Source organism: Lissotriton helveticus, chromosome 3_1 (genome assembly GCF_964261635.1).
Source record: "Lissotriton helveticus chromosome 3_1, aLisHel1.1, whole genome shotgun sequence".
NCBI lineage: Eukaryota > Metazoa > Chordata > Amphibia > Caudata > Salamandridae > Lissotriton > Lissotriton helveticus.
This window is the reverse complement of record NC_136061.1, coordinates 1,079,055,424-1,079,199,602: the sequence shown is the minus strand read 5'-3', so window position 1 is coordinate 1,079,199,602 and position 144,179 is coordinate 1,079,055,424.

Here is a 144,179-nt window from a genome sequence, read left to right as displayed (position 1 = left end):
CAGCAGGCAAGAGGCATTGATTCCCAAATCTAATAACATCAACTTGGAGGTTCCCTTGACAGGAGATGGGCGAATCAGTTCCCCACGTCTCATGTTGACATTTAATCGTCAACATGGAGCTTTACGTAAGATCGTAAATAACAACTGGAATCTGGTCCGAAGCGACCCAATAATTGGCCACAAAATAGATATTAGGCCAATATTGACCTTTAGAAAATCTCCTTCAATGTCTAAGACTTTGGTCAGCAATACTTTGGAGCCCAAGACCTCTGCAACCTGGGGAGCGCTCAAAAAAGGCTTCAAGGTTTGTCCGCAATGCAAAGCCTGCCGCTATGGCAGCAATAGGACCCATTTCCAAAGTCCTTTTCAGCAACATCCAACAGCTATCTCTAAGTGGCTCAATTGCAAAACGGAGTATGCCATTTATGTGTTGGAGTGTCCGTGTGGGCTCCAATATGTGGGCAGTACCAAACTGCCCGCCCACAAACGGATACTCCAGCACATACGTGCAATAACTGGGCATGATCATAATTATCCGGTTGCCAGGCACTTTCAGGATAAACATCTGGGCATTCCTGACAAACTCCAATTTTTTCTAATTGATTGTGTCGAGGCAACAAGGAGGGGAGGTGACCGTGAGGCCAAACTCCGTCTCCCTGAGACGAGATACATTTTGGAGCTTAATACCAAAAATCCTAATGGTCTGAATGACAGGGAGGATCTTTATACCTGTCTTTAGGATTTTCCAGCATGCCCATAAGACCTGTCCGGATAAATCAGATAATTTGTGTTCCTGATCTGCTGTTTCCAACTCTTGTATATATAGATGAATTAATTACTTTTAAACTGTAATTACAAAGACATTGATTTTTCACAATATTGGTACTTTTTTTAACATGAAATAATTTCTAGCTAAACTGTTGGCACTTTAATGCTAACTTTGCACTATCACTTTAAGCACTTTTCCTGTTTATCAACCATTTACTGTGACTTGCCCACTTGGGTCTCATTCAGTTATTTGTTATTATGTAGCTTTGGATATACGCTGCTACTTCATACAGGAGCAATTTACTCTTAGAAAACAAGGGCATAATTGAAACAATGAACTGGTGTTCAGAATGTACATAGATAATATTAATCATCATGTATATATTGTGTTGTCTTTCACCATTTTTTGCCCTGTAAATATGCCCCTATGTCTGTGAAATCGATTAACATGATTTTATTGATGGTGCTATTTTCATCGAAAAAAATGAATTGCTTTACTTTGCATTTTTCGATTAGTTGTACGAATGCAGCGTTACACTACATAGTATTTTTTCTATATCTATGACAAACTTTATTGCACTGTCACTTTAAATGCTTTGCTCACTGTGTGTAGCTTGTCATGTGATCAAGCCTCCCTGGAGGCGAAACACGTCATGGCGGCAGCGCTGGCTTCACGAAATTAAACCACCTTGCACCAGCACGTTTGGGTCGACTCTTTGTTACTGGATATTTTTGGTGAATTCTTGTTTTTTGCCTGGAAGTGACAATATTCGGAATATATATATATATATATATATATATATATATATATATATATATATATATATATATTACCTACTGGCGGTCGCCAGTAGGTATATATAGTTAGGATTTTTTCTCTATGGGATTTTTGAAAATTCTATGTCTAATAACTTTGGCGTTTGTGGACGGAATTGGCTGAAATCTTGAGGAAAATGGCACATTTTGTTTCTGAGCAGCCCTTGAAAATTTGGGGGGGGTTCGTCAAGGGGGGGCTGAGAAAAAAGGGGGGTCCCAAAACGTGTTTTTAACATTGAGTTTTCCATAGGGCGGTTGGCCTCACTTTTAGCCCGAACGGCTGAATGGATTTGCACGAAACTTGGCAAAATTGTAGGGACTGGTAGCCCGATGTGCCTTTGCTAGGTCTCAATATATGTGCTTCAGTGGATTTTGAGAAATTAACGTTCAAAAAAAGATATATATCTGTAACAGCGGACCGGGCAGCGCTCCGGTTCGCGGACTTTACGCGTAACGGAACTTCGCGTAGCGAAGCTGATTGGCTCTCCGGCGTCTGTGAACATTCCAAACAGTCCGTAGCGGCCGCCATCTTGTCTCTCGGTAGGATCGAGAGACAAGAGGAGGCCAAAACGAAGGGGCAAATGACCATAAGGGGGCATAGTAGAGCCTCGCTGACCCCCTAGGTTTGATGTGGAGGTTTTAAAAGGGTCCCGCGGGGCAAAAAAAAATAATAATAATAATAATCCAACGGCTGAATGGATTTGCACGAAACTTGGTAAAATATTAGGGACTGGTAGCCCGATGTGCCTTTGCTAGGTCTCAATATATGTGCTCCAGTGGATTTTGAGAAATTAACGTTCAAAAAAAGATATATATCTGTAACAGCGCTCCGCTTCGCGTAACGGAGGTTTGCGAAGCTGATTGGTTCTCCGGCGTCTGTAAACATTGCAAACAGTCCGTAGCGGCCGCCATCTTGTCTCTCGGTAGGATCGAGAGACAAGAGGAGGCCAAAGCGAAGGGGCAAATGACCATAAGGGGGCATAGTAGATCCTCCTTGACCTCTTAGGTTTGATGTGGAGGTTTTAAAAGGGCCCCGCAGGGCAAAAAAAAAAGTAATAATAATAATCGAACGGCTGAATGGATTTGCACGAAACTTGGCAAAATTGTAGGGACTGGTAGCTCGATGTGCCTTTGCTAGGTCTCAATATATGTGCTTCAGTGGATTTTGAGAAATTAACGTTCAAAAACAAGATATATATCTGTAACAGCGCTCCGCTTCGCGGAGATAAAATTATCTCTGTATTACCTAGCTGTTGCTAACACCAGTTAGCGACGGCTAGTAGGAGATAGCGACCATCTTGGGCCCCACTTTGCATGTGAGTGATATTTATCACTAATGACATGCAAAGTGGGCATGCCAAGATGTTAGCGACTGGAAACAGTCGCTAACATCGCTATCTCCTATTACCAACTTTTGGAAATATTCGCGATAAGCGCGAATATCTCCAAAAGCTACCACCTGCCCTGAGCAGTTTTTAGCCATGTTATCCAATGGGAGGTGGATAACATGGCTAAGAGCATTAGCTCGGTAATGCATGAATATCGCTGAGTTTTCAGCGATATTAATGCATTGCGGTCGTTTTTTATCGTATTTGCGATAAACCTTGATAATAGCAAGGTTTATCTGCGATAATTTCTGAAGATGCTTAGCGGTAAAAAATTCGTTGCTAAGCATCGTTAGGGATAAATATCGCTTAACTTTGGTAATATGCCCCAACGTCTGTTAACGTTCGATTCGAAGGAAATCAGGAAGTGTTGAAAAACATTGTCTGCGCCATCTTGCCTTTTTTCAAATGCCACACTTTTGTCGTGCACGGCATTCATTTTAGATGCCTTGACCAGACCCACTCTCTGCACGCTGTCGATCCTTAGCATGGCTCCCCACCCTCGCAAGCATCTCCCCCAGGCAGTGGTCACCCCCGCTCTCTGTCTTATGCATGGGTAATAAACCACCCCCCATCTGCGCTGCTCTTCACTGAGAATCACACCCTGTGCCCGCCCGACACCTCCCTTTCGCCCTATTCACTACCGCGCCCTCTGACACTCCTTTTCCTCTGTGTCCGATTGTCCAGGCCGGTCCTAGGGTATCAGCTAGCCCTGCAGATGTAGTTTATGGCCCCAGCTGTAAAGAATCACCCCTCTTCAAAGGAGTTATAGTAGATCAAGGCCCACACTCGATGAGATCCGTCACAGCAGACGCGTTCCTATTATCTGAAAACCATCCTGTATTGTGATTGGGGAGGGGACCGAGCCTGAAGCGGAAGATTCCAGGGATGACTCTTTGTACATCAAAGTTTTTACAATTATGTGTCACATTAAAAATATATAGCACTCCAACAAAGTAGTAAGATTATAAAACTTTAATAACTTATAAATATATACAAGAAAACAAAAACAGTAATAACATATAAACATTTTTAGGGAAAAACAACGAAGTAGCGGTCGGCTGTGCGAATAGTCCCAACGCAGCACAACGTCCAGATTTCACTGATTTCGGCATCCGGCGTGGGGCGTCGCGGGGGGTGGGTCATCAGTAGCAAACTGTTGTGCGAATAGTTCCAAGGCAGCAGAACGATGGCACCAAGGTGATGTCCAGTAAGTTGCCGCACTGGTTTTGGTATCCTACAATGCTGCTCCGAATAACGGCGTGGGGCGCCCCGGGGGAGGCGGCGTGAACGGGCCTCTCCAGGTGGAGTCTCGTCTGTTGTAGTGGGGCGCCCCTTTACCGTTTCAGTTGCCATTCCGTCCGCTTTTGGTCCACTGTGTCAAAAGCCGCAATTCAGCTTAGTTGCGCCCACTCTTGCGGTGCAGCGATAGGCGGCTGTCACAGGACTCTCAAAATGGCGGCAGGCTGTTTCCTTTTTGGGCCTGGTCCACTGAAATGGCCCTGGGACACCTTGGAAATCGGACGCTTGTCTGCTAGGTCTTGGATCCCATTCTCGAAAGCGTCCCCTCCGCCTTGAGGATTCATCAAAAGTTTTGGGGGCCCCCGACTCCTGCAGGCTTCTGGTGGGGAGCGGCTGCCATGATTGCTCGCGGAATGACTACGACAGAGCCACGAGATGGTGGTGCTTTCATGGTGACGCCAGCTTCAGTCTGAAACATCCAGAAACAAGGTGGGGCTTTCATCGTTTGGGGAAAAAAAAAAGTTTTCATCCAATGAAAAGTGTTGTTTTTAGGTCATATGATCAAGCCTTCCATCATTAGGAAACCAAAAGTAAAATGAACCAATGAAAAGTTTTATAAACAAGTCACATGACCTGTTATGCGGCATAGGGTATAAAATGCGGAGAAAATACGTTGGCACGTGAGGCGGCGTCAGTAGCGGACCGATGTGCGAATAGGCCGAAGGCAACACAACGCGCCAAGATCCGGATGGCACTGAGGTGGTGTCCAGCAAGTTGCAGCACTGGTGTGGCCATCCTACAATGCTGAAAGTCGGCGTGGGGCGCCCTGTTGGCCTGTGAGTTTGCGTCAGTAGCGGACCGATGTGCGAATAGGCCGAAGGCAGCACAACGCGCCAAGATCCGGATGGCACCGAGGTGGTGTCTAGCAAGTTGTCGCACTGGTGTGGCCATCCTACAATGTTGAAAGTCGGCGTGGGGCGCCCCGTTGGCCTGTGAGATGGCGTCAGTAGCGGACCGATGTGCGAATGGGGCCAAAGGCAGCGCAACAATATTTTCTGAATAGAAGACACCACAAGGCGCTGAGATGCCAAGATCCGGATGGCACCGAGGTGGTGTCTAGCAAGTTGTGGCACTGGTGTGGCCATCCTACAATGGTAAAAGTCGGCGTGGGGCGCCCCATTAGCCTGTGAGATGGCGTCAGTAGCGGACCGATGTGTGAATAGGCCGGAACCAGCACAAGGCGCCAAGATCCGGATGGCACCGTGGTGGTTTCATAGTTGAGAGGCACTTCATCTGCAGTGGGGCGCCGAGATCCGGATGGCACCGAGGTGATGTCTAGCAAGTTGCAGTACTGGTGTGGCCATCCTACAATGCTGAAAGTTGGCGTGGGGCGCCCCATTAGCCTGTGAGATGGCGTCAGTAGCGGACCGATGTGCGAATGGGGCCAAAGGCAGCGCAACAATATTTTCTGACTAGAAGACACCACAAGGCGCTGAGATGCCAAGATCCGGATGGCACCGAGGTGGTGTCTAGCAAGTTGCCGCACTGGTGTGGCCATCCTACAATGTTGAAAGTCGGCGTGGGGCGCCCCGTTGGCCTGTGAGATGGCGTCAGTAGCGGACCGATGTGCGAATGGGGCCAAAGGCAGCGCAACAATATTTTCTGAATAGAAGACACCACAAGGCGCTGATATGACAAGATCCGGATGGCACGGAGGTGGTGTCTAGTAAGGTGCACTGGTGTGGCTATCCTACAATGCTGAAAGTCGGCGTGGGGCGCCCTGTTGGCCTGTGAGATGGTGTCAGTAGCGGACCGATGTGTGAATGGGGCCAAAGGCAGCGCAACAATATTTTCTGTATGGAAGATACCACTAGGCGTTGAGATGCGAAGATCCGGATGGCACCGAGGTGATGTCTAGCAAGTTGCTGTACTGGTGTGGTCATCCTACAATGCTGAAACTCGGCGTGGGGCGCCCCATTAGCCTGTGAGATGGCATCAGTAGCGGACCGATGTGCGAATGGGGCCAAAGGCACCGCAACAATATTTTCTGAAGAGAAGACACCAAAAGGCGCTGAGATTCCAAGATCCGGATGGCACCGAGGTGGTGTCTAGCAAGCTATGCAGCTGAGTTGCGTGCGCAATTGCGGCAAATAGGTCGAAGGCAGCACAACAATGTTTTCTGAATAGAAGACACCACAAGGCGCTGAGATTCGGTTACCACCGAGGTGATGTCTAGCAAGTTGCCGCACTGGTGTGGCCATCCTACAATACTGCTCCGAATAACGGCGTGGGGTGCCCGAAGGGGGGGGGGAGGCGGCGTGAACGGGCCTTCCTAGGTGGAGGCTCGTCTGCTGTAGTGGGGCGCCCCTTTACCGTTTCAGTTGCCATTCAGCTGAGTTTCGGCTGCTCTTGATGCTACAGCGACAGGCGGCTGCAACAGGACTCTCAAAATGGCGGCTTGTTCTTTGGATTTGGGCCTGGTCTACTAAAATGGCCCTGGGACACTTTAGAACTCGGACGCTCAATTTTTTTTTTTCCTTTCCTGTACATGCAAAAAAAGGTAAATGCCCGGTACGTTACACGCTTCATCTGCCACGATGTACTCTCCAGAGGAACCGAAAAAAAATATAGTTATGGTAACTATACCATGCATCGTCATATGGAGAGGTGGCACCAATTAATTATAGTGCTGCATAAAAGAGAGATTTGGAGGAGAACCCCCGACCTGCCAGTACATTTATCAAAGAAGTGGCACTGACAGCATCAGAGGCAAGGGAAATGGTCCCAAATATTTAGAACTTTGGAAAGATTAAAATGACATGTTTAGATTGTGGCAAATTAATTTCATGTGGACAGATGAGTGTTACTCTAATAAATACAGCATATGAACATCATCATAGTCGATGGTTGGTAGAGACATTTTGACTATATCCTGGACCTGCCCGTCCTCGCCCAAAATGGCGCCGGAATAAATGGGACTCGTAACTCCTTGTTGTGTACTGGTTGCAGAACCTTGAAATCACGAGATACGTATGCAGTTTTGAAGCATATGGCGGGCGGGGACGAGAATTGATTGAATATTTCGACATCCCTATTGATATTAAGTTCTGATGTGTTATTGATTACTGTACTATTGAAAGTTCGAATTAACGTCACCCATGGTACTTGCCCGCAAATGTATATCTAGATAATTTTATTGTAACTGGCCCTGTCGTATTTTAATTATAAAATGTACGTCCACCAATTCCGCAACTGTTAGACACCTTAGTTCTTGCAACCTAATGGCCCGCCCGTTACGTTCCTCTACAGTGTAAATGTCTACTCATCATATACGATTACAGTTTGCTCCGTGGCCGGCCCACGTGGTTATAGGCTCGTATTTGTATAATGAAATTTTCACAATAAAGGTTTTTAAAAGAAAACATGGTAGTAGTATATACATTGGTAAAGTTTTTAATAATAGTCACTGTTTTAGAATCATTAAAAGGCAAGTGAAATAAAGCAGACCAATTACATGAAGGGTAAAAGGTATAATACGCAGGAACGCAGTAAAGATAAATGGTCAAGGGCTGTTGTGTTTTCTACTCCTGCAACATAAAGTGATCGATAAGAATCTCATATTCAGGCGTATCGGCGACTAAGACAGCAGGTCGACCCTCTTTTGCTCAACGGCTCCGTCATGGGACGAAGAAACGCTCTTTTTCTCGAAAAAAGAATATATTTTACTTGCAGGACAGTTGTAAATTTTCCGGGAAAGTACATTAGCCTGGAACATTATAACATATATTTAAGAAAAAATAATGTTCGGAAGTAATAAAAAGCGTAATTTTTAGGTCATATGACCAAGCCTTTCATCATTAGAATAAGAAAAGTAAAATGAACCAATGAAAAGTTTTATTAACAAGTCACATGACTTGTTATGCTTACGTTACGCGCTGCGCGTCGCCCCCCGGATGACTTCCGGATGCGCTAACGCGGCGCGTCATATGACGCATTACGCGACAACGCAGGTCCAGAATATAGTCAAAATGTCTCCACCAACCAGCGGTCGGAACACAACCCCTTTCAGCAGGCTAAATAGTTCTGTTAAATGACAACAGAAGGGACAGGCAACAAGAACCATCAGTCAAAGAGGGGAGGGCTAGTTCTTCTCTACCGGGTTACATTGGGGCGCTACCGGAACTGATCGAATTGGTAGTCTACAGTGTTTCTGGATGTTTCAGACTGAAGCTGGGGTTAGCATGAGAGCACCACCATTTCGTAGCTCCGTCGTGGCCATTCCGCAACCAATCATGGCAGCCGCTCTTTATCGTTATTTTGGGCGGGGTGGGTGGCGGAGCCGAGCTGTTTTGCAGCCATCATTGTGTGGAGTTCAGTTCATCTCACTAGTTTTGTATTTGTCATGAGGGGTTGTTCCTAATGTTTCTATTTTAGCGAGGTCAAAAAGAGATCCCGTTAGTGGCCTACTGATTTTGCTCGATTCCTTTTCTTTTTTTTTTACACGATTTTTCGTTATCTGCAAAGACTAAACAGAGTATTGCGACTCTGTGTTTGTTTGTAAATAGAGAATGAACTAAAGAGAACCAATTCTAAAACAGTAAATGCTTGGATAACAATCAATCAAATGGAGAGAGAAGCAGGCACGACGTATTACAACGGGGGCAAAGGCCTGCGTTAACTACCTTTCACTATCTGCAAAGAGAGAGTACTCCTAATAGAAATGAGGGGGGGGGCACCATTCAAAGCAGATCAGTGTGCATAAACACGAAAAAATTTTCACTTACCACGTACTTGACATTCGACAGCTTATGATATTTGCTATTAAAAAACCATTGAAATTCACTGAAAAAACCATAGGTTATAGACCATATATAGTTAGGAATTAGCATTTACAAAACCTTGAAAATTCACTGAAAAAACCATAGGTTATAGACCATATATAGTTAGGAATTAGCATTTCAAAAACCTTATTTTACTCACACAAAACCATTGAAATTCCATATATAGTTAGTTGCACTAACTATATATCGCGCACCCGCAATCCACTGCTGATGATGTCACATATTACATCATTCATGACATGGTCAGTGACATCACTGATGACATCACTGATGACATCTCAAATGACATCACTGATGACATCACTGATGACATCTCATTTGACATCAATGACCACATCACTGATGATATCATTCATGTGACAATACAATGCATCTCCTCACATTTTAATATAACCTCTGTTTCACCCAGTGTTAAATACAGAGTATAATTTTTGAAACCATTGACACACCAATACTAGTTACTACATACGCACTCACTGATTCCTACGTCTACACACACATTCACTCATTCACCCATACAATCATTCATACATACAATCACTCATCTTTACAAAACTATCATATGCACTCATACACCTATACAGACACTCACACTCTGCCACTCATCCATGGAGTTACTCACACACCTAGTCAGTCCTGTAAAGAATCAATCACACTTCCATTTTCTTGTCTATACAGTTAAACATAGAGCACCTTACATTTTCAAACATATACTAACACATACTTACTTTCTTATACAATCATTGATACAAGTACACATTGATCTGCACAGAGTCACACACCTCCCAGCCAGCCACACACACACTCAGTCTCCCATACAAATACTTGGACAATCAATCAATAACCCATATAGTTAATCATATAGCTACTGATCAACACATGCAGCAGTTTACAGAACAACAGACATAATGATGCACAAATTAAGACAGTTTAGTCACTAACCCATGCACTCAGTGAGACACATTTAATCACTCACTCATACATTCAGTCACGCACCTACTAAATCCTTCGTCCAGACACTTATACATCTACTCATTCTTCAATATGTAAAACATATTTAAACTTTACAGAAGCACACAGTCAATGGATGATGTCATCAGTGATGTCATCAGTGATGTCATTTGAGATGTCATCAGTGATGTCATCAGTGATGTCACTGACCATGTCATGAATGATGTAATATGTGACATCATCAGCAGTGGATTGCGGGTGCGCGATATATAGTTAGTGCAACTAACTATATATGGAATTTCAATGGTTTTGTGTGAGTAAAATAAGGTTTTTTAAATGCTAATTCCTAACTATATATGGTCTATAACCTATGGTTTTTTCAGTGAATTTTCAAGGTTTTGTAAATGCTAATTCCTAACTATATATGGTCTATAACCTATGGTTTTTTCAGTGAATATATATATATATATACATATATATATATATATATATATATGCAAAAAAGAAGGAGAGAACTCTGGGTAGGTCTCAGTTTAGGTGGAAAGCAGCTCCTGTTAGAGCACTCTCAACACCAGCGACACTCTAGATCTGCTCACCTCAAATGTCTGTTTTTCTATCAAAGTTTTTAAGCATAGGATTAGACAGTGCTATCCATGCCGAGATAGAAAATGAGAAAGTCTTTCGCCATTTAAACAGCAAAGTCTTTAAGCATAGGACTAGTACAGTGCAGTCCTTGCCGAGCTGTCAAATAACAAAAGCCATTTATCACTCCAGGCACAATATTACAGCTTTGAATTGGTAAAATACCAACTCAAGCCAACCTGAAATGAATAAAAGCAACCCCTGACACAGTGTTTCGCTCTAATTAGAGCTCTTCAGAGAGGTATAGCTTTGTCCAGACAGAGTGTCGCTGGTGTTGAGAGTGCTCTAACAGGAGCTGCTTTCCACCTAAACTGAGACCTACCCAGAGTTCTCTCCTTCTTTTTTGCATAATTTATGCGTCACTCTATGCCTGAAAGGGTTGTGTTTTGACTTAATACTGGGTGCTCCCTTGTGTCTGGACAAAGCTTACGGAGCGGCGTCTACGAGCGGATCCCCGTCCTCACCTACACATAAATAAAGCTGCTGCTCGCGTGCTACTCATAAGGTGGACAACCTTGGAGCGTGAATCTATATGCGGCAGTCCAGCCGCAGAGTATGCACCACCCCGTTAACGTGGGGGTCACGGCAGTGAAGTAGCAGCCGTACATGGGATCGAGGACGGGCCCACTCGTGGAGTCCATACAGGACTTGATTGTGTGCTTTCCGCACTACACTTCCCAGAAGTCTCATTGGAGCCTCCCATTGGCGGGTGAGTTATATGAAATTGGAGAAGTGTAACGGGTGCGCACACCGCTTCCGTTAAAGCCCCTGAAGAGAAGCAGATGGAGCTTCGAAACGCGTCGGGCAGATCCATTACGGAGCGGCGTCTACGAGCGGATCCCCGTCCTCACCTACACATAAATAAAGCTGCTGCTCGCGTGCTACTCATAAGGTGGACAACCTTGGAGCGTGAATCTATATGCGGCAGTCCAGCCGCAGAGTATGCACCACCCCGTTAACGTGGGGGTCACGGCAGTGAAGTAGCAGCCGTACATGGGATTGAGGACGGGCCCACTCGTGGAGTCCATACAGGACTTGATTGTGTGCTTTCCGCACTACACTTCCCAGAAGTCTCATTGGAGCCTCCCATTGGCGGGTGAGTTATATGAAATTGGAGAAGTGTAACGGGTGCGCACACCGCTTCCGTTAAAGCCCCTGAAGAGAAGCAGATGGAGCTTCGAAACGCGTCAGGCAGATCCATTACGGAGCGGCGTCTACGAGCGGATCCCCGTCCTCACCTACACATAAATAAAGCTGCTGCTCGCGTGCTACTCATAAGGTGGACAACTTTGGAGCGTGAACATATATATATATATATATGAATATATATATATATATATATATATTACCTACTGGCGGTCGCCAGTAGGTATATATAGTTAGGATTTTTTCTCTATGGGTTTTTTGAAAATTCTATGTCTGATTACTTTGGCGTTTGTGGACGGAATTGGCTGAAATTTTCAGGAAAATGGCACATTTTGTTTCTGAGCAGCCCTTGAAAATTTGGGGGGGGTTCGTCCAGTGGGGGCCGAGAAAAAAGGGGGGTCCCAAAACGTGTTTTTAACATTGAGTTTTCCATAGGGCGGTTGGCCTCACTTTTAGCCCGAACGGCTGAATGGATTTGCACGAAACTTGGCAAAATTGTAGGGACTGGTAGCCCGATGTGCCTTTTGTAGGTCTCAATATATGTGCTCCAGTGGATTTTGAGAAATTAACGTTTAAAAAAAGATATATATCTGTAACAGCGGACCGGGCAGCGGCCCAGGACGCGTACTTTTCGCGCAACGGAGCTTTGTGAAGCGAAGCTGATTGGTTCTCTGGCGTCTGTCAACATTCCAAACAGTCCGTAGCGGCCGCCATCTTGTCTCTCGGTAGGATCGAGAGACAAGAGGAGGCCAAAGCGAAGGGGCAAATGACCATAAGGGGGAATAGTAGATCCTCGCTGACCCCCTAGGTTTGATGTGGAGGATTTAAAAGGGCCCCGCGGGGCAAAAAAAAAAATAATAATAATAATCGAACGGCTGAATGGATTTGCACGAAACTTGGCAAAATTGTAGGGACTGGTAGCCCGATGTGCCTTTGCTAGGTCTCAATATATGTGCTTCAGTGGATTTTGAGAAATTAACGTTCAAAAAAAGATATATATCTGTAACAGCGCACCGCTTCGCGTACTTTTCGCGTTACGGAGCTTTGCGAAGCGAAGCTGATTGGCTCTCCGGTGTCTGTAAACATTCCAAACAGTACGTAGCGGCCGCCATCTTGTCTCTCGGTAGGATCGAGAGACAAGAGGAGGCCAAAGCGAAGGGGCAAATGACCATAAGGGGGCATAGTAGATCCTCGCTGACCCCCTAGGTTTGATGTGGAGGTTTTAAAAGGGCCCCGCGGGGCAAAAAAAAAAAATAATAATAATAATCGAACGGCTGAATGGATTTGCACGAAACTTGGTAAAATATTAGGGACTGGTAGCCCGATGTGCCTTTGCTATGTCTCAATATATGTGCTTCAGTGCATTTTGAGAAATTAACGTTCAAAAACAAGATATATATCTGTAACAGCGCTCCGCTTCGCGGAGATAAAATTATATCTGTATTACCTAGCTGTTGCTAACACCAGTTAGCGACGGCTAGTAGGAGATAGCGACCATCTTGGGTCCCACTTTGCATGTGAGTGATATTTATCACTAATGACATGCAAAGTGGGCATGCCAAGATGTTAGCGACTGGAAACAGTCGCTAACATCGCTATCTCCTAGGGACTGGTAGCCCGATGTGCCTTTGCTATGTCTCAATATATGTGCTTCAGTGCATTTTGAGAAATTAACGTTCAAAAACAAGATATATATCTGTAACAGCGCTCCGCTTCGCGGAGATAAAATTATATCTGTATTACCTAGCTGTTGCTAACACCAGTTAGCGACGGCTAGTAGGAGATAGCGACCATCTTGGGTCCCACTTTGCATGTGAGTGATATTTATCACTAATGACATGCAAAGTGGGCATGCCAAGATGTTAGCGACTGGAAACAGTCGCTAACATCGCTATCTCCTATTATCAACTTTTCGAAATATTCGAGATAAGCGCGAATATCTCCAAAAAGTAACAGCTGCCCTGAGCAGTTCTTAGCCATGTTATCCAATGGGAGGTGGATAACATGGCTAAGAGCATTAGCTCGGTAATGCATGAATATCGCTGAGTTTTCAGCGATATTAATGCATTGCGGTCGTTTTTTATCGTATTTGCGATAAACCTTGATAATAGCAAGGTTTATCTGCGATAATTTCTGACGGTAAAAAAATCTTTGCAATGCATCGTTAGGGATAAATATCGCTTAACTTTGGTAATATGCCCCAACGTCTGTTAACGTTCGATTCGAAGGAAATCAGGAATTGTTGAAAAACATTGTGTGCGCCATCTTGTCTTTTTTCAAATGCCACACTTTTGTCGTGCACGGCAGCCATTTTAGATGCCTTGACCAGACCCACTCTGTGCACGCTGTCGATCCTTAGCATGGCTCCCCACCCTCGCAAGCATCTCACCCAGGCAGTGGTCACCCCCGCTCTCTGTCTTATGCATGGGTAATAAACCTCCCCCCATCTGCGCTGCTCTTCCCTGAGAATCACACCCTGTGCCCGCCCGACACCTCCCTTTCGCCCTATTCACTACCGCACCCTCTGACACTCCTTTTCCTCTGTGTCCGATTGTCCAGGCCGGTCCTAGGCTATCAGCTAGCCCTGCAGATGTAGTTTATGGCCACAGCTGTAAAGAATCACCCCTCTTCAAAGGAGTTATAGTAGATCAAGGCCCACACTCGATGAGATCCGTCACAGCAGAAGCGTTGCTATTATCTGAAAACCATCCTGTATTGTGATTGGGGAGGGGACCGAGCGTGAAGCGGAAGATTCCAGGGATGACTCTTTGTACATCAAAGTTTTTACAATTATGTGTCACATTAAAAATATATAGCACTCCGACAAAGTAGTAAGATTATAAAACTTTAATAATTTATAAATATATACAAGAAAACAAAAATAGTAATAACATATAAACATTTTTAGGGAAAAACAACGAAGTAGCGGTCGGCTGTGCGAATAGTCCCAACGCAGCACAACGTCCAGATTTCCGGCGTGGGGCGTCGCGGGGGGTGGGTCATCAGTAGCAAACTGTTGTGCGAATAGTTCCAAGGCAGCAGAACGCGCCGAAATCTAGATGACACGAAAGTGATGTCTAGTAAGTTGCCACCCAGCAAATAACGGCGTGGGGCGTCGCGGGGGGTGGGTCATCAGTAGCAAACTGTTGTGCGAATAGTTCCAAGGCAGCAGAACGATGGCACCAAGGTGATGTCCAGTAAGTTGCCGCACTGGTTTTGGTATCCTACAATGCTGCTCCGAATAACGGCGTGGGGCGCCCCGGGGGAGGCGGCGTGAACGGGCCTCTCCAGGTGGAGTCTCATCTGTTTTAGTGGGGCGCCCCTTTACCGTTTCAGTTGCCATTCCGTCCGCTTTTGGTCCACTGTGTCAAAATCCGCCATTCAGCTGAGTTGCGCCCACTCTTGCGGTGCAGCGATAGGCGGCTGCCACAGGACTCTCAAAATGGCGGCAGGCTCTTTCCTTTTTGGGCGTGGTCCACTGAAATGGCCCTGGGACACCTTGGAAATCGGACGCTTGTCTGCTAGGTCTTGGACCCCATTCTCGAAAGCGTCCCCTCCGCCTTGAGAATTCATCAAAAGTTTTGGGGGCCCCGACTCCTGCAGGCTTCTGGTGGGGAGCGGCTGCCATGATTGCTCGCGGAATGACCACGACGGAGCTACGAGATGGTGGTGCTCTCATGCTGACGCCAGTTTAGTCTGAAACATCCAGAAACAAGGTGGGGCTTTCATCGTTTGGGGGAAAAAAAAAGTTTTCATCCAATGAAAAGTGTTGTTTTTAGGTCATATGATCAAGCCTTCCATCATTAGGAAACCAAAAGTAAAATGAACCAATGAAAAGTTTTATAAACAAGTCACATGACCTGTTATGCGGCATAGGGTATAAAATGCGGAGAAAATACGTTGGCACGTGAGGCGGCGTCAGTAGCGGACCGATGTGCGAATAGGCCGAAGGCAATACAACGCGCCAAGATCCGGATGGCACCGAGGTGGTGTCCAGCAAGTTGCAGCACTGGTGTGGCCATCCTACAATGCTGAAAGTCGGCGTGGGGCGCCCCGTTGGCCTGTGAGTTTGCGTCAGTAGCGGACCGATGTGCGAATAGGCCGAAGGCAGCACAACGCGCCAAGATCCGGATGGCACCGAGGTGGTGTCTAGTAAGTTGTCGCACTTCTGTGGCCATCCTACAATGTTGAAAGTCGGCGTGGGGCGCCCCGTTGGCCTGTGAGATGGCGTCAGTAGCGGACCGATGTGCGAATGGGGCCAAAGGCAGCGCAACAATATTTTCTGACTGACACCACAAGGCGCTGAGATGCCAAGATCCGGATGGCACCGAGGTGATGTCTAAGTTGCGGACTGATGTGCGAATGGGGCCAAAGGCAGCGTAACAATATTTTTTGTATGGAAGATACCACTAGGCGTTGAGATGCCAAGATTCGGATGGCACTGAGGTGATGTCTAGCAAGTTGCTGTACTGGTGTGGTCATCCTACAATGCTGAAACTCGGCGTGGGTTGCCCCATTAGCCTGTGAGATGGCGTCAGTAGCGGACCGATGTGCGAATAGGCCGAAGGCAGCACAACGCGCCAAGATCCGGATGTCACCGTGGTGGTTTCATAGTTGAGAGGCACTTCATCTGCAGTGGGGCGCCGAGATCCGGATGGCACCGAGGTGATGTCTAGCAAGTTGCTGTACTGGTGTGGTCATCCTACAATGCTGAAACTCGGCGTGGGTCGCCCCATTAGCCTGTGAGATGGCGTCAGTAGCGGACCGATGTGCGAATAGGCCGAAGGCAGCACAACGCGCCAAGATCCGGATGTCACCGTGGTGGTTTCATAGTTGAGAGGCACTTCATCTGCAGTGGGGCGCCGAGATCCGGATGGCACCGAGGTGATGTCTAGCAAGTTGCTGTACTGGTGTGGTTATTCTACAATGCTGAAACTCGGCGTGGGGCGCCCCATTAGCCTGTGAGATGGCGTCAGTAGCGGACCGATGTGCGAATGGGGCCAAAGGCAGCGCAACAATATTTTCTGAAGAGAAGACACCAAAAGGTGCTGACATTCCAAGATCCGGATGGCACCGAGGTGGTGTCTAGCAAGCTATGCAGTTGAGTTGTGTGCGCACTTGCGGCGAATAGGTCGAAGGCAGCATAACAATGTTTTCTGAATAGGAGACACCACAAGGCGTTGAGATTCGGTTACCACCGAGGTGATGTCTAGCAAGTTGCCGCACTGGTGTGGCCATCCTACAATACTGCTCCGAATAACGGCGTGGGGTGCCCGAAGGGGGGGGGAGCCGGCGTGAATGGGCCTTCCTAGGTGGAGGCTCGTCTGCTGTAGTGGGGCGCCCCTTTACCGTTTCAGTTGCCATTCAGCTGAGTTTCGGCTGCTCTTGATGTTACAGCGACAGGCGGCTGCAAGAGGACTCTCAAAATGGCGGCCTGTTCTTTGGATTTGGGCCTGGTCCACTAAAATGGCCCTGGGACACCTTAGAACTCGGACGCTCGATTTTTTTTTCCTTTCCTGTACATGCAAAAAAAGGTAAATGCCCGGTACGTTACACGCTTCATCTGCCACGATGAACTCTCCAGAGGAACCGAAAAAAAATATAGTTGTGGTAACTATACCATGCATCGTCATATGGAGAGGTGGCACCAATTAATTATAGTGCTGCATAAAAGAGAGATTTGGAGGAGAACCCCTGACCTGCTAGTACATTCATCAAAGAAGTGGCACTGAGAGCTTCAGAGGCAAGGGAAACGGTCCCAAATATTTAGAAGAACTTTGGAAAGATTAAAATGACATGTTTAGATTGTGGCAAATTAATTTCATGTGGACAGATGAGTGTTACTCTAATAAATACAGCATATGAACATCATCATAGTCGATGGTTGGTAGAGACATTTTGACTATATCCTGGACCTGCCCGTCCTCGCCCAAAATGGCGCCGGAATAAATGGGACTCGTAACTCCTTGTTGTGTACTGGTTGCAGAACCTTGAAATCACGAGATACGTATGCAGTTTTGAAGCACATGGCGGGCGGGGACGAGAATTGATTGAATATTTCGACATCCCTATTGATATTAAGTTCTGATGTGTTATTGATTACTGTACTGTTGAAAGTTCGAATTAACGTCACCCATGGTACTTGCCCGCAAATGTATATCTAGATAATTTTATTGTAACTGGCCCTGTCGTATTTTAATTATAAAATGTATGTCCACCGATTCCGTAACTGTTAGACACCTTAGTTCTTGCAACCTAATGGCCCGCCCGTTACGTTCCTCTACAGTGTAAATGTCTATTCATCATATACGATTACAGTTTGCTCTGTGGCAGGCCCACGTGGTTATAGGCTCGTATTTGTATAATGAAATTTTCACAATAAAGGTTTTTAAAAGAAAACATGGTAGTAGTATATACATTGGTAAAGTTTTTAATAATAGTGACTGTTTTAGAATCATTAAAAGGCAAGTGAAATAAAGCAGACCATTTACATGAAGGGTAAAAGGTATAATACGAAGGAACGCAGTAAAGATAAATGGTCAAGGGCTGTTGTGTTTTCTATTCCTGCAACATAAAGTGATCGATAAGAATCTCATATTCAGGCGTATCGGCGACTAAGACAGCAGGTCGACCCTCTTTTGCTCAACGGCTCCGTCATGGGACGAAGAAACGCTCTTTTTCTCGAAAAAAGAATATATTTTACTTGCAGGACAGTTGTAAAATTTCCGGGAAAGTACATTAGCCTGGAACATTATAACATATATTTAAGAAAAAATAATGTTCGGAAGTAATGAAAAGCGTAATTTTTAGGTCATATGACCAAGCCTTTCATCATTACAATAAGAAAAGTAAAATGAACCAATGAAAAGTTTTATTAACAAGTCACATGACTTGTTATGCTTACGTTACGCGCTGCGCGCCCCGGATGACTTCCGGATGCGCTAACGCGGCGCGTCATATGACGCATTACGCGACAACGCAGGTACAGAATATAGTCAAAATGTCTCCACCAACCAGCGGTCGGAACACAACCCCTTTCAGCAGGCTAAATAGTTCTGTTAAATGACAACAGAAGGGACAGGCAACAAGAACCATCAGTCAAAGAGGGGAGGGCTAGTTCTTCTCTACCGGGTTACATTGGGGCGCTACCGGAACTGATCGAATTGGTAGTCTACAGTGTTTCTGGATGTTTCAGACTGAAGCTGGGGTTAGCATGAGAGCAGCACCATTTCGTAGCTCCGTCGTGGTCATTCCGCAACCAATCATGGCAGCCGTTCTTTATCGTTATTTTGGGCGGGGTGGGTGGCGGAGCCGAGCTGTTTTGCAGCCATCATTGTGTGGAGTTCAGTTCATCTCACTAGTTTTGTATTTGTCATGAGGGGTTGTTCCTAAGGTTTCTATTTTAGCGAGGTCAAAAAGAGATCCCATTAGTGGCCTACTGATTTTGCTCGATTCCTTTTCTTTTTTTTTACACGATTTTTCGTTATCTGCAAAGACTAAACAGAGTATTGCGACTCTGTGTTTGTTTGTAAATAGAGAATGAACCAAAGAGAACTAATTCTAAAACAGTAAATACTTGGATAACAATCAATCAAATGGAGAGAGAAGCAGGCACGACGGATTACAATGGGGGCAAAGGCCTGCGTTAACTACCTTTCACTATCTGCAAAGAGAGAGTACTCCTAATAGAAATGAGGGGGGGGGCACCATTCAAAGCAGATCAGTGTGCATAAACACGAAAATGTTTTCACTTACCACGTACTTGACATTCGACAGCTTATGATATTTGCTATTAAAAAACCATTGAAATTCACTGAAAAAACCATAGGTTATAGACCATATATAGTTAGGAATTAGCATTTACAAAACCTTGAAAATTCACTGAAAAAACCATAGGTTATAGACCATATATAGTTAGGAATTAGCATTTAAAAAACCTTATTTTACTCACACAAAACCATTGAAATTCCATATATAGTTAGTTGCACTAACTATATATCGCGCACCCGCAATCCACTGCTGATCATGTCACATATTACATCATTCATGACATGGTCAGTGACATCACTGATGACATCACTGATGACATCTCAAATGACATCACTGATGACATCACTGATGACATCTCATTTGACATCATTCTTGTGCTAATACGATAAACCTCTTCAGACTCTAATATAACCTTAGATACACTCAGTGTATACAGACACTCACACACTGCCACTCATCCATGGAGTTACTCACACACCCAGTCAGTCATGCAAAGAAACAATCTCACCTCCATTTCTTCAACTATACAGTTAAACACACCTTACTTATTGAAACATATACTAACACATATTTACTCTCTTATACAATCCCTGATACAAGTTCACAATGATCGATACAACTACTCACTCATTCAGTGGCTCTCATGCACAGTTATTTATATATGCCAACTCTCACATGTACTGTGTTTTACATATGTACTTACTATGACATGTAGCATTGAGATATCCATTCACTCATCAATACACTCATGCACACAGTCAACTGCCCATGTAGCTGTTTCCACATGCACTCTTGAACTCATACACCTAGTGAATAAACTGCTCACACATCTATGCATAGAGTCACACACCTTCCAGCCACCCCTACACAAACTCAATCTCCCATAGAAATACTTGGGCAACCAATTAATAACACATATAGCCTCTCGTATAGCTAATGATCAACACATGCAGCAGTTTACAGAACAACAGACATAATGATGCACAAATTAAGACAGTTTAGTCACTAACCCATGCATTCAGTGAGACACATTTAATCACTCACTCATACAGTCAGTCACGCACCTACTAAATCCTTCATCCAGACACTTATACATCCACTCATTCTTCAATATGTAAAACATATTTAAACTTTACAAAAACACACAGACACTAGATGATGTCATCAGTGATGTCATTTGAGATGTCATCAGTGATGTCATCAGTGATGTCACTGACCATGTCATGAATGATGTAATATGTGACATGATCAGCAGTGGATTGCGGGTGCGCGATATATAGTTAGTGCAACTAACTATATATGGAATTTCAATGGTTTTGTGTGAGTAAAATAAGGTTTTTTAAATGCTAATTCCTAACTATATATGGTCTATAACCTATGGTTTTTTCAGTGAATTTTCAAGGTTTTGTAAATGCTAATTCCTAACTATATATGGTCTATAACCTATGGTTTTTTCAGTGAATATATATATATATATATGTAGTCATTAAAAAAAATAGGATTGAGGCACTTTATACTTGGAAATTTTCATTTAAAAAACCTTTGAAAAAAACACAGGTTTCAGGGACGTTATAGTAAGATGTTAGCTTTTAAAATACAGAAATTCACTGAAAAAACCACAGGTTTCAGCAACATTATAATAGGTTGGACATTTCACTCGTACAAAACCAGCGAAATCTGGCTGTTATAGTTATTTGGGCTTACTATAACTCGCGCCGCCGCAATGCACTGCTGATGACTTTACATATTACATCACTCATGACATGGTCAGTGACATTACTCATGACATCTCAAATGACATCACTCATGACATCACTGATGACATCATCCAGTGACTGTGAGTTTCTTTAAAGTTTAAATATGTCTTATATATATGCCAAAGTGTATTGAAGAATGAGTAGGTGTATGAGTGTCTGAACGGATGACTTAGTAGGTTAGTGATTAAACTGTGTGAATGTCTGTATCAGTCTGTCAGTTGGTGTGTAAGGTGCTGCATGGGTTGGTTAAGGTTGGTAGTGCCATAAATCATCATTCTGAGATGGATATAAGAATCACTATTGCGGGGCAAAGGGACATCGTACATCTTGTGTATTATCCATATTGTATAATAAATGTGTGCTACATCCCTGTTCTCGGATTGTAGTCCTATGATGCTAGTTGTTAATGGTACTCACGCATAAATTGTCACCTATTCCTGTACAGTATTGTACCACGACGAATGACCCTTTTGTGGTATACTCATTGCAGATTAGTAATCATAAAAATATCCAGATAAATATATATCTATATACATCCTAAAATGTATAAAAAATGTACATAAATATATAGAAAAATACTGTCATAAATATTAATTCATAAAACATTGTGCAATCTTTGCTGTTGTTTAAACCAGAGGAGAACTTGGTATCCAGTGCTAAAATCATTCTTGACTCCTGTCTCCTAACCATTTTTTTTCTGTTACCCCCTCGTCGGAGCGGTGGTATGGCTCTGTTGACAAAATAGGTTAGAGATTTGAGATCATTGTTGTGTTCTGCCTTTAAATGCCTTGCTACAGGATCATTAGGATCTGCATTAACTATGGCATTTAAGTGTTGGAGTAGTCTCACATACACTTGATGCTTAGTGCTTCCTACATATCATAAATTGCAGCTGCATTCAAGTACTTATACTGCATGTTCTCTTCAGCAGTTGTAATTTGCCTTTGATAGATATCTGTACTGAACTGAAGGGTGTGCAGTAATGAGTGGTATGCACTCCGAACTTGTAAGCCCTGCACGAACTGCACTTGTAAAAGCCTTTTCTAGGAACTACGTTACAGAAAAAAGGGTCCCAGACAGGGAAGAGGAAAATAAATTTCAGATGTAGACATTATGTAAATAATCAAAGTAATCAAAAATACAGTACGATGTTTTAATTCACAAGGTACCAAACAACCATGAAATAGGTTATACACTTCAATTTTTAAATTTTCTTAGAACATTATGTGCCCACATGCACAACGCGAGGGGAAGGGGAGTGAGGTACTGTGAGGGATGTTCAGTGAAAAGTGCGAAAAAATGTTCAATTTCGTAACAAACAAATAAATTCAAATCTTTACGTTTGTTAAAAACATTATTCAAAGTGGTCACCCAACAGAGGGCCACACATGACAGCTTGAATCCCCCAAAATGTTTTCAAAACCAGACTTCTATTGTGGCAGTATCAATCTTGCTTGGGGGTAGAAGCTGGTACCGGTGGGGTATGCGGTCTACGTTTTGACCCTATAATAGGTAGGGAAAGTTGCCCTTACAAAAGCGGGTCTTCATCAGGACAGGTGGTGAAGTGGGCAGACTTCATAAGGAGGAGAAATTAAAAACGAAATTACACTGGGGTCTATGTGAAAGATCCCTGCATAGCCCATAGTGGGCCATTGACCCACTCGGGTGAATTTAGAGAAATCTACACGTACAAACCAGAGTACTGTACACCATTGGGCAATCTGTATACATCCACACCAGTGGGAGAGATGCTAGAATTGAATTATGACTAGAAATCCTCATGATTTCTCGAGTATATATGTCCTACAGCAGAAAATCTCATTTAAAATTGTCACACGTAATCTCACCTCCAGGAACCCAACCATGGGTTAGCCCGGGAACTCCGTGTGCCTTGCACTTCCAATCGTCTAAGAATCAAAAAAACAGGGGGAGGGGCCGTGTTAAAAAAGGTTGACGTAGCTCCTAGAAATGGACATCTAGCGACACTTCCTGATTACACTCCTACATATTATTTAGAAATGTTACCTGTGCTTTAGGATGGTATTGCGCCTCGAAACGTAGTTAGATGGGCGCTGAAAATACCGGTGCTTTAATGAGGAAAAACGAGCGTCAATTGGGGAACCAGGTTTGTTTATCGTAAATTATCCAAAAGTTCCGCGTGGCAAACTAATAAAGCAAAGCCATGACCGCACTCACCTGGGATTAGCAAACAGTCAGGAAAAGAAAGGGAACTCGGCAGATCGCTCGTAGTTTCTCCTCACGGCATCTAGTCTCGTGCAGATCCCTGCAAGACTGGCCGGTTACCAGGAAGTGTAGTTAAGGGGCGTGTCATCCCGGGAGGGGAAAAGACACCATAGAAAGACTAGTTGCTATGGGTCTCTTAGGAGGAAAGGCTCAACCTCACGTTAGTCACGATCCAGGTTGTGCATTAGACCTCAAGATTCACTATGTATACCGCGTGAAATGGTTAAGAAAAAAATATATTGAAAAAATTATTGAAAAAATTGTAGTAATTTGGAATTACTTCATCTTAGGTGATTAACAAGAGAAAATTAACAGCGCACTCGCCTCACAGGGCAGTGAAGGCTGCTTAGTGAATAGACTCATTTCTACTTACATATAGACATGTTCAATATAGTGCACCTACCATCGCAGGGTGGTGAAAACTACAAACTTAGTAGATGATGCAGACTGGGTCGGTGGCATGCGATGTTATAAGCATTACGACATTGGACTCAGTGGGCCCCAGTTAGGAAATGAATAGAAAAGGTTGAAGATACTTGTTAGGAGACAGGATAAGAGCATTAGATTACAGATTAGCTAGTTGTGCAAAACTGCTTTCTGACTCATTCAGCCCGTTCTGTACTGATTTAAAAAAAGTGATCCACTTCAGCTCACGCACATTAAGAATGGAGGTGATGCTACCACCCCTGGGTCCTAGAATCACATGTTCGAGGACAGTCCACTTTAAGCTTTCTGGTGCATGGTCCTTATTCTCACAGTGTTCCACCATAGGTGCCCCAGTGACTCTGCATCTAATGCGACTACAATGTTGCAGAAACCGTGATTTAACCCGTTGTTGTGTCTGCCCCACATAGATTAAGTCGCACGGGCAGATAATGCAATACACGACATTCATGGTGTTGCAATTAGTGTGTGCCTTAAGTTTGATCTGATGTTGTTTGGAAATAAATTCCTTGGTCTGGATAGTTTGTGGACAGGCTTTGCATTTGCCACATTTGTAATGTCCCAGGATGGGTGGCAGATTCCACATTGACGTTAGGGTTGGTGTTGGTGGAGCGTCCAAGTATGCACATACCACATAGTCACGGATGCTTCTAGCTTTTTTGAAAGAATGCATCGGTAGGGTACTGCTACCCAAGTCATCCGATATCAGCGTCCAGTGCTTGTTGATTATTTTTTTGATGGCACTACTCTTGGTGGAATAGGTAGTCACACATATCATACGCTGTTCATCGTTATTTAATCGTTCAGCAGGTTCTAGGAGTGATTCACGAGGGTTGAGCCATGCTCGCTTCCTTGCCTTTTTGGTCAATCGCCTGGGATACTCACGTTCAAGTAACCGTTCCATCAGTTTGGCAGACTCCTCCATGTAGTGTTCTTTCTTGCTACAGTTTCTCCGGATCCTCAAGAACTGTCCGAAGGGCAGGTTGTCACGGAGGCCACGAGGATGATGACTGGAGTATTGTAGCAATGAATTGCGTTCCGCAGGTTTCCTGAATAGAGTAGTATACAGTACATCATTTTCAGCTGCTATGGTCAAATCCAAAAAATCAATCTTTTTTTCATCAGATTGTATGGTGAACTGGATATCTCGGGATATCAAATTCAGCCATGAATGGAAAGCCAAAATCTCATTTTTAGTTCCTGTCCATACTAGAAGGATGTCATCAATATATCGCATCCATAATTGGATGTTGGATCTGTAAGGATTAGTGTCACTCAGGATAAAGGTGTTCTCAAATGTCGACATAAATATTATCGCTAGATCAGGAGCGAAGGCTGCCCCCATAGCGACCCCCTTTGTTTGCAAATAAAAGCAACTCTGAAATATGAAAAAATTCCGCATCATAGCGATTTTCAAAAGCAGGATAATAAATGAAGTGGGGACGTGTACAGGTGCTGTGCGGCGTTCCAGGGACATGGCCACCACCTCAAGTGCTTCGTCTTGTGGAATGCTTGTGTATAAAGACATGATGTCGCATGTTGCCAGGAGTTGGTCTTCGGATCTGAATGGTCGTCTGTCCATGATGTTTATGGTATGGGTGGTATCGCGTATGTACGTTCCAGTCTGTTCAGCCAAAGGTTTAAAAAAACATCAATGTAGCAGCACAAGGGTTCTAAAATCGACTCGCAGCCAGAAACGATCGGCCGACCTGGTGGTTTCTGCATGTCCTTATGTACCTTTGGGAGCGTATATATGGTAGGTAGTCGGGGATTCTTCTGATTTAAGTATTGGTATTCCTGTTCCGATATGAACCCTTGGTCCAAACCCGCTTGGGTCACCTGTTGAATCTCTATTGCAAGTTCTTTAGATGGATCACCTGACAATTTCCTGTAGCTAATCCCATCATTAAGTTGTCTCAAAATCTCATCTATATACTTCGTCACGTCCTGGATAATGATGGCTCCTCCCTTGTCTGCTGGTTTCACGATGACATCACGGTTCTCTTTCAGGGATGACAGGGCCATTCTCTTTGTCTTCTTTATGTTGAATCATACATATGCTCTTTCGTTTAAAACCTTCTGGACATCGCTTGTTACTATACTTTCGTATGCCAGAATTCGTTGTGTCATAGTATGTGTAGGAGGGACAAAAGTCGAAGGTATCCTTAGGCCGGTTGCTGAAGTCCTCATTTGTGATGGCCGGTCTTTAAAGAAATATCGCAACCTTATTTTTCTAAAAAATCGGGCCAGTTCGGCCAAGGTGTTGAATTCATTGGGTGCTGTTGTAGGGACATATGACAGACCTTTGCTCAGCACGCTCATTTCCTCATCTTTCAAGGTGTATGACGAAAGGTTGATCACAGGAGTAGTTAAAGGCCTCACCATCGATAGTTCTTGCGGCGGGTTGACCTCTCCCCGTGTTCCTCTGGAGGGAAACGTACTTGTTTCACACCTCTTCCTCTCCCATTGTCGCTTTCCCATCCCGCTGAAGGGCCCTGTTGGCCCCTGCTGACCCCTCTGTTCCAGTTGTTCCCACGGCCACGTGGAGTTCTCCATGCGCCCTGGCCTAAAAAAGGAATCTGTTGATATGCTGGATGATAGGGGTCGTGATATCCGTAGGATGTACTGGATCCTACTTGTTCGTATTCTTCCCCGGAACTGTAAGAAGAATCTGAGAAGGTGTTATATGGTCGTCGACCTCTCGGACCTCTGTTCCCACGATTGGTAAAACGCCCTTGCTGGTCTTGCCGATAGTAATCCTCCTGGAGGTAGGGGTACGTTTTCTTCTTATTGTAGAAACGTAGATCACGTGCAAGTTTCTCTAGTTTTTTCTTTATGGTGGTAGTTTCAAAATCCTGAAGTGTTGCCACAACTTTGGTCAAAGCTTCTTTTGAGTTCGTGAGAGTAGTATCCGATGAAATTTCAGCTTTTAAGTCCGAAATTTGTTTTGCAAGAATCTGGACTTGCTCCACCGCCATTTCAATCCCCAGCACCATCCAGTGCCGGGAGCAATTGTTAGCGATGAAGCTAAATCCTTCCCTAAACTTAGGGATTTCAATGAAAATAGTTGGTTCGACTTTAATTTGCAATCCTGTAGGTATAATATTGGATTGCAAACACTGTGCGAGATAGTGGCCGTGTAATAGGGTTCGAATCAGTTTCTTCTCTAAGCGTTCTAGCTGAGTAACCTAGTCGTTGAGGGTGATATCGATAACAGGTACATTAGTTGACAGAAAATTGTTAACGGGATCATGCAAGAGTTGGTGTAAGTAGTCCTCTGTGTACGTGAGAATTTCTTTATCTACCATCTTCAGCTGGCTGAGATGATTTCACAATGTTCCCAAAGTATAATTAGTGTGAAGAAAAGAAAAGAACCTCGCAGGCGTTGCCTGCTCGAAGTATGTTATAGTAAAGGGTTCACCCATTCAAAGTCAGTGGGACCTGGGTAGTAGAGCATTACAGAAAAAAGGGTCCCAGACAGGGAAGAGGAAAATAAATTTCAGATGTAGACATTATGTAAATAATCAAAGTAATCAAAAATACAGTACGATGTTTTAATTCACAAGGTACCAAACAACCATGAAATAGGTTATACACTTCAATTTTTAAATTTTCTTAGAACATTATGTGCCCACATGCACAACGCGAGGGGAAGGGGAGTGAGGTACTGTGAGGGATGTTCAGTGAAAAGTGCGAAAAAATGTTCAATTTCGTAACAAACAAATAAATTCAAATCTTTACGTTTGTTAAAAACATTATTCAAAGTGGTCACCCAACAGAGGGCCACACATGACAGCTTGAATCCAATTTTTTTTTCTTCAAAACCAGACTTCTATTGTGGCAGTATCAATCTTGCTTGGGGGTAGAAGCTGGTACCAGTGGGGTATGCGGTCTACGTTTCAACCCTATAATAGGTAGGGAAAGTTGCCCTGTGAGGCGAGTGCGCTGTTAATTTTCTCTTGTTAATCACCTAAAATGAAGTAATTCCAAATTACTAAAATTTTTTTAATAATTTTTTCAATATATTTTTTTCTTAACCATTTCACGCGGTATACATAGTGAATCTTGAGGTCTAATGCACAACCTGGATCGTGACTAACGTGAGGTTGAGCCTTTCCTCCTAAGAGACCCATAGCACGTAGTCTTTCTATGGTGTCTGTTCCCCTCCCGGGATGACACGCCACTTAACTACACTTCCTGGTAACCGGCCAGTCTTGCAGGGATATGCAGGAGACTAGATTCCGTGAGGAGAAACTACGAGCGATCTGCCGAGTTCCCTTTCTTTTCCTGACTGTTTGCTAATCACAGGTGAGTGCGGTCATGGCTTTGCTTTATTAGTTTACCACGCGGAACTTTTGGATAATTTACGATAAACAAACCCGGTTCCCCAATTGACGCTCGTTTTTCCTCATTACAGCACCGGTATTTTCAGCGCCCATCTAACTACGTTTCGAGGCGCAATACCATCCTAAACCACAGGTAACATTTCTAAATAATATGTAGGAGTGTAATCTGGAAGTTTCGCTAGATGTCCATTTGTAGGAGCTACGTCAACCTTTTTTAACACGGCCCCTCCCCCTGTTTTTTTGATTCTTAGACAATTGGAAGTGCAAGGCACACGGAGTTCCCGGGCTAACCCATGGTTGGGTTCCTGGCGGTGAGATTACGTGTGACAATTTTAAATGAGATTTTCTGCTGTAGGACATATATACTCGAGAAATCATGAGGATTTCTAGTCATAATTCAATTCTAGCATCTCTCCCACTGGTGTGGATGTATACAGATTTCCCAATGGTGTACAGTACTCTGGTTTGTATGTGTAGATTTCTCTAAATTCACCCGAGTGGGTCAAGGCCCACTATGGGCTATGCAGGGATCTTTCACATAGACCCCAGTGTAATTTCGTTTTTAATTTCTCCTCCTTAGGAAGTCTGCCCACTTCACCACCTGTCCTGATGAAGACCCGCTTTTGTAAGGGCAACTTTCCCTACCTATTATAGGGTCGAAACGTAGACTGCATACCCCACCGGTACCAGCTTCTACCCCCAAGCAAGATTGATACTGCCACAATAGAAGTCTGGTTTTGAAAAAAAAAATTGGGATTCAAGCTGTCATACCAATACTTAAATCAGAAGAATCCCCGACTACCTACCATATATACGCTCCCAAAGGTACATAAGGACATGCAGAAACCACCAGGTCGGCCGATCGTTTCTGGCTGCGGGTCGATTTAAGAACCCTTGTGCCGCTACATTGATGTTTTTTTTAAACCTTTGGCTGAACAGACTGGAACGTACATACGCGATACCACCCATTCCATAAACATTATGGACGGACGACCATTCAGATCCGAAGACCTACTCCTGGCAACATGCGACATCGTGTCTTTATACACAAGCATTCCACAAGACGAAGCACTTGAGGTGGTGGCCATGTCCCTGGAGCGCCGCACAGCACCTGTACGCGTCCCCACTTCATTTATTATCCTGCTTTTGAAAATCGCTGTGATGCGGAATTTTTTCATATTTCAGAGTTGCTTTTATTTGCAGACAAAGGGAGTCGCTATGGGGGCAGTCTTCGCTCCTGATCTAGCGATAATATTTATGTCGACATTTGAGAACACCTTTATCCTGAGTGACACTAATCCTTATAGATCCAACATATAATTATGGATGCGATATATTGATGACCTCCTTCTAGTATGGACAGGAACTAAAAATGAGATTTTGGCTTTCCATTCATGGCTGAATTTGATATCCCGAGATATCCAGTTCACCATACAATCTGATGAAAAAAAGATTGATTTTTTGGATTTGACCATAGTAGCTGAAAATGATGTACTGTATACTACTCTATTCAGGAAACCTGCGGAACGCAATTCATTGCTACAATACTTCAGGCATCATCCTCGTGGCCTCCGTGACAACCTGCCCTTCGGACTGTTCTTGAGGATCCAGAGAAACTGTAGCAAGAAGGAACACTACATGGAGGAGTCTGCCAAACTGATGGAACGGTTACTTGAACGTGGGTATCCCAGGCGATTGACTAAAAAGGAAAGGAAGCGAGCATGGTTCAACCCTCGTGAATCACTCCTAGAACCTGCCGAACGATTAAATAGCGATGAACAGTGTATGATATGTGTGACTACCTATTCCACCAAGAGTAATGCCATCAAAAAAATAATCAACAAGCACTGGACGCTGATATCGGATGACTTGGGTAGCAGTACCCTACCGATGCATTCTTTCAAAAAAGCTAGAAGCATCCGTGACTATGTGGTATGTGCATACTTGGAAGCTCCACCAACACCAACCCTAACGTCAATGTGGAATCTGCCACCCATCCTGGGACATTACAAATGTGGCAAATGCAAAGCCTGTCCACAAACTATCCAGACCAAGGAATTTATTTTCAAACAACATCAGATCAAACTTAAGGCACACACTAATTGCAACATCATGAATGTCGTGTATTGCATTATCTGCCCGTGCGACTTAATCTATGTGGGGCAGACACAACAACGGGTTAAATCACAGTTTCTGCAACATTGTAGTCGCATTAGATGCAGAGTCACTGGGGCACCTATGGTGGAACACTGTGAGAATAAGGACCATGCACCAGAAAGCTTAAAGTGGACTCTCCTCGAACATGTGATTCTAGGACCCAGGGGTGGTAGCATCACCTCCATTCTTAATGTGCGTGAGCTGAAGTGGATCACTTTTTTTAAATCAGTACAGAACGGACTGAATGAGTCAGAAAGCAGTTTTGCACAAATAGCTAATCTGTAATCTAATGCTCTTATCCTGTCTCCTAACAAGTATCTTCAACCCTTTCTATTCATTTCCTAACTGGGGCCCACTGAGTCCAATGTCGTAATGCTTATAACATCGCATGCCACCGACCCAGTCTGCATCATCTACTAAGTTTGTAGTTTTCACCATCCTGCGATGGTAGGTGCACTATATTGAACATGACTATATGTAAGTAGAAATGAGTCTATTCACTAAGCAGCCTTCACTGCCCTGTGAGGCGAGTGCGCTGTTAATTTTCTCTTGTTAATCACCTAAGATGAAGTAATTCCAAATTACTACAATTTTTTCAATAATTTTTTCAATATATTTTTTTCTTAACCATTTCACGCGGTATACATAGTGAATCTTGAGGTCTAATGCACAACCTGGATCGTGACTAACGTGAGGTTGAGCCTTTTTTCCTAAGAGACCCATAGCACGTAGTCTTTCTATGGTGTCTTTTCCCCTCCCGGGATGACATGCCTCTTAACTACACTTCCTGGTAACCGGCCAGTCTTGCAGGGATCTGCACGAGACTAGATGCCGTGAGGAGAAACTACGAGCGATCTGCCGAGTTCCCTTTCTTTTCCTGACTGTTTGCTAATCCCAGGTGAGTGCGGCCATGGCTTTGCTTTATTAGTTTACCACGTGGAACTTTTGGATAATTTATGATAAACAAACCCGGTTCCCCAATTGACGCTCGTTTTTCCTCATTACAGCACCGGTATTTTCAGCGCCCATCTAACTATGTTTTGAGGCGCAAAACCATCCTAAAGCACAGGTAACATTTCTAAATAATATGTAGGAGTGTAATCTGGAAGTGTCGCCAGATGTACATTTGTAGGAGCTACGTCAACCTTTTTTAACACGGCCCCTCCCCCTGTTTTTTTTATTCTTAGACGATTGGAAGTGCAAGGCACACGGAGTTCCCGGGCTAACCCATGGTTGGGCTCCTGGAGGTGAGATTACGTGTGACAATTTTAAATGAGATTTTCTGCTGTAGGACAAATATACTCGAGAAATCATGAGGATTTCTAGTCATAATTCAATTCTAGCATCTCTCCCACTGGTGTGGATGTATACAGATTGCCCAATGGTGTACAGTACTCTGGTTTGTACGTGTAGATTTCTCTAAATCCACCCGAGTGGGTCATGGCCCACTATGGGCTATGCAGGGATCTTTCACATAGACCCCAGTGTAATTTCGTTTTTAATTTCTCCTCCTTAGGAAGTCTGCCCACTTCACCACCTGTCCTGATGAAGACTCGCTTTTGTAAGGGCAACTTTCCCTACCTATTATAGGGTCGAAACGTAGACCGCATACCCCACCGGTACCAGCTTTTACCCCCAAGCAAGATTGATACTGCCACAATAGAAGTCTGGTTTTGAAAAAAAAATTTGGGATTCAAGCTGTCATGTGTGGCCCTCTGTTGGGTGACCACTTTGAATAATGTTTTTAACAAACGTAAAGATTTGAATTTATTTGTTTGTTACGAAATTGAATTTTTTTTCGCACTTTTCACTGAACACCCCTCACAGTACCTCACTCCCCTTCCCCTCGCGTTGTGCATGTGGGCACATAATGTTCTAGGAAAATTTAAAAATTGAAGTGTATAACCTATTTCATGGTTGTTTGGTACCTTGTGAATTAAAACATTGTACTGTATTTTTGATTACTTTGACTATTTACATAATGTCTACATCTGAAATTTATTTTCCTCTTCCCTGTCTGGGACCCTTTTTTCTATAACTCTCTACTACAAAGGTCCCACTGACTTTGAATGGGTGAACCCTTTACTATAACATTTTCTAGGAACTAGGCAGGTAGTAGACGAATTTAACTATGGGCTGTTCTTAACTAGTGTTTTTCTCATAGAGGAAGCTCTCCTAAATGTTAGAGTGTGTTTGTTTATTAGGGGTGGTCTGTGCCATAATGGGGTCTGTTAAAAGTATAGACCAATTTTTGGTTAATATTTGCCTGAGTTTGTTTTCCTGTTGGCTATATGTTATTATAATTCTGATGTTAGGGCTGGATCATAATTCCCCCTTTCCTGAGTTGTAAGATTGTTGCTATTTTTGGCCAGCATGCTTTCTCTTGTGCTGGAGTTGGCTTTCACAATTGACTGGTCCAGTGTCTTTTCAGTGTAACCTCTTCTCAAAAATCTTGTCCTAGTTTCCTGTTGGCATTTCTCTAAATCTTTGTCCGAACTACATATTCTCCTGAGTCTAAAAAACTCACTGTAAGGAATGCTATTAATGAGGTGCCTAGGATGGAAGCTCTTGGCGTGTAATGTTGAATTGCCTGCAGCCCCCCTTCGATGTAATGTGGTTTCTAGTTTGTTTTCAGTGATATATACTTTAACATCAAGGAAATTGGATGTGTATTCATCAATGTGAGCAGCACATTCTAGATTGCATTGATTTTCATTGATTGCTTCAATTAAGCTAACTGCACTCTCTTTGGTAACATGCCACACTAAACAAATATCATCAATGAACCTCATCCAATTAATAACATGCATGTTGAACATTTCACCATGTACTTTTCTGAGGACATGGTCCTCCCACCAGCCTACATGTAAACATGCATAGCTAGGGAGAAGCCGACCCCCATCACCACCCCTCTCACTTGTCTAAATACATCCTTCCCCCCAAAAAAGGAAGTTATTGTAGAGGAACCATCTGATTAATTCCAATAGCATTTTGTTATGATTAATCATATCAATAGGTCTTTGTTTAAAAAATGTTGTACTGCATTCAAACCTATTTGGTGGTGAATGATTGTATAAAGGGATGTTATATCAAGCATGGTGAGGATACATTCATTTCTCCAATGGATTTACTGGAGTTTCATTAACAAGTCACCATTGTCATTAATTTATGATGGCAATTGTTGTACATGTTCCTGAAGGAAGAAATCTACATATTGTGATATGTATTTCAAAAGACTGTTTTTGGCAGAGATAATCAGTCTTCCAGGAGTCGGTAGAATTTCCTTATGTATCTTTGGAATAAAATATATGATCGGAAGCATTGGATGTTCATTGCGCATAAAGGCAAACTCATTGTTGGTTAGACCTTCCCTTTTCAATTGAAACAGATCTTTTTTCAATATTTCCTTTGTTGTAATATACTGTTTGATACTTGAGTGTTCATAACATACAGTATAGTCCAGCTGTCTGTAGACCTTCATTACGTATTGTTCCTTCGGCCATAGCACTGTATTTCCCCCTGTCAGAATTGTTGATGACAATATCGTTGTGGTCCGTCAATTTTTTCATAAGCTTGTCATATTGTTGTTGTTGAAATCCTCATTTTTTTATGCTGTGTTTGTTTTTATGATGAATTTTTTTCAAATCATCTACCACCCTCTCATGAAATATATCTATGGCATCCTTGGGCATCATAGGCATAAAAGTGGAGCTAGGTCTAAAAGAACTACTGGCTGCGAAGTACGTATGCCTAAATCCTGTAGTCCTACTTGAGTGGAATTAAGATTATCATTGTTTGTTGTCTCATTATTCACCAACTCATGCATGGTTACTAGAGTATTGAAATCCGATACTTGTAGACTTTGTTGATTGAGATTTTCACTCTGTGATTCTGTATTCCTTTGGTTTAATCCCTCTTTAATGGTGAAAAATTTAGCAAGCTTTAATTTACAAATGAACTTAAAAATGTCCAATCTAGTTTGTCCATAATTAAAATTGCTTTCAGGACAGTAGGATAATCCTAAAGATAGGAGTTGGATCTCTGCTTTACGCAGTATCAAGTTCATCAGGTTAATGACCGTGTTGTCGGTCTGCGTCGTTACTTCCGCCATCATTGCCTCTTGTTTTTTGGTTTTATTAAATTTCCTCCTTGCCCTCCTTCGTTGATTTCTCCTTTTTCTGGTGCTCGTGGGGGGGTCCGCAGCCTCAGGGTTTGCCTTCGATCCAGGCTTAAAAAATCTAGTTCCTTAGCCAAAGTTAATCTTCCGTTTTTAGTTGTTAAACTGTTGGGCATTGTTCCTCCATCTTCTGATTCCGCCTCACTCATCAATGAGCTAAGGTCTGAGGTTGATGCTGTCGCAATTGTCTCCCTGATGTTATGGCTCTTTTCCTTCAGGACTGGTCGCATTGGGTCAACATCTGCTAATTTTCATCCCTTCTCTGGTCCAAAGATTAGAAGATTGTCTAGTTACCTGTTGGGCAAGAGACTCAGACTCAGTTCACAGGGGCTCTGTCTAGTGAGCTCTAAGTGGTTCCATAGCTGACCATGCTGGATTTCCAAGATGGCGGCTGCCTTCTCTTGTATTGCCAGCAAGTGCTCTAGTGTTTTGGCTAGGAAGAAGAGCAGTGATTATCACGCTCAACCAATAAGCGTTCAGTGCACTTCAACCGTCTCTGAAGGGAAGTAGCTTTTAGTCTCTGCTCATGATTTACAGACAAAATTCCTCAGGAGATTTGCGTTTTTAGTTCTACGTAGTTTTGCCTGACATTCTTCAAGTATTGACCATTGTATCTAGGGAAAAGAACATCAGTCAGTTTACCAGGAATTTGAAGATATCAGCTGTTCTTCGTCCTGGTGAGTGTTCCTGTTTGGTGAAGTGCCGGTTGAATCTCTAAGAAGAAATATTACAAGGACTTCAAGTAAGTCAATACTTTTTCCCTACAAGTTGTGAACTATTTTTAAACTCAGCTAGGCAGCCTCTTAGTGAGCGGCAGTAATACATTCCAAAAGTTCAACTTGTGCTACTCAGTTAGAACTATGAACTCATTATTCTACTCAACTATAATTCAAAAGATATAAATATGTGTATATATATATATATATATATATATATATATATATATATATATTACCTACTGGCGGTCGCCAGTAGGTATATATAGTTAGGATTTTTTCTCTATGGGATTTTTGAAAATTCTATGTCTAATAACTTTGGCGTTTGTGGACGGAATTGGCTGAAATTTTCAGGAAAATGGCACATTTTGTTTCTGAGCAGCCCTTGAAAATTTGGGGGGGGTTCGTCAAGGGGGGGCCGAGAAAAAAGGGGGGTCCCAAAACATGTTTTTAACATTGAGTTTTCCATAGGGCGGTTGGCCTCACTTTCAGCCCGAACGGCTGAATGGATTTGCACGAAACTTGGCAAAATTGTAGGGACTGGTAGCCCGATGTGCCTTTGCTAGGTCTCAATATATGTGCTCCAGGGGATTTTGAGAAATTAACGTTCAAAAAAAGATATATATCTGTAACAGCGGACCGGGCAGCGCTCCGGTTCGCGGACTTTACGCGTAACGGAACTTCGCGTAGCGAAGCTGATTGGCTCTCCGGCGTCTGTGAACATTCCAAACTGTCCGTAGCGGCCGCCATCTTGTCTCTCGGTAGGATCGAGAGACAAGAGGAGGCCAAAGCGAAGGGGCAAATGACCATAAGGGGGCATAGTAGATCCTCGCTGACCCCCTAGGTTTGATGTGGAGGTTTTAAAAGGGTCCCGCGGGGCAAAAAAAAATAATAATAATAATAATCGAACGGCTGAATGGATTTGCACGAAACTTGGTAAAATATTAGGGACTGGTAGCCCGATGTGCCTTTGCTAGGTCTCAATATATGTGCTCCAGTGGATTTTGAGAAATTAACGTTCAAAAAAAGATATATATCTGTAACAGCGCTCCGCTTCGCGTAACGGAGGTTTGCGAAGCTGATTGGTTCTCCGGCGTCTGTAAACATTGCAAACAGTCCGTAGCGGCCGCCATCTTGTCTCTCGGTAGGATCGAGAGACAAGAGGAGGCCAAAGCGAAGGGGCAAATGACCATAAGGGGGCATAGTAGATCCTCCTTGACCTCTTAGGTTTGATGTGGAGGTTTTAAAAGGGCCCCGCGGGGCAAAAAATAAAAAATAATAATAATCGAACGGCTGAATGGATTTGCACGAAACTTGGCAAAATTGTAGGGACTGGTAGCTCGATGTGCCTTTGCTAGGTCTCAATATATGTGCTTCAGTGGATTTTGAGAAATTAACGTTCAAAAACAAGATATATATCTGTAACAGCGCTCCGCTTCGCGGAGATAAAATTATATCTGTATTACCTAGCTGTTGCTAACACCAGTTAGCGACGGCTAGTAGGAGATAGCGACCATCTTGGGCCCCACTTTGCATGTGAGTGATATTTATCACTAATGACATGCAAAGTGGGCATGCCAAGATGTTAGCGACTGGAAACAGTCGCTAACATCGCTATCTCCTACTATCAACTTTTGGAAATATTCGAGATAAGCGCGAATATCTCCAAAAGCTAGCACCTGCCCTGAGCAGTTCTTAGCCATGTTATCCAATGGGAGGTGGATAACATGGCTAAGAGCATTAGCTCGGTAATGCATGAATATCGCTGAGTTTTCAGCGATATTAATGCATTGCGGTCGTTTATTATCGTATTTGCGATAAACCTTGATAATAGCAAGGTTTATCTGCGATAATTTCTGACGATGCTTAGCGGTAAAAAAATCGTTGCTAAGCATCGTTAGGGATAAATATCGCTTAACTTTGGTAATATGCCCCAACGTCTGTTAACGTTCGATTCGAAGGAAATCAGGAAGTGTTGAAAAACATTGTCTGCGCCATCTTGTCTTTTTTCAAATGCCACACTTTTGTCGTGCACGGCAGCCATTTTAGATGCCTTGACCAGACCCACTCTGTGCACGCTGTCGATCCTTAGCATGGCTCCCCACCCTCGCAAGCATCTCCCCCAGGCAGTGGTCACCCCCGCTCTCTGTCTTATGCATGGGTAATAAACCTCCCCCCATCTGCGCTGCTCTTCCCTGAGAATCACACCCTGTGCCCGCCCGACACCTCCCTTTCGCCCTATTCACTACCGCACCCTCTGACACTCCTTTTCCTCTGTGTCCGATTGTCCAGGCTGGTCCTAGGGTATCAGCTAGCCCTGCAGATGTAGTTTATGGCCCCAGCTGTAAAGAATCACCCCTCTTCAAAGGAGTTATAGTAGATCAAGGCCCACACTCGATGAGATCCGTCACAGCAGACGCGTTCCTATTATCTGAAAACCATCCTGTATTGTGATTGGGGAGGGGACCGAGCCTGAAGCGGAAGATTCCAGGGATGACTCTTTGTACATCAAAGTTTTTACAATTATGTGTCACATTAAAAATATATAGCACTCCGACAAAGTAGTAAGATTATAAAACTTTAATAACTTATAAATATATACAAGAAAACAAAAATAGTAATAACATATAAACATTTTTAGGGAAAAACAACGAAGTAGCGGTCGGCTGTGCGAATAGTCCCAACGCAGCACAACGTCCAGATTTCCGGCGTGGGGCGTCGCGGGGGGTGGGTCATCAGTAGCAAACTGTTGTGCGAATAGTTCCAAGGCAGCAGAACGATGGCACCAAGGTGATGTCCAGTAAGTTGCCGCACTGGTTTTGGTATCCTACAATGCTGCTCCGAATAACGGCATGGGGCGCCCCGGGGGAGGCGGCGTGAACGGGCCTCTCCAGGTGGAGTGTCATCTGTTGTAGTGGGGCGCCCCTTTACCGTTTCAGTTGCCATTCCGTCCGTTTTTGGTCCACTGTGTCAAAAGCCGCAATTCAGCTGAGTTGCGCCCACTCTTGCGGTGCAGCGATAGGCGGCTCTCACAGGACTCTCAAAATGGCGGCAGGCTCTTTCCTTTTTGGACCTGGTCCACTGAAATGGCCCTGGGACACCTTGGAAATCGGACGCTTGTCTGCTAGGTCTTGGACCCCATTCTCGAAAGCGTCCCCTCCGCCTTGAGGATTCATCAAAAGTTTTGGGGGCCCCCGACTCCTGTAGGCTTCTGGTGGGGAGCGGTTGCCATGATTGCTCGCGGAATGACCACGACGGAGCTACGAGATGGTGGTGCTCTCATGCTGACGCCAGCTTCAGTCTGAAACATCCAGAAACAAGGTGGGGCTTTCATCGTTTGGGAAAAAAAAAAAGTTTTCATCCAATGAGAAATGTTGTTTTTAGGTCATATGATCAAGCCTTCCATCATTAGGAAACCAAAAGTAAAATGAACCAATGAAAAGTTTTATAAACAAGTCACATGACCTGTTATGCGGCATAGGGTTTAAAATGCGGAGAAAATACGTTGGCACGTGAGGCGGCGTCAGTAGCGGACCGATGTGCGAATAGGCACCGAGGTGGTGTCCAGCAAGTTGCAGCACTGGTGTGGCCATCCTACAATGCTGAAAGTCGGCGTGGGGCGCCCCGTTGGCCTGTGAGTTTGCGTCAGTAGCGGACCGATGTGCGAATAGGCCGAAGGCATCACAACGCGCCAAGATCCGGATGGCACCGAGGTGGTGTCTAGTAAGTTGCCGCACTGGTGAGGCCATCCTACAATGTTGAAAGTCGGCGTGGGGCGCCCCGTTGGCCTGTGAGATGGCGGCAGTAGCGGACCGATGTGCGAATGGGGCCAAAGGCAGCGCAACAATATTTTCGGAATAGAAGACACCACAAGGCGCTGAGATGCCAAGATCCGGATGGCACCGAGGTGGTGTCTAGCAAGTTGTGGCACTGGTGTGGCCATCCTACAATGGTAAAAGTCGGCGTGGGGCGCCCTGTTGGCCTGTGAGATGGTGTCAGTAGCGGACTGATGTGCGAATGGGGCCAAAGGCAGCGCAACAATATTTTCTGACTGACACCACAAGGCGCTGAGATGCCAAGATCCGGATGGCACCGAGGTGATGTCTAAGTTGCGGACCGATGTGCGAATGGGGCCAAAGGCAGCGCAACAATATTTTCTGTATGGAAGATACCACTAGGCGTTGAGATGCCAAGATCCGGATGGCACCGAGGTGATGTCTAGCAAGTTGCTGTACTGGTGTGGTCATCCTACAATGCTGAAACTCGGCGTGGGGCGCCCTATTAGCCTGTGAGATGGCGTCAGTAGCGGACCAATGTGCGAATGGGGCAAAGGTAGCGCAAGAATATTTTCTGAATAGAAGACACCACAAGGCGCTGAGATGCCAAGATCCGGATGGCACCAAGGTGGTGTCTAGTAAGGTGCACTGGTGTGGTCATCCTACAATGCTGAAACTTGGCGTGGGGCGCCCCATTAGTCTGTGAGATGGCGTCAGTAGCGGACCGATGTGCGAATAGGCCGAAGGCAGCACAACGCGCCAAGATCCGGATGTCACCGTGGTGGTTTCATAGTTGAGAGGCACTTCATCTGCAGTGGGGCGCCGAGATCCGGATGGCACCGAGGTGATGTCTAGCAAGTTGCTGTACTGGTGTGGTCATCCTACAATGCTGAAACTCGGCGTGGGGCGCCCCATTAGCCTGTGAGATGGCGTCAGTAGCGGACCGATGTGCGAATAGGCCGAAGGCAGCACAACGCGCCAAGATCCGGATGTCACCGTGGTGGTTTCATAGTTGAGAGGCACTTCATCTGCAGTGGGGCGCCGAGATCCGGATGGCACCGAGGTGATGTCTAGCAAGTTGCTGTACTGGTGTGGTCATCCTACAATGCTGAAAGTCGGCGTGGGGCGCCCCATTAGCCTGTGAGATGGCGTCAGTAGCGGACCGATGTGCGAATGGGGCCAAAGGCAGCGCAACAATATTTTCTGAAGAGAAGACACCAAAAGGCGCTGAGATTCCAAGATCCGGATGGCACCGAGGTGGTGTCCAGCAAGCTATGCAGTTGAGTTGTGTGCGCACTTGCGGCGAATAGGTCGAAGGCAGCATAACAATGTTTTCTGAATAGAAGACACCACAAGGCGTTGAGATTCGGTTACCACCGAGGTGATGTCTAGCAAGTTGCCGCACTGGTGTGGCCATCCTACAATACTGCTCCGAATAACGGCGTGGGGTGCCCGAAGGGGGGGGGGGGAGGCGGCGTGATCGGGCCTTCCTAGGTGGAGGCTCGTCTGCTGTAGTGGGGCGCCCCTTTACCGTTTCAGTTGCCATTCAGCTGAGTTTCGGCTGCTCTTGATGCTACAGCGACAGGCGGCTGCAACAGGACTCTCAAAATGGCGGCCTGTTCTTTGGATTTGGGCCTGGTCCACTAAAATGGCCCTGGGACACCTTAGAACTCGGACGCTCGATTTTTTTTTCCTTTCCTGTACATGCAAAAAAAGGTAAATGCCCGGTACGTTACACGCTTCATCTGCCACGATGAACTCTCCAGAGGAACCGAAAAAAAATATAGTTATGGTAACTATACCATGCATCGTCATATGGAGAGGTGGCACCAATTAATTATAGTGCTGCATAAAAGAGAGATTTGGAGGAGAACCCCTGACCTGGTAGTACATTCATCAAAGAAGTGGCACTGACAGCATCAGAGGCAAGGGAAACGGTCCCAAATATTTAGAAGAACTTTGGAAAGATTAAAATGACATGTTTAGATTGTGGCAAATTAATTTCATGTGGACAGATGAGTGTTACTCTAATAAATACAGCATATGAACATCATCATAGTCGATGGTTGGTAGAGACATTTTGACTATATCCTGGACCTGCCCGTCCTCGCCCAAAATGGCGCCGGAATAAATGGGACTCGTAACTCCTTGTTGTGTACTGGTTGCAGAACCTTGAAATCACGAGATACGTATGCAGTTTTGAAGCACATGGCGGGCGGGGACGAGAATTGATTGAATATTTCGACATCCCTATTGATATTAAGTTCTGATGTGTTATTGATTACTGTACTATTGAAAGTTCGAATTAACGTCACCCATGGTACTTGCCCGCAAATGTATATCTAGATAATTTTATTGTAACTGGCCCTGTCGTATTTTAATTATAAAATGTACGTCCACCGATTCCGTAACTGTTAGACACCTTAGTTCTTGCAACCTAATGGCCCGCCCGTTACGTTCCTCTACAGTGTAAATGTCTACTCATCATATACGATTACAGTTTGCTCCGTGGCAGGCCCACGTGGTTATAGGCTCGTATTTGTATAATGCAATTTTCACAATAAAGGTTTTTAAAAGAAAACATGGTAGTATTATATACATTGGTAAAGTTTTTAATAATAGTCACTGTTTTAGAATCATTAAAAGGCAAGTGAAATAAAGCAGACCAATTACATGAAGGGTAAAAGGTATCGAATTGGTAGTCTACAGTGTTTCTGGATGTTTCAGACTGAAGCTGGGGTTAGCATGAGAGCAGTACCATTTCGTAGCTCCGTCGTGGCCATTCCGCAACCAATCATGGCAGCCGCTCTTTATCGTTATTTTGGGCGGGGTGGGTGGCGGAGCCGAGCTGTTTTGCAGCCATCAATGTGTGGAGTTCAGTTCATTTCACTAGTTTTGTATTTGTCATGAGGGGTTGTTCCTAATGTTTCTATTTTAGCGAGGTCAAAAAGAGATCCCGTTAGTGGCCTACTGATTTTGCTCGATTCCTTTTCTTTTTTTTTTACACGATTTTTCGTTATCTGCAAAGACTAAACAGAGTATTGCGACTCTGTGTTTGTTTGTAAATAGAGAATGAACCAAAGAGAACCAATTCTAAAACAGTAAATACTTGGATAACAATCAATCAAATGGAGAGAGAAGCAGGCACGACGTATTACAACGGGGGCAAAGGCCTGCGTTAACTACCCTTCACTATGTGCAAAGAGAGAGTACTCCTAATAGAAATGAGGGGGGGGGCACCATTCAAAGCAGATCAGTGTGCATAAACACGAAAATGTTTTCACTTACCACGTACTTGACATTCGACAGCTTATGATATTTGCTATTAAAAAACCATTGAAATTCACTGAAAAAACCATAGGTTATAGATCATATATAGTTAGGAATTAGCATTTACAAAACCTTGAAAATTCACTGAAAAAACCATAGGTTATAGACCATATATAGTTAGGAATTATCATTTAAAAAACCTTATTTTACTCACACAAAACCATTGAAATTCCATATATAGTTAGTTGCACTAACTATATATCGCGCACCCGCAATCCACTGCTGATGATGTCACATATTACATCATTCATGACATGGTCAGTGACATCACTGATGACATCACTGATGACATCACTGATGACATCTCAAATGACATCACTGATGACATCACTGATGACATCTCATTTGACATCAATGACCACATCACTGATGATATCATTCATGTGACAATACAATGCATCTCCTCATATTTTAATATAACCTCTGTTTCACCCAGTGTTAAATACAGAGTATAATTTTTGAAACCATTGACACACCAATACTAGTTACTACATATGTACTCACTGATTCCTACGTCTACACACACATTCACTCATTCACCCATACAATCATTCATACATACAATCACTCATCTTTACAACACTATCATATGCACTCATACACCTATACAGACACTCACACTCTGCCACTCATCCATGGAGTTACTCACACACCTAGTCAGTCCTGTAAAGAATCAATCACACTTCCATTTTCTTGTCTATACAGTTAAACATAGAGCACCTTATATTTTCAAACATATACTAACACATACTTACCTTGTTATACAATCATTGATATAAGTACACATTGATCTGCACAGAGTCACACACCTCCCAGCCAGCCACACACACACTCAGTCTCCCATACAAATACTTGGACAATCAATCAATAACCCATATAGTTACTCATATAGCTACTGATCAACACATGCAGCAGTTTACAGAACAACAGACATAATGATGCACAAATTAAGACAGTTTAGTCACTGACCCATGCACTCAGTGAGACACATTTAATCACTCAGTCATACAGTCAGTCATGCACCTACTAAATCCTTCGTCCAGACACTTACACATCCACTCATTCTTCAATATGTAAGACATATTTAAACTTTACAGAAACAAAAAATCACTGGATGTTGTTATCAGTCATGTCATCAGTGATGTCATTTGAGATGTCATCAGTGATGTCATCAGTGATGTCACTGACCATGTCATGAATGATGTAATATGTGACATCATCAGCAGTGGATTGCGGGTGCGCGATATATAGTTAGTGCAACTAACTATATATGGAATTTCAATGGTTTTGTGTGAGTAAAATAAGGTTTTTTAAATGCTAATTCCTAACTATATATGGTCTATAACCTATGGTTTTTTCAGTGAATTTTCAAGGTTTTGTAAATGCTAATTCCTAACTATATATGATCTATAACCTATGGTTTTTTCAGTGAATATATATATATATATATATATATATATATATATATATATATATCCAAACAAAGTTTGACCCTCATTGACGCCGGTGCCCACAGTCTAGCGTGGTGCGTTTTCTGTTGACAGAGTCAGTTGATTAATATGCAGCAAAAGTCCAATTTTTCAATTGGTGATGATAACGCACTCACTCGGGTTTTATTTAAAAGTTTCCAGTGGCTTTATTTACCAAGTTTTTAGCCAGAGCCTAACGCATTTCACCTTATCCAAAGGCTTGATCACGGGATGTTGAGCTTTGACATTGAGCCTTCTTTTATTTTTAGTGCACAGTGATTTCCTGTTTTGCATACTAGTGTATTGTGGTTAATGTAGTTTGTCGTCACAGTTTAACATTTAACCATTCATAAACCTAATTACGAGTGCTCAATAGGTAAGCAAACAAATTAAGAATTATTGGTGCAATATTACGGATATTTGTTATGGAACTGTTAATGTCCCAGTCTCTCAGGTGATGATTTCGTGTTACAATACAATTTCTCTAGTGAGTGTTTGTATTCAAGCTTTTCTCATTGTTCATGTCAACATTATTCTAGTTTGTTGGCATCTCAAACACATGTAAGATGTAGCCATCCAGTAAAAGATGTTGAATTATTTTATTCTCTAGTGAGTTTAAGTAATTGTTCTTCAATGAAGTATCATCCCATCTAATTATTGTTTTTTTCTTTCCCTTCCCTTTCACAAATGGACGCATAATTCTTCATTCCGGTTTAGACTTCTAGGGTTTAAGGTCCTGAAGGAGATGATGTGTTTTGATTCCTTTTGTCTGAGGGTTTTTATTTGATTGCCTCCTCTTTCAGACACTGGTACTTGTTCAACGGCACAATATCGCAAGGTCTCCCAATTGTTGTCATGATGTTTCTCCATATGTTTGGCGATGGGGTTTGTTCGACCGTTATGGCTCGTGGCTCGTGCATGTTCCAAAATTCTTTTTTTCACCTCGAATATGGTGCTGCCAATATATCTTTTATGACAAGGGCATTCAACCATATAGATCACGAATGTACTTTTGCAAGTGAGATGTTGGCGTATCGTCCATTTTTTGCCTTTGTTGATCTCAATCTCCCTAGTTGCGGAGGCTATTTTGCAGACTTTGCAATGCTTGCATTGCCAGAACTCATCTCTCTGCAACCAAGTGATGTTTGGTGATTCTCTGAAGTGACTATGAACTAGCCGATTGCCTATGTTTTTGGCCCTTCGATAAGTTATATTTGAATGGTCACCAATTAACTTTGCCATTGTCTGATCTGATTTTAGGATTCCCCAATGTTTATGAATTATCTTTGTTAGTTGTTTGTTTTCTGCACTATATGTGGTGATTAATCTGATTGTATTGTCCTTTGTTTTATCCTATCTTTTCTTGTACAGAATTTCTTTACGGTCTTGATCCATTACTTTGTTAAGACATTTTTCAAAAACTTTGGTGGGATATTTTCTTGTGAGGAATCTGTCTGTGGCTTTCTTGCTGTGCTTTTGAAATTCTTGTTCATTAGAGCAGTTTCTTTTGAATCGCAAAAACTCCACATATGGGATTCTCCACTTGAGTTTTTCATTATGGACGCTCTCCCCATGTAGGGTTGCATTCGTCGCGATTTCCTTTCTATGCAATGTTGTCTCTAAAGAGTTTTTGTCGATGTAAATTTCCGTATCAAGGAACACAACCCTTTCAGAGCTGATTTCAAAAGTAAATTTAAGTTTTGTCGAGCTGTTGTTCAATTTCTCAAAATATTGTTCAAATTCTGCTGTGGTGCAATTCCAAATAATTAATAAATTATCTATGAACCTCAGCCATAGAATGATTTTTTGTTTCCATTCATAGTTGTCTGTATTCCATGCCTGATTTTGTTCGAACCATCCCATTTTGAGGTTCACGTAATTGGGGGAGAAAGAAAATCCCATTGCGCATCCTGGTATTTGTTTGTAAATCCGCTTGTTAAATAGGAAGATATTATTGTTCAAGCACAATGAGATCATTTCCTTTAGCATTTTATTGTTTTCTCTGTATTTGATGTTTCTTTTCCCCAGATAGTATTTGCAAGCATTGATGCCAATGTGGTACTCAATGTTTGTATATAGCGAAACCACATCCATAGTTATCAATTTGTAGGTTGGTTGCCATACAACATTTTCAAGCTTTTTTAAGAGGTCCGTTGTATCTTTCAAGTAAGTTGTGAGGTCTTTTACTAATGGAGCAAGGAATTGGTTAATATAATTTGATATCGGTTCTAACAATGAATTGTTTGCGGACACAATAGGCCTGCCTGGGGGTTTGTCCCGGCTCATATGGACCTTTGGAAGACAGTAAAAGGTCGGTAAAGTTGGTTGTTTGTTGTCCAAATATTTGTATTCATCATCATTTATCAAACCTTGTTGATACCATTCCATGAGATGATTTGTCATTCTTGTTTGTAAACCTTTTGTTGGATCTTCGCTTAATAGTTGATAATAGTTTTTATCCATTAGTTGGCGCCCAGCCTCTGCTACATAATCTATTTTGTTTACAATGACTATATTACTGCCTTTGTCTGCCGGTTTTATTTCGATTGTCTTATCGTCTTCTGGATTTTTTAGGATTTCTCCTTCCTTTTTGGTTAAATTGTTGTGTCCTTTCTTAGGTGTAATGTTGTATAGTTCCTCCACTATTAACTCGTGGAACATATCTATCTTGTTCCCTGGTGTTAAATTTGGATAGAATTATGACTTTGGCTTCAAGCCACTTTCACTTGCTCTTTCCATTTGTAAACATGTCTTTAAGATCATTGTATCTACGTCCTGATGTGCCCCTGTGCTAAGAAATACGTTGGGAGTACAATGTTTCCAGCGAAAAAACGTATACTTGAGCACATGCGAGCTATTGACAATAAAGATAAACTGTCACCTATAGCAAGGCATTTTGAAGAATTTCACAAAAGTAACCATGATTTATTGCGTTTCTTCGTAATTGACAGAATACCTCCTTGTATGCAAGAAGGCAATAGGATTTGCAGACTTTGTCAGCTAGAGTCACAATATATTTTAGATCTTGATTCCAAAATTCCAGGGGGGTTGAATTCAGAAGAAGAGATGGCCTGGTATCTAGGCGAATAGCCCGCTTCGTTTCTAGCCTTTGATTATTAGATTTTAGGGTGTTCTAACATGATTTCATTTATAAATTGTTGTAACACGTTTACTGACAACTATACAAACGTCTTAGTTGATTACCTCTTACAGGAGATCCGTGTCTATAACATTTTAGATCACTTTCACCTTGTTTTTAATTGTATGTAGCTTTATATTGGTGTCGAGTTTCATCTTTTGATGCCCATCATACATTTTGTGTCTTGTGTACAGGTAATGCTGGAAGAAGAATAAAACTTATGCCCTCAGACAGGAAGGAAGATTAAGTTTGGATATCCAAGTGTCCCATTGGGAAATAGATATTGCAATGAACTTTGATATTTTATAATTTTGTGGTATGTTATATATCGACTTAAAGCCCACTTGGGATATTGTACTTTATTTATGATACCGCTGCTTGATTATATATCAGGAAATCAGTGCGAATTACAGGTATATTACAAACCTAGGTGTCTTTATGGTTATAAGTTGTGCAAAGATAATTATAAACCCATACGTAAGGTACTCACATTGACAAATGAATGTCATCGTATGAATTTGTAATGCCCACTTGGGAGAGTACAATTAGGAAATGAATACGGGATTATAGGCTCGCGCATGTCAATAAGATGCTGGGATTGGATACCTGATCAGATACGTGAATGGTTAATATAACAGAAATAGTAGGAATTAAACAAATCCTCCATTTCGCGGTTGGGCATATCAATATTATTATGGAGGTTTCTGTATGTTAAACACTAGGAACGCATAATTAGAGAAAGTTATATCGAAATATTTACATGCATATGTTGGGCTCAAAAATATGACCTTTTCGATAAGAAAATTATATAAGTGAGAAAATGATGTAATTTTGTACACTACAAGATGGCCGACACTTTGTTTATGTATTAGTCCATTTTTGATTTTCACGATTTAGTCACATGCACGTAACAGGTTTAAATGTCTGTTTCAAAAACAAGGAATTTACCTGTGAGCAAGGTGGTTTCCGCCGAAACGCATAGGGTGTTTTTCTTTGGCTGATAATGCGAATAAAGAAACTTCTTTGAAGCATATCTCTGGATTGATGGCGCCAATATTCTGAGAGGAGGACACAGTAACTTTGCTGCAGAGTGGGAATTTTTAACCGGACTGCCTCTGATTCGGAGGTGCACCATGGCAGATAGTGTCCCAGCCTGTGTTCAGAGGATGTGTAAATGCATATATATAAATTCACTGAAATAACCATAGGTTTCAGGCCTTATATAGTTAGGAAATAGCTTTTAAAAAACCTTTGAAATTCACTCAAAAAACTATAAGTTTTAGGAGTGTTATAGTTAGCTGGACATTTCACTCATACAAAACCATTGAAATTGCTCCTATATAGTTAGTTGTACTAACTATATTTCGCGCACCCGCAATCCACTGCTGATGATGTGACATATTAGATCATTCATGACATGGTCAGTGATATCACTGATGACATCTCAAATGACATCACTGATGACATCACTGATGACATCATCCAGTGAATGTGGTTTGCTTCGTTATTTAAATATGCTTTATATATATATAGCAATTTGCATTGAAGAATGAGTGGATATATATAAATAAATATTTGGATGGAGGATTTAGTAGCAGTGTAATTGACTGTTTACTTGACCAATTTATAATGTCTCACTAAATATAGTGGATAGTCACTAAACTGTGTGAATATCTGTATCACTTTGTCAGTTGTTGTGTAAACTGATTCTACAGTTGGTTACTAGCTATGTGAAAGTCTATATTAGTTATTGATTAGTTAACTGAGTATTTGTATGGGAGTGTGAAAGTGTGTGTGGTTCGGTGGGGGGTGTGTGACTGTCCAAAGATGTGTGAATAGTTGATTCAGTAGATATATGAAGTTAAAACTACATGTTCTAACAGTTTGGGTGAGTGAATCTCTTTATGGGTGTGGTGATGAGCAAATATATTTCTCAATGGTACATGTCCAACAAACTAGAAAAATAAAAGGCAGTGTATGTGTCAGTTGTTGTATATAAATAAGTATACATAAGACTCAATGATTGTATGAGTGACTGTATGGATAACTGTATACTTGTAATAATGATTTTATAATTCACTAAGTATGACTTACTATCTAAATGAATAGATGAAGTAGTATTTGTATAAGTGTTTTTCTAAGTAAATATGTAAGTATGATCCATTGTTTGCATAAGTGAGTAGGATGACTTCATATGTGAATAGGATGTGTGCTGTTGTTTAATGTCGATATAGGTGTATAAGTATTTTTGATAGTGTTCTATTGTTAATTGACAGCATGTATGAGTGAATCTACAGGTAAGTGATTAGATGTGTGTATACATCTATGAATCACTGAGTGGATTTTTAGATACTTGTATTGCTGTGACAATGGATTCAAATATGATACTCTGTATTTTACAAACAGTGATGAAAGATTTTAATAGTTTATGAAAAGGTGTATGTGATTGTCACGTGGATGATGTCATCGGTGATGTCATCAGTGATGTCATTTGAAATGTCATCAGTGATGTCACTGACCATGTCATGAATGATCTAATATGTGACATCATCAGCAGTGGATTGCGGGTTCGCGAAATATAGTTAGTACAACTAACTATATAGGAGCAATTTCAATGGTTTTGTATGACTGAAATGTCCAGCTAACTATAACACCCCTAAAACTTATAGTTTTTTGAGTGAATTTCTAAGGTTTTTTAAAAGCTAATTCCTAACTATATAAGGCCTGAAACCTATGGTTTTTTCAGTGAATTTCAAAGGTTTTTTAAATGCTAATTCCTAACTATATAAGGCCTGAAACCTATGTTTTTTTCAGTGAATTTGCAAGGTTTGTTAAATGCTAATTCCTAACTATATAAGGCCTGAAACCTATGGTTTTTTCAGTGAATTTGCAAGGTTTTTTAAATGCTAATTCCTATCTATATAAGGCCTGAAACCTATGGTTTTTTCAGTGAATTTGCAAGTTTTTTTAAATGCTAATTCCTAACTATATAAGGCCTGAAACCTATGGTTTTTTCATTGAATTTTGAAGGTTTTTTAAATGATAATTTTTAAATGTATTAATTGTTATTTTTTTATACTAATTTACTTCATTTTTGCAGGCAGGTGTTCAGAGGGCACGCCCCCTTTTTACAACGTTCTGCAGCGCAACCCCTGGCACGTTTGCAGAGGAGGAACTAATTTCCCTTGCATACTGGGGGTCCCTGGGGGGCAACTAGCCTCCAGTATAAGCCAGGGAGCTGCAATACAGAGAGGTCTAATGAGGCCACACCCTTTTTTACACCTCTCTGCAATGCAGCCCCCGGGCGTGTTTGCAGAGGGGGAACTAATTCCCCTTGCATACTGCAGGTCCCTGGGTGCCAACTAGCCCACCTGGAGCCTCCAGTATGTGCCATGGGGCTGCGTTGCTTTGCCCCAGGGGAGGCGGTCCCCAGGGCAGTGTGGGGGGGATTGTGGACCCCCCACACTTCTATATCACTATGCCTCCGCAATTTGGTCCCCCCGGGGGGTAATTTTTAAAAAAACAGACCAGTTTAAAAAAAAAAAAAATGTGGGCCTTTTTTGTCCTTGTGGGACCACCTGGGCAGGCCTTGGGGGTCAGGGTGTATCTACCCTGCCCCCTTTTTGTGTTCTTCACATTTGTTTTTCTGCTTTCTTGTGCCTCGGTCTATCTACACGCACACATATACACATATATATATGCATATATATGCATTTATATATATATGTATGTGTATATATATATATACACATACATATATAAACATATATAATCTGCATATCTATATAAATACAAATATAAATGCATGCATACATATACATATATGCATATATATGTATGTTATTTACATGAAAGTTTGAAAAACACTATTAAAAACAAAGCTAAAAAGCCACCTTATTACAAACAGAATGGCTTTAACTTAAACGAAGGCGAGATCTATTGCATTTTCAATGCTTGTTTACTTTGGTTCCATCAGGAAGGCATTCAGATGTGTCACACATTTGTCATAAATTCTGAATGTTAGCACTGTAGTTGCTCATTATATCACTGTAGTAAAGCTACTGCTCACCAGGGAAGTCTGCTGCTGGTATTCAAAGTGCATGTTTCAGTCAGCATGTCAGAATTTTTTTAATGAAATAGAAGATTTGAGAAGTCACTCAAAATGTGCCCTAATTTTTCTTTCTGAAGCACTAATCATACTTTCTATGGCAAAATGAACCCCCTCATTTTGTTCCTGATTTAAATTAGATGTTTTCAGACTTACCACTTCATTCCAATCAAGATGGCTTCTGGTGTGCCATACTTTTGTCATAAGTAAGACTGTTAGCGCTCTAGTTGTTCTTTAGAACACCGTGGGACATTCTGTCATTGGGCTATACTTGGGCTACATCTGGGTGCTATTAGGGCTACATTTGGGCTCTTTTGTCTCTGGTGGCCATCTTGGGAGACTGCATGTCAGAATTTTTTAATGAAATAGAAGAGGATTTGAGAAGTCACTCAAAATGTGCCCTAATTTTTCTTTCTGAAGCACTAATCATACTTTATATGGCAAAATGAACCCCCTCATTTTGTTCCTGATTTAAATTAGATGTTTTCAGACTTACCACTTCATTCCAATCAAGATGGCTTCTGGTGTGCCATACTTTTGTCATAAGTAAGACTGTTAGCGCTCTAGTTGTTCTTTAGAACACTCTGGGACATTCTGTCATTGGGCTATACTTGGGCTACATCTGGGTGATATTTGGGCTACATTTGGGCTCTTTTGTCTCTGGTGGCCATCTTGGGAGACTGCATGTCAGAATTTTTTTATGAAATAGAAGAGGATTTGAGAAGTCACTCAAAATGTGCCCTGATTTTTCTTTCTGCAGCACTAATCATACTTTCTATGGCAAAATATACCCCCTCATTTTGTTCCTTTTTTAAATTAAATGTTTTAAGAGTTACCACTTCATTCCAATTAAGATGGCTTCTGGTGTGCCATACTTTTGTCTAAAGTAAGACTGTTAGCGCTCTAGTTGTTCGTTAGAACACTCTGGGACATTCTGTCATTGGGCTATACTTGGGCTACATATGGGTGCTATTTGGGCTACATTGGGGCTCTTTTGTCTCTGGCGGCCATCTTGGGAGACTGCATGTCAGAATTTGTTAATGAAATAGAAGAGGATTTGAGAAGTCACTCAAAATGTGCCCTAATTTTTCTTTCTGAAGCACTAATCATACTTTATATGGCAAAATGAACCCCCTCATTTTGTTCCTTTTTAAATTAAATGTTTTCAGACTTACCACTTCATTCCAATCAAGATGGCTTCTGGTGTGCCATACTTTTTTCATAAGTAAGACTGTTAGCGCTCTAGTTGTTCTTTAGAACACTCTGGGACATTCTGTCATTGGGCTATACTTGGGCTACATCTGGGTGATATTTGGGCTATATTTGGGCTCTTTTGTCTCTGGTGGCCATCTTGGGAGACTGCATGTCAGAATGTTTTAACCACTTGGATGCTAAGGGGTGTGCTAGGAGGTCCATGTAATTTCCATTGAAATCAATGGAAACTCCATGACGAGTTACCCTTGTCATTAGCACTGAAGGGGTTAATGAAATAGAAGAGGATTTGAGAAGTCACTCAAAATGTGCCCTAATTTTTCTTTCTGCAGCACTAATCATACTTTCTATGGCAAAATATACCCCCTCATTTTGTTCCTTTTTAAATTAAATGTTTTAAGAGTTACCACTTTATTCCAATCAAGATGGCTTCAGGTAATAAGTAAGTAGGACTGTTAGCGCTCTAGTTGTTCTTTAGAACACTCTGGGAAGCTGCAGTAGAACACAAAGGAATCAACTGACCGTCTCTGTCCTTGTTGGATGTACATGTTTTACTGGGAATGTCAGACTTCATTTTCACATGACTGAGAAAGATAAATTACAGAAAATATGATTTCAGTTTAGCTTATAGATCCCCTTCCAAACCACTGTGAGAAAAGCATGAGATAATAGTTTTCTTTCAAACATGATTCATGATATCCTAGCAGAAGGCTTTTTCACATGGTAAAATCACCTTAGAGCACACCACAATTCCTAAAATGAGTATGGTACCATCAACAAATGATTTATAATGTAACTCAAGTCCTAAAACCTTCTATTAACTGCAATGCTTTTTAATTAGGTGCTATCATGTATATTGGTCCCAAGATGGCTGCCAACACTTCTTGGATGAAGAATTTGAATTTTGAAAAAAAAAAAAAAATTTGCCTTGGGGGTCCTTGTGGGACCCCCTGAGCAGGCCTAGGGGTCAGGGTGCTTCTACCCTGCCCCCTTTTTGAGTTCTACATGTTTGTTTTTCAGCTTTCCTGTGCCTCAGTCTACCGAGGTACAAGATGGCTGCCAACAATTTCTGTTTTGGAGTGTTGACAGACAGTGGCAGCCAATCAGAATGCAGCTCGTACTCGGGAAGTTACAGAGTACAGTAAGCTTACAGTAAGCTTATATAGATATAGATGTGTTTTTGAAGTTAATTTTCATAAAAACAACTGGAGCAATTTTCACCAAATATAGAAAAGTCACTTCTGCGTACCAGTTCCTACAATTTTGCAAAGTTTGGTGTAATTCCATTCAGCGGTTCGGGCTGTAGCCTTGTCTATTCGTCCTATGGAAATTAACATGGGGAAAACACGTTTTGGGACCCCCCTTTTTCTCGGCCCCCGCATAACGAATCCCCTTGAAACTTCCAAGGAAGAAGCGGAGCTGGCCTAAATTTTGGAAAATTACACGCAAATTCCTCAACCGGCGCCAAAGTTATTCCCAATAGAATGTTGCGGATTTCCTATGGTAGCTAGGTCCTAACTATATATACCTACTGGTGATATATATATATATACATATATATATATATATATATATATATATATATATATATATATATATATATATATATTCACGCTCCAAGGTTGTCCACCATGTGAGTAGCACGCGAGCAGCAGCTTTATTTATGTGTAGGTGAGGACGGGGATCCGCTTGTAGACGCCGCTCCGTAATGGATCTGCCCGACGCGTTTCGAAGCTCCATCTGCTTCTCTTCAGGGGCTTTAACGGAAGCGGTGTGCGCATCCGCTACACTTCTCCAATTATATAACTCGCCCGTCGATGGGAGGCTCCAGTGAGACTTCTGGGAAGTGTAGTACGGAAAGCACACAATCAAGTCCTGTATGGACTCCACAAGTGGGCCCGTCCTCGATTCCATGTACGGCTGCTACTTTACTGCCGTGACCCCCACGTTAACGGGGTGGTGCATACTCTGCGGCTGGACTGCCGCATATAGATTCACGCTCCAAGGTTGTCCACCATGTGAGTAGCACGCGAGCAGCAGCTTTATTTATGTGTAGGTGAGGACGGGGATACGCTTGTAGACGCCGCTCCGTAATGGATCTGCCCGACGCGTTTCGAAGCTCCATCTGCTTCTCTTCAGGGGCTTTAACGGAAGCGGTGTGCGCATCCGCTACACTTCTCCAATTATATAACTTGCCCGTCGATGGGAGGCTCCAGTGAGACTTCTGGGAAGTGTAGTGCGGAAAGCACACAATCAAGTCCTGTATGGACTCCACGAGTGGGCCCGTCCTCGATCCCATGTACGGCTGCTACTTCACTGCCGTGACCCCCACGTTAACGGGGTGGTGCATACATGCGGCTGACTCGGCATGTGACGCTTCAGCTCGGACTGCAGACTGCAGCTGGGCTCTTCCCTCGCGGCTCAGGCAAAAGCCGCTAAACAAACATCCAAAAGAGCTTGCCTGGAATGAGGGAGCCACTAGCAGGGAAATGAAATCTTGCCACTTTATTTTGAGATGCAAACGGAGAAAGAACAGCTTCCTTCCTCACACAGATAATGTCCAGTCCTGACGCGTTTCGTGCTAGGCAGCACTTTATCAAAGGGGTGTGGACTTGTTGTGGATGAAGCAGGACCTTATTCCCAGCACTCTTATGTAATTAGGAATCACCGCCTCAGTGGGCGTGGCCATGGCTATGGCCCGATGGTCCTCGTAGTCCTGGTGTCTTACTCAGGTGAGTTTGCCTGTTTCATTCACTAGTGCAACAATTAAAATCCTCAGTGGGTTGCGAGGTCAGTGCAACTGTTCAAACACCTGGATTACTTGCATCCCAGGCTCTCCACTGCTCCTCACGCTGACTCGGCATGTGACGCTTCAGCTCGGACTGCAGACTGCAGCTGGGCTCTTCCCTCGCGGCTCAGGCAAAAGCCGCTAAACAAACATCCAAAAGAGCTTGCCTGGAATGAGGGAGCCACTAGCAGGGAAATGAAATCTTGCCACTTTATTTTGAGATGCAAACGGAGAAAGAACAGCTTCCTTCCTCACACAGATAATGTCCAGTCCTGACGCGTTTCGTGCTAGGCAGCACTTTATCAAAGGGGTGTGGACTTGTTGTGGATGAAGCAGGACCTTATTCCCAGCACTCTTATGTAATTAGGAATCACCGCCTCAGTGGGCGTGGCCATGGCTATGGCCCGATGGTCCTCGTAGTCCTGGTGTCTTACTCAGGTGAGTTTGCCTGTTTCATTCACTAGTGCAACAATTAAAATCCTCAGTGGGTTGCGAGGTCAGTGCAACTGTTCAAACACCTGGATTACTTGCATCCCAGGCTCTCCACTGCTCCTCACGCTGACTCGGCATGTGACGCTTCAGCTCGGACTGCAGACTGCAGCTGGGCTCTTCCCTCGCGGCTCAGGCAAAAGCCGCTAAACAAACATCCAAAAGAGCTTGCCTGGAATGAGGGAGCCACTAGCAGGGAAATGAAATCTTGCCACTTTATTTTGAGATGCAAACGGAGAAAGAACAGCTTCCTTCCTCACACAGATAATGTCCAGTCCTGACGCGTTTCGTGCTAGGCAGCACTTTATCAAAGGGGTGTGGACTTGTTGTGGATGAAGCAGGACCTTATTCCCAGCACTCTTATGTAATTAGGAATCACCGCCTCAGTGGGCGTGGCCATGGCTATGGCCCGATGGTCCTCGTAGTCCTGGTGTCTTACTCAGGTGAGTTTGCCTGTTTCATTCACTAGTGCAACAATTAAAATCCTCAGTGGGTTGCGAGGTCAGTGCAACTGTTCAAACACCTGGATTACTTGCATCCCAGGCTCTCCACTGCTCCTCACGCTGACTCGGCATGTGACGCTTCAGCTCGGACTGCAGACTGCAGCTGGGCTCTTCCCTCGCGGCTCAGGCAAAAGCCGCTAAACAAACATCCAAAAGAGCTTGCCTGGAATGAGGGAGCCACTAGCAGGGAAATGAAATCTTGCCACTTTATTTTGAGATGCAAACGGAGAAAGAACAGCTTCCTTCCTCACACAGATAATGTCCAGTCCTGACGCGTTTCGTGCTAGGCAGCACTTTATCAAAGGGGTGTGGACTTGTTGTGGATGAAGCAGGACCTTATTCCCAGCACTCTTATGTAATTAGGAATCACCGCCTCAGTGGGCGTGGCCATGGCTATGGCCCGATGGTCCTCGTAGTCCTGGTGTCTTACTCAGGTGAGTTTGCCTGTTTCATTCACTAGTGCAACAATTAAAATCCTCAGTGGGTTGCGAGGTCAGTGCAACTGTTCAAACACCTGGATTACTTGCATCCCAGGCTCTCCACTGCTCCTCACGCTGACTCGGCATGTGACGCTTCAGCTCGGACTGCAGACTGCAGCTGGGCTCTTCCCTCGCGGCTCAGGCAAAAGCCGCTAAACAAACATCCAAAAGAGCTTGCCTGGAATGAGGGAGCCACTAGCAGGGAAATGAAATCTTGCCACTTTATTTTGAGATGCAAACGGAGAAAGAACAGCTTCCTTCCTCACACAGATAATGTCCAGTCCTGACGCGTTTCGTGCTAGGCAGCACTTTATCAAAGGGGTGTGGACTTGTTGTGGATGAAGCAGGACCTTATTCCCAGCACTCTTATGTAATTAGGAATCACCGCCTCAGTGGGCGTGGCCATGGCTATGGCCCGATGGTCCTCGTAGTCCTGGTGTCTTACTCAGGTGAGTTTGCCTGTTTCATTCACTAGTGCAACAATTAAAATCCTCAGTGGGTTGCGAGGTCAGTGCAACTGTTCAAACACCTGGATTACTTGCATCCCAGGCTCTCCACTGCTCCTCACGCTGACTCGGCATGTGACGCTTCAGCTCGGACTGCAGACTGCAGCTGGGCTCTTCCCTCGCGGCTCAGGCAAAAGCCGCTAAACAAACATTCAAAAGAGCTTGCCTGGAATGAGGGAGCCACTAGCAGGGAAATGAAATCTTGCCACTTTATTTTGAGATGCAAACGGAGAAAGAACAGCTTTCTTCCTCACACAGATAATGTCCAGTCCTGATGCGTTTCGTGCTAGGCAGCACTTTATCAAAGGGGTGTGGACTTGTTGTGGATGAAGCAGGACCTTATTCCCAGCACTCTTATGTAATTAGGAATCACCGCCTCAGTGGGCGTGGCCATGGCTATGGCCCGATGGTCCTCGTAGTCCTGGTGTCTTACTCAGGTGAGTTTGCCTGTTTCATTCACTAGTGCAACAATTAAAATCCTCAGTGGGTTGCGAGGTCAGTGCAACTGTTCAAACACCTGGATTACTTGCATCCCAGGCTCTCCACTGCTCCTCATGCTGACTCAGCATGTGACGCTTCAGCTCGGACTGCAGACTGCAGCTGGGCTCTTCCCTCGCGGCTCAGGCAAAAGCCGCTAAACAAACATCCAAAAGAGCTTGCCTGGAATGAGGGAGCCACTAGTAGGGAAATGAAATCTTGCCACTTTATTTTGAGATGCAAACGGAGAAAGAACAGCTTCCTTCCTCACACAGATAATGTCCAGTCCTGACGCGTTTCGTGCTAGGCAGCACTTTATCAAAGGGGTGTGGACTTGTTGTGGATGAAGCAGGACCTTATTCCCAGCACTCTTATGTAATTAGGAATCACCGCCTCAGTGGGCGTGGCCATGGCTATGGCCCGATGGTCCTCGTAGTCCTGGTGTCTTACTCAGGTGAGTTTGCCTGTTTCATTCACTAGTGCAACAATTAAAATCCTCAGTGGGTTGCGAGGTCAGTGCAACTGTTCAAACACCTGGATTACTTGCATCCCAGGCTCTCCACTGCTCCTCACGCTGACTCGGCATGTGACGCTTCAGCTCGGACTGCAGACTGCAGCTGGGCTCTTCCCTCGCGGCTCAGGCAAAAGCCGCTAAACAAACATCCAAAAGAGCTTGCCTGGAATGAGGGAGCCACTAGCAGGGAAATGAAATCTTGCCACTTTATTTTGAGATGCAAACGGAGAAAGAACAGCTTCCTTCCTCACACAGATAATGTCCAGTCCTGACGCGTTTCGTGCTAGGCAGCACTTTATCAAAGGGGTGTGGACTTGTTGTGGATGAAGCAGGACCTTATTCCCAGCACTCTTATGTAATTAGGAATCACCGCCTCAGTGGGCGTGGCCATGGCTATGGCCCGATGGTCCTCGTAGTCCTGGTGTCTTACTCAGGTGAGTTTGCCTGTTTCATTCACAAGTGCAACAATTAAAATCCTCAGTGGGTTGCGAGGTCAGTGCAACTGTTCAAACACCTGGATTACTTGCATCCCAGGCTCTCCACTGCTCCTCACGCTGACTCGGCATGTGACGCTTCAGCTCGGACTGCAGACTGCAGCTGGGCTCTTCCCTCGCGGCTCAGGCAAAAGCCGCTAAACAAACATCCAAAAGAGCTTGCCTGGAATGAGGGAGCCACTAGCAGGGAAATGAAATCTTGCCACTTTATTTTGAGATGCAAACGGAGAAAGAACAGCTTCCTTCCTCACACAGATAATGTCCAGTCCTGACGCGTTTCGTGCTAGGCAGCACTTTATCAAAGGGGTGTGGACTTGTTGTGGATGAAGCAGGACCTTATTCCCAGCACTCTTATGTAATTAGGAATCACCGCCTCAGTGGGCGTGGCCATGGCTATGGCCCGATGGTCCTCGTAGTCCTGGTGTCTTACTCAGGTGAGTTTGCCTGTTTCATTCACTAGTGCAACAATTAAAATCCTCAGTGGGTTGCGAGGTCAGTGCAACTGTTCAAACACCTGGATTACTTGCATCCCAGGCTCTCCACTGCTCCTCACGCTGACTCGGCATGTGACGCTTCAGCTCGGACTGCAGACTGCAGCTGGGCTCTTCCCTCGCGGCTCAGGCAAAAGCCGCTAAACAAACATCCAAAAGAGCTTGCCTGGAATGAGGGAGCCACTAGCAGGGAAATGAAATCTTGCCACTTTATTTTGAGATGCAAACGGAGAAAGAACAGCTTCCTTCCTCACACAGATAATGTCCAGTCCTGACGCGTTTCGTGCTAGGCAGCACTTTATCAAAGGGGTGTGGACTTGTTGTGGATGAAGCAGGACCTTATTCCCAGCACTCTTATGTAATTAGGAATCACCGCCTCAGTGGGCGTGGCCATGGCTATGGCCCGATAGTCCTCGTAGTCCTGGTGTCTTACTCAGGTGAGTTTGCCTGTTTCATTCACTAGTGCAACAATTAAAATCCTCAGTGGGTTGCGAGGTCAGTGCAACTGTTCAAACACCTGGATTACTTGCATCCCAGGCTCTCCACTGCTCCTCACGCTGACTCGGCATGTGACGCTTCAGCTCGGACTGCAGACTGCAGCTGGGCTCTTCCCTCGCGGCTCAGGCAAAAGCCGCTAAACAAACATCCAAAAGAGCTTGCCTGGAATGAGGGAGCCACTAGCAGGGAAATGAAATCTTGCCACTTTATTTTGAGATGCAAACGGAGAAAGAACAGCTTCCTTCCTCACACAGATAATGTCCAGTCCTGACGCGTTTCGTGCTAGGCAGCACTTTATCAAAGGGGTGTGGACTTGTTGTGGATGAAGCAGGACCTTATTCCCAGCACTCTTATGTAATTAGGAATCACCGCCTCAGTGGGCGTGGCAATGGCTATGGCCCGATGGTCCTCGTAGTCCTGGTGTCTTACTCAGGTGAGTTTGCCTGTTTCATTCACTAGTGCAACAATTAAAATCCTCAGTGGGTTGCGAGGTCAGTGCAACTGTTCAAACACCTGGATTACTTGCATCCCAGGCTCTCCACTGCTCCTCACGCTGACTCGGCATGTGACGCTTCAGCTCGGACTGCAGACTGCAGCTGGGCTCTTCCCTCGCGGCTCAGGCAAAAGCCGCTAAACAAACATCCAAAAGAGCTTGCCTGGAATGAGGGAGCCACTAGCAGGGAAATGAAATCTTGCCACTTTATTTTGAGATGCAAACGGAGAAAGAACAGCTTCCTTCCTCACACAGATAATGTCCAGTCCTGACGCGTTTCGTGCTAGGCAGCACTTTATCAAAGGGGTGTGGACTTGTTGTGGATGAAGCAGGACCTTATTCCCAGCACTCTTATGTAATTAGGAATCACCGCCTCAGTGGGCGTGGCCATGGCTATGGCCCGATGGTCCTCGTAGTCCTGGAGTCTTACTCAGGTGAGTTTGCCTGTTTCATTCACTAGTGCAACAATTAAAATCCTCAGTGGGTTGCGAGGTCAGTGCAACTGTTCAAACACCTGGATTACTTGCATCCCAGGCTCTCCACTGCTCCTCACGCTGACTCGGCATGTGACGCTTCAGCTCCGACTGCAGACTGCAGCTGGGCTCTTCCCTCGCGGCTCAGGCAAAAGCCGCTAAACAAACATCCAAAAGAGCTTGCCTGGAATGAGGGAGCCACTAGCAGGGAAATGAAATCTTGCCACTTTATTTTGAGATGCAAACGGAGAAAGAACAGCTTCCTTCCTCACACAGATAATGTCCAGTCCTGACGCGTTTCGTGCTAGGCAGCACTTTATCAAAGGGGTGTGGACTTGTTGTGGATGAAGCAGGACCTTATTCCCAGCACTCTTATGTAATTAGGAATCACCGCCTCAGTGGGCGTGGCCATGGCTATGGCCCGATGGTCCTCGTAGTCCTGGTGTCTTACTCAGGTGAGTTTGCCTGTTTCATTCACTAGTGCAACAATTAAAATCCTCAGTGGGTTGCGAGGTCAGTGCAACTGTTCAAACACCTGGATTACTTGCATCCCAGGCTCTCCACTGCTCCTCACGCTGACTCGGCATGTGACGCTTCAGCTCTGACTGCAGACTGCAGCTGGGCTCTTCCCTCGCGGCTCAGGCAAAAGCCGCTAAACAAACATCCAAAAGAGCTTGCCTGGAATGAGGGAGCCACTAGCAGGGAAATGAAATCTTGCCACTTTATTTTGAGATGCAAACGGAGAAAGAACAGCTTCCTTCCTCACACAGATAATGTCCAGTCCTGACGCGTTTCGTGCTAGGCAGCACTTTATCAAAGGGGTGTGGACTTGTTGTGGATGAAGCAGGACCTTATTCCCAGCACTCTTATGTAATTAGGAATCACCGCCTCAGTGGGCGTGGCCATGGCTATGGCCCGATAGTCCTCGTAGTCCTGGTGTCTTACTCAGGTGAGTTTGCCTGTTTCATTCACTAGTGCAACAATTAAAATCCTCAGTGGGTTGCGAGGTCAGTGCAACTGTTCAAACACCTGGATTACTTGCATCCCAGGCTCTCCACTGCTCCTCACGCTGACTCGGCATGTGACGCTTCAGCTCGGACTGCAGACTGCAGCTGGGCTCTTCCCTCGCGGCTCAGGCAAAAGCCGCTAAACAAACATCCAAAAGAGCTTGCCTGGAATGAGGGAGCCACTAGCAGGGAAATGAAATCTTGCCACTTTATTTTGAGATGCAAACGGAGAAAGAACAGCTTCCTTCCTCACACAGATAATGTCCAGTCCTGACGCGTTTCGTGCTAGGCAGCACTTTATCAAAGGGGTGTGGACTTGTTGTGGATGAAGCAGGACCTTATTCCCAGCACTCTTATGTAATTAGGAATCACCGCCTCAGTGGGCGTGGCCATGGCTATGGCCCGATAGTCCTCGTAGTCCTGGTGTCTTACTCAGGTGAGTTTGCCTGTTTCATTCACTAGTGCAACAATTAAAATCCTCAGTGGGTTGCGAGGTCAGTGCAACTGTTCAAACACCTGGATTACTTGCATCCCAGGCTCTCCACTGCTCCTCACGCTGACTCGGCATGTGACGCTTCAGCTCGGACTGCAGACTGCAGCTGGGCTCTTCCCTCGCGGCTCAGGCAAAAGCCGCTAAACAAACATCCAAAAGAGCTTGCCTGGAATGAGGGAGCCACTAGCAGGGAAATGAAATCTTGCCACTTTATTTTGAGATGCAAACGGAGAAAGAACAGCTTCCTTCCTCACACAGATAATGTCCAGTCCTGACGCGTTTCGTGCTAGGCAGCACTTTATCAAAGGGGTGTGGACTTGTTGTGGATGAAGCAGGACCTTATTCCCAGCACTCTTATGTAATTAGGAATCACCGCCTCAGTGGGCGTGGCAATGGCTATGGCCCGATGGTCCTCGTAGTCCTGGTGTCTTACTCAGGTGAGTTTGCCTGTTTCATTCACTAGTGCAACAATTAAAATCCTCAGTGGGTTGCGAGGTCAGTGCAACTGTTCAAACACCTGGATTACTTGCATCCCAGGCTCTCCACTGCTCCTCACGCTGACTCGGCATGTGACGCTTCAGCTCGGACTGCAGACTGCAGCTGGGCTCTTCCCTCGCGGCTCAGGCAAAAGCCGCTAAACAAACATCCAAAAGAGCTTGCCTGGAATGAGGGAGCCACTAGCAGGGAAATGAAATCTTGCCACTTTATTTTGAGATGCAAACGGAGAAAGAACAGCTTCCTTCCTCACACAGATAATGTCCAGTCCTGACGCGTTTCGTGCTAGGCAGCACTTTATCAAAGGGGTGTGGACTTGTTGTGGATGAAGCAGGACCTTATTCCCAGCACTCTTATGTAATTAGGAATCACCGCCTCAGTGGGCGTGGCCATGGCTATGGCCCGATGGTCCTCGTAGTCCTGGAGTCTTACTCAGGTGAGTTTGCCTGTTTCATTCACTAGTGCAACAATTAAAATCCTCAGTGGGTTGCGAGGTCAGTGCAACTGTTCAAACACCTGGATTACTTGCATCCCAGGCTCTCCACTGCTCCTCACGCTGACTCGGCATGTGACGCTTCAGCTCGGACTGCAGACTGCAGCTGGGCTCTTCCCTCGCGGCTCAGGCAAAAGCCGCTAAACAAACATCCAAAAGAGCTTGCCTGGAATGAGGGAGCCACTAGCAGGGAAATGAAATCTTGCCACTTTATTTTGAGATGCAAACGGAGAAAGAACAGCTTCCTTCCTCACACAGATAATGTCCAGTCCTGACGCGTTTCGTGCTAGGCAGCACTTTATCAAAGGGGTGTGGACTTGTTGTGGATGAAGCAGGACCTTATTCCCAGCACTCTTATGTAATTAGGAATCACCGCCTCAGTGGGCGTGGCCATGGCTATGGCCCGATGGTCCTCGTAGTCCTGGTGTCTTACTCAGGTGAGTTTGCCTGTTTCATTCACTAGTGCAACAATTAAAATCCTCAGTGGGTTGCGAGGTCAGTGCAACTGTTCAAACACCTGGATTACTTGCATCCCAGGCTCTCCACTGCTCCTCACGCTGACTCGGCATGTGACGCTTCAGCTCGGACTGCAGACTGCAGCTGGGCTCTTCCCTCGCGGCTCAGGCAAAAGCCGCTAAACAAACATCCAAAAGAGCTTGCCTGGAATGAGGGAGCCACTAGCAGGGAAATGAAATCTTGCCACTTTATTTTGAGATGCAAACGGAGAAAGAACAGCTTCCTTCCTCACACAGATAATGTCCAGTCCTGACGCGTTTCGTGCTAGGCAGCACTTTATCAAAGGGGTGTGGACTTGTTGTGGATGAAGCAGGACCTTATTCCCAGCACTCTTATGTAATTAGGAATCACCGCCTCAGTGGGCGTGGCCATGGCTATGGCCCGATAGTCCTCGTAGTCCTGGTGTCTTACTCAGGTGAGTTTGCCTGTTTCATTCACTAGTGCAACAATTAAAATTCTCAGTGGGTTGCGAGGTCAGTGCAACTGTTCAAACACCTGGATTACTTGCATCCCAGGCTCTCCACTGCTCCTCACGCTGACTCGGCATGTGACGCTTCAGCTCGGACTGCAGACTGCAGCTGGGCTCTTCCCTCGCGGCTCAGGCAAAAGCCGCTAAACAAACATCCAAAAGAGCTTGCCTGGAATGAGGGAGCCACTAGCAGGGAAATGAAATCTTGCCACTTTATTTTGAGATGCAAACGGAGAAAGAACAGCTTCCTTCCTCACACAGATAATGTCCAGTCCTGACGCGTTTCGTGCTAGGCAGCATTTTATCAAAGGGGTGTGGACTTGTTGTGGATGAAGCAGGACCTTATTCCCAGCACTCTTATGTAATTAGGAATCACCGCCTCAGTGGGCGTGGCAATGGCTATGGCCCGATGGTCCTCGTAGTCCTGGTGTCTTACTCAGGTGAGTTTGCCTGTTTCATTCACTATTGCAACAATTAAAATCCTCAGTGGGTTGCGAGGTCAGTGCAACTGTTCAAACACCTGGATTACTTGCATCCCAGGCTCTCCACTGCTCCTCACGCTGACTCGGCATGTGACGCTTCAGCTCGGACTGCAGACTGCAGCTGGGCTCTTCCCTCGCGGCTCAGGCAAAAGCCGCTAAACAAACATCCAAAAGAGCTTGCCTGGAATGAGGGAGCCACTAGCAGGGAAATGAAATCTTGCCACTTTATTTTGAGATGCAAACGGAGAAAGAACAGCTTCCTTCCTCACACAGATAATGTCCAGTCCTGACGCGTTTCGTGCTAGGCAGCACTTTATCAAAGGGGTGTGGACTTGTTGTGGATGAAGCAGGACCTTATTCCCAGCACTCTTATGTAATTAGGAATCACCGCCTCAGTGGGCGTGGCCATGGCTATGGCCCGATGGTCCTCGTAGTCCTGGTGTCTTACTCAGGTGAGTTTGCCTGTTTCATTCACTAGTGCAACAATTAAAATCCTCAGTGGGTTGCGAGGTCAGTGCAACTGTTCAAACACCTGGATTACTTGCATCCCAGGCTCTCCACTGCTCCTCACGCTGACTCGGCATGTGACGCTTCAGCTCGGACTGCAGACTGCAGCTGGGCTCTTCCCTCGCGGCTCAGGCAAAAGCCGCTAAACAAACATCCAAAAGAGCTTGCCTGGAATGAGGGAGCCACTAGTAGGGAAATGAAATCTTGCCACTTTATTTTGAGATGCAAACGGAGAAAGAACAGCTTCCTTCCTCACACAGATAATGTCCAGTCCTGACGCGTTTCGTGCTAGGCAGCACTTTATCAAAGGGGTGTGGACTTGTTGTGGATGAAGCAGGACCTTATTCCCAGCACTCTTATGTAATTAGGAATCACCGCCTCAGTGGGCGTGGCCATGGCTATGGCCCGATGGTCCTCGTAGTCCTGGTGTCTTACTCAGGTGAGTTTGCCTGTTTCATTCACTAGTGCAACAATTAAAATCCTCAGTGGGTTGCGAGGTCAGTGCAACTGTTCAAACACCTGGATTACTTGCATCCCAGGCTCTCCACTGCTCCTCACGCTGACTCGGCATGTGACGCTTCAGCTCGGACTGCAGACTGCAGCTGGGCTCTTCCCTCGCGGCTCAGGCAAAAGCCGCTAAACAAACATCCAAAAGAGCTTGCCTGGAATGAGGGAGCCACTAGCAGGGAAATTAAATCTTGCCACTTTATTTTGAGATGCAAACGGAGAAAGAACAGCTTCCTTCCTCACACAGATAATGTCCAGTCCTGACGCGTTTCGTGCTAGGCAGCACTTTATCAAAGGGGTGTGGACTTGTTGTGGATGAAGCAGGACCTTATTCCCAGCACTCTTATGTAATTAGGAATCACCGCCTCAGTGGGCGTGGCCATGGCTATGGCCCGATGGTCCTCGTAGTCCTGGTGTCTTACTCAGGTGAGTTTGCCTGTTTCATTCACTAGTGCAACAATTAAAATCCTCAGTGGGTTGCGAGGTCAGTGCAACTGTTCAAACACCTGGATTACTTGCATCCCAGGCTCTCCACTGCTCCTCACGCTGACTCGGCATGTGACGCTTCAGCTCGGACTGCAGACTGCAGCTGGGCTCTTCCCTCGCGGCTCAGGCAAAAGCCGCTAAACAAACATCCAAAAGAGCTTGCCTGGAATGAGGGAGCCACTAGCAGGGAAATGAAATCTTGCCACTTTATTTTGAGATGCAAACGGAGAAAGGACAGCTTCCTTCCTCACACAGATAATGTCCAGTCCTGACGCGTTTCGTGCTAGGCAGCACTTTATCAAAGGGGTGTGGACTTGTTGTGGATGAAACAGGACCTTATTCCCAGCACTCTTATGTAATTAGGAATCACCGCCTCAGTGGGCGTGGCCATGGCTATGGCCCGATGGTCCTCGTAGTCCTGGTGTCTTACTCAGGTGAGTTTGCCTGTTTCATTCACTAGTGCAACAATTAAAATCCTCAGTGGGTTGCGAGGTCAGTGCAACTGTTCAAACACCTGGATTACTTGCATCCCAGGCTCTCCACTGCTCCTCACGCTGACTCGGCATGTGACGCTTCAGCTCGGACTGCAGACTGCAGCTGGGCTCTTCCCTCGCGGCTCAGGCAAAAGCCGCTAAACAAACATCCAAAAGAGCTTGCCTGGAATGAGGGAGCCACTAGCAGGGAAATGAAATCTTGCCACTTTATTTTGAGATGCAAACGGAGAAAGAACAGCTTCCTTCCTCACACAGATAATGTCCAGTCCTGACGCGTTTCGTGCTAGGCAGCACTTTATCAAAGGGGTGTGGACTTGTTGTGGATGAAGCAGGACCTTATTCCCAGCACTCTTATGTAATTAGGAATCACCGCCTCAGTGGGCGTGGCCATGGCTATGTCAGTATGGAACAGGAAAAAGCAGGTGATGAAATGTAATGTGGCGTCTGAACAGTGACCCTGACCCCACAACCCACGAGGATTTTATTATTTGCAAACGAACTTGAAACAAGCAACTCACTTGAGGTTAACCCCTGCACTACAACAACCATCAGGTCATGTTCATGGCCACGCCCACAAGGGCGGGGGTTTGGAAGGAATAACGAGTGCAGGGATAAATGACTGGTTTCAGAGGCAGCAAGTCCTTACCCCTTTGAAGAAGTGTGGCTGATAGCACGAAACGCGTCAGGGCTGGACATTATTTCTGTGAGGCAGCAGGCTGCTCTTTCGCTGTTTTCATCACCAATAAAGTGGCAAAATCGAATTTCCCTGTTTGTGGCTCCCTCATTCCAGGCAAGCTTTTGTGGTGGATTGATAGCGGGATAGCGGGACATCCGCCTCGAAAAGAAAGCCTATCTTGCGGTGAGAATTGAAGCGGCCTCGAACTCCAGTAAGGAGATTTTTACTATTGTTCGAGAATTCATTTCCCCTCGGACTATCGCATCGGAAGAGGTGCCCTCAGAATCCTGGGCGGCGGATCTTGCTTGCTTCTTTACAAGCAAGATTAAACTCATCCAGGACTCTTTTCCATCTGGAGTACCTGTCAGGCCGCCGATATCCGAGGTTGGTATGTCTCCTCCTGTCGTGCAGGGCGCTATATTGGCCGAGTTTCCATCTCTGCCAGCCTCCGCCTCTTTAGCGCTTATGGGCAATTTAAAATCCGGGTCTCCGCTTGACCCCTGCCCAGCTAAGCTCTTGGGTAAATTGGCAGAGGTGGTCAATCCACTGGCGCACCCTCTTCTCAACCTTTCGTTGAGCCAGGGAGTGGTTCCGCCAGTGTGGAAGCAGGCAATGGTCATCCCGCTGCTTAAAAAGCCGGTGGCTTGACCCGAAGGTTCCAGCTAATTACAGGCCAATTTCGCTGCTGCCGGCTCTTGTAAAAATCTTGGAGAAGCACGTTCAGTCGGTGCTCTCCAATTTTCTGGAGTCCCATGAGATCTTACATGACTCCCAGTCGGGCTTCCGTTCAAATCGTAGCACCGAGACCGCGCTCCTTGAGGTTTCTGAAACCATCAAAGGGGTGCTGGATACCGGGGGCAAAGTCATGCTGGTGTTGTTGGATTTGTCGGCGGCTTTTGACACCGTCCCCCATGATGGCCTGCTCGCAAGACTCTTTGAGATTGGTCTTCGGGGGACGGTGCTCAGATGGTTTTCGTCTTTTCTAGCCGGCCGCCGGCAAACGGTCTGGACATCACCTGACACCGCTGTGATGCCGCCTTTGGGAGTCGGGGTCCCTCAGGGCTCTATATTGAGCCCGACCCTTTTTAACATCTTTATGACCCCTTTGGCGGCGGTGGCGGAGTCATTTGGTGCCCGGATCGTGTCGTATGCCGACGACACCCAGCTCCTTTTCTCTTGTGAGAGAGGGGCTGACTTTGACGGGGAGAGTATCCGGAATTGCCTTGGGGCGGTGTTCACATGGTTCCAACTGAACAGCCTCAAGTGCAATTCCGACAAATCTGAGGTACTCTTCTTCGGGTGCGATACGGAGCCTAGCTGGCAGGCCTGGTGGCCCATCGACATGTTCCCTCCGTCCGCTTCTTCCCCCATGGCTAAAAACTTGGGGGTTAAGATGGACAAGGGGCTGACGATGAAAGCCCAGATCCTGGGGGTGACCGGCACCTGCTTCGGCCTTTTAAAAATGTTGCGGAGGTTTTTGCCTCTCTTGTCAGAGGAGCACAGGAGGCTGACTGTGCAGGCTTTGATAGGCTCCAGGTTGGATTATGCCAACATTCTGTACCTTGGCCTACCAGAGTACCTGTTGCAGCGGCTTCAAGTTGCGCAGAATGCGGCGGCCAGGGCCATTTTTGGTCTAAATAGACGCACCAGCGTCACCGGGCTACTGGTGACGCTGCACTGGCTACCCATCCGCAAACGGATCGCCTTTAAGGCTATGACTTTGGCCTACAAGGCGCTCCATGCCGTGGGAGCAAAGCATCTCCAAAAGAGACTGGCCTTTTACCACCCGGCTCGTTCGCTGAGGTCTGAATCTCTACTTTTGGCGGCTGTCCCTCGTGTTAAGAGAGCTCGCCTGGGCGGCCGATCTTTCAGTCTGTTGGCTCCACAGATGTGGAATTCGCTTCCGCTCCCACTTCGGGGGGCTACTACTCTCCTTGATTTTAGAAGAGGTCTCAAAACTTGGCTGTTTACCCAGTAGGTTCCCTAGCAGTCCCTCTTTTTTGTCTGTTTGCTTTTTACTCTTTTTAACTTGTTATGTTACTCTGAATTAATTCTCCTTACCTAAAGCGCCGGGACACTCTTTTTGAGCAACCGTTGCGCTATACAAAAGAATAAATAACATAACATAACATAACATAGTGGCTTGTTGCCTGAGCCACGGGGGAACCCAGCTGCTGTTTGCAGTCCTAAACTGGAGCGCCAAGCGACGTGTCAGTATGGAACAGGAAAAAGCAGGTGATGAAATGTAATGTGGCGTCTGCACAGTGACCCTGACCCCACAACCCACGAGGATTTTATTATTTGCAAACGAACTTGAAACAAGCAACTCACTTGAGGTTAACCCCTGCACTACAACAACCATCAGGCCATGTTCATGGCCACGCCCACAAGGGCGGGGGTTTGGAAGGAATGACGAGTGCAGGGATAAATGACTGGTTTCAGAGGCAGCAAGTCCTTACCCCTTTGAAGAAGTGTGGCTGATAGCACGAAACGCGTCAGGGCTGGACATTATTTCTGTGAGGCAGCAGGCTGCTCTTTCGCTGTTTTCATCACCAATAAAGTGGCAAAATCGAATTTCCCTGTTTGTGGCTCCCTCATTCCAGGCAAGCTTTTGTGGTGGATTGATAGTGGCTTGTTGCCTGAGCCACGGGGGAACCCAGCTGCTGTTTGCAGTCCTAAACTGGAGCGCCAAGCGACGTGTCAGTATGGAACAGGAAAAAGCAGGTGATGAAATGTAATGTGGCGTCTGAACAGTGACCCTGACCCCACAACCCACGAGGATTTTATTATTTGCAAACAAACTTGAAACAAGCAACTCACTTGAGGTTAACCCCTGCACTACAACAACCATCAGGCCATGTTCATGGCCACGCCCACAAGGGCGGGGGTTTGGAAGGAATAACGAGTGCAGGGATAAATGACTGGTTTCAGAGGCAGCAAGTCCTTACCCCTTTGAAGAAGTGTGGCTGATAGCACGAAACGCGTCAGGGCTGGACATTATTTCTGTGAGGCAGCAGGCTGCTCTTTCGCTGTTTTCATCACCAATAAAGTGGCAAAATCGAATTTCCCTGTTTGTGGCTCCCTCATTCCAGGCAAGCTTTTGTGGTGGATTGATAGTGGCTTGTTGCCTGAGCCACGGGGGAACCCAGCTGCTGTTTGCAGTCCTAAACTGGAGCGCCAAGCGACGTGTCAGTATGGAACAGGAAAAAGCAGGTGATGAAATGTAATGTGGCGTCTGAACAGTGACCCTGACCCCACAACCCACGAGGATTTTATTATTTGCAAACGAACTTGAAACAAGCAACTCACTTGAGGTTAACCCCTGCACTACAACAACCATCAGGCCATGTTCATGGCCACGCCCACAAGGGCGGGGGTTTGGAAGGAATAACGAGTGCAGGGATAAATGACTGGTTTCAGAGGCAGCAAGTCCTCACCCCTTTGAAGAAGTGTGGCTGATAGCACGAAATGCGTCAGGGCTGGACAATATTTCTGTGAGGCAGCAGGCTGCTCTTTCGCTGTTTTCATCACCAATAAAGTGGTAAAATCGAATTTCCCTGTTTGTGGCTCCCTCATTCCAGGCAAGCTTTTGTGGTGGATTGATAGTGGCTTGTTGCCTGAGCCACGGGGGAACCCAGCTGCTGTTTGCAGTCCTAAACTGGAGCGCCAAGCGACGTGTCAGTATGGAACAGGAAAAAGCAGGTGATGAAATGTAATGTGGCGTCTGAACAGTGACCCTGACCCCACAACCCACGAGGATTTTATTATTTGCAAACGAACTTGAAACAAGCAACTCACTTGAGGTTAACCCCTGCACTACAACAACCATCAGGCCATGTTCATGGCCACGCCCACAAGGGCGGGGGTTTGGAAGGAATAACGAGTGCAGGGATAAATGACTGGTTTCAGAGGCAGCAAGTCCTTACCCCTTTGAAGAAGTGTGGCTGATAGCACGAAACGCGTCAGGGCTGGACATTATTTCTGTGAGGCAGCAGGCTGCTCTTTCGCTGTTTTCATCACCAATAAAGTGGCAAAATCGAATTTCCCTGTTTGTGGCTCCCTCATTCCAGGCAAGCTTTTGTGGTGGATATATATATATATATATATATATATATATATATATATATATATATATATATATATTCATTCACTGAAGCCTGATATACTTAGGAATTAGCATTTAAAAAACCTTTGAAATTTACTGCAAAAACCATAGGTTTCGGCCTGATATAATTAGGAATTAGCATTTAAAAAACCTTAGAAATTCACTGAAAAAACGGTAGATTTTAGGGGTGTTATAGTTAGCTGGACATTTCACTCATACAAAACCATTGAAATTGCTCCGATATAGTTAGTTGTACTAACTATATCTCGCGCGCCCGCAATCCACTGCTGATGATGTCACATATTACATCATTCATGACATGGTCAGTGACATCACTGATGACATCTCAAATGACGTCACTGATGACATCATCCAGTGAATGTGATTTGCTTTGTTATTTAAATATGTATTATATGTATAGCAATTTGCATTGAAGAATGAGTGGATATATAAATATAAATATCTGGATGGAGGATTTAGTAGCAGTGTGATTGACTGTTTACTTGACTAATTTAAAGTGTCTCTAAATATATTGGATAGTGACTGAACTGTGAGAACATCTGTATCACTTTGTCAGTTGTTGTAAAAACTACTTCTCCAGTTGGTTACTAGCTATTTGAAAGTCTATATTAGTTATTGATTAGTTAACTAAGTATTTGTATGGGAGAGTGAATGTGTGTGTGGTTTGGTGGGAGGTGTGTGACTGCCAAAAGATGTGTGATTTGTTGATTTAGTAGGTATATGACGTTAAGACTACATGTTATAACAGTTGTTTGGGTGAGTGAATATCTTTATGGGTGTGGTGATGAGCAAATATCTCTCTTAATGGTACATGTCCAACAAAGTAGAAAAATAAAAGGCAATGTATGTGTCAGTTGTTGTTTATAAATAAGTATACGTAAGACTCACTAATTGTATGCGTGACTGTATAGATAACTGTATACTTGTAATAGTAATTTTATAACACACTAAGTATAATTTACTATATATATGAATAGATAAAGTGGTGTTTGTATAAGTGTATAGCTAAGTAAATGTAAGCATGATCCATTGTTTGCATAAGTGAATAGGATGATTTTATAAGTGAATAGGATGTGTGCCGGTGTTTAATGTCGATATAGGTGATAGTGTTCTTTTGATCATTGACTGCAAGTTTGAGTGAATCTGTAGGTAAGTGATTAGATGTGTGTATAGATCTAGGAATCACTGAGTGGTTTTTTAGAAACTTGTATCGGTGTGTCAATGGATTTAAATATGGTACTCTGTATTTTACAGTGAGTGACGAAAGGTTATACTAGTGTATGATGAGGTGTATCGTCACGTGGATGATGTCATCAGTGATGTCATTTGAGATGTCATCAGTGATGTCAGTGACCATGTCATGAATGATGTAATATGTGACATCATCAGCAGTGGATTGCGGGCGCGCGAGAAATAGTTAGTACAACTAACTATATTGGAGGAATTTCAATGGTTTTGTAGGAGGGAAATGTCCAGCTAACTATAACACCCCTAAACTCTACAGTTTTTTCAGTGAATTTCTAAGGTTTTTTTAAATGCTAATTCCTAACTATATCAGGCCTGAAACCTATGTTTTATTCAGTGAATGTGCAAGGTTTTTTAAATGCTAATTCATAATTATGATGTGTGTGAAACCTATGGTTTTTCTGTGAATTTCTAAGGTTTTTTTAATGCTAATTCCTAACTATAATGTGTGTGAAATCTGTCTTTTTTCAGTGATTTTACAAAGTTTTTTTTTAAGTGCTAATTCCTAAATATAACATGTGTGAAACCTATGGTTTTTTCAGTGAATTTCCAAGGTTTTTAAAATGCTAATTTCTGTATCAATTTTTATATTTTTTATATATTTATTTTCCAACAAACTGCCTTTGTATATTGTAATACATTCACTGTATCCTGTAATATGCAACGGCACAGCTAGTTTTTATGATTTGGATAAAGTTAAACAGTATCTTCAATCAAAATATAAACAGTCAAATTTGTCAATTATTTTTTTTTTCAACGTGCGCGCACCTCGTGATTTTTTTTTAGAATGTTTTTTTGCCCTTCGTGGTCCTTCAGAGACCCCCTGAGAAGGCCTATGGGTTAAGGGAGTCTCTACCCTGCCCGCTTTTCATGTTCTCCACTATTGTTTATGAGTCAGTTCTGCCTCGAGGGTGCGAGCAACATGCGCTCACCTTGCGATTAAAAAAAAATAATGTTTTGTTTTCCCATTTGGGGTCCTTCTGGGACCCCGTGAGAAGGCCTAGGGGGTCTGGGAGTATCTTCCCTGCCTCCTTTTTATGTTTTCAAAAGCTTTTACGAAAATCGGGTAAAACGTCATTTATATGCGACGGTGGCGCAACGTGCACGCATGCGTGCGCACACGTTGCGTACACGTAAAGTCATGTGACATGAAAACAACACTTTTGATTGGTTTATAGTAGTTTCTTTTCCAGAATCTTGAAAAACCCCACCCACTTCCCTCACTATCTCTTTTGGTTTCCTGAGAGAAGGATCTCTGTTTTGTTCCAGCTTTTTTCATATCAAAATGGCAGAACAGCAGCCACAGGATTCTTCTGAGTTTGTGCGTGAGTAACTCTATAGATGAGTGTCCGTGTGTAATAAGATGTATAGGTGTATGAGTACATATGATGAGTGAGTATATGTATGAGTGCCCGTATAGAACTGTTAGTGAATGACTGGATGTGTATGTAGATATTGGAATTACTGAATAGGTTGTTCTAACTGGAATTGGTATCTCCATTTTTTTGAAAATTGTAGTTTCTATTTTTGAATGTGTGTATCAAGGGTTATATTACGCTGAGAGGAGGTCTGCCACTCTTACTCAAGGATGATGTCATCAGTGATGTCATCAGTGATATCATTTGAGATGTCATCAGTGATGTCATCAATGATGTCACTGACCATGTCATGAATGATGTAATATGTGACATCATCAGAAGTGGATTGCGGGCGCGCGAGTTATAGTGAGTACAACTAACTATAACGGGGAAATTTCAAAGGTTTTTTAAATGGTAATTCCTAACTATAACGTGGCTGAAACCTATGTTTTTTTCTGTGAATTTCAATTGTTTTGTAAATGATAATATTTAAATGTATTAATTGTTATATTTTTATACTGATTTACTACATTATTTTAAATTATTTATTTTTTAGATATTTTATTTTTTAAATTCCATTACATATTTTTAATATAAATTGAAAACAAAATGTTTTTACACCTCTCTGCAACGCAGCCCCCTGACGCTTTTGCAGAGGGGGAACTAATTCCCCTTGCACACTGGGGGTCCCTGTGGGCCAACTAGCCCACCAGGAACCTCCAGTATTCTCCAGGGGTCTGCATTGCAGAGAGGTGTAATGAGGCCACACGCTTTTTTACACCTCTCTGCAGCGCAGCCCCCGGGTGCGTTTGCAGAGGGGTAACTAATTCCCCTTGCATACTAGGGGTCACTGGGGGCCAACTATCCCACCTGGAACCTCCAGTATGCGCCAGGGGGCTGCATTGCAGAGAGGTGTAATGAGGCTATGCCCCTTTTTACACCTCTCTGCAACGGAGCCCCCTGGCGCATTTGCAGAGGGGCAATTAATTCCCCTTGCATACTGGGGGTCCCTGGGGACCAACTAGCCCACCTGGAACCTCCAGTATGCGCCAGGGGGCTGCATTGCAGAGAGGTGTAATGAGGCTATGCCCCTTTTTACACCTCTCTGCAACGCAGCCCCCTGGCGCGTTTGCAGAAGGGAAACTAATACCCCTTGCATACTGGGGGTCCCTGGGGGCCAACTAGCCCACCTGGAACCTCCAGTATGCACCAGGGGGCTGCACTGCAATGAGGTGTAATGAGGCCACACCCTTTTTTACACCTCTCTGCAACGCAGCCCCTGGGCACGTTTGCAGAGGGGGAACTAATTCCCCTTGCATACTGGGGGTTCCTGGGGGCCAACTAGCCCATCTGGAACCTCCAATATGCACCAGGGGGCTGCATTGCAGAGAGGTGTAATGAGGCTATGCCCCTTTTTACACCTCTCTGCAACGCAGCCCCCTGGTGCGTTTGCAGAGGGGGAACTAATTCTCCTTGCATACTGGGGGTGCCTGGGGGCCAACTAGCCCACCAGGAGCCTCCAGTATGCCCCAGGTGGCTGCATTGCTTTGCCCCAGGGGAGGGCGGACCCCGGGGCAATGTGGGGGGGGGATTGGGGCCTCCCCACACTTCTTTATCACTATGCCCCCGCGATTTGGTCCCCCTGGGGGATAATTTGAAAAAAAACGGGTTTTTAAAAAACATTTTTTGGGCCTTAGTGGTCCTTGTGGGACCACCTGGGCAGGCTTAGGGGGACAGGGTGTTTCTATCCTGCCCCCTTTTTGTGTTCTACACGTTTGTTTTTCTGATTTCATGTGCCTCGGTCTACCGAGCACAAGATGGCTGCCAACACTTCCTGGTTTGAATTGTTGAAAGCCAATGAGCATGCAGCTCGTGCTGATTGGCTGCCACTGTCTGTCAACACTCCAAAACAGAAATTGTTGGCAGCCATCTTGTGCCTTGGTAGACTGAGGCACAAGAAAGCAGAAAAACAAACGTGTAGAACTGAAAAAGGGGGCAGAGTAGAAGCACCCTGACCCCCTAGGCCTGCTCAGGGGGTCCCACAAAGACCCCTAAGGCCCAAAAAATGTTTTTTTTTTTTTAAATCGCAGTGTACGCGTACCGTATGCGCGTACGTGTACCTTACTCGTACAGTACGCGTACGGTGCGTGCACGGTACGCGTACGGTGCGCGCTTATAGATATATAAATTTTTTCAAATTCGATATTCTCAACAACTACTGGAGGGATTGACACCATTTAAACAAAAGGGTGATCTGCGAATCAGACTCTACCATTTTACCAAATTTCTTGTAATTCCGTTCAGCCGTTCAGGCTGTAGCCGTGTCTAATCGTCCTATGGAAATAACATGGGAAAACACGTTTTGGGACCCCCCTTTTTTCTCAGCCCCCACTTCACGAATCCCTCCAAAACATTCAGGGAAGGAGCAGAGCGGAGCGGGCCATCTTCTTCGAGAAATTCACAAAGATTCATCAACCGGCGCCAACGTTATTCCCAATAGAATGTTGTGGATTTCCTATGGAAACTAGGACCTAACTATATCTACCTACTGGCGACCGCCAGTAGGTAATATATACATATATATATATATATATATTAGTACTTACCATCAATGTTGCCCTTCCAGCACCTATGAGGCAATAACAAAAGGACATTAAGAAAATAGTAATAGTCTACTCATTCTATGACTATTTTAGTAAGGAGAACAGCCAGCAGCAGTTATGGATTTAAAAGAACTAAAATAAACACTAAGGCAAACATTCCATCAAACAAGAATAGGAGAGCACACAGTGGTCCACTGTAATTCAGGTAACAGGAATAGTACTACGCAGGAGTACTGGTATTTTGGAGGGAGGTTCAGAGTTAAAATTAGTAATCAAGTGTTTGTGTTTACGGGTGTTCGTGAGAATCCCTCGCAGAGTATCCAGTGAGGAAAACACCACAGTGGCAGTCTCTCTTGTAATCACATTCCCCTTCCCCCCTTCACTGTGAGTGGATACATATTTACTGACAGTGGAGTCTGGGATTTGGGAATTGCTCTTCTGCTCCTGTGGAAGCCAAGTTTTAAAATGCATGGTACTTGTAGATCTGACATTTTCAGTCGACCCTGTCGGTTTTGTTGTTTGCAACCGTTGTCGTTGGACATTGTCAAATTTCTTGGAGAATGTAAATAATTGTCCTGTTTGGTAGTCCATCTTATCTCTAGCAAATGTGTATGCTTTTCTTGTTTTATTTTGACTCTTGTTTTAATGTAATTTCCTGTTTTCCATATTAATGCCTTACTGCCAGATTTTTCCAATTCTTCATTGATTTTGTACTTCCTCACGATCAATTTGGGCATATTTAATTAAGATTTTCACCAACCTCATGGACACTTCGAGGTTGCTTTCTGCCACTCGTTAAGCATGCTGGGATTCAGATTCTCAAAACTAGGTGCCAACATGATTCTTGGGCCTGCGGTATCCTCCCCACCACTTCATATTTTTGAGTTGACTTGTATTCCACCAACTAGTCATGCACATCTTCTATTCCAAGTCCTTAATAGGGTATTGGTCATTGTCCTTATTTGCACTTGCCAACCCCACTTGGTTTCCATCTTCCACAATTACTAGCAGATTGCCAAATAGTTCCTCTGCCTCCCCTTCCCACAGCGCATCTTTCGACATGTTGCTTCAATGCAAACCCACCAGGGAATTGTATCTTAACTCCAAGCTGGTTCTCTTATATTTACACACCACCCCACCCGTACAGTGCTGAAACTACCTCACTGCTAGATGTGAGTCCTCCAACTACACCCTCACTGCCTCTCACACTTTTTGTTGTATGTAGCCGTAACAGGGGGCTGCTGCGGTCATCTCTTTGCTCTACATCAACATCTATTTATGAGCTGATGGCTATGTAACTAAATGCATTCAAGCAGTAATATTAAATATAGCAGAGGCCCAATGAGATGATCAATGTGAACAAGCGTAAAGAGACAATTTTGTATTTACCTCAATTTACATCTTTTTATAACATTTATTTACATATTTTGTTGGTATTGGAATATTTATATACGCATCTAGCAGCTATAAGTATTATGGTTACACTACAATTATGAGGTTTCGAATATAACGTATTTTATAGTGAAAAAACAAAGTGAATTACCTCAAACCTTATATTGCATACAATGTTAAAAATGATGTTTAGATAATTCTGAGTTTGTTCACAAAACTCTTTTGAAAAGTCAAGTCTGTCTTTCATGCCTATCAATCAATACACCATATGACACCAAGGGTTAAAATCACGGATTTGCAGCGCTTTTACCATGTGATCAAAGTCATGTGTGGTGGCTGAAATGCGTAATGGCAAGTTGTTAAGAGGAATAAAGCAATTACCCCAATACTATCAGAGTCCATGCCAATCTGTCTTTGAAGAGTGTATGCGTGTTGGGATTAATCGTCGAATCTAATTTATGGAAGTTGGCTGCTTCCGACTTACGGACCCCTCCTCAGGGAGTGGACGAGTGACCTACAGCCTGATTGTGTGAGGAGCGCTCAGTATATATTTATGTATATTCACCTAAAAAACCAAAGATTCAAGGATTAAAGGGATGGTATGGTTAGGTGAAAATTTCAGTTAAAACAAACAAATTTCAATGGACAAAGTCACAAAAATTCACCAGTTATAGTTATCTTACGTAACTATAACTTCTGCCTCCTGCCATGCACAATGTTGCGATCAATGATGTAATATGTGAGGTAATTAGTAATGCTTGACAAGAGCTCACTGTATAGTTACTTTAGGGCATGAGTTACAGTTCCTTAAGATAATCATAACTGGTGAATTTCATTGATTTTGTTCATTTAAATGGTATATTTTAAGTGACATTTTTGCCAAACTATAATAACTTTTAAACCTTTGTTTTTTTCAGTTAAGTTCTAAGGTTTTTTTTAATACCTAATTGTAGCTATCACTTTAACCTTTTGCTTTTTCAGTGAATTTCTAGGATTTATTTAATGTAAGTTACTATCAATATATAAAAATTAAGCCTATTGATTTTGACGTTAAACCTTTCACTATGGCATTCATGGTGAAATAAAAAACTAAACACATGTCAGTCTTTTTTATCCACTCATTAGGCCACAATATACAGCCATAAAACCACCCACAGTGATTCCTCCTTCCCAAACTGAAAATCATAAATTTCAGTACTAGGTTGGTTGAACATATCAACAGATTTTGCTGGGCCATGTTGTATAGACCCCAAGAATCATAGGGTTCATTTGGGGGTAAGCATTTTGGAGGGCTGCTGCACTCCCTGCATCCCTTCACAACACTTAAAAACATGTTGGTGGTGCCCTTTACCAGATTGGGGGCACTGCTTGCACTGAAACATATGTATATTAGCCCAGGAAGGGCATTATGGGGCACTCCTTGCTAGGAGAAGTGAATAACAAATGAGCATCTCTGGCCACTAATTATTATTCACTTTTGTATTTTTATTGTGGGACACTCACAGGTTTATCATTGGGGGCACGGGAGGAGCCCCAGGGTCCTGGCAGCCCTGTCTGCTCCCTGCAAGCAGCTCCATTCCAAGGGGCTGTGCAGAACAATAAAAACGTATTATCATTGCGAAATCCCAAACTCAACTAACTTTATTGAAAGAGAAAGTAAGTATTGCTCGGAACAAAAATAGAAACCACTCTATAGTTATACATTGAAATAAAATAAAATAAACTTTAAAAAAAACTATTTAGACATGTAATACTCACAAATATATATTTTTCAAAAGTAAATCTCAAGCACCTGGCCCATAATAAGGAAACCCTCAACAAACAGCTCTGAAAAAATACATCTACATCAAATCCAAAAGTAGAAATATACAAATGATGTACTGCATGCTTAAATATTAATGCTACTCAAAAATATTATTTATATAAAAGATTTATTGTGTTATTCTAGAACCCACAGATACAATGTCAGAAAGAGCCATATATATCAAATCTCAGGGAGGTAACTTATTATTGACTATAAAGGGACATACTTATAGCCAAGAAATCACAAGCAATTAGAAAAATGTTCACAGTATTATTATGACAAATGCTATGGATGGGCCACAACAAAACATGTTACTGTTGAAAACATTAGAGAGCACAGTCATCCCTCAATCATTAAGGAAATCAAAATCAGAAATTTCCTCAGGTAAATTAGCAGGAGCTCATAGGAGCCTATAGGAGCAATATCAATCAATATAATACTTAATGTTCCTGACTATACTACAAGGCAACTCATTGATATTTCAAATATGAAAACACTCAGAGCCAGAACAGCAACCACAGCAACTACAGCAACCACAAAGACTTCTTCTGCTCCAAAATCATTCCAAGATATGAAGTGTACATTTAGCAGACAGCAATGAACTTTACCTTTTATATGAGAACACCTATATCGACTGGAGAATAATTATATATGCAACTGATAACAACCTACTAAGATTAAATAGCAACACATGGATGATGGGCAGCACTTTTAAATCGTTGTTGCAACCATTCACATAAGTCTGCAATACATCATGCTGAATACCACAACACAAACATGTTGTTAGTCTGCAAACTTTTATCAAACAAAGTACTAACTGAAAATAAAATCTCAATCGAAAACTTGGAAGCCCATATAATTATCAGTGACTTTGAGCAAGCAATGACTTCTACCATTTTAAAAATATACCCACATCCAAAGATGTCCCTACTATTTCAACCAAATTATATGGAGGCACCTGAAAAAAATCAGTATATGGAGACACCTGCAAAAATTGCCTCTAACTGTGGAATACACAGCAAACAGCAAATTGCCCTAATTAGCTGGAATTCAATGTTTTTATAGTTCTCCAACCACCCGGGTTTTGGTAAATGACAATCTGTTGACACCAGTGAAAATAGAAAGGCGGACCAGGCATGGTTTCCTTCTCTCGGATATCCTTTTTGTTCATAATATATTTTTTATTGATTTTTTCTCGTTATACTAGAAAGATTAGATTTCTACAAGTCATGGCAGTTCAGCAAAAAGCGATAAATTAATCACTAAAAAACAACATAGCAAAGACCAAAGTCAAAAATACAATGGAAAATTCTTGATTAAAACCAAACAGTTCATGCAAAATACACCAGGAATAAAAGCACTTATCTCCCCAGCCAGAATACCTTACAAAAGAGGAAAGAAAGTGCACGTGCAATAAATACAGTAGTTTGTTGTGAACTTCAATGGCTCGCTTTTTAGCATAATCAGAGAAGGGGATCACAGGATAAGAAACAGAGTAACGTTGTCCCTATCTGACTTCCAATACAACCCCGTCAACATATAAGCAATTGCCCATGTTATATGTATTTGCCTAATCCTTTTTGACTGCAAAACCATCCAGCAATAGGGGCCCAGATTTTCAGGCCCAGCTCCCTTTTCCTTCATCCTCCTAATTTATATACAGAAGATTCTTTATTATATATAGTAAGTATCCTTGACTGTCAATTATGAAACGTAGGGGGATCGTAGCTTATCCATTGGGAGGTAATGCATAAACGGACGATAGCAATCGCAATGAACAAGAATCACATCTCGGATCTCGGCCTCTCATTTCCCTCCATATTGTATTCCACTCTCAAAATTACAAGATTTGGCGTAGTTGCCACCGACAGCAACCAGAACAGATGCAACATCCTGTGAAATATGCCCAACCTAGGTATGAATAAACATCTGTAAAATATCAGCGGCCAGCAGCCCACATCTGTTACATTCCCCCCTCATTCCACCCCCATTTAGCTATCTTTGCTGGAGTGTAATAGAGATCAAAAACAGACATAAACGGGTGACTCCTAAGACTTCCAGTTATTAAAATCTGATTTGATAATTCCAATGCATCCTCAATCTTTATTCCTTCCTTTCTCAGCCTTATCTCCAATTTTGTATTCTCGACACCAATATCATCAGGAAGAGCAAAGTTTGATACATTTTCCCTATACGGGATTTCATTCAGTGGAGAGGTGTGGTGCAGCGGTCAGGGCAGCTGACTTTGGAGCACAGGCTTCAAGGTTCGATCCCTGGCTCCGGCTGCTGCTCAGCTCAGCACCATGTGACTCTGGGCAATAGCTCACTTAATTTCCATGATGGCCCCTAGTGCCTTGAGACCCGGAAGGGTGAGTGGTTTGCGCTTTACAAATGCGGATTTACATTGGTATTATTTCCACCACACAAATCTTTTAAAAAGTCCCTGAATATTTCCACCCAAAGAACTCTGGATCTGTAAATATTTGAAGAAATCTCATTTAGACAGATCAAACTTTTCCTGTAGATTTGAAAATGAGGCAAATTAACCCTCATTACAAAGATCACCCATAGAATAAATGCCATTGCTCCCCTACCTGAATGTAGTTTGGTCTGGAAAAATTGGTGGCAAAATGCGGAAAGCTGAGAATGAAGTATATACATTCAGATTGGGGATCTTCAGTTTGAGCTGTACTTGTCTCCAGACCTTATAAGCTGCTTTGAGTATTTTAAATTTGGTCTTTTTATAGTAGCTGGGTTCTAATATCCTAACCAAACAGCCCTTCTCTTCATTTCCCAGCCCTATTTCATATATAGTCGGAGTGGCAGTCAACAAAATTTCAGCCTTGGTCTCAACTAAGAGAATCCCCACATGTTGCAGAATAGATGCCAAATATTATAAATGGAAGCTGGGAACAGCCCATCCCCGATGTCTTGAAAGAGTCATCCATTTAGCTGCTCCTCTATGTCTGCGGTATCCCCAGATAAGTCTACAGCAAATCCTCTCTACTCTTGCTAAACAAGAAAGAGAAAATTTGAGAGAAACAGTCCTAAAAAGGTATAAAAATGTTGGGAGGACTGACATTTTAATGACATTACTTCGTTCGTGCAAAGAAAGGTGCAAATGATATAGCCTCTTCAATTTCTGTTGACAGTATCTATCATTGGGGCAATGTTCAATTCAGGAATTTGGTCTACAACCGGTGTAAACTTAATCCCCAAATATGTTGCATCAGAGGCAATTGGGAGACCTACAGGGAACATACTATCAGAATGAAGAATCTGTGTTTTATCAATGTTTAATTAATAACTTGAGAAGACACCGAACCGTTCTGCCAAAAGCTTCACTTCTGGCAGTGCCAAAGTGACATCGCTAGTAAGTATCACAATATCATCCGCATATACCAATGTCCTATACTCAATATCATTGACTCTAACTGGCTTAATATTCATGGTTAGCTCTAATTTGTTGAGAAAAGGGTCAATGTATCGAGCAAACAGCAGGGGCTAACATGGACACCCCTGTCTAGTGCCTCTACTGATATTGAATAGGTTTGACTCCTCTCCCGAGATACGGATCACAGCCTCTGGTTAAGAATAAAGTGTCTTGACAGCTTGAATAAATTCAGTGAAAATCCCCTTCCGTTGTAAGACAGACCACAGAAACCGCCAGGAGACCCTGTTGAACGCTTTCTCGGCGTCCAGCAGGATACTCCCTAGTGGTGATTCTGTGGCCTGAGCCCAGTCAAGAAGGGCAATGACACATCTAACATGATCTGTCGTATCCCTCCCCGTGATAAACATGCTGATGCATTGAAACCAAGGGAGTGATAACCTTTCCTAACCTGAAAGCTAATATTTTAGAATAAATTTTACTTTCACAATTAATGAGTGACATGGGCCTGTATGAAGATGAACTAAGTTCAGGCTTATCTTTTTTTTTAAATACAACTATAGTTGTCTTTCACCAAGAATCAGGTTTAAAGCCCCTTTGAGCCGATTGAAATAAAGATATAATATCTTGCCGGAGTGATTGCCAAAATGTTCTTAAAAATTCCAGAGGGATGCCCTCCGGACCCACCGCCTTGCCAGTGGCTAGAGAGGTTATAGCACCTTCCACTTCTTCCCAAGTGATCGGAGTTGCAAGGGCCATGTTTTGGTCAGGGATAACCTCTGTATTCCTAGGTCCTTGAAGAATTCTTCTAGAGATTCTCCCCTGACATAGTCCCTCCCTCTATGCACAGTTGCTTATAATAGTTTTGAAATACATTCACGATTTCTGTTGGGGAAATCCTGTACCTGATCTAAGTGTTCTTTAATCCTGGAAATTCAGTTTGAGAATTCCCGCTGCTGTAACCGCTTTGCCAGAATCCTCCCGCTATTTTCTCCAAGTTCATATGTTTCAGCCCCATACTGCACATACTTGGCAGCTAGCACTTCACCAAAGTGCTGATGTATTTTTGATGATGGCAATTAGCTGTTGGCACTCTTCTATATTTTAAACTAAACAGTCAAGCGCACACAACAATATTAATGATATGAGTAATCAAATTGAAGTCATTCACAGGATAAGATCACACACGAATGTTCTTTTCATTCCTGTTTTAATGAGTCTGTGAAAATTTCTCCTATCTAGGAGATCCATACAAAAGGAAACCAGCCGACACGTGTTTCGTCAATTGGGGTAATAACCCCTGACTCTTCAGGGCTGAAATGTGTGGAGTTTTGTTGTATCGGCAGAACGGTGATAATTCCAACCCGCTCCTGTTCGGGTTTTTTTTAATATTAAGGTGCAACGGGTCTGCACATAAAAAAGGTAATGTCTTAAAGGCGTATAGTTCTGACAATGGCGGGTTTTGCCAAGTGTCACTTCATGAACGGCGGTAAGCCATCAGTGTAGCGTGCAGGGTCTTCTCCGGATGCGGGAAACACACGGTGAATGAAAAGAACATTCGTGTGTGATCTTATCCTGTGAATGACTTCAATTTGATTACTCATATCATTAATATTGTTGTGTGCGCTTGACTGTTTAGTTTATTCATCATAAGGGTTAGCCTTCTCACCCTTTGGTTTCAAAGTTTGGGGGTTTTCTTTGAACAAGCTGCACCAAACAAATCTACACTATCGTGAATACCAAACCACTACATGTTGTGCGCCATTCAATTCTGAATACTGATAACCCTTCGCGGAACTGTTTACTCTTCTATATTTTGGCCCCCCACTGTTTTCCTCATTAGCCCAAACTCAGCCATCCTCAGCTGTTCAACCCACTTCCAGATTTTCTTCTGTACTACCTTCTGACGGGAAAAGAAAAGCTGAGAGTCTCACCACGCACACATGCTTTAATGCACCCCAAACAACGATTTCAGAAGCTGTATTTCTATTAATAAAAAAAAATCCATAATCAACTCGGCCATATATTCACAATATCACTGATTCAGAAATAGCTTTCTTTTAAAAGTCCACGGCCTCTGGGCGCTTAGAATGCAGCTTAGTGGTATTTCTACCACTAGCTGATTATGGTCTGAGATAACCCTCGGGATGATCTCGATTTTGACTGTCTCAGCCAATTGATTGGAGAATAAGAAGTAGTCCAAACAGACTAATTTATTGTGAGGACCCAAATAGAAAATAAATCCTGGGTCACCTTGTCTAAGTCTATACCAAGCATCAGCCAGCCTGTGTTCCCTGACTAGTCATTGAAGAGCCTTAAAAGTTCTACCTTTCCTTCCTAGGTATGGGAATTCCCCAATCGGATTAAAATCACTATTTAAATGTATATTAAAGTCTCCACAGAAGATCACAGGGTGTGGCCATAAGGCCAATTCTACACTTAGGTGATTTAAAACAGCAGAATCGTCTAAGTTAGATTCATAAATGGAACACATTGAGACAGGGGCATTATTAGCTATAAATTCAACAATAACCCAGCGTACCACACTGTCTTCCTTGACTCGCTTACAGACCCCGATGCCTCCCTTTGATAAAATAGCCACCCGTTTTATTGTTGTACCCTGTTGAGTGCAAGCTAACACATCAAGACCCAAATCCTTCAACCATCCGCGCTTGCTCCAAGGTATTTGAGTCTTTTGAATGTATGTTATGTTATGTTATGTTATGTTATATTAAATTTGTACAGCGCACAGCTACTAAAAAAGTGTCCCGGCGCTAACTCCAGAAAGAATTAAAAGTTAACAATATATGTGTATAGCACATCAATCTGCATAAATTTACTAATCTTGGCCAGCATACCTCTCTTTTTCCTGTCATTCAGACCATATATGTTCAATGAGCAAATACACATTTTACCCATCATCCTTGTGGTTAACATGTTCCATGTCAAGGCTTGCCAAGAAATTACCAATGAATGCACATAGTAATAGCGATCATTTCATTTTTTCTTGCATAAATAGAAGCACCATGACAACATGTGAAAAACAGCAGCATCTCCACCCACCTAACCTCCCTAACCCCCTGCCTCTCCACCACCCTACCTTAACCACCCTCAACACCCCACCCATCATTCCACCTCCCCCCTCCCTTCTACTAAATGAGGCATAAGGACCAAAGGTCCTCATTGATGAAGAGCCAATAGCCAGCCCCTCCCTGGGCCCCCCACCCCAGCAGAGCAGAAAAACTGAACGAGAAGAAAAAGAAAGACAACACACAAGCATAAGAGACCCAGTCTTAGCATTGAAATAGCCTCAAGTGAACATCAAGCAATCTACAAAAACAGTAAAAAAAGATTATGTTTGGAGATCCACCTTAAGGCGATTACAAAAACTCTTTCGCAAAATTTTCAGAAGAAAAAATTGTGCCTGACCATCAAATATAACTTTTAATTTGGCCGGTTTGAGCAAAAAGGCCTGCGCCCCCTTTGCCTGAAGCAATGGGATCAGTTGCCGCAACTGACACCTTTTTTCTACTGTTGCCTGACAAAAATCGGGTCGCCCAAAAAATTCACAGCCATTTCCTGCCCTTTTCCTATCCGGTCTGGCTCAATCATATATTGCTTCTCGGACCAAAAAGTTATTAAGACAGATCAGAATAGACCTGGGTTTATCAATAGATTGCTCCGTTTTTTTGTGCTGATTAAAAGGAAATCTATTGGCTCTTTGCAGTTCAACTTTCCCGTCCCATTGTGTACATTTGGAGAATGCCTCTGAAATAAGTTCAACAACAAAATTCCGGGCGTGCCACCCTCCATGCCCTCTGGAACACCCAGAACCTGCAAATTGTTCCTCCTTGAACGATTCTCCAAGTCAGTCAGCTTCTACATTGTATCTTCCTTCTGACCTTTCAGGGAGTCAGTAAGAATTTTTTGTGCAGCAAGCTCGTCCTCAAGTGTCGAAATTCGGGCTTCAGTCTCCCGATCCTGGCTAAGAATTCTGAGCAGGTCTTTGCAACCCTGCATATTGAATTCTGTAATTTTCGAAATTCCCCTTGAGTACATGGGCTCTTTACTCGAGTGTCCTCCTGATAGGCCATGATGCTCTGATAAATGATATGGAGCGTGATTTCATCAGGATTTCCCAAACTCGAAGCTCCCGTGGGTGCTCCTCCGGCAGCTACTTCGCTTCCATCCAGCTTCGGGGAAAAGGATTAGTCCTACTCCAATGAGCCAGTCGGGTCTTTGCCAAAGCTATGCCTTGCTCCCTACGTTAACGAACAGTTGCTGGGACATATGAAGAATTATCTCCTGACTTTCCCTATTCAAAAAGCAAACTACTTCTCTCACTTTCATCCCCATGACTCTGTTCATCTTCTGCCCAATCCCTTCCAGGGCTTTCATTCCCTGAGGAGTTGGAAGGATCTGTTATTCAGTAGAAGTTACCCCCTGAATCCCTTCCTTTACGGGTTCTATATTTGACCGGTCTTAATTTTGAAGCGCCTGCTGGGGAATCGCACCCTCTATTTTATCCCTCTCAACAGGGCTACTTCCATGCTTCTGACTGGTCTCCCTTTTTTCCAGACCAATATTTTGGGGTTTCCAGTCTCCATGGAACTCTTGCTTTGCTAGTTAGCTAATATTGTATCCCCTATAGCAGATGTCCCTGCAGCAATATTCAAAAGGTTCAGATTTCCCTCAGGTCCAATGCAGCCTTCTGATACCCTTAATCCCACCGCTGTCACCCCCTTCCTGACACTCTCTTCATTCACTTCGCTCCCATTAAGAAATGCAGTACCTCGAATGAGTGCTTTCTGTGGCGCCAGGGAGACCTTCCCCACCGCATTGCTGCCAGTTGCTGTCTCTGCAGTGTTTTTATCTCTTCCGTCTGCCAGCCACAAGCAGTGACACCTTTCCCTGCTCGCTCGCCAGATCCCGGAGATAAACTACAAGCTGGTTGGTGAACTCCTGCGTCTCTATATTCATTCTGACAGCCGGCTGCCAGAGCCTGCAAGTGGCCCCCGGGTCCTAGTGCCTCTAGCGGTTGTCTTCGGACACATTGGAGGAAGCGAGCAGGTGAGAGCAGCTGAAAACACTGCAGAAAAGAAAGGTCCTGCGTGGACCAGTCTAGAGGGTGCCCGTAACTCCAAAAACCAGATCCAGGAACACCAGATCATGCCCAATGCAGGTTCTTTCCCTGCCGGATCACATGAAGATCAGGTAGGAAGGTGGCAGAGGTTATCCAGGAGAATACTGGTGAGTCAGCTCACTCGGCCGACAGCACGGCCGCCATCTTCCCTCCATCTTGCCTGTCCTTTTCAACCTTTATATCAAACATTTTGCTCGAAGTTTAAGATTAAATGAGGAGCTAATAACTTTTTTTGCAGGAGCATACTCCAGGAAAATTTCTCTAAATGCTGATGATTTAAAGGTTCATACCTCAGAAGTAGCCTTTGATTTACCAAATCTTATGACAGAGGTAAGGTAGGTTTTCTTGGTATGAGATTAATAAAGAAAAAACTGAGATAATATCTTGGCATCAGAGCTGTAGGGGGATAGCAGGTGTTGGAGAAATTAGCTACCTAGAGGTAAGGATTACTCTGCATTTAGGGAATATATCATCTGTGAATCTTGAAAGAATAAGTTGTGAGACAGATGGGCTGTTAAAAAGATGGCAGAACCTCGCCCTTGGATTGATTTAGTGAAAATGTCTATTTTACCCAAATTTACTTTTCTGTTTGATGATATCCCACTACATTTTGACAAAAAGGCCCACCTGAAAATACAAGGGAAAATTACATCTTTTATTTGGGCTAGCAGGGGAATACTACTCTCCTAGAAGAAATTGGGAAGCATATTATGGGCAGGAGGTTTAGGACTCCCAGGTCTACAACTTTTTTGCTGATAATTTCAGCTGAAAAATAACAGAATTCTCCCAGATAAGACATCACCGAGGGTAATGTTTAGGGCCCCAAGTGGCCTACCAGAGGAAGGATGTTCCTACAAGTTTGGCAGTTTGGCACCAAAACCTTTTTTTAAATGTCAGATTAAAATGCTGCAGGCAGTAGCTAAAATGTGGTAGGAGGTCAGGTCACTCCTGGGTATTGCATATTACACCATGTTGTCCCCAATTTGGGATTCCTCGGGGACTCAAGAGTGTTTGCTCAACAGCCTTCCATAACCTTTAAAACAAAGTGACATAAAAAGATGGGGCCAAATGGTTGATGATGGACAGAAGCTATTCTAGGACTATTGGAATAGTTAGACAAATGGGGTACCCTACAGGTTTAAAATCTATCAAGTATGTACCTTGCTTAAGAGTCAGGGTTGGTCTGATTCTGAGCCTGGTCAAATAGAAAAGGACCTTCAAGGTCATTGGGTTATGAAGAAGAAAGCAACACTCTGGTACCAGCATCTTGTGAAGATAGCCAAGGACAATATGAAATCTCCATACCTCCTATTGGATTGATACTTGCCATGTGTGGAGCTAGAATGGATATGGCAATTGTCTTTGTCTACACTTTACTTGGTGATTAAACCTGCTGCACTAAGTAATGAAACACATCTTTATCCTCCATAGAGCCTACTGGACCCCAGGGAAATGGGTGAAAATGAGGAGCGTGAAGACTTGAATTGTAAACCATTTCTTTTTTTTGTCCCCCAGAGTTTTATATAGCGCAAACATGACCCGAAGGCATCAGGTATCAGAGTGCTTTACATGAGCACCACTTATGCTTCACAAGGACACATACATTTTTGTTAGGCACATAGAGATTACCTGATTTGTCCAGAATCCCAGGATGTTGAGCCTCATTGCGGAAACTCGAAACCCGGATCCCCAGTTTTTAGATCGGCAACCCTAGCACGTTCGGCCACATCCTCCCTTCTGACACTTTAGGATCCATCATGGAGGTAAGCCCTGCTTTAATTATATCTGATGTAGTGCAGCAGGAGGTGGAAGGTACCCTCTGCCAAGTAAAGCACCAACATTTGACATTTTATTTGATTTAGTTGCAAGAAGGGAAATCTGTGTGCTTTGGAGACAACCGCTTGCCCCTACTTGCAAGCTTGGAAGAGATTGGTGGTGTTTTTTAAGGAGATGAATAGGAAGAGTAAATGTTGAATTTAGGGATAAGGAATCTGGGACCTGTTCAAGATATGTTGAACTATCATGTCCAATGATTCACCCTCTCAAATCAGTAATGGCTGGCGGCCTGACACCAGTTGATGCAGCCCAGCAGACCTGTTTGAATTTGAGACCGACATTGAGCACGGTGGGTGTCAGAATTATTTTATCAGAAGTGATGTGAAGAATTTTAAAAAACTGAAGTTGAAAAACGTAATTGCCATACAATATGTCTCAGTAAATGAAGTATGAAAGCAGTGCAAAATACTGAAAAAAATAACTTTATTATCAAAGACATAAAGGAAAAATAAGTGCAGTAATGGACTATTTTGCAGATACTTAATTTGGCAGACTGCACCATTCCGGGCACAGACACCAACCCAAGTATCATATACCATTTTGCTAAATCTTTAACAGCACCATGACACAGCAAGCAAAAACAAACAATGCAGTAGAAGGGCGGCACAATTCGTTCCAAGGCACATTAGGACAAAGACACTCTACATATTACTACTTCCTACAAGTATTGAAAAAGGAACAAAGCTGCTGACAAATTAACAAATAAAAATAATAGCCCAACTAAAATATAAATTGTGAAAAAAACTGCTCTAATATTATAATGAGAAATCCAATTATTTGCTAACAATCAAACCCATCATACCATGATTCCAAAGCAAGAACATTAAAAACAACATAGTTAGTAAACTAAATCTAAAACTTAACTCTGAACAACCACAAATTTAGCAAATGTATTTATATACAATTTTCACTATTCAGTCAAAAATATATACTTAAATTTAAACAAAATCCAGTCTGATTGAAAAGTATAAATTGCTTAAATAATTATTATGAAATAAATATAAAAACAGTAAACCACACACATAACAATTATTACAGTTACAATACCTGTTACAAATAAACAAATCAATAAGCAGCATGTACACCATATTATAAAACAATATAATCACACAAAGAACTTTAAACAACATAAACCTTCCCTACCTATTAAAATAATATAAAATGTGTCTTACTTTTTTGTGGCTGAAGTCCACCAACTTGAAATAATCAACAAAATAATTATCTATAAAAATAAATAGAAAATGGCCCCCAAGTAAATGCAAAAATGCAAACAATAAAAAAGAATATTGAATGTGAATCACAATCAACCCCCAAAAAAGAATTATTAAACACCAGTCTATGAAAACCAAAAAAGAAAAGAAATTCAAAATGATATTGCTTAATAAAAAAACAAACCTATTTCCTTTAAAACATATCCAAAAAGAAACACAAATCCAGGACCCAAATGAATCAAATGTAAAAAGCAGAACATACATAATTAGATAAATATCACAAATTCAATAATATCACATTTAAATTACATACATGTAAAAATCTTTAAAGGAACATAACATTAAAACATGCACGATAACATAAAGCCTACCACACTAGACTACCACTACCAAAAATGACATCCAAACATTTAACTTCTATATAACAACAAAACACTAACCTATACTACCTACAATAAACTTAATAAATTCCCCCATTATTAAACCCCCAAACAAGTAACTTAAGGCGTGATTACAACAGCAGTCAGTTGGACTGGCAACCACCATCGAGGCCATCAAGAGACAGTCCGACAAGCTGTCAGTGGTCCTACCGCTCCATTTGGTGGTCACAAAGTGCTCCTTTTCACAGTGCCTTGCACTGCGGACCTGGAAAAGGCCTGCAACACAAGCCGCGGTGAAAAAGAGCACTTCCTACTCGTCCATGGAGCATGTGCCATGCACCATGTGATGCATGGCACACACTGCATAGAGGTCAGTGCGGGGCACTACATGTGCCCGAGGGCCAGTTCGCAGTGGCCCTCAAGGGATGGGGCCCTGTTTGGAGCCCCAATATCCATTTTTGACAGCCTGTACATGGTGGTGTTCCCACCATGAACAGGCCATTGGAAAGGTATTTACTAATCCTGATGGCAGTCCCTGGCTTAGCAAGCCAAAATTCTGTGTCGCAACTCCAACTGCCGCCCCATTGGGATCTGAGATCCTGCCGGAGGTGGCAGTCTGGGCTCTGGCCACTGTGGGTCCGACCAGCAGCATTAAAATGCGGCAGTCGGGCCTAAGGGCTGTCGACAGTCAGACAGCCACTAACAGCCTGTTGGTGTGTGGTCTGATCGCCATCATAATCAGCCCCTTAAAATTAGGCTTACATGACTAAGAGAGCAGGAAAAGGGTACCCTGACCACATAGAAGCTCGAACAACCCAAAATTAGATAGGTAGCATAAAAAATAAGGAATGCAGTCAACCAAATGGACATAAATAAACATTAAAAAAACTGACCCTCCATAGAAATCAACTGAAAATAGAAAGTTCTTGTATTTAAAATGGTATCAATTAAAGTTAAAATGTATTAAAAAGTGCTTACAACATTAAACATATTTGTTTATAATTCTTATGAATGTATGCAAATTAAAAATGTCATTGTAAAAAATCATAACAAAAATATTTGACTGTTAAAAATGTCTTCTGTTTAAAAAAATATTGAACAAAAAAGTTAAATGTTTTTAAAGTATGTGAAAAATACAAATACGTATGTTAAAAAATAGATAGAAAATAAAAATGTAAATATTTGTGAACCATATAAGATAATAGGTGATGTTTGCAGCAATGAATAATTTTGGAAAGCAGCATTATTTTTCAAAACATCGCACACAAAATAAAACATAGAAACATTTATAAAAATGTAATACTGTATTCAATATAATGGAACTACTGTAAACATCAAATTTATGTTACCAAACCAATTCTTCATGATTAGAAATAGAATTCAATTATACATTTACCATTCCTGCTCCAATGTAAACCACAATGGGGAAATTGTTTAACTATGAAGGTGGTAAATGTACTATTCCCACTCAAATCTAAGTCACACTGTGAAAAGTGTTGGACTTTAAGGGGAAGGGAGGTACATTCCCTATTCCCCACTCCAATCTAAGAAACATTAAGGAAAGGGATGGGCTTGAAAGGGTAAATATACACTGTCCACTCAAATCTAAGCAGAGTTGGGGAACCTGTTGGACTTTGAGAGTTTAGATGTAATGGTACCACTCACTCTAATCTGATCCACTTTGGAGAAGGAGTTGGACTTTTAAGGGGATCGATTTACTAGCCCTACTCACATCCAAACAACATTGGAGATCGTGTTAAAATTTGTGGAATTGATTTACTATTCTCTCTAAATTCTAAGCCACATTGAAGAAAGTCTTAGACATTAAGGGATGAATATTTACTATTATCACTACCACCTAAGCCTTTTTGAGGAAAGCATTGAACTTTGTGAGCTGTAGATTTACTATTCCACTCCAATCTAAGTCATATTGGAGAACTAGTTGGACTTTGAGGGAGGTAGATGTAAGATTCCCATAATATTCGAAGCCAAATTGAAAAAAGGTTGTATAATATAAAAAACTTTAAATGATAAAAACTCTAGGAAAAATAACCAAAAGGTATTCACAATTCTCAAAATGTATTACAATTATAACTATGATCCTGAGATTATTAATATGGAACATAATATACATTTAAAAAAAATCAATTTTCAGTTATAAATATATATTTTTTTAATTATAACCTTTAAAATGTACTGATATATATTTTTTAAAATAGACTGTTTTAATACACATGGAATTTAAATTACATAAAAAGAAAAATAGAATAAACCACATCAAATTAAAATCAAATAATAACTTTATTTTGACTCAGAAGAGCCATATAAGTACATCATAGTGCATCTGATTGCATGCACAATAAAAGTGTAAAATGAATTAAATAAGTACATGATAAAAATACAAGATTCATGACAAAAATAATGAAAATACAAAGTAAAGTCGTAACATCATAAACCAATGAGTCTTAATTAAATAATGTCCAATGCTCCCTGGTCTTAAATGGTCCCATGGTACTCTAAAAGATGGCCATCAGATTGAGGGAGTGAGTTTCAAAGTTCGGTTGGAATATATCAGCCATACATAACAAAAACAATAGTGGCATAGTATTGTTTGCATATGTAATAGGCATAGCGGGATAACCAGCAACTGTTTCTCTGATGGAAAAACACCTCTATAGGTGGCCTAAAACATGGGCTGTGCAAGGGATCACTACTGTCCAAGCAGCAAGTAATTCAAAACAGAGTAGGGGATTCACACAGGGCACTAGCTGTTGCTAAATGTAGTAAAATTAACAGTGCATGTAGAGAACATGTTGCAAATCAGCGCTAATTTTATATTGAACACTATCTTAAATAGTGCTTGGCCGAACAGCTTTTTGTTTAATATACCACATTGCACGTAGGAAGTTGGAAACAGAATATACGGCACTAGACCTAGTATACAACTTGCAGATTCTGAGAGTCAAGAGCCCATCTGACCCGTGCATGGTCCACTGTATTGAGTTGTAGGATCAGGGATCCTGAGAACCTCCTACAGTTTTCTCCTAGGGACAAAGTCAAATGCCACCCACAGGTCGACAAAGGCTACAGATAGCGACCCCATTCAAAGACAACTGACTTCAACTTAACAGTCAGAAAGTGGAGAACCTGGTCAACTTTGCTTAAGTTGGACTTCAACCTGGCCTGAAAGTGTGATAAGGCATTGTTTGACTGTTTCCAGTCACATAGCTTGGTGAGAATTTGTTTGCTATAGATTTTTTGTACGTTATCTATAAGGTGTATGTAATGATAGTTCCTTTAACCTTGCATAGCACATTTCTTAAAAAGTTGTATAATTTCCGCCCCTCTCTAGGAACCTGGTATAGAGGCACCTGCTGCAACTGAATTAGAGAGAGAGTTAATGAATTGTGCCCTTAATAAAGGTTCAGATCGGAACAAATTGTCAGGAACTCTTTCAAACCCAGGGGCTTTTCCCACCTTCTGAATTGATAGTGCATCAAGGGTTCCCTCAAGAGTAAAGACAACAGAATCCCCATCCTTCCCAAAGGACAGTGTTTTAGGCTCAGAGACATTTTCTGGAAGTTTGAGATCAGTATAGAGGGCAGTAAAGAAATCAACCCACTCCAACACAGATACATTGCACTCAGAAGAGCATGACCCCTAGATCCCCTGTATTTTACTAAGTTCCAGAACAACCTGCTGTCCTTTCTCCTCCCTGCTTCCAACATATCCTCCCAAATCCTAGCTTCCCAGTTGACCTTGCTGGCTTTAATAGCCATAGCATAGGCCTTTCTCGCAGAGGCGATATCTGGCCTTATACTACTTTTCAGGGCTCTCATCAAGCTAGATTTTGCCTCTCTACGGTGGTGGTCAAACAAATCATTGGACTTGTTTTTTGTTTTTTGTTTTTAGGGTTTAATTTATTATTCAAGCAACATTTTCAAACTTCAAAACTAGTCATCAAGTGCTGCCAAAATCTGGGAAGGTGTCCGATGAGACTTGATTAGTGCTACTGGAACTTCACTAATTCCTAAATAGAACTCTGCCTAAAGTTTTTGTACTTTACAGATGTCCACCCATCTCAAATTATGCTTATTGTTCGCTTGGGCTGTTACCAAAGCAGTCGACATCATAGGCTGGGAAAGATCATTTATCTGAGACCCCACCAAGGTAAATGAGAGAGGAGAGAGGGAAATGATCACTTTCGTGGGGAAGGCTGGCCTCCATGTCTGTCATTACATTCCAGACCCTGACATCTAGTAATACATAATCAATGTTACGTCTGTAGTTCCCTTCCTAAAGGTAGTATTGACCCCTGGAATAAACATGTTTATTAAAATGTATTTATTAATTAAAATAATAAACAATCATATACTTGAATATTTAAAACTATTAAAAAAGAGCAAAATATTTAATAAATAAATAAACCAAAATATGAAAAACAGAATATACGTCCACATTATATCACTCATTTCCGAAGTACACTACATATCATTTACATAACATATTTTATCTAAAAGAAATAATTGAAAAAATAAAAAATTAGTTAAATGTAGTAATATTTATTTACTAAAATAAAATAAAAATACCAAAGTATGCAACTGAAAAATATGTTTTTAATATTACTTAAAAAAGTAATGTTCTAAAACAATTTAAAACAATTTAACAAAATAAATCATAAATTGCTCCGCAGTGTTTTCCCTATACCTCATATACCAAAAAACACAAAAAATAATACTACATAAAAAGTTACATTTACAAATACCATAATAAAAATAACGTAGTATAAATTAACATTTAAAAAAAACTGCCAAGTGCATTAACTATGTAAAATGTAAAAAAATACAAATTATAAAAAATTACAGCCCATATGTAGCAGCAGCCGCAGCCGCAGGAGCAGGAGAGAAGCCAGCGAGAAGCCAGCGTTCCCCGAGTCTCCCCTGTCTCTCCCGCGACTCTCCCTCCCATCTCCCGCTACTTCGGGGGTTCGGAAATCCATCAGAAAGAAAGAAACGGTCCGGGGGGTCCGGTATTCGGACTTCCGCACCCTGGTTGCTGAAGGAGCTCAGTGCCGCGCCTGCTACGTTGGCGAGGTTAGAGGCGGAGGCAGAGGAAAGGAGGGAAGGATGCAAGCGCGGCCGCCGTTAGAGGCGGCTGCGAAGTAAGAGCCCGGGGTGTAGACCAAGAGGGCTGCTTGACTAGGTCTCCCAGCCTGCGGTCCCCCTGAGCGCTCCGCTTGCCGCCCTCCTCAAGTCAGAAAAACTTGTCCAAACTCACCCAAAGCTGATTACTAGCGCCGCCCCCGCCATTTCCATCACCATTTCCATCGCCATTCTGAACAGTGGCCCAGCGCCACGGTCGGTAAACCATCCTACCCGCGGTCAGTAGGCGTCCCACAATTCACAGCCTACCAACAGCCTGCCAACCCCAGCACAAGCCTCAAGCCCCAATTGGTTAAACTAATTTCCACAATACTCTAAAAGAAGGCTAGTCCTGGTCTACCGCCGGAAACTACTGCCCAAGATACTCCCCAATCAAAAGGAACAACCGCACCGCCCGACAAGGGCCAATCCTAAGCATATCGACCATGAGATCAGGAAAGACACGAGGCGAAGATAAACCACCAGAAAAAAAGGGTAAAGGGGACCCCCCCGAGCACGACCAAAGAGGCAGAGGAAGGATTATCTGCGGGCATGGGTAAGAGCCCCAAAAAGATAACTTTGAAAGAGCCACACATCAATTCAATAGAGCTTTTAGAACCCTCTCACGATATGATAAAACATGGATCGCAGAGCTCAGCCGCTGCTGCAAAGGGTTCCCACAAGGACAGCACAGACTGCAGTCCCGCAGAAAACAATAAGGGCCAATTTGATAATGTCGCAATGCCCTCTCCTGCCCATAATGCTCAAGCCCCGCATCTCAAAGCAAGCAAACGTGCATTAATCACTGACTTCCTTAAAGTTCATCAAAGACTCTCTACTGGGAGTGGAGCGGAACTCCCACAACATAATGTCAGCCCTAACTCTAACAGTAAACAACATAATGCCCTCACGGAGGCCATGAACAAGGGTGTCAAACTACCATCGTCATTATTTAATTCAAGGAGTCAAAGTGAACCCCGCAACGCCCCTAAAACCAAAACAAGAAGGAGCCCTGGGGGCGGAGGATCTGGTCCTCCCGGGTCAGATGATCCGATCAGCCCACAACAAGTCAAAGGCTTGGACCGACCCTCGGCGCATCCATCTCCCAAAGCTCAACAAGCATTCCATCCTCCAACGGTTTGTACTCTAGTCCATCGGGCTCCAGATGCAAGCGATGATTCGGTCTTTTTGGAGCAAAGCCCACGGTCAATCCAGAAAACGATTCCTAAAACAACAGAGGAAGGCTCTCTCAATAACCAAAATTGCACTCAAAAGCTGAGTCCACCGTCACTGTTGCATTTTCCTAGTTTAACGAGGGGTCAATTTACACCGGAATTAGACAAAACGGATGGAAACTACAGCTTCCTCTCTGCAGGACCAGTAACTGAAGAAATCAAAGATAGTAAAAGTCCGAAGTCACAAGAAGTAATAGTAACAGTAAACGAAACAGCAGATCTCAAACTAAGCACGTGTCTGTTTCCAGCCCCATATGATCTAAGTCCTGGTAAGGAAGAGCGTTTTTTTTTAAAAGGACATCGCAAAGGAGCGATCACATACGTGAGCACCACACCCAAACAGATCCTTCTGAGCACCTTGACTCTTCACCCATATTTAGTCAAACTCAGGGGGAAACATCCGATAGCACTCAAATGGCCACTATATGGCCACAACTATTAAAGTCGATGGAAACCATAGGCGTAGCTATGTCTTACCACGCAGACAAACTAGACACGCAAGTCGATCTGCTCAACATCCTGGCCTCCCATGTCCAGGGGATAGAATCAAACTTACAGGACTTAAACAGTATGATAACGAAGGTGCGACTTAACAAGGACACCTCCTTTTACACTTGTCACTGCTCCCAAATAATAGATAAACTGGCTACAGTACCCAGTTTGATGACACAGATACTGGGGGCCGTTATGGAACCACCAACGGAGACAAAGATAACCACCAGCCAAGTAAATGCCCATCAAGACGCTAAAGAGGGATTTGGCAGGTCATTTGATGTCTGTAGCGGCAAAGTAAGCCTTGAATCCCAAGACAAATTGTATTCTTCCTCTACAAATGACATCACTACGCCAGCAATCTCAAGTGAACATAATCCAGTTGACATCCGAGAGGAAGCCCTGCAAACTCAGGTACCACCACCAAATGATCCAACTAGCTCCAAACATATTAACCAGGCACCCACACTCACAAAGAGATAAAGGAAGCGCCTGAGAAAAGCTAGAAAAACTAAATCACATACCCGAGGGGTGCTAGTAACCCAGCCTCAAAAATCTAACATCGACCCCAATGACAAAGAAATTAAACAGCAGACAGAGGGGACAGAGGGCGCCCCATCCCAAATCAAAACAACGTCAGAGCATGGGCAAATTCCAACAGTTAACCCCCCAACCAAGGAAACCACTACCTCAAATGGCCCAACAGAATGTATCAGCCCAATTCAGAATGCAAGGAAAGTGTACAGCATTTTTAATTTCCCAGGAGGGAAAGCAGAACGCAAATTACCAATCCCAGAGTCAGCAAACAACACAGACACTGAGCAAGGAAATAAATCCAAAGCAAGTACTTTTTCCATGCAAGCACCAGCAAATAATAGACAAGCAGATGTAGACAAACTCGCAAAGAGTAAGGGAAAAAAGACAAGGGAAACGCAGAGTGGAGAAACACAAGCACCATCATTTTTAGTATCTAACGGTCAAGAGGCAACAAGCATCGTACACACATCTAACTCGGCCACACCCGATCTAGAGGCAGACCGAGCAGGAACAGTTTTTTCAAACACTGAAGAGAGAAGACGTTTAAAAGACCAAAGGTGGCATACCCCAAGTAACAAAATCGAGCTAATTCCGCAATATAGCTCAAGAGGGTCTCGTGACATCCTGAATAGAGGGTCCATTTTAAAACTTCTAGAAGAACTACCAGGCTCGCGACATCTAAAATCAAGTGATTTGGTGTCAATCGAGTTTAAACCAAACCCTCACCAACCACGATTACAACGTGGACCGATCACACCTTCACAGAATTAATCCTGACACATAGGGAGGAATTTGCGTTATGGGGCATAGAGCTAAAAAAAGGTGGAGCCCGCACGATATCCCAGCCCGTTGCAGAAACAAAGCCCTAAACGAAGCCTTCTAAAAGGTGCCAAAGGCCCCGATCAAAGAAGCAACATCAAAGTAGAAGGTCATTCATTCAGGCAAATCACAATCACATTCGCCAACCAGGACGCAGCTACATCTGAGAGGCACCAACAAGCCCCCCTGGTATCAACTGCCCAAAGGAATGTAGAATGAATCAACGGCAGACTAACAGCAGGAAATGAGCAGGGCTGTAAGATCTGTTCGTGGAATGTCAACGGATTAAACACAAAGCTGGAGGAAGATGACTTCATAGAGTTCATCACCCAATACAAAATACTTTTGTTTCAGGAAACATGGCGGACAAAAATCACACCTCTTGTGGGGTATAAAGAATTTTTCACACCAGCATATAAGGAGGCACGTCCTGGCAGGACAAAGGGAGGTCTATCTATCTTTACATCTACCGATTTTCTTTGGTCAGTCAGCCGCATTGAACTAGATTCCACATGGATGCAATGCATTAAAATTGAAATTTCTCCTATCATTGGTCTATTGATTGTAAACCTATACATGCACCCCGGTGGAAAACATAAAGGGAAAAGGATAAAACAACTAATTACCATAATTAACACATTGAAATCCACCTACCCAAGCGATACTATGCTAATAACTGGAGATTTCAACATGAACTTAATTCAAGGCCATGAGGGAACTCTCCCTACCCACATTGATCCACGGCAGGGCAATCAAAGTAGACAAAGCGCAATGAGGAGGAAATGTGCTGCAGAACTGGAAGGCCGCCATTTGTACACACTAAACGAAAGGGGCCACTTGGATAGACCAGCCGCCCTAACTAGGGTCACTAGGAATTCAGGTTAAACAATAGACTACCCCTTGGCTGACCCCGATCTATTCCCCCACATCAATGACTTTCATATTCAGGAACGGGGTGAAAGCGACCATTACCCTCAGACCTTCACACTATCAATTCTACCAAATAAGTCCGAACAAGCGCAGCCTTTATCATTGAACACTCAACTCTTTAACCTGCAAAGATTAAATTGGAATGAAGACAACATTTCCAATTTAATGGAGACATGCCATTCACTGCTCTCACCACCAGCCCTACCAAAAGACATAGTAAAGACCTGGGAGTCCTTTGTAGAGAATATAAACAAAAAATACCAAACCAATCACAGAGGACACTAAACAATAAGAAACGGAGGAGGGAAATGGTACACCCCAAAATTGCGCTTATTAAAAAAGCAACTTAACTCACATCTCAGCGTTCAATGTAAAAAGGATCCTCAACTATCTCAACAAACCCTGAAAAAAATCGAATGCTTAAAAAAAGAGCTAAAACGTGAGACCAAATTGGCCAAGCAAATGCACAAGGAAAAATTAGAGTGCACTATACTTCATGCTATCAAACAGCGGAATTCCAAAGATTTCTGGCCAAAAATTAATTTCATGCTTAACGGCAAACACCGGCAGTTCAATTCAGATACGACAGATCAGCTTTGGGGCACTCACATCGATCTAATATACAATTTTACGCACGATACACCTACAGATAACACACTCGCAACTCCATCTGAGCCCACTCCAATACCAAGCTGGAGAGCAATGGCAGAAGCAAAGTCTCCTCAATCCAAAGTTACCTGCAAGCCACCGCTATTGGAGCTCATAGGAGAAATTGACCAGATTACACCAATGCAGGTTTCGAATACCATAAAACACTTGAGAGCAGACGGAGCCCCTGGACCAAACGGCCTTCCCAACGCCCTAGTCAGGCAAGACCCAATGTTTTGGGCCAGTCAATTATCCCCCTTGTTCTGTCACAGCTTAAGGACTCGGAGTATTCCTGACTCCTGGAGGGGCAGCATTCTACATCCAATACATAAATAAGGGTCCCGCTCAGATCCCAACAATTATAGGCTAATAGCCTTAATAGACGTGGAGGCCAAGATCTACGCATCAAATCTATTGGCAGAACTGGAATCTTGGGTTAGCAGCAAAGGACTAATCCCGTTGACACAAACAGATTCAGGGCCGGAATGGTCACCCTAACAAACTTATCCGCACTAACCCTCCTTGCTAAAAAGGCAATCGATAATTCCACCACGCTTTACACTTGTTTTTTAGACTTGAAAGCGGCCTTCGATAAAGTGCATAGATCCAAACTTTGGGTCAAAATGAAAGCCTGGGGTGCGCCGCCAAAGTTATTGGGAGCAATCATAGAACTATACTCGCATACCTGGGTCCAAATAAAAAAATAAGACGGCCGATGCCTAACAAAGAAATTCCAAACATTCAACTACTTAAAGCAAGGTTGCGTGTTGGCCCCCAGCCTTTTCAATATCTACACCGCAGACCTAGAAAGTGACCTATGTACAATTCAGGGAGATCCACGGAAATTGGGACAAACTCCTATAGCGAGTCTACAATACGCAGACGACATCGTGCTCCTCTCACAAACTCCGCTTGGCCTACAACGGTTGATCTCCAAACTTGTGTTGTACATCTCCCAAGCACAATTAACAATAAATCCCAAAAAATGAAACATCCTATGCGTCTCCAGTCCCCGAAAGAAACAATCAAAATTCGTCTGGAGGATAAATTCTTCCATATTAACTCAGGTTGACAAATACAAATACTTGGGCATCCTACTTGACCACCAACTACAGTACAAACACCATTTAGAACTGGGGAAATCAAAAGCCAAACAACTTCAATTTGCTTTTAAAACCATACAAAAACACTTAAGTGGAAGTTCAACAGCCATATGTTAAAGATCGCAGCTGCTAAATTCTTGCCATCGCTCACCTATGGCTCGGAAATGATGGCAACCAGGGACTCTACAGTGTTAAATCTTGCCCAATCCAGACTGTTTAAAAACCTCTTTTTGATTCCGCGACACATTTCACAAGCCCAAATACGTCTGGAATACGGATTAACAAATCAGACTCCGGCAAGACAAGGAGCACTGGCCAAATACTACTGGCGCATGAGGGACGCCAAAGACAACTCACTGGCCCACCTCTGTTGGCTAGAAGGCGAAAAACAGGCTGGGTCCTCCAACTCAACATATAACATATAAGTCCCTTCAGTCGTTAAAGCTGGAAGAAGCCTGGCTTTCATCCATGTCTTATAACGCTTTTAAACAGATTACCAACAAAGCCATCAAACAAGCATCGCTGCTAACGGATAAAGCCGCCGTGGCTGGCAAAAGCCATGCCTGGATTGTGTTGCCAACATACAACCATCTGAAACATCAGCCATACCTGCAAGATTGTTTTAGGGACTATTACAAGAGGAAATTAAGCCTACTGAGGCTGGGTTGGTTCTCGAGTAAAAATCTTACCCCCAAATGGCTACGGACCTGATCAACTTTGGACTGTCGCCTCTGCTGCATGGGCATAGAGTCATTATTGCACTTGTTATGTATATGCCCGGCGCTCCAAAAATTAAGGAAGACCCTCTTGTTACCACTCCTAAGAGAAGCGCAAGTGAGAACCTGCAGGGCGGCCGTGATAAAATGCCTGAGCGGGACTTGGGTACAACTTTCCTGCAAGCCTATAAAAATGTTGGCTCACGCTGCCCAAGAGCTGGAAAACAAGGCAGCAATTAAAGACGACCCTGGTCAACTGGTCTCCTCACGGCTGGCCCTGGACTCTCCCTTATTTCCCTAATGGACACCCTTTATCCTCACTCTTCCAGCACAAGCACTTTATTCCGAGTCAACAATGTGTTACTTCCACCAAGTTACATTTAATCCCCCAAGCACTTTGTATCCTCCCCTTAGAATACCTATTTGTTGTCTTGAAGCCTTAACGAGACAGCCATTCCTTTGCTCAGCAACACTTGTGTCTTTTAATTCTACACAGTGACTGCATATCTGTGCAATTTGCTAAGCTTGTGTTATTTTACTATATTATTTTTCCAAGTGATTTTAAGCTGTTTCTATGTCGATTCAAATATGTTAATGTTTACTTCATGGTGGTAAGATCCACCCTTTTAGGTTTTTCACAAATCAAATAAAGTATTAAACCTCTTCCAGCCCATATGCCTATGAAAACGACATCCTTCTCTTAAAATATGTAACAATTTTAAATAAAAACAAAATATATGAAAACGAAATTTAAAAGTATATGAATAATATAGAAAGAAACAATATTGTATACAGAGACAAAAAATATATATTCTTACCTGTGCTTTTAAAACAACAATATTTTAGTTATTACAATATAAATGCAATCACATTATGGTAACACAATAGATTTTATGATATTTTGATAGAGCACCCACAAAACACCTGCTATTCACAGAGCCTTGAGCTATTCAACCACTGCTGCAATCACCATACGTTCACAAAGCCATCCACAGTTACAGCCTATGGTGCTCACATGAATCACCCACTACACATACATAGCAGCACTCCACGCAGCACTTACAAGTGAGGTTATAAAATTGTAAATTGCTACTTGTATAGAGCACTACTCACCCGCAAGGGTCTCAAGGCGCTTGTACGAATACCGCTGTGGAACCCATCCTGGCTTTCCCTGTGAGGTGCCCACTCCTGGGCACCGCCAAGGTGGAGGCCAGGCATCCTTGGCACCGCCAAGGTGGAGGCCAGGCATCCTTAGCATTGTGGGGGCCGTTGTGGAGCTTAAGCAAGCTATTGCCCAGAGTTGCAGAGCGGGACTCCATGATTGGAATAGGCACCGAGGCGAGAATTATCAGGTCCGTGGAATTTTGAGCCCAAGACCCGCCGAGGCGGTGAAGTGAACCCTGGTCCCGGGCTAGACCTCTGCATCAGGGTCTGCCGCTCTAACCATTGAGCCACACTTCTCGCGCAGTACCTTGATGTTTCAAGACCATGGAAGTAAGAACTATAGGTGCACTTGCAGGCTGCGATAGTCTCAGTGTGCCGCAGTCATTTGAGAGTCAGTGTGGAGCACATACATGGGAACCTGCTGTTCGTTTACTCATAAAAAATGTGACATCTCAAACAGTATATTGTCAGTAAATACAGGATCTTACAAAATGGCGATATTCACGTGTCAATCTCTGAGATCACCTATTGGGCAGTTCAGTGATCAAACAAGAAATGCATTGGAGCAGGGCTAGAAAATGTAAGGTTTCTTGCCCTGGTGGTCTTACTGATGGCTATGAAGATTTTAGACACCACAACATTGAAAATCCTTGAATGACTTGAATAGCCTTATCCGGTGTGCCTTTCTCTGAAAGTAACAAAGGATCCTTCAGTATTTCTTTCAAATAAGATATTCTAAACAACATATTCTTATGTAACCTCTCAAAAAACATGAAAACATATTATATGTTTGCCTTTCCTCTGTTTTTCTTCTGAACTTTTTTATCTGAGATTTCCAAAGTTTACTTTTCCAAACTTTGATTGTGAACCATAAATGTATTTCTTTTACAACTTTCTAGTCAACAATAACTTTACGAAATGTTGAAATAATACCAATGGAAGTATTTATAATGTTAAATTGATTATACTGAGATGGTCTATCGTGCCACAGTTGTCTCTGCGGGGCCCGGGCATGATATCAGAAATATCGTCTTTTTTTGCAGAGGCATCTGGCTCCTCAGCACGCAAAATGAACTGTTGTGCTGTTGGCTCAGCAGATGTCGCCACATCTGTCATGTGTTTAGTGAGTCACTGTGATGTCTAGACTGTCTCGAGCTCTTGGATGCCACACTGAAGAATCGATACACTTTTCTTTCTTTTAAAATGCAGCCTGAATAGATCCTTCAGGAGACTCCTGGCAGGGCCCTGTTAAGTTAGAAAATGTCCATTTCCATTGCGTAATTCTCCCACAAAGTCACTGTGCCCAGTTTGCATCCCTTTTAAAAATACGTTTTGATTTTATTTTTTTAAATCAAGAATAGGGGGTAAAGATAGCCTCCCGCATTTCCAAACGAAGCCTACAGTTCTGAATTCTCCATTTATAGTAATTCCCTTCTGAAGGAGGTTTGGTGTTCAAAACCTAATCAGTTTAGAACCTCATCTTTTTCTTTTTTATTGTTCACCGTAAACTGTAGATTAAACTGTAAAATATTCATCGGTTGATCCTTTATTTAAAAAGAAAAGACTTGCAAGTTAATCCTTATCGAAAAAAGGCTCATGAATAAAACCTGCAAAAGAAAAAAAATGCAAATATTTTAGAAGTTCGTAGAAAAAAAACTGTATGTCATCTACATAAAATTGTTGGCTGCAATAGATCAGCTATTTTCTTGATAACGAGCGAAATGAGAAAATGAAAGGCTGTTAAGTACTTTCCCGTTGTGTTTCGACTGCTGAGCTTCAAGCGTGATTTGGTGAATGGCTTTGAAATATTCTGTTAAAGGTTATGGCAAACTGCAGTTTCTTGTTTTAATGACAGATAAGCAGCCCCCTTTACACACACACACTCACACAACATCACGGTATGCACACACACTCCGTCACACTCTCAACACACCTGTGCTCTTGTCACTGGAGAATTGCGCAACTGCAAAGCACGAGCACGCATGCGTACCATAAAGTACAAATGTTGTTTGGGGACATTCCTGACCTTGAACCGGGGTCCCGGGACACTTCCGCGCCATTTCCTGCTTTGGAAGTTTGTTATAAAAAATGCGCGATTCAGGACAAATCACTGTCCAAATTCTAAAAATACTGCATTGGCATAGCTTTCAATGAGACAGCAGAAGAAGGGTGGAAGCCTGATTATTGGTGCATTTTCCTGCACAGCCAGCGGTCGGCGGGGTAGGGGGGTGGGTATGTTCCTCTCTTGCGGGAAGTTTGGGCCTGTGGCACACGCTACGCCACTGAAATATGAAATATGCCAAATGTTATATAACCGTGATTGTGTAATGTAATTTAATGTAGTAGTGCAAAACCAATTTGCTCAGTGCGCCATTCAGTATGATAATACTTATATGGTCCCTCACAGACAAATCAAGGTTTCTGAAATCATGCATCAGTAAGACCTTACATACATATCGTACAGTGTAAAACACTTCATATTTAATATTTAAAACTCTCCATGTTCATTGGAAACAGCCAATCTAAACCGGAATTAAAAAAAAAAAAAATAGATGACATAAAAACATTCTTTAACTGCAGTCCAAGCACAAACGAGTAGAAAAAATACATGTACGTTGAAAGGTACAGAAATAAAACAGAGACAGAAACCCGGATCACTCACAGGTACACATAAAATTACAGACAAGCTTAAAGGGGTCTACGCTTCGAGAGGCCTGCATTCACACAGCACAGACGCGCACACCGAGCATATAACCTAACGCACACACATACACAGGCGGTCATACACAACCCTAAAAGCAGCGTGTTTACATTGTGCCCTATGCGGCTGACACGTTCCTTTTGGAAAGCCGGCGACTTGTTAGTAGCCCTAGCAGCAGTGCGAACAGATGTGTCCCTGACAGAGAATAAATGGTCAGGGTCCATCTGGCCAGCACAGCCTGGACAGAAATGATGTATACAGCTTCATCGGAGAATGACTGTCATCAATCCAGGGCCTTGGGTAGCGTAAATGACAGCTCTGCTGCAGAGCAGGCCCCAGGTGTGAGGCTGAAGAGGAGCCTGATTTAGGAACGCTGGGTAATCAGGAATGCATTGTCTACTGGATTGTAATTTGTATCTTCGGCCTCCTATAAATATCCCATACATTCTCCAGGTTTTGGAGGTTTAAGAGCCTTTATCGCCTTGCATGTCTTTGGCAATGCGCCATATTTATTTTACTTTCTTTTAAGTGCTGGATAACCTGGATGTTAACGTATGCACAAAGAGCTCTGACCACCGCGCTATAGGCCGTCAATGTAATTATTACATTATTGATTTTTTTGAATTTACATTTTGCACTGCCAGAGCCACTGTGGCTGTCCTGCTGGAACGGCATTTTGATTTCTCCATATGTCCTTGTAGAATTATTTTGATTAAAAGCATCTACATTCTGTCTACATTTTTGTAACATCATTGTGCGCATGCAAACACGGAAAAAAATGTGCTGAAACTTGCAGTTTACAATGCGGAAGAGAAATAAGATTGCGCAGTTACTAGTCACCAGCCAAAGGCACCTCACATTAAATGATTCCTCCTTATTATGCATTAAATATTATGCATAATCTGAATCTATTAGCATTTTATTAAACCACGGTACCAACGAATGTAAACGGAAAGTGGTTGTCCTTCCAAACCCGCCGTTTACGTCAGAATAATGTTATAGAGAGGCATCTGTATTTAGAGGTTAAATGGTACATCCACTGATTCAAATTGTTGCTACTTGATGCTTTATATTGTTTAATATACACTGAGGCTCGCGCATATGTTCACGTTAAACTCTACAAGCACTTTTATTCATACCATATTAGGCTGTTGGAATAGTTGCCATTAGCGACTGCATTTTTAAGTATTCTATTCGAGTCAGGAAAGCATAGGGTCAGAAAATAGAGATAATGTATGCAGTTTTTTTCTGAGCCTGTAACCTCCTCAGCTCAATTCTTTATGCAAATTAGAGAATTTGCTGTAGTCAGAGCTAGTGCCATTTTCTCGCACTAGTGTCTGTAAGACAAGAGGCTGCTTTTCGTTATTATTTGCTCATTGCGAAATACATCTGCAAAAAACCTTTGTTTAACTATTAGGGAAGCTCATGTAGAAAACAGGTTACCAGGACTTTACTATCACACAACTGTGTGCGTATGTGTAAAGGAATGCTGAAGACAAATAAAGAGAATGAGGAAAACTATGCCACTGTGTCAACTTCTAAGCAATTTTAAATTGCCTTAGAAAACTAAAAGAAGTGTGGCGTAAGTCAATGCAGCACAATGCTTTAAATGTGGTAAAATGTGCAATCTTAATGACTTTTTAAGGCAGAACAAAAAACCTAGGCACAGACCACAAGGTAGGCTTCCTGTTCAAACTGTTTATCCTATCACTATTCCTTGAGGAAGCATCAGACATACATATATAGAAGATCTAGATGGGAAAGATGTACACCTTGCAAGTCTAGCCAAAAGAGCAGTCCTTGAAGCCAAAATCCTAGCTATAGAAAGAGGACCGGGATGGGTCTAGAACCCATGAGTGGTGGTAGCAACTAAATAGAGAGAAGGAGGAAACTTTTGATCCCTAAATCACTGAAAGTATTGCTCCCAAATATGTTGAGGGTGATGCCATTACCAAATGATTTACAGTCTTTGAGATGGCTTGTAAAATGTGAAAGTTACACCAGAGACACTGGGACTCTCTACTGTGGGAGTTGTTCTCTTGAAAGTGGGGGGTTAGACTCCTGACACTAAATGAGGAAGAATCTAAGTCCTATGGCTTCATGAAGGGTGGCATGATTGAGGGCTTTGGTCTCATGACTGAGGAGTACAGGGTTAAGTTCAGGCAGATTCACAAAATATTGAATCAATCCTGGGTAGACTTCATTGACTTCTCAGTCAAAACACTTGGTTGTTAGTTGAAGTTGGTTAAAGGACAGTAAGGTGCAAGATTACGATCAGCTCTATTATTTGATAATGAAGGAGCATCTGTTGAAAACTGCATCAGTACGTGATGGACTTAAGGTTAGTCTGTCCTCAAGAGTTCAGAAAGAAGGCTGACCATTGGGTCAAAACAAGGGTGTCCATAAAGATCTAGGGTGGGGCGACTACAAAAAGGGGTTACTGCTCCCTCCCAGGTTGGAACCCGAGACTCCTACCTATCCAAGGGTGTGTACCAGGGTAAAAACTGGGATCTCAAAAAGGTTTTGTGCCATCTCTGTAAGCAGAATGTACACCAAACTGGGTACTCTACCGGCCCAAAAAGGGTTCCCCTAGTGCACCACATTCAGGGGTTGTTAGTCTCCAGATGGGATCCCTTGTGTGTTTTGGCCAAGTCACAGAGCACACTGAAGTCCTTCTATAGTTTCAGAGGGTGGGGTGGATATAACTACCCTATCTGTATGGCCTACTAACTTTGAGAAGTAGAGGCAGAAGCCACTCATTAATAGGATTGAAGTAGAAGCACTGAGAGATACAGGTGCAAGTGTCACCATGGTGACTAATAAACCGATATCCTCAGAACAGTACTTAACTGGATAGACATATCCAGTTATCAACACTGACAACATTACCAAGATTCATCTCATGGCTATGGTGACTTTGGAATGGGGAGGGGTTATTGGCCAAAATATGTTGGTAGTGTCCTTTGCCCTACCAGTTGAATGTCTGCTAGGGAATGATCTGGAGAGCTCAGCATGGGTTGAGGTAGAGATAAGAACCCATGCTGACATGCTGAGAATATCTGAATTGGTGTGTGTAAAAACACTGCACAAAGCAAAGCCCAGGATGCAAAAGAGGTCTTGGAGTCTCGAATAATAGCCCAAGGAACCTCCATGAGAAAAGACAAGAGGGGTGGGAAACCAACTTCTGAACAGACACAAGCTCAGGTCCCCCCTCTCCAGAGAGAAAACCTGCCAGTTCGTAAGGGAACTGAGCCTCAGGAACCTGGGCCCGGCACTGCAGAGCTCCTAAGTCCATGGGAATCTTCTAGGGAGGATTTATGCCAGGGGCAAAAACCTATCCCACTATTGAAAGCCTGAAACAGCTAGTTGCTTCACAGGAAGGTGGTAATTTAAGTGGATCTCACAGTATCTATCAGGAGGAAAGAATCCTATGCACCGAGGCCAGAGTCCCCATTCCTGGTGCCACTATGAGAGTGATAGTGCCTTAGATGTACAGGGAGTTCCTACTCACTTTGGCCCTTGACATTCACCTAGCTGGGGAGCTGTCAGGAACAATGCTTGGAGTAGGGTGGTTACGCACATCTACTGGCCTAACATGTCCCAGAAAGTAAAGGAGGTCTGTAATTCCTGTGTTAATGGTCAGTGGAAAGACAGGTAGGAAACCAAAGCCTCCCTTAATTACACTACCAGTGGTTGGGGTTCTCTTTGAAAAGTTAGAGGTTGGCATTATTGCCCTCCTTGACCCTCACACAGCTTCAAGCAACAGGCTTATTCTGGTGTAGTGGATCATGCCACCAGATATACTGAGGCTATTCCCCTTAGGACTACCACTGATCCTGCCATTGCCAGGGCCTGTTAAGTATTTTGCTAGAGTGGGTTTCCCTAAGGAGGTGTTTTCAGACAGAAGTAGTAACTTCATGTCTGCTTACTTGAAAGCAATGTGGACTGATTGTTGGGTGATTTATAAGTTCACCATTCCATATCACCCACAAATGGGTTTGTTGAAAGGTTAAACATAACTTCGGAAGGTCAGATAATGGGGCTCCCAGACAAACTCAGAAGGAGATGGGATGTCCTATTACCATGCCTGCTTTTCACCTACTAAGAGGTGACACAGAAAGTAAAGGGTTTTCGTCCCTTCAAACTTCTGTTTGGCCATCCTGTTAATGGTCTGGTGAGGGAAGGCTTGGAGAAGGTTCTCAAAGAGCCTAATCTGGACATAGCAGACTAGGTGCTTGGCCTTCATTCCAGGATGGCTCAGTACATGGAAAGAGCACACCACAACCTGGAAGCAACCAAGAAGATCCAGAAGTAGAAATGGTTTGACCAAAAGGCTGAACTATTGATTTTCAACCAGGGCAAAGATTATGGATATTAGAGCCTGTGGCACCTAGGGCCCTCCAGACCAAATGGAGTGGATCCTACCTTATTTTTGAGAGAAAAGCGGAGGTCACCTACTTGGTGCACCTAGACACTCCCAGTAGCACTCACGGGGTCATCAATGTGAATCATCTGAAACCCTTCTATGACTGGGCCTTGTGACTATGTTTGTAGGCACTAATGTGGGACAGGAAGAAGGGAGTGCACTTCTCCCTGACCTCTTCTCTAACAATACTAAAGGTGGGTTTGGTGAAAGAGCTTTCTTTTCAGTAGGGGTGGGCATAGTACTCCGCTGCGTCCACAGAGTGTGCATAGTGTTGCCTACTTCGCGATTCGCAAAGTAGGCGTAGTAGGCAACACTACACACACGCCAAGGAGGAGCGAAGTTGCCTGCCACCTGCCTCCCTCCCGCCCTCTTCTAAATGCCCTTAATATAATTTTAAAACATTCTAAAACTAGAAAACGACTTACCTGCGATGCAGTGTCCCGGGGCTCCCTCTTCCTGGTATCTTGCCGACTTCATCCTCACAAATGCGCATGCGCGGGCGCCCGTGCATGCACATTTCTCGCTAGAAATGCGCATGCGCGGGCACCCGCGCATGCGTATTTGTGAGGAAGAAGTCAGTTCCTAACCCCTTTTCAGACAACCTGGCGTACACAAGATGTGGACACTGGGGACAGCCATCCTGTCAAAAACAAAATCTACAGGTATTCCAACCATGTTAAGAAAACCATCATCTGCTGGACCCCACTAGCACAAATAGAGCCCTTGGCATTACTAAAGCAAGTCCTGTAAACCAGATATGGGTCATCTGGTCTTTTTGCATGACATGCCCTTACATTGGCACCGCTACATAAAAAACACAGCTTCCTACAGCCACCTTTAGAGTGAAAGTGCAAAACATGACTTCAGGCCTGCTACTGTGGACTGTCTTTGCAGTTTTAAAACAGACAATTCAACCTCTCAAAATAACTTATTTTGTCAGGCCTAAACCAACTATTCAATCATAATAGGTCACATCTGAGTATGCCTTAATGCCCAATAAGGCAAGGTGCATGGCGTTTAAAAGTAGGACATGTGAATCTTTAATGTAAAACATGTCCTTACAGTGACAAGGTCAAAAAAGCTATTTTCACTGTAGTATGGTTAGAGATTCCATAGGCAAGCATCAGGAGTTAATCGTAAAATTAAATAATGTTATCTCTGCCTAGGAACCAATTAAAAAATTATTTTTGGTCTTTTAAAGTGTTTATTACAAAGCCAATCCATTAGTTAAGTCAGATTTGTACATAATATTTTACAAAAGACTCCTTTAAGAAGTCACCTTACCCTGGATAAAGCAACTGTCACCCAGGAGCTGACTGGCATCTGGATGAGGTGTAACCTTACTCCCATAGCTGAGACTAACAGGCACATGCATCAATGTTGGCTTTTGCGATTTCTTAATTGCGAATTTTAAGGAATCGCAATTAAGGAATCACAAAAGCCTCTGCATGTAGAAATAACTTAAAAAATAGCGATTTCTAAACATTCCTTAAATGCGACTTGCAAATTGCGAGTCGCAATTAAGGAATACCTCCCCATTCATTCCTATGGACTTTCATTCCTATGGGCCTGGCCCATAGGAATGAATGGGAAGACATTCTCAATTTGCGATTCTCAATTAGAGAATCGCAAATTGAGAATGTAATTTCAAGGATGCCAGGGTGTCAAAAGGACACCCTGTTGCACCCCTGAAATTGAACTGATATGTTGCGCACACACATGCCTTAAGGGTGCAACCCACACTCCATCGCACTCAGCCTCACTCTTCACTTTTTCCTGGTCTAGCACAACCAATTAATTGTAAGGGCATGTGTGTGCGCAACATGAAACTTTGAAAAATGCACAAAAGTGCATTTTTCAAAGTTTTTACAAATTACCATGAAGTTCAACTTCATGGTAATTTGCACACCCTATTAGCGAAATCGCTGATTTTTTTACTTTAATGAATTGCATTTAAGGAATCTCAATTTACACTTCCTTAAATGCAATCGAAATTTAAGTAATCGTAATCGCAATTTAGAGATTACTTAAAGTGCGTTTTTTGCATTTGGGATGATGCATCCCAAATGTAAAAATACCGGTCGCAAAGGGGCGGATTCTGAGAATCTGCCCGTTTGCGACCGTTTTTTCTTTTGAGGCTTGTGGCTGTAAGATCTTGGGTGTGGGGAGGTGTTCTGTTCCTCATCTGGGCAGTGCCCAGGAACCTAACTATATTCAAAGAAGCGTCCCTCATCACTGGCAAGTGTAGCTAACACCTTGGCCTGCCCCACCCTTTGTCCACCTAGTCAGTAGGGTTCCAGGCCCGGAGCCCACAGAGTCAGTTTTGAATTACCACTAAGGAGGGGTGGCTCATTTCCCTGGCAATACCTCTGCTGAACAGTAGGCTCTGCACAGGGCAATACATTTTCTCCCAACTTGTTGTTAGGTGGAGAAGGGCACTGTTCATTGTTTGCAGTAATGTACACAGGATCAGGATTTATTCAGATTGGTTATGGAGGGGCTAGAAATCACTCCCAATCACAGGCTAGTACCAGGCACAAATATGGCACTCCTGGGCACTCTCTTCAGATCACTATTGGGCCTGTGGAAGACATAAGAATGACTGCATCTTCTGTTGAGTCCTGTGAGGTGATCTCTAAGAGATGGACATGCTCTCACTTGCACCCATGACAAAGAAGTGGACTCCAAAAGTCAATTGGCTTATCTCCTGTGAAACTACAGTGACACAAAAGCTGCAAGGAGCCCACTTTCATGAAAGAGACGAACCAACCAATTTCCACTAGACGTGCCATGGACCCTGGTGGTGATTTCTGTTGCCGTGAGTCCCAACCCGAGTGCTGTTACTGATGTCTCAGAACCATTGGTTGGAGTGTACCCCTCCAGTCTAACCTTTAAACCTGGGGAGTAGAAACTTTTTGAAGACTTTTTCTTGTAGAACCAACAGAAAACTGAGACCAACTTGGCAAGCTGATCTATTGCGGGTGCACTGCCAGTGAGCCAGAATTCCCCGTAGCTCTGGTTAAGTTATTCTGATTCAGCAGGCCCAGCGCCAAACGGCATCTGGGAATGTTGAATCCTGAATCCTCTTCAATTACAGCCAACAGCCTAGTCCCATTGAGGAAATCTGACTTCTAGAAAAGAGTCTCATTCCAACAGTGGCAATCTTGAAAGGGCCTGACGTTGATGGCTTTTTGGGTGCCCAATTTTAACTTTTCCAACTCTAAGCTTTTCCTGCCTTTGTTGACAGCTTCACTTTGACGTCCTCCTTCATCAGCCCATCATCACAAGCCTGTATCAGACACAGCCTCCCGCCTTGCATCACTGAGGACACTAACTTCTTACATTTTTTCTCAGTGTGAAGGTAACTTTCTTACCAGGACTAACCTGGTCCTTGTATCCAACCTGCATTCCATTGTGCTGACCTCAACACTTACCCTTGTCCCAGTCTAATGGGAAAAATTGCCAGGGGTTGGCATTTAGAACATTTTGGTAATTTTTTTATTTAAAACCTAAAACATTTATATCTACAGTTGCCTATATTGGATTTATGTCATTTTATTGTTATTTTACTCATTTAAATACTCTCTATTTTTTATAATTCTTTGTGGAATTCTTTTTCTGATGTGTTTTTGAACTTTTACCTGTTTTGGCACTTCTAAATGCTTTGCATATTTCCTTAAGTTATTTGTGTCTGCTCTGTTTTGTAGCTACCAGAGGTTGAGTTCAGGTTTAAATTACTGAAGCCTTTACTGGACCCAACAAAGCTAGTGATATTATTACTTGTGAGGTACTGCCATCTACCATCAATAATCCACTTTCACCACAAAGACCAACTTTAGTATAAAGGTAGCTGTCTGGTAGGATGGTAAAGGACCTACGCAATCCTTTTAAATTAGTGTATTTTAAATCTGGAGTTGTATGACTCTGCACTTCCTATACTTATGTGTGTAGAGTACTCCACCTCGATTACGGAATGTCCGGTTGTCCAGAACTCTGCTCACATAAGAATAGGGAGTGTAGAGTTATAAAATGTCATACATAGTTAGTGAAAACCTAAAGGCAATAAAATTACACAAGCGTGTACATTTTCTTTTGTGATTCAGGTGAATGGTGGTTAATGTAGAAATGATGTGGATTAGAACGGGTTTCATCAGAATGTGGTGTTTACTCTCAAGTTCTCTTAAATAATTGCGATCAATCTGCTTCTATTTACAATGAGCTCGCTCACCTGCAAGATGTAACTTGCCAAGCCACAGCATTGTTTGAGCAGAAGCACTGTCTGCTAGCAGCTGCAAATAGCAGACAGTGACAATTGCTGCTGATTGATTCTCTTGACCTTTCAGATGAGCTCCTATTCCATACAACCATATTCAGGTTCACTATTTAAGAGAACTTGACAGTTTGACTCATTCCTGTTATCTCAGATCCATTGACCTCGTTTGCTGTTCGAACCATTTTACCCAGTTGTTCAAGGTGACTGAATTTTCCTTTTGGAAGAAGACACTACTTGGAGATTTGTTGAGAGTGGACAGACTTAATAATTCATAGTATCACTTGCCACGTGAAGCCTTGCCCACTAGATGGCAGCTGAAATATAGCGCCTTGATTGCCTATCTCTACTTATTATGTCTTGGGCAGACAATGCTTGGTGATTTGATGACTGAATGATTCTACAAAATAAACAGCCTCCTGAGCCGTGTGATGCTCCACTTACCAAGAAATCAAAGGTGTGATCATTCTTGCATTAAGTAGAACACTCATCTTCATTGCGGATCTGGTGTGGGGGCAGCTAAGTTGCCTCTCTTCATCCTCACCTTTATCAACTACAAACCTAACTGATGAATTTTAAAACAGGATTGTAACCAGCTATGGCTTGTTCAGCTGGCTATTTTTGTCCTCAATATTGAACTTTATTGTCTGTTTTAGACTGTGAGGTAAAGGCTTATTCTGATTGAATGTTTGGTTTTCTACCCGGGGGAGATGTCTTATAATGCGTGTGCCCCTATTTGTCATACCATTAGTTATCCGACTTCTTAGCTTTTTGCAATCTGTATTGCTTGCTCAATTGCTCCAGGAAAGATCTAGGGCAATCAAGATGATAAAAAAGCAAATTTGCCTCCCAATGACATCAGTAGCGGCATGATTGAAGAAAGACCCTGATTACTTCATTAACATTTATTTAATAAAAGTAATCTGTTTTTAAATAACAAGATGAAAATAACTGACTTTCCAGTTAGGGAAGACATGACCATCTTGACCTCAAACTTACTAGCCAACAAAAGAATGCCACAAGAGGGCTGTGGTTTACTAGGTGGGGATGAAAAGGTGGTTGTTCATCTTTAATGTGGTTTGAGATCATCTTTTTACGGTCACCAAAACATCAGTAGCAGGGGAAAGTGCTGCAATCCAGAACCAATAGCAGGTGTAAAATTGCTCTAAATCATGCTGTTCGCTCTACCAATAGATGTTGAAATGATGAACACAGCCCCCATGGGTTGATCCCAGAAATATAGCGAGAAATAAAAAAAAATGACCATCACGACTGTTGTCAAACTGAAAAAGTAAAGGTAAAGGTAAAAGTGCTCAGAGTCAAGTTCAGGATGAGTACCTTATGTGCCAACTCTGTGATTCAGCCCATGCTCTGCACAAATCGCATCTTACTGGGACACATGGAACATTTTCTGCCTATAAGATGCTTACCATTCTAGTATGACATGTATTTTATATAGAGTAGAAATGGTGACAACACTTGAAAGTACTTATTCAAAGCAATAATCCAATGGGCCTCAATTCATTAATGGTTCGTGAATGAAGAACTCAGTCAGATTTTATCATTTCACCAAATACTCAAACCGTCTCTTGCCAATGCAGGTTTGCTTTGGGTGCAGAGGTATATTGATCACATTCTTATATATATGGAGTGCCATGGGAAGTGATTGCAATGTGCAACTGTATTAGTGGGTCTGATAGCGAAATTAGATGAGATAAGGATGGCGTCTTTGTGTCTCGCTATTCTAGGTGCAATGTAAAAACCCACTATCTCCACCCAGAGAAGTCTCTGTAAGAAACTGAGGCTGAAATCACAAAACTTGTTAACATTTCATTGTCAGTGCAGCTGATTTAGCCCCACCGCAAACTCAGAGAAGTAGACTGTAAACATGAGTTTATTATTCAGCCTAATAAAAGTACATCTCAAATCAATTCAATTGAGTAAAATCAATACTTTCTTGGATACAACATGTATGAATGTAATGCAAGCAGTATAATCAATATTAGAACATTGGAATGGTGGGAGCTCCATTGCAGACAATGGAGTGCTCTCTGCTTCTACGGGCCGGTAAAGGCCCGCAGAGCAAGATTCTAATGTTCTTCAAAGGCTTCTCGAAGCTCGAGGGGATTTATATCCCCTCGAGCTTCGAGAACCCTTTGTTTAATTTGTTAGAACATTCTGCCCTCTCAGCGGGCCTTTAATAGCCGGTATAGACCGCTACGGCGGGCTATAAGGCTATAATACAGAGGTTTACTCCATCAAAAGCATCATGCACAATGGCGAAGCAAAGACTAACTTCCATAAAGGAAACACCCTTATGCTAAGCTAAAGTTGTGGGTAGAAGAGGGGATTTCAAAAATAGTTGATCTCAGCAAATATAGAAACGGAACAGAAACCAGATAAAAGTTCCAATTCGAATCAGAAAAAAGGTTACTTGATCTCAAGAATATCTCTGAGCACAAAAATAAAAAGCATTGGTCTCAGGAGAAGACGATTGCCTGCAAATATGGACGGTGGCAAGTGATCTAACTAACAGGTTTGTCACAGTAAAAACACATTTGATCCAAAAGTTACAATCTTTGGTTTCCCACCAAGTAATGACCAATAAAAACCCTGAATTCTCCTTATGCTTAGTATCGGATTCCTTCTCATGAAATAATATACGGCCACATGCATCAAACGATTTTGGAGTCGCAAACGGTGCGAATCGGAAAATTTGGCCGTTTGCGATTCCAAAATCTCTTTTTGGTATGCATGAAACAATTTTTAAAAAAACGCAATTTTTTGCATTTCCTAAAAATGCGATTGCATTTAAGGAATCGCATTTGTGCGATTCCTTAAATGCAATGCATGAATGTTTTAAAAAATGTGAATTTGCAAATAGGAGGTGCAAATTAACACGAGGATGACCCTCGTGTTAATTTGCGAAATCTTTCAAAAATGCTCAAAACAGCATTTTTGAAAGTGTCATGTTACACACACACACATGTCCTTTGGACATGTGTGTGTGAAACTTGCACTTAAAAAAACATTTCAAGGGTGCAGGGGGGGGTCCTTTGTACCCCCCTCAGCACCCTTGAAATGCATCAACAACTTGTCATTCGCAAAATAAAATTCGCAAAAAGGCATTGATTCCTATGGGCCTCTAGGCCCATAGGAATCAATGTAATGCCATTCCTTAATTGCGATTCGCAATTAAGGAATCGCAAATACAGAAAATTAAGAAATCCTAAAAACTTTTAAGATTTCTTGATGCATAGGATTTTGCAATTCCTAAATTACGATTCCTTAATTTTCGCACTTTAGGAATTGCAAAATCCTACAATGATGCATGTGGCCGATAGTGTCAACTCTTTCTTCCACTGCGATCTTTACAATATCCCACATAGGAGCATCGCCTCCTCACCTTTAGTCACTGCAGGTGTTGAGGTTTTGGTCCAAACCCACTAATCACTATACTAAAACCTTCAAAATTGAAGCTAGCAAAGAATAACATTTTAATGAACACACAATGGCTTTAGTATCTGAAACAGAAAAGTATTATGCCCAACACGCTGAAATACAACTTTCATTTCAAAATGACATGGAGCACCTAGGCCACTCATGCTAACTTTCAATGCACTTAGGTTAACTTCGGTTAATCAAATATATGTATACACTTCACTCTGTTAAATCTAAATGTGAATAACATAAAACCTAATAAGTGACATAATTCGAGTACATAATGAATCATACTAACATTTTATTCAAGTGCAAATGAACAAAATAAAGTTTGCATCATCAAGCCACTGTCTTGGAAGAATGCTGGAACCAAGATATCCTCTCAGCAAAGTTTTTAACTAATGCTAAATCTCTACGCCTAGAGCTAAGGATGACACTTGTAGGTTCAGTAACCTTGTGCCTCTTTTGGGACAGAACGTTAGGAACCATTATTTAATAAATACCTCCATAGTCTTATAATGAGATATGCAGATTGCCTGGATCAGATGTAAAACATCTTGAGGTTAACTGTGTCATTATGTCTTTTAAAAATCGTACAACCTTAGTTCATATTCCGTGTCCTAGTGACATAAGATGAGCTAAGGGTGTAACCATGTTTAGCTATCTTATTGGCTATTTAGTGAGGCTTAGCACTTTTTGATATTTGATTTTCATTTCTCTTCACTGCCTACAAATATGTGTAAGGGGCTGTTCTAGAGTGGATCCTACAGTATTGAAAAAATAAGGGGGTTGTCTAGAAATAAATATAGCTAAGTTATGCGTTGTTACATTGTTTTACGCCAAGTTATGTTACCTTATATATTGTTACATTATATTATGCATATTGTTATGCTATTTTATAATATGTTATATCATGTCATGATATGACACATTATTCTATTTGAGGTTTTGTAGAGCATGCTATCAAAATAAGGGTTAATGGTGCTGTTGTCAATGCCACCAAACATATACAACTCGGCAAAATGACGGGTTTTCTGCACGGACATATGTTTCTAGTAGATGGCCATGCAGGACGTGGTCAGAAACAGATGGGATTTTGAGCCACATATGTTTCAAAGAGTTACAGCCTGTGGCAGAAAGTACTGCCTTCTTTTCGTTGTTTCATGACTTTGGGTTGGCAGAGGAAAAAAGGCAACAGCTGAATGAAAGGCTTGCCTAGAATATAGTGGTGACATTTAGTCAATAAAAATAAGGGGGGACAGGCACTCTCTAGCAACTTCAGTGAACGTTGTTTGAGTGCCTCTGGCAGCTGCATTTTGGTTGATACTTCAGGGAATCCAAATAACATGTTTGTTGCAAATCATCCTGTGACCTTACGATTGGCACTATAACTTGAATTTTCATTGCAAAATATGAAAGTGACGATGTTCTTTATAAATCAGAAAAAACAGACTACAACCCAACTGGCATTTTGCAAACTAAGCGACATATTTATGACAAGTTACCTTGCTGCACTGCCCTGCATCACAGGGAAAAGGCACATTATTGATCCAATACAGCACTTTACTACCGTTTTCCCTTGCACTGGTGCCGTTTTGGCAGCCTAGTGTCAATGCAGGCACACTAGCCCGATGGTGCCTGTGTGGTAGGTAAAATTGTTTTTGTGCAGATGGGGCACGTTCCTGCACAAAAGCAATCCTTAGTTTGAGTGCTGCAGAATGAAGAGTATTGTTTTTTGCACATTCCCAGCTTTACCCATTCTTGGAAACTCGGGAAAGTGTAAAAATCCATGAATGTTGAATTGGAATACCCAAGCAACATCGATGGAAACGCTTCCCTGTCACATATTAATGCAATGCAGCACTTTGCGCTATGTTACATTACTCGAGAAGTATGAAGCCATGCAGGACCAATGCAAGGTGGCCTTGTATGGCTTCATAAATCGCATTTTATAATTGCGTCACTTTTGCAACATGGTGCACGTGGTGCGGGAGCAACACAAAGGGGCTCATAAATATGACCCACGGTGCTAAATGTGCTTCGGTTTGAGTAATCAGGATCTTAAAATAATGACACCTCTTTATGGAATGATCCCAGGGCTGTCCTTTGTCAGATCTAATGTTGTCAGCGCGCAGTCCAGCAGACACTAAAAAGATCTCTCATGTCAAGCCATTCACAACCTCAGTTTGTTCACTGCCATCTAATGATCTTCAACATTGGCCAACAGATGCCAAATTGTTAATCATTCCCTCTTATTTGAATGAGTATTTCCTAAAGATTTTACCATGTAATGAAAATCAATTAACATATTAGACCACATTTCAGTCACTGGATTAGTGTCAGCATGTTGTCTTGGAGTTGGCTTCTTCAATAGAATGAAGTTCCCTCCTTACTCCTTAAATTCTCCCTCTCTCCACATAGTCTTTCAGAAAACAGAAAAACACACCATTTGTAACGTCGAGCACCACACGAGTTAATTTTCAAAACCAGTGGTTGCAGCAGCTGTCATTGTGAACTCTAAAGAAAGAAGTAAAAAAAACACACGCCTTTCCAGAAAAATTATTTTGATGTTATTTTTAGTTTGCCCTCAACCAGTTTCTTATGATATATAGGGCCTATTTATGAGCCCTTTGTGCTGCCGTAGCTTCACTTTTGTGATGCTCCAGTTGTGAAAATCATGAAATCATATATGGGAGCTCACGTGAAGCCAGTAACAGCTCCTGGAGGGAGTGCTGAGGGGCGGTGGGGTGGGGTGGGGGAGGGGTGGGGTGGGGGAGGGGCCAGGTGGGGGGTAGTGAACTTCCGGCATTTGGCTGGTCGGAGTTAGGTAAAGAGATAAATAAATAAAACAAATTAATGTTTGCACGCTGCAACACATTTGAAACACTTTAAATGGCCAGGAACTCGGGCTTGGGAACTCTGGGCCACAATACGGGCCACAGAGGAGGACCGTGCATTCCCCTCCCCCATCTGTCTCGTTGCTGAAATTGGCCAGGGGAAGGAGCCATGCGGACCCCTCTGCAAGTATTTTTTTTTTTTTAAAGGCTGGGCCCCATGGGATGAGGGGGCCCAGGTCTGAAACAGTCCTGGGGAGGGAAGCTATGCAGCCTCCTCCCCTGTTTTAAAATTAAATAAATAAAGATGTTGCCAGGCCCCTTTAAATAAAAAGAAAGACCGGGCCCCAGGGCCGAAATCGGCCCAGGGAAGAAGAGCCATGCAGCCCTCCTCCCATTATAATGAATAAACAAGTAAATAAATGAACTGGAAAGTTGCCGGAGGTGCTGCCCCCTCTCTGTACCACTCTGCAAACATGCCTCCTAGCGCACAGCTGGTTGGGTGAAGACGTCCCCTTGGGTGCAGAGGGTCCTTGGGGGCCAAGTACCAATCCTGTTACCCTCAATTTTTCCCACACACCGGAATTGCTGAGTGGTCAGCAGCAGCCACACACTCTTTCTCCACCACTTTGGAAGCACTCCTCCTCACACACTGCTGGTTGGGGAATGAAGTTCCCTCGGCTCCAGAGGGTCCTTAGGGGACAACAAGCCCTTGTGTTTCCTCCTGTAAGTCCCACACAACGGGATTGCTGAGAGACCTTCAGAGACCATACCCCTTTCTCCACCACTCTGCACACGTTCCTCCAGGCACACTGATGGTAGGGGGATGAAGTCCCCTTGACTCCAAAGGGTCCTTGGAAGCCAACTAGCCCTCCTGTTTTCTGTAGTAAGTCCTACAGAGTCGGATTGCTGAGAGGACTTTAGAGGATATGCCCTCTTTCTCCACCACTCTGCAAACGTACCACCTGGGGCACTGCTGGTTGGGGGATGAAGTCCCTTGCCTCTAGAGTGTCCATGGGGGCCAACAATCCCTCCTGTTACCTGCAGTAAGTCACACACATCAGAATTGCTGAGAGGTGTTCGGAGGCCATGCCCCCTTTTCTCCTCCAATTAGCAAACGCTCCTCTTGGCACATTGCTGGTTGGGGTGGTAGTCTCTCAGATGCTGAGAGTTCTTTTGGGGCCCAAAAGCCCTCCTGTTACCTCCAGTAAGTCCGACATAGCAGGATTCATGAGAGCTGATCAGAGGCCCGCCCCCTTTCTCCACCACTCTGCAAATGTGCCGACTAAATAAAAAACCATAGCAATTCACTTAAAAAGGTTACAGGAATGTTATAGCTAGGAAAGAGAATTTGAAAAACTTTAGAAATTGACTAAAAAATAAAGTTTACACGGTTGTTCAAGTTAGGAAATGGAATTTCTTTTTTGTTGAAATTCACTGAAAAGGTTACAGGGACATTATAGTTAGGCTCAGATTTCACTCATACAAAAACCAGTGAAATTCAGCAGTTACAGTCAGGTGGGCTAACTATAACATGTGCCCCTGCAATGCACTGCTATGACCTCATATATTACATCACTCATGACATGGTCAGTGACACCACTCATGACATCACTGATGACATCACTGATATTATCGATAGAATCACTGACACACCCACTCAAACTGCATAGAACCTTTCTTATACCCACTCCCACACAACCATTCACAAACCCATACTAGTACTTATACACCCACTCACTGAGTAATAGATCTGCATATACATCCCCTCACTGACCCATACAGTCACTCATACAACCACTTACTCACTAATACAGCCACTGACATATCCACCCATACAGCCACTCACACACTGAGTTAGTCACACATATAGATAGCTAGTCACACACCTAGTCACCCACAGGTACAGTCAAACACACAGCCACTTACCTACCCATACACATACACACACCCACTCACTTACTCATACAGATACTAGCACATACTCACTTATCTAAACAGTCACTTATATACCCCATTACTCACCTATAGTACCTTTTTCATAACCAGTTACTCACCCTGACATATCCACTCACTCAACCACACAGCCATACACATACTCACTCACCTGTAGAGCCCCTCATACACACTCTCACTAACCCATATAACCACTACTTCACCCACTTATTCATCCATACAGTCAGTCACACACACCCTCACACACGCACAAAGACACACAGACAACAATATAGGTACTTGAACGACCAATCAATCACCCATACAGCCAGTCACATACCTACTCACACACCCATACAGCCACTTAGACACCAACTGACAGTGTGATACAGACATTCACACAACCATTCGTTCACCCATACATTCAGTGAGCCACCTAATCACTCACCTATACAGTCAGTCACACACACACAGATTTATCCATACAGGCACACATCCACCCACTGATTTACTAATACACCTTGGTGTATATATATTTAACACTCATAAACATTTTTAAAACACTCACAGTCACTGGATGATGTCCATGTCATGAGTGATGTCATATGTAAAGTCGGTAGCAGTGGATGGCAAGGGCGAGTTATATAGTTGGCGCGGCTAATTATAACTGCTGAATTTCGCTGGTTTTGTACAGGAAAATCTAAGCCTAACAATAACATCCCTTTAACCTTTGTTTTTTCTGTGAATATATATATATGTGTGTGTGTTTGTGTATATATATATATATATTCACTGAAAAAAACATAGGTTATAGACCATATATAGTTAGGAATTTGCATTTACAAAACCTTGAAAATTCAATGAAAAAACCATAGGTTATAGACCATATATAGTTAGGAAACAGCATTTAAAAAACCTTATTTTACTCACACAAAACCATTGAAATTCAATATATAGTTAGTTGTACTAACTATATATCGCGCACCCGCAATCCACTGCTGATCATGTCACATATTACATCATTCATGACATGGTCAGTGACATCACTGATGACATCACTGATGACATCTCAAATGACATCACTGATGACATCACTGATGACATCTCAAATGACATCACTGATGACATCACTGATGACAACATCCAGTGACTGTATTTTTCTGTAAAGTTAAAATATGTCTTGAGTGGATGTATAAGTGTCTGGATGAAGGATTTAGTAGGTGCATGACTGACTGTATGAGTGAGTGATTAAATGTGTCTCACTGAGTGCATGGGTTAGTGACTAAACTGTCTTAATTTGTGCATCATTATGTCTGTTGTTCTGTAAACTGCTGCATGTGTTGATCAGTAGCTATATGAGTAACTATATGGGTTATTGATTGGTTGCCCAAGTATTTGTATGGGCGACTGAGTGTGTGTGTGGGTGGCTGGGAGGTGTATGACTCTGTGCATAGATGTGTGAGCAGTTGATTCACTAGATGTATGGGTTCAAAAGTGCATGTGGAAACAGCTGTATGGGCGGTTGACTGTGTGCATGAGTGTATTGGTGAGTGAATGGATATCTCAGTGTTACATGTCAAAGTAAGTACATATGTAAAACACAGTACATGTGAGAGTTGACATATATAAATAACTGTGCATAAGAGCCAGTGAATGTGTGAGTGCCTGTATGGATCATTGCGAACTTGTATCAGGGATTGTATAAGAGAGTAAATATGTTTTAGTATATGTTTGAATAAGTAAGGTGTGTATAACTGTATAGTTGAGAAAATGGAGGTATGATTGATTTTTGCATGACTGACTAGGTGTGTGAGTAACTCCATGGATGAGTGACAGTCTGTGAGTGTCTGTTTACACTGAGTGTATCTAAGGTTATATTAGAGTCTGAAGAGGTTAATTGTATTATCACATGAATAATGTCATCAGTGATGTGATCAGTAATGTCAAATGAGATGTCATCAGTGATGTCATTTGAGATGTTATCAGTGATGTCATTTGAGATGTCATCAGTGATGTCATCAGTGATGTCATTTGAGATGTCATCAGTGATGTCATCAGTGATGTCATTTGAGATGTCATCAGTGATGTCATCAGTGATGTCACTGACCATGTCATGAATGATGTAATATGTGACATGATCAGCAGTGGATTGCGGGTGCGCGATATATAGTTAGTACAACTAACTATATATGGAATTTCAATGGTTTTGTGTGAGTAAAATAAGGTTTTTTAAATGCTAATTCCTAACTATATATGGTCTATAACCTATGGTTTTTTCATTGAATTTTCAAGGTTTTGTAAATGCAAATTCCTAACTATATATGGTCTATAACCTATGGTTTTTTCAGTGAATTTCATTGGTTTTTTAAAAGCTAATATCTGTAGCTGTAAAATGTATTCTTCTTTAAATCCAAAAATATATTTTATATGTTTATTAATAATTTTTTTTTTTAATATTTTTTTTCTTCGCTCCCGGTTTGTGAACCGGGAAGCTTCCCGTTAGCTCACCTTGATGCCGCGACCCAGTCCGCGAACCGGTAAACGTTCCGTTTGCGGAACTGCCGCGTTAGAAATGAACATCGTGACGCGTCGCGGAAGCGCGACATATCACGTTGTCGCGTAATGCGTCTTATGACGCGCCGCGTTAGCGCACCCGGAAGTGCTCCGGAGCGCGAACCGAGGTGTGAAGCGCAGCGACCCGGAAGCGATCCGGGGCGCGTTCCGCAGTGCGTAACATAAGCGTAACAGGTCATGTGACTTGTTAATAAAACTTTTCATTGGTTCATTTCACTTTTGGTTTCATAATGATGTAAGGCTAGGTCAGGTGACCTAAAAATAACACTTTTCATTGGTTTAGAAATATTGTTTTTCCCAAATGATGAAAACCCCTCCTTCTTTCCTCACTCTGACTTTCATCTTTGTGAGAGGAAGACCTTATTTCATACTTGAGCAATGGCTTCAGTAGTTGCTTCAGCTGGTGCACCCCCACCACCACCTCCACCTCCTCATGAGAAGAGAGGACCACCTCCCCAGGTCATCACCAACACAGAGGAGGAAGAGGAAGAACTAGAGGAAGAGGAGAGGGAAGGACCACAGTTCTTGGAAGAGGTGCCCCGGGTTTCCCATAGGAAAGCCAGTTTCATTTGGCAGTTTTTTTCACTCCCTCCAGGGCAGAAGAAAGTAAATGCGAGGTATGTCACCTGCCTCATTTGCAAAGAAAAGTTATCAAGAGGGACTGATAAAAAGTATAGCTATGGGAACTATACCATGCATCGGCACATGAACAGGTGGCATCCATTGAATTACAGCCGGGCAGAGATACGTGACCAGCAGGAGAACCCAACAACAACTCCTGTGGCCAGGTCAACTTCTCAAATATCGTTGTCAGGAGCAGAGGCACGGGAAACCGTGCCAAACATTCAAGAGAACTTTGCACACTTCAAGTTCACCTGTTTGTATTGTGGAGCATTGATTTCCTGTGGAAACATGAGCATAACATTAATAAATGTAGCTTATGAAAATCATAATTGCCCTAAACGCCCCAAAAAATATTTTTTTTTGCTCCTGTTGAGCCCTTTTCAATGCCTGTTTTTTGTTGTTTCCCCCCCAAAAAAACCAAAAAAAATATAAAATTGTTCAAAAAATACAAAAAAAACAAAAAATGTTCAAAAATAAATAAATATATAAAACAACAAAAACATAAAAAATAAGTTCTTTTCAGAACTACCTCCCCTTTCAAAAAAAATTGCTAGAATGTTTAGCACTCTGGCAAGCTCTATTTCTTTTAGTTCGCTTCCCAGTTCGCTTCCCGGTTCGCGAACCAGGAGCGAACCAAAAAATTAAAAAAAAAAAAAAAAGAAGAGTAAGTATAAGGAAAGTAAACAGAGAGTGATGTTAAAAGAAAGACAGCTATAGGGAGTAAACCAGAGATACTGTTTAATAGATCTATTTACCGAAGAAAAGATTTAAGAGGGTATAATTGTGAAAAACAAAATAGATAAGGAAGTGAAAGAAAAAAAAGAGAGTAGAACAATAACAAAGAAGAGTTTCTTGGACAATGTGAGTGAATGTTCAAACTCAGAGTAAAACATGTGGAATAACAGAGAGAAAAAACAGAAAACAAAAAAGAAAAAATAACAGAAAAAGATTAATTGAAACAGCAAAGAAATGTAAATAACATAGAGCCATATCATCAACATAGGCAATAAAAGTTTTGCAGCTTTTATCGGCAGAAATGTGTCGCTAAAGCCGCTTTTGCGGCGGAAAACTGCCGCTAAAACAACTTTTGCAACACTTTTCTGCCAATAAAAACAGCAATAATTTTATTGGCTGTGTTGATAATATGCCCTTTAGTGTGCTTCAACTACACAGAAGAAGCATAATGAACAAGTAGTGAAAGAGTGATCAGTCAAAGACACTAAGAGTAATAGAGACGGAGTGAGTGAACAAGAGTGAGGAACTATGAGAAGAGAGTGACTGAGAAAAGGAGTGGAAGGAGTAGAGTAAGTAGGTAATAGAGAAAGGAATGAGGGAAGTAGCAAAGGCAGGAAACTGAGGGTTAAAGAAATGAAGCTGTCAAACTACTAGTAGGTGAATGTGATAGAAATGTAACGAAAAGAGTACAAAACATTTACCTTATAATTGTCATTAACTTACTCACTTTTTATTTTTATACTTTCAATCTGTGAAAGAGAGAACAAACATTTGAAAAATATTAAAACATGTATTTAAAAATTAGAAAAGACAAGGGAAAAGATTGAAGGACAAACAGTTTTTCAACAACTTTGACACTTACAGAAGCTTCTGCTTCTCCAGGCCCCGTACACAGTCCTAAAGATATACATTTTAAACTAACAGTATCTTGATGCAGATGAAGTGAGGCCTATCTTAAAAAATGGTGCATCTTTTGCACTGCTGTTGTTTCACAAAAGTGTCGCAAGACACTAACATTTTAAATGTTTGTTTCAGGATGCCAATAAGATGTGTCCTATCCAGAGGTTTGGTTGAGGTGAGGCCTACTCAGGGTTCCAAATGAAATTTCGAGTTGTTGAAGAATACAGAAGAGATAATATATGTGAAGGCCTACCAATGAAGTAAGTCATGTCCACTTCACTCTTGAACAAAGGCCAGACCTCTTCTGTGTCCGTGGACAGACCTAAACTTCATCTGCACAATGTCATTCGTAAACTTAGGAAACACAGGTGATGTAATTGAAAAATTTGGAGTTTCTTTTCCTCATTTCACAATCACATCACCTGTGTTGCCTAGGCTAAGGTATCTCATAGTGCAGATGTAGTGCAGCATATTAAACAGTACCCAGAAGTGCACCACTGCATGCAACAACTTTGACACTTACAAAAGCTTCAGCTTCTGCATGCCCCCTACACAGTGCTAATTATATACATTTTAAACTGATGGTATCTTGCTGGAGATGAACTGAAATCTATCTTGCAACATGGTGCATCTTTTACACAAAAGTGACCCACAATGCAGCAAAAGAGGCGCACAGCCACCATAAATCTGACCCTAACATTTTAAATGATTGTTTCAAGATGCCAATAAGGTGTAACCTATGCACAGATTTGTTTCAGGTAAGTCCTACTCAGGGTTGCAGATGGAATTTAGGTTTGTTGAAGAATACAGAGGAGATAATACATGTGGAGGCCTACCAACAAAGTGAGTCATGTCCACTGCACTCTTGAACAAATGTCAGACCTCCTCTGTCTCCTGGAACAGGCCTAAACCTCACCTACACAATGTGATGTGTAATGTTAGGAAACACAGGTAATATAATTGAAAAACGTGCAATTTATTTTGCTCATTCCACAATCATATCACCTGTGTTTCCTTTGCTTAGGTATCTCATTGTGGAAATGTAGTCTATCATATGAAAGACTACGTAGAATATGAGCACTGTATGCAACAACTTTGACACTTACAGAAGCCTCACCTTCTCCATGCCTCCTACACAGTTCTACATGTACATCATAAATGCAAACAGTACAGAATTAATTATACATGTTAAATGGTTTATTTTTGCTGTTCTCAGAATGTATCAAATTTCACTAAAAACAGTGACTTGAAGGTATTCATCATATAACAGCGGGGAAAAAAAAACACAATCAAAATGATTGTGTTTAAAAAACCCATACAACTTAACAAATCAGAATTCAGAACTCCTTAAAGTTAACTTACTTTCCATGACGTCGAAGGATGTCCTATGAACAGCTTACACTCTGTTGTGCTGTTATTACTTTCAGACCGCCACTTTCTGAAAGAAAACCTCCATCGTTTTGAAAAACATGTTACATACAATAAATGACTTCTCGCTCTCTACCACACGTTTCCACAAGGCCAAATCGTGTCAGAGCCATTTATAACTCTTGGAATTCTTGTAAGCCAATCCCGTCATGTTGTATTTCCGCAACTTTCACAATTAAAATGTTGAAGATCATTTTCACAATCCTGGACTAGTAATATCTTCCCCTTCTTGCTCAGTCATGTTCTACATTTCCTATGACACTGATACTGCTTACTATGAAGCAGACTTACACTACCTCTATGACTACTACAATTATTTAATTCTCTACATCACTTTTAATCACAAAGCAATGTAAAACAGTAGACAGCATTGCAGACTTACATTCCCTCTACTCTATGTTTTGATTGGCTGCTTCAATTAGCTTATAAAAAGAAACAGTTTTTCTGAACTCATTCAAAGTGCACTTATTTCTCCATGACGTCCAGTCTTATAGTTAGAAGTTATGTCTCTGAACTACACTTATCCTCTTGGCCAAATCGTGTAGGAGCCATTAGAACTTCTTGAAATTCCTCAGAGCACATCCCGAGATTCTTTCCCTAAAATTTTGGTTTTAAAAACACCAGGTAAGAGTTTTTAAGGTCATACGGCAATTTTTTTTTGAAAATTAAAACAGAATCATTGCAGAATGACCAGCCATTGACTTTAAATAAGCTGTGTAATGTCCTGATGTTATTGAAGGACCATCATGATATATAATTGCTGCAGTTACAAAAGTCCTTCCTGATATTGACAACTGTGAAGCCACAAAATTTTTAATTAAAGTTGTCAATTTTGTTCCATCAGGCCTACATCGTTGGAACATTAAAATGACATACTGGCCATATGTTCGTATAAATAATGTGGACATCATTTCAGATTTACATTGGCTACACTCCATGTTGTGATCAGCTGCTTTTACTAGCTTATTAAAGGAGACGGATTTACTGTCTGGCAAAGTTAAATATATAAATCTTTCTGAGTCTACACTAGTAGTACTTGATACCCTACAGTTCTCGCAGTCATGCTGCCATTGATAAGAATATAATTATTTACAACAAGGGGTGGTGATGGACAGAGTCTCTGAATTAAGCAGAGTACTCTCACCCAGTCAAGAGATCAGGGCTAGATCCAACACCGTTTTTTAGCTCATTGCACCATCCCAGTTTCAGAACCTGGCTGTATGCAAATTAGTCTGTCCCTGGCCCAGTGCATCATGGGAACAGGGCAGACCAGACTACAAAAGCCAATTCTTACACTGGGAAGGAAACAAGCTTCCGGGGACCGGTTTCTGGCATTTCAGCCGTCTTCGGCCCGGCTTGCTTGAATCCTGATGGTGCAATGAGCAAGGGACTCACATCTGAGTATACCCTTCCACGCTTAGGGTGGACAAAATTATTTACAACAAGGGGTGGTGATGGACAGAGTCTCTGAATTAAGCAGAGTACTCTCACCCAGTCAAGAGATCAGGGCTAGATCCAACACCGTTTTTTAGCTCATTGCACCATCCCAGTTTCAGAACCTGGCTGTATGCAAATTAGTCTGTCCCTGGCCCAGTGCATCATGGGAACAGGGCAGACCAGACTACAAAAGCCAATTCTTACACTGGGAAGGAAACAAGCTTCCGGGGACCGGTTTCTGGCATTTCAGCCGTCTTCGGCCCGGCTTGCTTGAATCCTGATGGTGCAATGAGCAAGGGACTCACATCTGAGTATACCCTTCCACGCTTAGGGTGGACAAAATTATTTACAACAAGGGGTGGTGATGGACAGAGTCTCTGAATTAAGCAGAGTACTCTCACCCAGTCAAGAGATCAGGGCTAGATCCAACACCGTTTTTTAGCTCATTGCACTATCCCAGTTTCAGAACCGGGCTGTATGCAAATTAGTCTGTCCCTGGCCCAGTGCATCATGGGAACAGGGCAGACCAGACTACAAAAGCCAATTCTTACACTGGGAAGGAAACAAGCTTCCGGGGACCGGTTTCTGGCATTTCAGCCGTCTTCGGCCCGGCTTGCTTGAATCCTGATGGTGCAATGAGCAAGGGACTCACATCTGAGTATACCCTTCCACGCTTAGGGTGGACAAAATTATTCACAACAAGGGGTGGTGATGGACAGAGTCTCTGAATTAAGCAGAGTACTCTCACCCAGTCAAGAGATCAGGGCTAGATCCAACACCGTTTTTTAGCTCATTGCACCATCCCAGTTTCAGAACCTGGCTGTATGCAAATTAGTCTGTCCCTGGCCCAGTGCATCATGGGAACAGGGCAGACCAGACTACAAAAGCCAATTCTTACACTGGGAAGGAAACAAGCTTCCGGGGACCGGTTTCTGGCATTTCAGCCGTCTTCGGCCCGGCTTGCTTGAATCCTGATGGTGCAATGAGCAAGGGACTCACATCTGAGTATACCCTTCCACGCTTAGGGTGGACAAAATTATTTACAACAAGGGGTGGTGATGGACAGAGTCTCTGAATTAAGCAGAGTACTCTCACCCAGTCAAGAGATCAGGGCTAGATCCAACACCGTTTTTTAGCTCATTGCACCATCCCAGTTTCAGAACCTGGCTGTATGCAAATTAGTCTGTCCCTGGCCCAGTGCATCATGGGAACAGGGCAGACCAGACTACAAAAGCCAATTCTTACACTGGGAAGGAAACAAGCTTCCGGGGACCGGTTTCTGGCATTTCAGCCGTCTTCGGCCCGGCTTGCTTGAATCCTGATGGTGCAATGAGCAAGGGACTCACATCTGAGTATACCCTTCCACGCTTAGGGTGGACAAAATTATTTACAACAAGGGGTGGTGATGGACAGAGTCTCTGAATTAAGCAGAGTACTCTCACCCAGTCAAGAGATCAGGGCTAGATCCAACACCGTTTTTTAGCTCATTGCACCATCCCAGTTTCAGAACCTGGCTGTATGCAAATTAGTCTGTCCCTGGCCCAGTGCATCATGGGAACAGGGCAGACCAGACTACAAAAGCCAATTCTTACACTGGGAAGGAAACAAGCTTCCGGGGACCGGTTTCTGGCATTTCAGCCGTCTTCGGCCCGGCTTGCTTGAATCCTGATGGTGCAATGAGCAAGGGACTCACATCTGAGTATACCCTTCCACGCTTAGGGTGGACAAAATTATTTACAACAAGGGGTGGTGATGGACAGAGTCTCTGAATTAAGCAGAGTACTCTCACCCAGTCAAGAGATCAGGGCTAGATCCAACACCGTTTTTTAGCTCATTGCACCATCCCAGTTTCAGAACCTGGCTGTATGCAAATTAGTCTGTCCCTGGCCCAGTGCATCATGGGAACAGGGCAGACCAGACTACAAAAGCCAATTCTTACACTGGGAAGGAAACAAGTTTCCGGGGACCGGTTTCTGGCATTTCAGCCGTCTTCGGCCCGGCTTGCTTGAATCCTGATGGTGCAATGAGCAAGGGACTCACATCTGAGTATACCCTTCCACGCTTAGGGTGGACAAAATTATTTACAACAAGGGGTGGTGATGGACAGAGTCTCTGAATTAAGCAGAGTACTCTCACCCAGTCAAGAGATCAGGGCTAGATCCAACACCGTTTTTTAGCTCATTGCACCATCCCAGTTTCAGAACCTGGCTGTATGCAAATTAGTCTGTCCCTGGCCCAGTGCATCATGGGAACAGGGCAGACCAGACTACAAAAGCCAATTCTTACACTGGCAAGGAAACAAGCTTCCGGGGACCGGTTTCTGGCATTTCAGCCGTCTTCGGCCCGGCTTGCTTGAATCCTGATGGTGCAATGAGCAAGGGACTCACATCTGAGTATACCCTTCCACGCTTAGGGTGGACAAAATTATTTACAACAAGGGGTGGTGATGGACAGAGTCTCTGAATTAAGCAGAGTACTCTCACCCAGTCAAGAGATCAGGGCTAGATCCAACACCGTTTTTTAGCTCATTGCACCATCCCAGTTTCAGAACCTGGCTGTATGCAAATTAGTCTGTCCCTGGCCCAGTGCATCATGGGAACAGGGCAGACCAGACTACAAAAGCCAATTCTTACACTGGGAAGAGTGGTCTGCTTAATTCAGACACTCTGTTCATTACCACCCCCTTTTCTGTATCGTTTTTGGCCACTATAGGTGTGTATATAGGTGTGGCAGGGTATACTCAGACATGAGTCCCTTTCTCACTGCTCCATCAGGATTCAAGCAAGCCGGGCCGAAGAGGCTGAAATGCCAGAAACCGGTCCCCGGTAGCTTGTCTCCTTTCTGGTGAAGAATTGGCTTGGTAGTTTGGTCTGCCCTGTTCCCATGATGCACTGGGCCAGGGACAGACTAATTTGCATATAGCCAGGTTCTGAGCTGGGATGGGGCAGTGAGATAAATAACGGTGATGGATCAAGCCCTGATCTTTGGACTGGGTAAGAGTGGTCTGCTTAATTCAGACACTCTGTTCATCACCACCCCCTTTTCTGTATCGTTTTTGGCCACTATAGGTGTGGCAGGGTATACTCAGACATGAGTCCCTTTCTCACTGCTTCATCAGGATTCAAGCAAGCCGGGCCGAAGAGGCTGAAATGCCAGAAACGGTCCCCGGTAGCTTGTCTCCTTTCTGGTGAAGAATTGGCTTGGTAGTTTGGTCTGCCCTGTTCCCATGATGCACTGGGCCAGGGACAGACTAATTTGCATATAGCCAGGTTCTGAGCTGGGATGGGGCAGTGAGATAAATAACGGTGATGGATCAAGCCCTGATCTTTGGACTGGGTAAGAGTGGTCTGCTTAATTCAGACACTCTGTTCATCACCACCCCCTTTTCTGTATCGTTTTTGGCCACTATAGGTGTGGCAGGGTATACTCAGACATGAGTCCCTTTCTCACTGCTCCATCAGGATTCAAGCAAGCCGGGCCGAAGAGGCTGAAATGCCAGAAACCGGTCCCCGGTAGCTTGTCTCCTTTCTGGTGAAGAATTGGCTTGGTAGTTTGGTCTGCCCTGTTCCCATGATGCACTGGGCCAGGGACAGACTAATTTGCATATAGCCAGGTTCTGAGCTGGGATGGGGCAGTGAGATAAATAACGGTGATGGATCAAGCCCTGATCTTTGGACTGGGTAAGAGTGGTCAGCTTAATTCAGACACTCTGTTCATCACCACCCCCTTTTCTGTATCGTTTTTGGCCACTATAGGTGTGGCAGGGTATACTCAGACATGAGTCCCTTTCTCACTGCTCCATCAGGATTCAAGCAAGCCGGGCCGAAGAGGCTGAAATGCCAGAAACCGGTCCCCGGTAGCTTGTCTCCTTTCTGGTGAAGAATTGGCTTGGTAGTTTGGTCTGCCCTGTTCCCATGATGCACTGGGCCAGGGACAGACTGATTTGCATATAGCCAGGTTCTGAGCTGGGATGGGGCAGTGAGATAAATAACGGTGATGGATCAAGCCCTGATCTTTGGACTGGGTAAGAGTGGTCTGCTTAATTCAGACACTCTGTTCATCACCACCCCCTTTTCTGTATCGTTTTTGGCCACTATAGGTGTGGCAGGGTATACTCAGACATGAGTCCCTTTCTCACTGCTCCATCAGGATTCAAGCAAGCCGGGCCGAAGAGGCTGAAATGCCAGAAACCGGTCCCCGGTAGCTTGTCTCCTTTCTGGTGAAGAATTGGCTTGGTAGTTTGGTCTGCCCTGTTCCCATGATGCACTGGGCCAGGGACAGACTAATTTGCATATAGCCAGGTTCTGAGCTGGGATGGGGCAGTGAGATAAATAACGGTGATGGATCAAGCCCTGATCTTTGGACTGGGTAAGAGTGGTCTGCTTAATTCAGACACTCTGTTCATCACCACCCCCTTTTCTGTATTGTTTTTGGCCACTATAGGTGTGGCAGGGTATACTCAGACATGAGTCCCTTTCTCACTGCTCCATCAGGATTCAAGCAAGCCGGGCCGAAGAGGCTGAAATGCCAGAAACCGGTCCCCGGTAGCTTGTCTCCTTTCTGGTGAAGAATTGGCTTGGTAGTTTGGTCTGCCCTGTTCCCATGATGCACTGGGCCAGGGACAGACTAATTTGCATATAGCCAGGTTCTGAGCTGGGATGGGGCAGTGAGATAAATAACGGTGATGGATCAAGCCCTGATCATTGGACTGGGTAAGAGTGGTCTGCTTAATTCAGACACTCTGTTCATCACCACCCCCTTTTCTGTATCGTTTTTGGCCACTATAGGTGTGGCAGGGTATACTCAGACATGAGTCCCTTTCTCACTGCTCCATCAGGATTCAAGCAAGCCGGGCCGAAGAGGCTGAAATGCCAGAAACCGGTCCCCGGTAGCTTGTCTCCTTTCTGGTGAAGAATTGGCTTGGTAGTTTGGTCTGCCCTGTTCCCATGATGCACTGGGCCAGGGACAGACTAATTTGCATATAGCCAGGTTCTGAGCTGGGATGGGGCAGTGAGATAAATAACGGTGATGGATCAAGCCCTGATCTTTGGACTGGGTAAGAGTGGTCTGCTTAATTCAGACACTCTGTTCATCACCACCCCCTTTTCTGTATCGCCATTGATAAGAAAGCCCAAACAGCTGATCTACATCTACACCTTCAGCATGCAATACATCAAGCATATACATTAAAAACTCCTGACAATCTTGCTGAATATTTTGAGAGAATTGTGTTTGGCCTGAACATCTGTCTAACAGATTTCGAATTTCAGACACACTTTCTATGTTTGTTCTATCAGTGCTACATTTTTCTAAGACAGAATTTAACAAACTGCAAAATCTTTGATCAGAATTGACCACAATCTCTTCTTTTACATTTTCTAGAGAAAACAAAACATTAACCACTACATTAGCATAGCAGTTGACACCAGAACTGTTTTCAAATTGAAAACCAACAACATCTTCAACAGAATCCTTTTTGTTTCTGCTTATAATTTCAGGTTCATCGACTTTCGTCTTTTTGCTACAACCTCCCCAGTATTGGTCACATTTCTTCGTTTCCGGCCTACCACACGTTTCTCAAACAAAGGATATTGAGGCAAATGTGGCGCATACTCTCTTCTTAACCTATTGTATTCCTTAACACAATCTAGATCCGCACAAATGTTTGTGACATCACACTCAATCAAGTACAATCCCGATAAAGTTCTAACTCGTGACAATGCCACATATGCCATACCCTCCTTGAACACAGAACTGCCAATATTCACCAATGCACTGTCTACACTTAAACCTTGCGATTTATGGATTGTCACCGCATATGCCAAGCAAACAGGAAACTGCTTACGGCGAACATATAAGTCTTTTACAAGCAAAAATCTAGCAGAACAACGACCAATTAGCTGTACTTCCTCAATGCCATCAAATTTAATTTTTAAAAATTCAATTCCATCTCTATTTCTGTATTTTACAAAATCAACAACATTACCCATTGATCCATTTACCAGACCTCTTTCAACATGTAAATTCCTTCTTAAAATTATACGGCAGTTCAAGCACACATTCAGAGTCTTTTCAAAACCTGCAGTTTTAGATATACTCTTCTCTAATGAATCCAATTTTGTTTTCAAATTCTCAGACAAAATAATTGTTGATCCCATATGCTCTACTCTGTCAATAGCTTCCAGTTTCACAATCTCTTGCTTTTCTAAATGCAACATTTTGTTGTTGAATTTGGCACATTCTGCAAGAGTTGGCATCAAACATATTCCAGATTTGTTCTCAGTAATTTTCTGAAAAATATTCTCAGGCACAACATCTTGTTCTGGATATAAATTTGACAGTAATCGTGCATGTAAAGTCACTTTTCCAATTCTAACATCTTGTAGAATAGTCTTGTAAACGTCATCCTTCGCCTGACGCATATTTTCATGCAGTTCAGCATAATTGAAGTTTAACCAAATATTGACGTTGCCAATGCTCCCTAGGCACTTCCTGGTATCTTCATGTGTGAGCATTTTGAACACAGGTTGCCCTTTCACTGGTGTCAGCTGCAGAAGATCTCCGAAAACAATGATGTGTTTGCCACCAAATAACACATCATACTCTGTTTTGAGAACTTCTTGCATTCTCAAATGCACAAAAGCAAGCATGACATTGGAAACCATGCTTACTTCGTCAATGATAAGAAGTTTCATTTTCCTCAAGACTCTTGAAACTTCACAACAAGCATCTCCAGATAGCTTGTGATATTGTAATTTGTTGTCATGCTCCACTGGCAGCATCAGTAAACGATGTAAAGTAATCCCTTTAATGTTATGTGCTGCCAGTCCAGTTGGAGCGGTGACAACACAAGACAGCGATGACTCTGTCCTTTCCTGCAAATAACATGAAATTGCTTTAATAAGGAAACTTTTTCCAGTTCCCGCTTCTCCACTCACGTACAGTCGGACAGGCTTCAACGACGTACATGAGCACTCTTTCTTGTCATGACTTAATCCATGATCAATTTGCATGGTAACTTCGTCATATATTTTCCTCTGCTCAACGTTGAGTTGTCTTTCCAACTCTTCTAAGTTAACCGCATCCTCCTGAGCATGTGCCATGGCTCTTTCCACTTCATTCATAGCAGTGGCAGCTTCATTTTCGATAACAGGTCCTCCTAGTGGATCCTGACTCAATGAAGCAGAACTCTGACTGTCCTGAGAACTGTCTCTGGCAATCTCGGCTGCAATCGTTGCTTCCTGCTCGATTTCCACATTCAACATTTCTACATATTTGGGAAAAGGCAGGACATTCTATGGTCTCCTTGGCGGCATTGAAAAAGTCTTCGTAACAGAGGAAATCTCCAAGCAGTTCCTCTTCTGCACGCCAAGGCTTGAAAAGTTGCAAAAGTGCTAAATAGAAAAACTCCTTTTTTTCAGGAGATTCGCCACTCAATTTTCGATGGTTTATCAAGTGGCATTTTCTTTGCTTGACCAGACATCCCTCACTTCCTATTACAGGATACACTCCTTTCTCAGTATCTTCTTTGATGTTCCTCTTGAATATGTAATTTTGAAGAACCTCATACAGACAAACATTCTCGAGGTGACTGCTTCGATTTGGATAATATGTATCCAACATGTTTGTCTTCAAAATGTCGGTACTGTTTGGCTCCTTTTCCGCTAAATACTCAATTTCCTGCACAGGTTTGAGAACTCGATTACGCGTTGCAGCAAGACCAAGACTCGCCCAAACGATACTCCTGGACTTGGCATAGAGACTTGCTGAAGACAACCGGTCAGAACATTCGTAAGCTCCGATTTCTCGATGCGACAACATCTTCAGACTGAAACTGTACAACTTCTTGCTGAGGCTCTTTTCATGGGAAATGTCCTCCCACATATCCTTCAATTCTGTCTTCTCTTTTTTGGTGATGTAAGATGTCACATACCGAGCAACAGCCATACAGTTATCAGCCACAAACTGTATATCCATGTTAGCATTCCACATGGACAAAATCACCGGGTTGTAGTCGTTGATGTATTTAGACTCTTCGTTCCTCTTCAAATTGTATGTGTTTTTAGGTGATTTCTTCATCACATTAGGTCGCAGCGAAGACATCAAACTGTTCACTCTTCCTTTAGAAATCACCGGTCGTGGAAAGCCGAAACGACATTTGGTGTAGAACTTGTCCTTGTTTCGGAATTTACGACGACAGTACTTTCCACATCGATGGCTTTGGAAACGTAGAACTTTTTCTCTTAGGCTTTTCTTCTCCTTTGCGTTTGGAACAGCACACGTAGAATACTGTCGGATGAAACTCATCACTGAGTCTTCTGGATCCGTTCCAAATTTAGGTGCATCCTTGATCCACAGCAACATATGTATATGAGGAGCACCTCTTGCTTGGTACTCCTTTCTCCAGAAGAAATCCAACACCTCTCCAAGAGGTGGATTCTTCTTATTCATGATGAAAGACATCATAGCTTAAAATCTATGATTGAAGTACCTACATAGATTGACTGGATCCAAAGAGCACAGTTCTCCGGGTGTCTTGAATTCGATGTTTTCTACGTTAGCATTTGCCTCTCGTAGAAATTCAAGTAAGTCTTCCCAGCCATACTCGGCACAGCTCAGAGTGAGGAACCATGTGGGAGTTCCTAAGTTCCTCAGCATACATTTTAAATCACCATGACGACGGTACCAGTACTCATTAGTACCACGCTGACACGCCATGAGATTAATCAGGTGAGAATCCAAAATACTGTCTTGGACATTGACTTTATCCATAAAGTCACTTGCCGAGATGTTTTGCATGTGTATACCACTTTTCAAGATGTGGTTCACTGCATATGACAGTCCAGACAGATCGCTTTCAAACAGGAGATGAAACAAATAAGGAATGCATTGTCGAAACCTAGCATCTCCTGCATACAATCGCAAAGTCCGGTATTCAGAAGCAGGAATTTGATGAGGTCGCTCATCATATCTTCCTCCCTGACCTGTTGGAAAAAGCTGTGGGAAACACCGAGCTTCCAAACTTTCCTCCCAAACACTAATGGGACTCCCTTTGGCTTGTTTCATTTGAAACAACTCAATAGCATTCCCCATGACTTCCTTGGAATGCAAAGGATGAACACTATAATGTTCATATATTTCTTCACTAGTAGAGGGTTCTACTTTCTCAATTTGACCAGCACACAAATCACTATCCTCTTCCTCACTTACTTCCTCTTCTGCAACATATACATTCTTATAGTATTTATTATTTTTTTTCAAATACAATGTTGCCTTTTTAACTTTCCTAACATCCACTAAATCTTGCCATATTTTCTTATTCTTTGTCGGAACCCCATTAACTAAGATAACCAGAGGTTCCTCTTCCACTTTTTCTACTCCAATTGTGTTAATGTTTTTCTTCAAATCTAGAGGCAAATAAACAACTCTTCCCTTTAATCCTCTCTGTAAATCTGATGGAGGCAATTTCCCTGTCTTTGGCTCCATTCTTACAATAGCCTGAAAGGGATGGATACTTTGAATCAAAATAGATTCATAAGTATTTAAATCCTTCAATTCAGAAGGAATCTCAACCAATTCCAGATTATTATGAACTGCTCTAGCAGGCATCTGGTTTTGATTTAATTTATTACAACAATAAGTACACACACGTTGATCCAATCCCAAATCAAAACAATTTTCTACCATCAAGTATGTTGCGAAATCCTTCCATTCACTATTATTTTCCCTTTCACTTTTTGCATATAAATCCACTAACTTAGTCTGATTCTTATAATAAGTGCGTCGACAACACACACAAGTGAAATTTGGCCTCTCACTTGATTTGACCTGAAACGTCGCACTTTCCCTCTGGAAATTATCTGTACTGGAAACCTGTACACTATCTTCCACATTACCCGCTTCTTCTTGGTCAATTTCAACATTCTCCTCTTTACTTCCAAAGTAACAAAACTCAATTTCTTCACATATATTCTTCACATCTATTTCAAAACCATGCAAAAGAGCAGCGCATTATTGTTTAAGCATAATTGCTGGACTCTTAGCATAATACAACATTCTAACTAATTTCCTCACTTTATTATGATGCACTGCTAGCATCCTGAAATGATGAAAAACACTCTGGCATACTCTCCTGGAAAGACAAGCCAGTGAATGACCATGCAAACCTGTCACTTCTCTCACTCTGCAAGGATCTAATTCTTGCAACAACTTCATTTTCTGCTTCAAACTTTTCTTATTAAATGACTGTACAAAATCACAAAGCAAATTGATGGAATCCTGTCGCACACTGCAAAGACTACTACACTTCCAGGTGTACACAGGACCCTTAGGATGTCTTCCTAAAACCTCATTACCTAACACCTCTTCTGCCTCTGTTGTCACAAGTTTTTCTTTTTCAACTGGACAACCATCTTTCACTTCATAAGCTCGACCACTGGTGTCAACTGCATGCACCAAATCATTATCCTGGAAATAACTCTCCTCATTAAAAAATGCCTCACAGCTTGAACTATGCATCCATTCTCCAGAAAAAACTTCACAAAAATTACTACGATTAACTATTCTCTTCCATCTACTATTTCTTTTGAAATCATAAATTGCCTTGTTTAGCTTCGTAATTCTATTGATTATCCAAATAAATAACTTTCGTTTAATTTCAAATGCCTGATCAATAACTTTCTCAACTTTTTTTTTCTCTTATAAAAAACCACTTTCTGTTGACCTTTCTTAATATTTTTTAACAAATTGCCAATTATCCTGTTGCGGAACATTCGTTTACGAATGTCCCTAAACTGTTGTTTCCTTCTACTATCATGCACAGAGTTATCTCTTGCTCTAGCAGTAACATTTTTCATTGGCCTTTCCTTTCCGTTTGAATTGCTTCTCTTTTTCTGGACTGAAACATTTTCTGTAGTAATATTTTTTTTACTACAGATATTTCTTATGAATGTTTTTGTACTCTTACCCGGTTTTTTCTTGGTGACTTGACAAATCTTTTTGTTAGAGGACTGCTGCTTTTTTTCATTGACCTGCTGTCTTTGACGTTTTGCAGCCTTTCTCAGTCTTTCTTTGGTTGGCATGGTGAATTCTTGAAATGATCTGCAGTTGAATCTGTGGTAAAATATATTAAAAAATGTTATTAACCACTATTACCCAACAGTAAATCAATAACAGTAATCAAAAACTTAAAACACTACTTGACATTTTTACATAGAAGATTTTTTAGTCCTTGGCAAATTTATAATACAGAAATAGCAGAAAAGAAATGGAATTTATATTCATTTTACCTCTGCTATTTTATATGTGAATCTGATCTAATTTTATGAGCATATTTTAATATTTTATTGAATACACTACACATAACCTGTTTTTGAAGGTGTCTTTATTTTTAAATTAAACGGTTTACATTTTTACTTTTTATTTATTATAAATTTTTAAAATAAATGTTTATAGTTCCATAGGCTCAAGCACATCAGCTTCCCATCCTATGTCATATAATTCTGACAAATCTGCATCCTCATCACGTTCTTCTTCATCCTCAGGATTTAAATCATCCAAGGGATCAACATCCACTGATGTTTCAATTACGAGTTCAATGATGAGGTCGAAATCAACTGATTGCTGATTGTCGCTCATGTTGATGTTGTCTTTATCTTTAAAGAAAGATAACAACAATGAGATGTTGCAGAGTAAGAGACAAATCTCAGAGATTATAATAGTAAAATTGTTTAACAAGAGTAACATTTTGCAGCTATTATTTAGCCATGTCCAGCGATGCTGAGCAGGTGAAGGCCTATGTCTAATTTTTCACTGAACAGGACTCATCTCTTCTTAACCTTGGATAAGCCTCACCGACTCTGTGTCCCCTGCACATACTTAAATGTAAAAGGGCAGATTTATGTTAACTGGCACATCCCCAGGCATGCACCAGTTAACATGCACCGCTGCTCTGCCACCCATGGTGTGCCGCATTTACAATCAGATAGGAGAAAGCTGCGTCAAAACCCTGCGCCTGCTTGAAGCAGGCATAGGTCTTGACGCAACATTGTGGAGATGGGGCACCCCTGAGCGTTGCTGGAGCTGCATGGCACTTGCGATACAACTCCAGCAATGCGCCACCTTAACGGCACAGATGCGTCACGCATCTGTGCCATTTTTGCCCCATGCTGCGCCGCATTGTAAATGCAGCACACCATGGGTGGCGGAACAGCGGCACAGGATGACTGGCACATCACTGGTGATGCGCCAGTCATCATAAATCTATCCCTAAGCTTCTTATCTTGTTAGAGATAAACTGCCATATGTATCATCAAAATATTTTGCATTTCCTAAT